The sequence below is a fragment of the Pristis pectinata genome, chromosome 3, assembly GCF_009764475.1.
Source record: "Pristis pectinata isolate sPriPec2 chromosome 3, sPriPec2.1.pri, whole genome shotgun sequence".
Classification (NCBI taxonomy): Eukaryota; Metazoa; Chordata; class Chondrichthyes; order Rhinopristiformes; family Pristidae; genus Pristis; species Pristis pectinata.
The window spans coordinates 92,910,357-93,054,535 of NC_067407.1; the positions used below are offsets into that span (position 1 = coordinate 92,910,357).

A 144,179-nucleotide genomic window follows, 5' to 3' on the forward strand; every position below is an offset into this window, starting at 1 on the left:
TGATTGCAGGGTCTAATCCAGCTGAGTTTCAACATAGGATCAGTCTAAAAGCATTCAGACATAACACCTCCACAAATCATTCCTCCTGGATTTGAGATTCAGCAAGAGAGTGATCTGAAATCTTGCACGCTGCCCTTTTCTGAAATAGGATAGCTAACTGCAGATTTAGCCTTTGAGAAACCTCTTGGGTCTCTTGGTTCCTGCCAGCACAATTGGGAATATTGTACTCAATAAGCAATCAATTTGCAAATTGTCATTTTTCATTACCAATCTATTGAATGTATTTTGTTGGACAATTCAGGCACCTTATTTTACGACAGATACAAACAACTTTAAAAACAAATGCACTTCTTGCTGCGTTCTTCCGACTACAGGTTGCCCCACAGTAACAAAGGGGTTCCATTTTCACAAATGTCCATAAGTCGATTTTGTCCACAAGTTGGAAAGTAAACAAAAATCACTCAATATGGTTACCATACCTCCACAGTATTGTAACGAATGGTATCAAAAGCACATAATACTGATAAGGAAGAACAGTTACTACAAGTGGAGAGAAAGGAAACCAGTTCTGCTGTCTGTAGGAACGAATGTATGTATTACATCAGACTTTTGAATGTAATAATATGGGAGCTTGTTTGTATGTACGGATGTCCATAATCAAGGGATGGCTTGTACATCCAGAACTTTAAGATATTTTCCACTCTCTAGTCTCTCGTCACCAAATGGCCAAAAAATTCATTCATGCGCAATGGGAGCAATCTCCTTGCCAGAGATTCCATGTTCCTTCCCTGCCCCACCGCTGTAACCATTTTACACATCATCTAGTCCTGTCTTTTTTTTTAAATACTTTGTACCTTGTTCATTCTCACCACCCACCTCCGTTCTTCATCACACCACAACTATTCCTTCTTTACTCTTCATCTGCCCCATCTCCAATTTAACCAACCCTACATTCATTTCATCACAGACGTGTTAATTCTAACAGAAGTTCATCCACCCAACACCTGAACTCAGTTTTCCTCTGCACAAATGCAGCTTGACCTGCTGGGTATTTCCAACATTCTCTACTTTTATTTCAAATTTGTGTTGTCTTAGTAACCAATATATACTGCCCTTGAGCCACACGAATTTAGCAATTATATTTTATGCCTATGGAGGCAAGCAACTCCACCTTAGTAACAGAATAATACACAATATTATCCTTCATATCTCACCCAAGCACAGTGACCATCCCTGCAGGAGATCCACAAATATCTCTAAAAATTCAAAGAGCAAAATTACACAAAAGATTAACCTTACCTTAAAAATTTACAATTTCTAGGCATATTCCAATTTTCCAAATTTGTTCACCAGGCACAATTAAAAATTGCCCCAACTCAAAGTTGCATTCACTGCCAATAATTGGTCGGCATCCCACTTCAGGGATTGCGACGTTAGGTAGAGGAGCAAGTCATACAATTCCCACGGGCTTGAACAGGACTAGAAATAGCTACGCTATTTTATAAATTATGTGCAATATGAAGAAGCTGCAATTCTGTAAAATTACCAAACCATAACCGATAGCACCTGATATCAAGCTTAATATGCCTCGGGCATTTCGTAATCCAGTTAAATTTATCACCGTTGTAACACTGGAAACTAGTTTTCTAAAGTACTTAATTGTCTGTAAAATGTGTTGGAGGGTCACGAAAGGGCACTACAGAAACCCAATGCTTTCTTATTTAGCTCTTTGCCCCGCCTTCGCGTAGTATTTAGGGTTTGAAAGCTGGTTCTAAACTTCTTATTAATTAGGATAAGAGTTGAACCAGCCACAGAATCCTTGGGCTGCAAGTTGGAAAGCAGACATCATGATGCATCGCACAAGAAAAGGGAGGGGCATTCACAAACCTGGCTCATCCTTTGCAAGCTCAGTGTATTGCACCCAGACTGCTTGAAAACTTATCGTCACCAGTTTTTAAGCGTACTTCTCCGATTACAAATTAGTTTTTTGTAAGGGTCTCAAAGGCTGCTTTCTTTTCAGCAGCTCCAGCAATTCAAATACTTATCGGGAGGAGGCGCCAGACCCCATTTTCCCAGCCGTGGAGAGCGTTTCACTAACTTTGAAAATGCCCCGTGTACTACTTTTAACAAAGTACTTCCCCGAAAAGGGACGAGTAGCATAAAATTGCGGGGTGTTATTTTATATTATACAGTTGCTAATAAGTTCAGACGCATAACGTTGAAAGATGAGACTTTGTCCCCTTCGGTTTGTAACATTTATATCAGGTTTGTTTGGGAAAAAATCTCCGGCAGGACATCATGTGATTTCCCAGCCAGAAAAAAATTCCAACAATCTTTTCTCCACAAGCAGCGCCTTTTTAAATAAAAGCGCAGCAGATTTAGTTGCTTGGCTTTAAAAGGAAGCGCGTAATCTGCGCATAAATACGCAACTTTTCTTTTACTTTCCCTTCAAAATCTTTACCATCTTCTCCCTTTGCATGCAAGCAAGAGCCTCCCAATCTCATCCCTTTGATAAATAGCAGCCAACCTTGATGCTTGAGATTTCCGTTTACCTGATTACAATCACATCCGATTTGGTGGAGTGAGTATCAATGCGCCAACCCCAAGTCCTTTTTGGAAAACCTTCAGCATTTTTCAAAAAAAAATAAATAAATATAGAGGGGAGGGGGTGTAAAAAAAAATCAAAGGAAGCAATTACGCCAATTACTAAGTATTATATTTGCCGTTTGCAAAAACAAAAAAGCAGTTTTGCAATCTAGACATCGAACCCATCCAGGTGCAATGTAATGCAACAGAGTTAGAAGGGTTTTTTTGTGAATGGGAAAGCGAAGGGCAGATTGCTAAACCGGCACTCTTTGGTTGCAGCGCAGGGAATCCTGCTTGTCCCAGCCGGAGTGCTGCTGTGGCGGTGATGTCATTGCTTCCGCCCTGCTTCCTTTTTGGTGAATCCAAAATGGAGTAAGATGGGCTTTTGAAAACACGGGGAGTGTTTTAATTTTTTTTCTCTCACTCCCCACCCCCCCCTCCCCCCCCCCCGTTATTATTTGCAATAGCGGCGGCAGCAGTAGCTCGAAGCCCGGCTTGCAGTTTGCAGCAACATCCAGCTCCGGCCCCCGCAGCGGCTTCATGTGCAGAGAGCAGCGGCTCGCAGGCGGCGCTGCCCCGGGGAAAGACGGCAGGAGCCCGGAGCCAGCAGAGATAATGTGACTATACTAGTGGGGAGCAGGCAGCCACAGAGCGAGCAGGGGCCGGAGGGGCAGAGGAGCAGGAGGGGCAATAACCCCACCCCCACGAATTAACAACTTTTCACCAAGAGCAGCAAGACAGAAGAATGAAGTTTGCAGAAATGTCCGCGACGGCTCAACAAAAATGACCGAGCAATCGCATCCAGACCAGTGAGTTGTTGCAGCGTCGCGGCTCCTCACCCCCTCCTCTTTTACCTACCCCCCCCCCAACCTCGCCTCCAAACTGACGTTCAATCCTTTCCACCTCCCCCGTTTCTGCCCCTACCTGCTTCCCCCCCCCCCCCCAAGTTGAGAGGAATTTACGGCCATCGGTTCTCGTCTGGAGGGGGTGGGAGAGATTCCCATTACGAGGAGGAGCAGGAGGTGCTGACATAAATCTAATTATGTCCATTCGTGGGGTGAGGAGTGGGGAGGGGGGGGTGAGTAGGGGAGGAGTGGGGAGGGGGGGTGAGTAGGGGAGGAGTGGGGGGGGTGAGTAGGGGAGGAGTGGGGAGGGGGGGGTGAGTAGGGGAGGAGTGGGGAGGGGGGGTGAGTAGGGGAGGAGTGGGGAGGGGGGGGTGAGTAGGGGAGGAGTGGGGAGGGGGGGGTGAGTAGGGGAGGAGTGGGGAGGGGGGGTGAGTAGGGGAGGAGTGGGGGAGGGGGGGTGAGTAGGGGAGGAGTGGGGAGGGGGGGTGAGTAGGGGAGGAGTGGGGAGGGGGGGTGAGTAGGGGAGGAGTGGGGAGGGGGGGGTGAGTAGGGGAGGAGTGGGGAGGGGGGGGTGAGTAGGGGAGGAGTGGGGAGGGGGGGTGAGTAGGGGAGGAGTGGGGAGGGGGGGGTGAGTAGGGGAGGAGTGGGGAGGGGGGGTGAGTAGGGGAGGAGTGGGGAGGGGGGTGAGTAGGGGAGGAGTGGGGAGGGGGGGGTGAGTAGGGGAGGAGTGGGGAGGGGGGGGTGAGTAGGGGAGGAGTGGGGGGGGGGTGAGTAGGGGAGGAGTGGGGAGGGGGGGTGAGTAGGGGAGGAGTGGGGGGGGGGTGAGTAGGGGAGGAGTGGGGAGGGGGGGGTGAGTAGGGGAGGAGTGGGGAGGGGGGGGTGAGTAGGGGAGGAGTGGGGAGGGGGGGGTGAGTAGGGGAGGAGTGGGGAGGGGGGGGTGAGTAGGGGAGGAGTGGGGAGGGGGGGGTGAGTAGGGGAGGAGTGGGGAGGGGGGGTGAGTAGGGGAGGAGTGGGGAGGGGGGGTGAGTAGGGGAGGAGTGGGGAGGGGGGGTGAGTAGGGGAGGAGTGGGGAGGGGGGGTGAGTAGGGGAGGAGTGGGGAGGGGGGGTGAGTAGGGGAGGAGTGGGGAGGGGGGGGTGAGTAGGGGAGGAGTGGGGAGGGGGGTGAGTAGGGGAGGAGTGGGGAGGGGGGGTGAGTAGGGAGGAGTGGGGAGGGGGGGTGAGTAGGGGAGGAGTGGGGAGGGGGGGTGAGTAGGGGAGGAGTGGGGAGGGGGGGTGAGTAGGGGAGGAGTGGGGAGGGGGGGTGAGTAGGGGAGGAGTGGGGAGGGGGGGTGAGTAGGGGAGGAGTGGGGAGGGGGGGTGAGTAGGGGAGGAGTGGGGAGGGGGGGTGAGTAGGGGAGGAGTGGGGAGGGGGGGTGAGTAGGGGAGGAGTGGGGAGGGGGGGTGAGTAGGGGAGGAGTGGGGAGGGGGGGTGAGTAGGGGAGGAGTGGGGAGGGGGGGTGAGTACGGGAGGGGTGAGTAGGGGAGGAGTGGGGAGGGGGAGGGGTGAGTAGGGGAGGAGTGGGGAGGGGGAGGGGTGAGTAGGGGAGGAGTGGGGAGGGGGGGTGAGTAGGGGAGGAGTGGGGAGGGGGGGTGAGTAGGGGAGGAGTGGGGAGGGGGGGTGAGTAGGGGAGGAGTGGGGAGGGGGGGTGAGTAGGGGAGGAGTGGGGAGGGGGGGTGAGTAGGGGAGGAGTGGGGAGGGGGGGTGAGTAGGGGAGGAGTGGGGAGGGGGGGTGAGTAGGGGAGGAGTGGGGAGGGGGGGTGAGTAGGGGAGGAGTGGGGAGGGGGGGTGAGTAGGGGAGGAGTGAGGAGGGGGGTGAGTAGGGGAGGATTGGGGAGGGGGGGTGAGTAGGGGAGGAGTGGGGAGGGGGAGGGGTGAGTAGGGGAGGAGAGTAGGGGAGGGGTGAGTAGGGGAGGAGAGGGGAGGGGGGGTGAGTAGGGGAGGAGAGGGGAGGGGGGGTGAGTAGGGGAGGAGTGAGGAGGGGGGGTGAGTAGGGGAGGAGTGAGGAGGGGGGGTGAGTAGGGGAGGAGTGAGGAGGGGGGGTGAGTAGGGGAGGATTGGGGAGGGGGGTGAGTAGGGGAGGAGTGGGGAGGGGGGGTGAGTAGGGGAGGGGGGGTGGGTAGGGGAGGATTGGGGAGGGGGGTGAGTAGGGGAGGAGTGGGGAGGGGGGGTGACTGGGGGGGTGAGTAGGGGAGGAGTGAGGAGGGGGGGTGAGTAGGGGAGGAGTGGGGAGGGTTGAGTAGGGGAGGGAGGGGTGAGTCGGAGGAGTGGGGAGGGGAAGGGGTGAGTCGGGGAGGAGTGGGGAGGGGAAGGGGTGAGTCGGGGGGAGTAGGGGGTGAGTGGGGGGTGAGTTGTGGAGGAGTGGGGAGGGGGGTGAGTACGGGAGGAGTGAGAAGTGGGGAGGGGGGGTGAGTACCGGAGGAGTGAGGGGAGGGGGAGGTGAGTACGGGAGGAGTGAGGAGTGGGGGGGGTGAGTACGGGAGGAGTGGGGAGAGGGGGGTGAGTACGGGAGGAGTGAGGAGTGGGGAGGGGGGGTGAGTACGGGAGGAGTGAGGAGTGGGGAGGGGGGGTGAGTACGGGAGGAGTGGGGAGGGGGAGGGGTGAGTAGAGGAGGAGTGGGGGGTGGGGAGGGGTGAGTTGGGGAGGGGGAGGGGTGAGTAGGGGAGGAGGGGGGAGGGGTGAGTAGGGGAGGAGTGGGGAGGGGGAGCCGTGAGTAGGGGAGGAGTGGGGAGGGGGGGTGAGTCGGGGAGGAGTGGGGAGGCCGGAGAAGTGGGGAGGGTGAGTAGGGGGGAGGGGAGGTTGAGTAGGGGGGAGGGGAGGTTGAGTAGGGGAGGAGTGGGGAGCGGGGGGTGAGGAGTGGGGGGGTGAGTAGCTGATGAGTGGGGAGGGGGGTGAGTAGGGGAGGAGTGGGGGTGAGTGGGGGAGGAGTGGGGTGGAGTAGGGGAGGGGGGGTGAGTAGGGGAGGAGTGGGGAGCGGGGGCTGAGGAGTGGGGAGGGGGGTGAGTTGGGGAGGAGTGGGGAGGGGGGTGAGTAGGGGAGGGGTGGGGAGGGGGGGTGAGTAGGGGAGGAGTGGGGAGGGGGGGTGAGTAGGGGAGGAGTGGGGGGTGAGTAGGGGAGGAGTGGGGAGGGGAGAGGGTGAGTAGGGGAGGAGTGGGGGGTGAGTAGGGGAGGAGGGGGGGGTGAGTAGGGGAGGGGGGGTGAGTAGGGGAGGAGTGAGGAGTGGGGGGGGTGAGTAGGGGAGGAGTGGGGAGGGGAGGGGGTGAGTAGGGGAGGAGTGGGGAGGGGGTGAGTGGGGGAGGAGTGGGGAGGGGAAGGGGTGTGGGGGAGGAGTGGGGAGGGGAAGGGGTGAGTGGGGGGGAGTAGGGGAGGGGGGGTGAGTAGGGGAGGAGTGAGGAGTGGGGGGGGGTGAGTAGGGGAGGAGTGAGGAGTGGGGGGGTGAGTAGGGGAGGAGTGGGGAGGGGGGTGAGTAGGGGAGGAGTGGGGAGGGGGGGTGAGTAGGGGAGGAGTGGGGAGGGGGGGTGAGTAGGGGAGGAGTGGGGAGGGGGGGTGAGTAGGGGAGGAGTGGGGAGGGGGGGTGAGTAGGGGAGGAGTGGGGAGGGGGGGTGAGTAGGGGAGGAGTGGGGAGGGGGGTGAGTAGGGGAGGAGTGAGGAGTGGGGGTGAGTAGGGGAGGAGTGAGGAGGGGGGTGAGTAGGGGAGGGGGGAGGAGTGGGGGGGTGAGTAGGGGAGGAGTGGGGAGGGGGGGTGTGTAGGGGAGGAGTGAGGAGTGGGGAGGGGGGGTGAGTAGGGGGGGTGAGTAGGGGAGGAGTGTGGAGGGGGGGTGAGTGGGGGAGGAGTGAGGAGTGGGGAGGGGGGTGAGTGGGGGAGGAGTGAGGAGTGGGGAGGGGGGTGAGTACGGGAGGAGTGAGGAGTGGGGAGGGGGGGTGAGTCGGGGGGAGTAGGGGGTGAGTGGGGGGTGAGTTGTGGAGGAGTGGGGAGGGGGGTGAGTACGGGAGGAGTGAGAAGTGGGGAGTGGGGTGTGAGTACCGGAGGAGTGAGGGGAGGGGGAGGTGAGTACGGGAGGAGTGAGGAGTGGGGGGGGTGAGTACGGGAGGAGTGGGGAGGGGGGGTGAGTACGGGAGGAGTGGGGAGGGGGGGTGAGTACGGGAGGAGTGGGGAGGGGGGGTGAGTACGGGAGGAGTGGGGAGGGGGGGTGAGTACGTGAGCAGTGGGGAGGGGGGGTGAGTACGGGAGTGGGGAGGGGGAGGGGTGAGTAGAGGAGGAGTGGGGGGTGGGGAGGGGTCAGTAGGGGAGGAGTGGGGAGGGGTCAGTAGGGGAGGAGGGGGGAGGGGTGAGTAGGGGAGGAGTGGGGAGGGGGAGCCGTGAGTAGGGGAGGAGTGGGGAGGGGGGGTGAGTTGGGGAGGAGTGGGGAGGCCGGAGAAGTGGGGAGGGTGAGTGGGGGGGAGGGGGGAGGGGAGGTTGAGTAGGGGAGGATTGGGGAGCGGGGGGTGAGGAGTGGGGGGGTGAGTAGGGGATGAGTGGGGATGAGTGGGGAGGGGGGTGAGTAGGGGAGGACTAGGGAGCGGGTGAGTAGGGGAGGAGTGGGGAGTGGGGGTGAGTAGGGGAGGAGTGGGGAGTGGGGGCTGGTGGGGGAGGAGTGGGGTGGAGTAGGGGAGGGGGGGTGAGTAGGGGAGGAGTGGGGAGCGGGGGCTGAGGAGTGGGGAGGGGGGTGAGTTGGGGAGGAGTGGGGGGGTGAGTTTGGGAGGAGGGGGGTGAGTGGGGGAGGAGTGGGGGGGCGGGTAGGGGAGGAGTGGGGCTGAATTGGGGAGTGGGAGAGTAGTGGGGAGTTGGGGAGGAGTGTCGGGGTGTGGTTTGGGGGCGGTGAGTAGGGGAGGAGTGGGAAGGGGGGGTGAGGTTTGGGGGGGTGAGTAGGGGAGGAAAGGGGAGGGGGGATGAGTCGGGGAGGAGGGGGGAGGTTGGGGGCTGAGTTGGGGAGGTGGGGGGTGAGTAGTGGAGGAGTGGGGGGTGAGTAGCGGATGAGTTGGGGGGTGAGTAGGGGAGGAGTCGGGCAGGGGGGTGAGTAGGGGGTGAGTGGGGAGGGTGGGGTGAGTAGTGGGGGGAGTGGTGGGGAGGGTGGGGTGAGTTGGGGGGAGGAGTGGGGAGGGTGGGGTGAGTAGGTGAGGAGTGGGGAGGAGTTGTGAGTGGGGGGGGTGAGTAGGGGTGGAGTGGGGGGGGTGAGTAGGGGTGGAGTGGGGAGTGGATGTGAGTGGGGGGCTGAGTAGGGGAGGAGTGGTGAGTGGGGGGGCTGAGTAGGGGAGGAGAGGTGGGGGGGGTGTGGGGTGAGTGGGGGAGGAGTGGGGGGTGGGGGTCGAGTTGGGGGGAGAGCAGGGGGGTTAGGGGGAGGGGGGTGAGTGGAGGGGGTGAGTCTGGGGGGGAGTTGGGGAGGGGGGATGAGGGGGTTGGGAGGCGGAGTGGGGGGTGAGAGGACAAGGAATGGGGGGAGACTCGGGGAGGAGGGGTGAGAGGGGGAGGAGTGGGGGTTGGGGAGAATAGGGGAGGAGTGGGGTGGGGAGGCATAGGGTGGGAAGAGGGAGTCAGAGTGAATGGATGTTGAGGGGTTGCAGAGGGCTGGATGTGTTTTTGGGACAAGTTATGCATAAGCTGTTGTGTGGGGAAGGGGCACTGGGCTGTGGTGACTAGCTGGAGGGGGCAGTCGTGTGCATTGAAATGAAAGAGATAGTTAGGGGTTATTTAATAGAGGGGGGTGGGGTTAGGCTATTGAGAGAAGTAGTGTTTGGGAAGGATAATAAGAGGGGTGGAGGTAATTGTGAATGAAGACTGAGAGATGATGGTGGAGATGGCCAGGCAGATTAAGAGAGTGGATGGAAAAATGTATGAGGTGAAGGGGATAGTGAAGAAAGATATCGTGCAGTGGGGAGTTTTAAATTGAGAGATTAGGCAAAAAAGATGGAGTGAGAGGATGGGGGGAGTCTGTGGATGAGAGTCTGGGTTGAGGGAAGGGGATGTGTATAATGTAGAGGATGAGCAAAACAATAAGGAGTGTGGGGGAGAAGGGTGAGAAGAGGGAAGGTTGAAAGTGAAGGACCTTCATTTGGGGTGGAGCAGGGAGAGGAGGGTATTTGCTGTGCAGCTGCAGATCTCTCTCTCGGGTTTGTGATAAGAATGTGTGTCATGGTGGTGGTATGTGGGGGTTGGGAGTCTGGTGAGTTGTGGAGTGTGTCAACGAGAGTTCAGCTGCACTGTCTGTCCTGGTTGTGGCATAAATTGGCCGATAATTGTCACATGATCGGCCATTCATAAATACTGTAACCTTCAGGCCCCATTCATGACTACCTGACACAGTTGCAACTGTAACCAATGGAGATCCCATTAAAGAGAAAAAAAAGATACACATCAGTTAACAAATAACAAGTCTGCATTTGTTTGCTTGGTGTTAGTTTCTCTTTCATTGTGACTAGTGAAGCAAGATTATACTTGTCTTTTATTTTCACCACATGTTTTGATAATAAAACTAGAGGATATCTCACTTGCATTGCAATATTTTAAGTGCTTAATTCATGTCGAGCAAGGTTTCAACTGAAGAAAATTGTGGGGAAAATTACTGTCATTTTAATGTTTTTATTTGATAGCAGAAATGTTGATCTGTATAATACAGTTGCAGCAGGAGTTAATGTATGCCTTTTTATGTACATCCAAGAGAGGCAAAACCTTTTTTAAAAAAAGTGAATGTTTTTTGGGAGGAAAGTTGGGAGAGCTGCATCTTTAAGTCATCTTTGTAAATGAAGCATTGTACAGATTTATATCAATGGAAATAAAGTAGTAAAAGCACATTTTCAAAATGATCTTTCATTATTTTTAATACTCTGTAATTTTTAGGAATGTAGAAATAAATACAGGTGGTTTGTATCTTGTTCATTGCATGTCATACTCTGGTTATGACCCAGTGCCATCAAGAAACAAGCTGATGTTTCTTTAAAAAAAACTGGGTTCTGTAAATTTATGATTTAGAAAGTCTAATCTCTTTTGTAAAAGCTGTCATATTGTGAACTCTCCTTGGCAAAATGGTTAGTGTATAACCAGGAGCCAAGGAAAATTGATGTTTCTGTGCTGATTCACACTATGATGGATGTATGTGTCACCTTAAAATTCATGCCTCTGACCCAGCCGAGAAGGTTGTGATTCTGGAGGTGGAGATTGCAGATTGAATTAATTGTTGCCATTGAGCACATGGATCTGTTGGATATTGAGTGCAGGTTCAGCTGTGTCTCATTACCCCTGCTAAATGTGGCCAAGTATGCTTGTTTCTCCACCCCTATCCCCTTAAAAAAAAGTAGTCTGTTTTTGTATATAAAAAAAACTTTTAAGTCTGCTTCATACTTTTAATGAAAAGCAAAACTCAAAGTGGCAAAACATTGCATCCAAGCATCTCCAAAATGTCGAGGCATGAAGTTGCACTTGGGAAATGGGGAATTTTATCCCATTATATCAAGCTCCAAAATTAATATGCTCAATACTTCCATTCATCCAAAGTTTACAGACAGGAATTTTTATATCATAAAACTCATTCTCCTAACCATGGTACAATTTCCACTTTCTACTTTTTTTAAAAGTATATATTGCATTGGATTATTCTCACTAAGTGCATGAACATGACATTTTGGTTGAAAATCATTATTTCTATTACAAATTTAGCGAATTATGAAAGGAATTGGAATATTCAGCCAAAACATTTCCCAAGTGCATCCATGTTGCTTTATCCAAATTGCTTTCAGATAATAGGCAGCTTTAATAATTTAGTCAATTCATAGAGTTAACATTTTAAGCAAAAGTTATTGCAAAAGTAATTTTATTTGTGGTTTGTGGGTAAGAGCATATTGTTTAAATACAGGCTGCGACGTGAATTTGACAAAACTCAAGATATTCTATATTTGCAAATGTTAATGGAGTAAATTTTCCCTGAATGCTGGAGTTAATTTTATCTGATTACAAAAACATCCACAATAATATCTCCTTGATAAAACATTAATTACCCATAAACTGTTGGATTTAAGGGTGGGGGGTGTTGGTGGTAAAGGCTTAAAAATTGCAAAAGAGTAAATATAAGTGATATATTCATAGCTAGCCCTGAAAAAGTGACTATAGATGCTGGAATATAAAACAAAAACAGAACACTGAAACAACTCAGTGGGTCAAGCAGCGTCTATGGAGGCAAAAAGTACAAGTCTAAAACTTTCGGGTTAAGACCCTGAGTCCTGATGCTGCTTGACCCTCTGAGTTCTTCCAGCATTCTGTTTTTGTTCCAGCACTGTAATTGTGGTTTGTATTAAGGGGAGTAAAAGTAACAAGGAGGTATAATGAGATTTTTGAAATTGCATTCATGATTAATCCTAAGCAGCCAAATAGCATCTAATAATGGCTATGCTTCCTGTGCCAATCGTGGTTTTATAAAAATGCAGTTTTCAAAATCCTGTGTTTAAAATTGGGGCAGCATTTAATGCTTGCAGATTTGAATCACATTTAAGTGGAGGAGGGAAATGTTGGTTTCTCATGTAGCCTGTGGGAAGATTGAAGGGGAGTCCCTAGTGTTTTTGGCATCTGACAACAGGAAGGTGTTAGTCATAAAATAGAAGCGGGCTGTGTCTTACTGTTTCAGGTTTAGCCCCAGCAAATAAAAGGGGGAGAAAGTTATTAAAGGGAGATATGCTGGTATATTTGCATGCATTTTTTAAAAATCAAATGGCTCCTTATCCAATTCAATTTTCATCAACTATTTTTAATAAACTGCTTTCCACTCTCCTTTTTTTGGCACTAGAACCCACTTAAACGGTCTTGAAGAAAAAATACTGGCAGTACTTGTCGGGTCAGGCAGTGTCTGTGCACAGATAAAAACAGATTTGACATTTCATTAAACTTCCTCTGCTTGAAAACAGATTTCAAAGGCCAATTTCTTATACTCAGCCGGTGTTGATGTAACTGTTTACTTGCTTGCATTTTCTGGTTCATAGGAATCTCCTGATGAGATAAACCAGACGTGCCAGAAAAAGTGGCTCTCAGGAGTGAGCCAAGTTGGTTTTTTTCTTTATTATTAAGTATATCGTCCACATGCCCTATTGACTCTCAGCAAATAGGTTTATGCTATGCAGAATGAGCAATTAACTTGCTGCTAGTTATAAACAAATAAAGGAACTTTGCTAGCACTTTGATAACTCTGATGCAAATTGTCTGCCTCTGACATGTTCCTCCAGAGTAAATGGGAGTAAGCCAAAAGGCCCCTTGAACCGACTCCTCCATTCAAGAAGATCATGGCTGGAAGTCCCCTTCACTTCTCCATATTATTGCCATAATTCTTGATTCCTTCATTCTTTTGAAGGCAGTAAATGCATTTGACCACAGCTTCAGCCACTCCATGAGAGATGGTTCAGAACTCACTGCATAGGACATTAGATGTTTGAGCTAATTAGCAACCTGATTCTTCATTGCCTGTCCTTAATACAACTTTGATCTAAACAATAATTTAAAAGAAATTAATTGTCCTGGTACACCTTGGTTTGTAAAACCCAATTTGTATTTGTTTTTCTCGGGTGTTGAGAAAATCTCGTGCCTTTCCTTAAGTGTAGGCCTGCTATGGACACTTGTCTCGTGTTATGTAGTTGGTTCAGTTGTGGGTGGAGTGCCTGTCTGCATGTGCTCAATTTTTTTGCCATAAGTTTGAAATTAATGACAAATTTTGTAAGGTATAATCTTGTATCTCAGCTGACTTTCTATGCAGTAAATGACCCAGTTGAAGCAACTGAGGTTAATCAAGATTTTGTCGGCTATTATCGCAGCAGATGTGTATGCAGTTGTTCACGTGTGTTAATCAGCAAAATGTATCATTCCTTATGATTATTTAAAAATAATGAATATTTAACCCAAAATAGGGACAAAACATTCAAGCAAGCAACTTAATTTTACATTGTGGGGCGAAACACTGGCTAGTGTACAGTTTTACAGGATAAAAGAGAAACTGGCATTTGGGTTGCAGGGGAAGTAGCCCTTGTTGGCAAGTAACTCTGTGGCTATCAACTTCCTGTCACTGTTGAAGAAAAACTGCCAGAATCTGCGTGCCTTTTGCATCAAGAGCAGTATGTGCCTGCCCCAAATCTACTGTAAAGCAATACTTCAGAGCAAAGAAATGGTAACTTTCAAGAAAGGAACATTTTGTGAAAAGCAACAAATTAAAGAGTAATAGGGTAGAGAAACGAGTGAGTCATTAGATAACTTGCAAAAATCTGGCGTTGTCATGATGGGCCCCAACTTTAATTCCTTCAGAGCTTCCTTGACTGTACTCCAGCAATGATTTTAGACTTCGGGAAAGTGCATTTTACTGCTATTGAGTTTAAAAAGAATGCAAGTTGATACAGTAATGAAATAGACACATGTCTCTAATAAATCACTTTACTTGATTTCTGGTTCACTGTAGTATTGGCTAAATTGCTAGCCTTCAAGGTTACAGATTTGACCTTTTCCTGCTACATCCATGTGAATGTCTAGACGGAAACCCCAGAGATATTATCTGGATCTGTAATATTTGGATAATGTTTTTGGATCTAAGTCTAATGTGGTTTTCTTCAGGTGAATTGTCTATCCGTATTTAATGTTGTAGAATCCCATCCAGTGTTTGGTCTGTAGTGTGCCTTTTTCCAGTTGTCGGAACTAAATTTGATATAAGGTACTAATATTTACACTAAATTGTAGATTAATTATAAAATCATAGGAAATACCACGTGCAGGCCACTATCTTTACAGTTTTGTCCTCAATCCTGCTAGACTGGTGATGCACTAATGGAGTCACTGACCCAGAAGTGGAGAGCTTTGAGGAATGCAGGTTTCCCCCTAAGCAAGCTAAACTCACCACATCATCTCAAATTGTGTGTAATCCCCAAAATAATGTTTTCAGAAATAAAATGCCTGATTTAAATCCAACGTTAACTGCTTCCACCATCATCTGAGGGAGGGCCATTCCACAGAACACATTCCTTTTTATCTTAAGGAAGATGCAGTTCCTTAAGCATGTAAGCCACATGGCTCAGGAATACAACTTAGACAACAGCCAATCAACAGTCTTGTAAACCAGAATCTTCAGGACATCACAGTTAACGCTGTAAAGGGAAGTGGGAAGATTGTCTGAACGGTTGAGGCCAGAGATAAATGTTGGGAATGAATAAGAATTATGTTTGTGTTCCCATTTAGACCATAGAATTTTTTTTTAGGGAACTTAAAAGAATAGTGTTTACTTAATTGCATAGATTTTTCATGGCCCTTATGAATTTTTAATCCGTCTACAATTTGTATAATGCATCTATTTTGAACACAAGCCAAGGCAACCATTTCCCACCTCTCCACTAAAAGCCAGGAGCAATTTTTGTTTTGCTAAATCGCTTCCAAAATTTGAGTATTTTACTTATCTGAATCTGCATGCTTTGGTTGGAAATATATACACTAAGCAACCCACTTTAGGCCACTTAAACTGATCCACCTGCTACAGTGAGATGTTCTGTGGAGGCATAATTTAGTAATATTAATCGCATGGGATGAATGACAGATTGAGTTGCTGTGAGCTCTTGGATGACGACGTGTTGGCTAGCTTATTTGTCCAAGGAACTTCATGCCAAAGTAAATATGGCTATAGAACCCACCCCACTGCTTTAGGTAGTAAGATTTGCCCTTTTAGAAACATAGCTTGGATATGGAGGCAAGTTTAAAGTTGTTGACTTAATAAAATAAGTAAATATTAAATGTTATCCTGAAGGCAACTATGTGGGTGTATAGGTAATGAATCAAATGACCTTGATGCTTGCGGTGGTAAAGACATTCATTTCTGTCCTGTTTATGGAGAATTAAGTAGCATTTCACAATTCTTGTGTTGTTTCAACAATGTTGTCAGGACATGTGCTTGTCTGGTTGATTTTAGTATGTTTCCAGTTCTGCTGCTTCAGTTCCACTGCCTTGTATTTTAGTTCTCCAGCATCTGCATACTGGCCATAGAAGCCCAGAGTGACGCAATCATAATTTATTGCTGTTTTCCTGAAGAATTCTGTGGTTTTCCTTTTAACATACAGGGTAAAGAAAAGGTTCAATTTCAGCAAGAAATAAAACTCCCTAATTATAACTTCATTTAAGGCAGCCTTTCCAGAGACGGTTGAGGTCTTGTTCATGACTAATATATTTCACCAAAAAAATTATCCAGGATTGCTAATTCAGTCATGAGGTGAATACTGTAGTATGTGGTTAAGATTTGAACTACGTAGCTTTTCAGTTTGTAATCTGGCTTGTGTGGAGTGTGAATGCTCCATTGACCAGTTGGACTGCATGATCTACTGTATTTTTACAGTGGATTCAATATAACTGAACATCAGCCATGGATCTCACTTGCAGCAGATCACCGTGTTGGTTCAAATCCCACTCAAGACACTCCAACACAAATATCCTTCAGCATGGTGCAGTGGGAGTCCTAAGGTGTCAATGGTGCTATGTGTTGAATGGGATTTGAACTGATGTCCTCTCCATTCTCTTAGGTGGATTTGCAAGATCCAGTTGCATTGACTCAAAGAAGAGCAAGAATGTTATTTGTGGTCTCCTAGATATTACTTGTCTTTCAATGAATGTTACTGAAACAAAATTACAGTTTTATCGCGTTTGCTGTCAGTCCTTAGTGTGAGGCAGAACCTGGGGAGGAACGTTTGCACGCGTTTACCTGCAATGGGAGATGGGGGACTTGTCCAGGAGAGGAATGGAATGGCCAGGTCAGAAGTAACTAAAGGCATGCTGGTGGATTGAAATAGGGTTAAGTAATGAACGAAAGTGTGCCTAAGGCAGACATCTTAATGCTGCATTTGCGCAGACTCTTGAGTTTGTCAATGTCTTCTAAGGTGATTAAGTCCTTTGCAGTATTTGCAGTATCTGCAGAACCTGCTGCATGAGGGAGCTTAATGGGTCAGCTGGCTGGGTTGATTTGGTCGTTGCCTGGTCCTGCTTGTGCTTGGCCTCCGTGTCAAAGAGACTGGTAATGCTTGGTGGCCTTCCAGGATGCATCACCGCCATTTTGGGCTTTGGCTCAAGGGGCTTCGGCATAAAGGGGCAAGGAAAGGTAGGTGACTTGAGTTAAGGAAGGGGTATGAGTGGAGTTTCCTGTACTCGGTGTCAGATGTGGGAGTTCCCGGAGTCTCCCTGCCTCCGGGAGGGCTATACCTGCACCAGGTGTGTCGAGCTGCAGCTCCTGAGGGACTGTGTTAGGGAACTGGAGATGCAGCTCGATGACCTGCGTCTGAGCAGGGAGAATGAGGAGGTGATAGAAAGGAGTTATAGGCAGGTGGTCACACCGGGGCCACGGGAGTCAGGCAAGTGGGTCACAGTCAGGAGGGGGAAGGGGAAGAGTCAGGTACTAGAGAGTACCCCTGTGGCTGTATCCCCTTAACAATAAGTACTCCTGCTTGAGTACTGTTGAGGGAGACAGCCTACCTGGGGGAAGCAACAGTGGCAGTGTCTCTGGCACAGAGTCCAGCCCTCTGGCTCAGGAGGGTAGGGAAGGAGAGAGGAGGGCACTAGTGATGGGGGACTCTATAGTTAGGTGGGCAGACAAGCAACTCTGGACGCAGGAAAGAAACTCGGAAGGTAGTTTGCCTCCTAGGCGCCAGGGTCTGGGATGTTTCAGATTGCGTCCAAGATATCCCGAAGGGGGAGGGAGAACAGCCAGAGGTCGTGGTACATATAGGTACCAACGACATAGGTAGGGAAAGGAATGAGGTCCTGAAGAAAGACTATAGAGAATTAGGAAGGAAGTTGAGAAGCAGGACCTCAAGGGTAGTAATTTCTGGGTTACTGCCTGTGCTAAGTGACAGTGGGTATAGGAACAGAATGAGGAGGAGGTGAAATGCGTGGCTGAGGGATTGGAGTAAGAGGCAGGAATTCAGATTTCTGGATCATTGGGTCCTCTTTTGGGGCAGGTATGACCTGTTCAAAGAGGATGGGTTGCACTTGACTCCCAGGGGGACCAATATCCTGGCAGGGAAGTTTGCTAAGGCTACTGGGGAGGGTTTAAACTAGAATTGTTGGGGGATGGGATCCGAACTGGAGAGACTGGGGAAGAGGTGTTTGGCTCTCAAACAGAGAAAGCTAGTAGTAGGTATGATAGGCAGGTGATAGAGAAGGGACGTACTCAGACAGGTTTGAGATGTGTCTATTTTAACGCAAGGAGTATTGTGAACAAGGCGGCTGAGCTTAGAGCTTGGATCAATACTTGGAGCTATGATGTGGTGGCCATTACGGAGACTTGGATGGCTCAGGGACTGGAATGGTTGCTTCAAGTGCCGGGTTTTAGATGATTCAGAAAGGACAAGGAGGGAGGTAAAAGAGGTGGGGGAGTGGCACTGTTGATCAGTGTCACGGCTGTGGAAAAGGTGGACGTCGTGGAGGGACTGTCTACAGAGTATCTGTGGGTGGAGGTTAGGAACAGGAAGGGGTTAATAACTTTACTGGGTGTTTTTTATAGGCCACCCAATAGTAACAGGGATATGGAGAAGCAGATCCTAGAGAGGTGTGAGAATAACAGTTGTTGTGATGGGGGATTTTAATTTCCCAAGCATCGATTGGCATCTCCAGACAGTGAGGGATTTAGATGGGGAGGAGTTTAAGTGTGTTCAGGAAGGATTCTTGACACAATATGTAGATAGGCCTACAAGAGGAGAGGCTGTGCTTGATTTGGTATTGGGAAATGAACCTGGTCAGGTGTCAGATCTCTCGGTGGGTGAACATTTTGGTGATAGTGATCATAATTCTATCTCCTTTACGTTAGCACTGGAGAGACATAGGAACAGACAGACTAGAAAGGCGTTTACTTGGAGTAAAGGGAATTATGAGGCTCTCAGGAAATTGGAAGATTAGATTGGGAACAGATGTTCTCAGGGAAAAGTACGGAAGAAATGTGGCAAATATTCAGGGGCTATTTGTGTGGAGTTCTGCATAGGCATGATCCAATGAGACAGGAGTCACGAGAGGATACAGGAACCGTGGTGTACAAAGGCTATAATAAATCTAGTCAAAAGGAAAAGAAAAGCTTACAAAAGGTACAGAGAGCTAGGTAATGTTAGAGATCTGGAAGAGTATAAGGCTAATAGGAAGGAGCTTAAGAAGGAGATTAGGAGAGCCAGAAGGGGGCATGAGAAGGCCTTGGCGGGCAGGATTAAGGAAAACCCCAAGGCATTCTACAAGTATGTAAAGAGCAAGAGGATAAGATGTGAAAGAATAGGGCCTATCAAGTGCAGTAGTGTGAAAGTGTGTATGGATCCAGAAGAAATGGTAGAGGTACTTAATGAATACTTTACGTCAGTATTCACGACGGAAAAAGATCTGGGGGATTGTAGTGGGGACTTGCAGTGGGCTGAAAAGCTTGAGCATGTAGATATTAGGAAAGAGGAGGTGCTGAAACTTTTGGAAAGCATCAAGTTGGATAAGTCGCCGGGACCGGATGAGATGTACCCCAGGCTGCTGTGGGAGGCGAGGGAAGAGATTGCGGAGCCTCTGACGATGATCTTTGCATCGTCGATGGAGACTGGAGAGGTTCCGGAAGATTGGAGGGTTGCGGATGTTGTTCCCTTATTCAGGAAAGGGAGTAGGGATAGCCCAGGGAATTATAGACCAGTGAGTCTCACCTCAATGGTTGGTAAGCTAATGGAAAAGGTCCTGAGAGGCAGGATTGATGAACATTTGGAGAGGTATAATATGATTAGGAATAGTCAGCATGGCTTTGTCAAGGGCAGGTCCTGCCTTACGAGCCTGATTGAATTTTTTGAGGATCTGACTAAACACATCGATGAAGGGAGAGCGGTAGATGTAGTGTATATGGATTTCAGCAAAGCGTTTGATAAGGTACCCCATGCAAGGCTTATTGAGAAAGTGAGGAGGCATGGGATCCAAGGGGGCATTGCAGTGTGGATTCAGAACTGGCTGGCCCACAGAGGCAAAGAGTGGTTGTTGAAGGGTCGTATTTTGCTTGGAGGTCGGTGACCAGTGGTGTACCTCAGGGATCTGTACTGGGACCCTTGTTTTTTGTGATTTTTATAAACGACCTGGATAAGGAAGTGGAGGGGTGGGTTAGTAAGTTTGCAGATGACACAAAGGTTGGAGGTGTTGTGGATAGTTTGGAGGGCTGTCAGAGGTTACAGAGGGACATAAATAGGATGCAAAGTTGGGCTGAGAAGTGGCAGATAAGTGTGAAGTGGTTCATTTTGGTAGGTCAAATATGATGGTAGAATATAGTCTTAATGGTAGGACTCTTGGCTGGCAGTGTGGAGGATCCGAGGGATCTTGGGGTCCGAGTCCATAGGACGCTCAAAGCGGCTGCGCAGGTTGACTCTGTGGTTAAGAAGGCATGTGGTGTATTGTCCTTCATCAGTCAGGGAATTGAATTTAGGAGCCGAGAGGTAATGTTGCAGCTATATAGGTCCCTGGTCATACCCCACTTGGAGTACTGTGCTCAGTTCTGGTCGCCTCACTACAGGAAGGATTAGAAAGGGTGCAGAGGAGATTTACTAGGATGGTGCCTGGAATGCGGAGCATGCCTTATGAAAGTGGGTTGAAGGACTCAGCCTTTTCTGCTTGGAGCGACAGAGGATGAGGGGGACCTGATAGAGGTATATAAGATGATGAGAGGTATTGATCGGGTAGAGGCTTTTCCCCAGGGCTGAAATGGTGGCCACAAGAGGACATAGGTTTAAGGTGCTGGGGAGTAGGTATAGAGGAGATGTCAGGGTTAAGTTTTTTTTCTCAGAGTAGTGAGTGCGTGGAATGGGCTGCCGGAAACGGTGGTGGAGGCAGATACGATAAGGTCTTTTAAGAGACTGTTGGTAGGTACATGGAGCCGAGAAAAATAGAGGGCTGTGGGTAAGCCTAGTAATTTCTAGGGTAGGAACATGTTCGGCACAGCTTTGTGGGCTGAAGGGCCTGAATTGTGCTGTAGTTTTTCTATGTTCTATGGATTCTCATGAGCAGTGATCTAGTGAAAATCTGTAGTGACTCCTCCATTTCTGGCAACATTGATCTCCATTAATGTAAACCAGACTATGGTAGTCTTTGTATATTTTGCAGGTTCCCAAAGCGTAATGTCCTAGTAGCATTTCTTTTAAATAATGTCCTTTTGAATTTATGAAAATTATGTTGAAATACAAAGACATTGGAGGCAGCTTAAATTGCATAATGACTTAGGCAAAACATATAGGTTGTCACAAAAGAAGATAAAATTGGCAAGACACTGCCTATGCATTTTGAGTAGCTGGAAGTGAGCAAATCCTTGGGGCCAATTGGATACAGTGAACATTAAGTCCAACCATTGAGGTCCATAGTGTTGAAATACCAAGGAAGAATGTATAACCCTATATTTAGACTATGCCTTAAGTTCTGTTTTCATCGTCAGACATCAACTGTGGCACAAGAAGGAATTCGAGCGCTAGGGAGAGTTTTGGGGTTGGAGATAACTGGGTGGGATGGGTGGCTTCCTCGTGTGGAGATTGTAGGGACTTGGGATTTTCAGCCAGGAAATGAGGCAACTGGAGTGTGAACTTGCAGTCGGGGTAATAGTTTTAAATTCCAAGGGCACGATGAGAGAACTGGTTGAAACTAGTAAATTGTAATCTTGAGATCGATAGCTTGAAGCTTTTCTTGTAGTGATTGAAGTGTGGAATGGAATTCCTGTAGAGATGAAAACACTGCGATTGTAAGTTATAAATTAAGAGTAATGAGCTTTGTATTAAAGGACGCACTGGGCCTATCAAGATGGAGGAACTAAGATAGGGTTCATCCAGCTGACTAATTTAAATCCTATTCATGCACTATAACTGAGTTGTCCATTTTATCTTTGCTAAATCTGGAGTCCCCACATTGTTCTGAGGAGCATTTGAGTGCATCATCATCATCATCTAGCTGCAATTAATGTTTATCACAATGCTCCTGTTAATATGAATATGTTTGAAGTTGCACATACCTAATATTGGGTTAATCTATCAGCATAGAAGCAGTACTGAGAGAACTTGTATTCCTCAAAGTCCCAGAGTATGTTATAGCTAGTGAGGTATTGAGTTGGCATAAGAAGGTCTCCAATCTTGACCAATAGTCCCAAACAGATGTGTTCCAGGGATAGATTTGTAGAACTTAGTGGCAATTCTGTAAGACGGATAGTGTCTCAGTTTAAGGTTTCATCAAAAAGTACAACTGACAGACTGGAACAGTGTGCTTTATCAGCAACATCTGCCTGGATTTTGTGCAGCTGTGGTAACTTTGCCTCTTGGCCAATAGAGCTTGGGCTGTGCTGCAATGGGAAATCTTGAATGGTAAGATGTGCATTCATACCTGCTTTGTGGTGTGGACTTGAGCTCCAGCAAGGCATTGTTCTGCTGTGGTACTGATCCTTAAGGCTCCACTTTTTATGAAGCTCCTGCATCTGAGCTGCAGAGGGGTCGATTTATGACAGTGAGTACTTGTGTTTTATAGTAACGACTGGTGGAGTAGTGTGTCCATTGCATTTGTTGCAGCAGAAATTGTGGAGACTGGGTGGAGGAGAAAATAGGATAACACTTCCTGGTTAGATGGGAAGTGAGCTGATGCGATTTCATTTCCTTCTCCTGGAAACCATTGGGATTTGGTTGCACAGGTTCAGAGATTTATTCACTGTTATTTCTATTGTTCCATTTGTGAGCCTAGTGTCAGTAAGGAAAAAAGAACATGCAATTCACTACTGATTTCACCATTGGACATATTTATTTGTAAGGACATTGTCATCCTTACAAGCAAGATCAAACCTGCAAACTGGGATCTGTCTTGTATTCTTTCTAATTATTTTGACCCTGAGAAGGGATTGGTCTTTAGAAGAACCATTTGCATGAGGTAACATCGGCCCAGTTATTTCAGTGGGGTTACATCAACTGTTAAGGAAAACTGAGATTTTGTATTTTTATGGGAAAGAATTAAGTATTCTAAAGTTGCCTGTTCTTTCATTAAAAAAAATTGATATGCTAACCAGCAAACTGGTTATGAGTAGTTAAATTAAGAGTATTGTGAAATTATTGAAGCTTTACAAAAGTTGAAGTTAACTCTTGGAGTGATCTTGGGGAACACTAGATACTCATCCTCACTTGTACAGTGTTATATACATCACTGCTATCTCCTGCAATGGCTTTGTCATTTTTTTTAATGGTGAGGCTCACTTTAAGTGCCTTGCGATGTTAACAATGCTCTACACCCTAGAGTAATTGTGCTCTTTATAGTTGAAGTTGAACTTTTTCATGGCCAGTGCCATGAAGCTTCTGCAGATGACTCCTACCCCACACCCCCAGATTTGTACAAGTTGAATGTACCAGAAAGCTATTAAATTGTGCACTGTGTGGTGCCTGCGTTGACAACAAATTAACATGCAGCATGCAAGGTTTTCTAATCAGAGTACTGCACAAAAGTGGCACTGTCTCAATATCTAGTATTTTTATTTTTGTGAAGTATGTTTGACTTGATTTTCCTAATTTTTGAGCTATTATTTAACCCGGCACCTGTAGCAAGGTTTCTATGCATCATTGCCCCAGTTCAGATCATGTGTTGTGTTAAATTACCAGCTTGTATATTGTTGAGTTTGCTCTTCCTACAAGAAATGGCAGAAAACTTTGCATTGTTCCTCTTTGTGCAAACGAAACAGGAAATTTGTAACAGTTTCTCTGAAGGTAACTGATAGGCAAGTGTCTTTATTGATGGGTAAACTTTTAAATTCTAAAATTAGGTTCTCCAATGTGTTGAAGTTTAAAATCCAATCGCGCACAGGCCTTTTACTCTTGCTGAATGTCAGCCATTGTTCCGCTCTATCATCTGTTCACGTTTTTTTGATACAGAGAAGAGACTTTTTTTAAAGGGGGAGAACAGGGAGTGTTGCATTCAAAGCTTTAGGATTTGATCTTGAATACTAAGTTTCAATAAAAGGAATCGGCATCTGTTACAAGTTTAAACACTCATTAGTTTGCAGAGACAACTACTGGGAAATAACTTATTTGAATGAAATCATAGTTACATCAGTCTGAGTAACAAATTGAAGAAAAAATAATCTGAAAATATATTGGGGGGTGGAATACCTGTGCACCTAAAGTTCCTTTTCCATATCAGCCTGGATGAATGCAAGAAAACAGGTCATTCCTTGCAATTTGCCCGTGAGTTAAATCTATACCATTTCATTTCTTTAATCTGTTGCTGAATACTTTTATCTAATGTTGACCATTTGAGTTTGCCTTTTACAAATCAAAGGGTTGTGATTCATCACCACCCTGAAGTTTTTTTTGCTGTGTTTTCCTAAAGCTGGCGAATCTTGAAACTGTAGCCAAAACAGCACATTAACCTGTGCAGTTGCAGCTGTACTGACATTTACTTTCCTTGCATTAGGTGCACTATGAAGTTGGCAAACTGTGACCAGGATCAATGAATAATGTAAGATTTACTTCCTATGTGCCCCACTCCCAAAAAAAGATTATAAATTACTTTTTGCATTCACTCCTTGGAGGATAACGCATGACTTTCATTGGAAGAAATTGAGTGTGTTCAGCTGCTCTTTAAAGGAAGACATGTAGTCTTATCAACCCTATTAAGAAGATGCCTAATTTCTCCTCGTAAGGTTAGAAATGCATTTGTAGAACACCTGTGCTCCGTTTGTAACTGCGATCTGCATCTCCCCGTTGCCAGTCAATCCAACTCCCCACTCCATCACAGATATGTCAGTCCTTGGCCTCCACTGCCAGGAGAATTCCAAGTGCAAACGGAAGGAACAACGCCTCATTTTCCGTCTTGGAACCTTGCAGCCTAACGGCAGGAACATTTGAATTCTTTCAAGTAATCCCCTCAACCCCCCTCCCCCAAACCATGTCTCTTTTCTTCCCTTTACTAGCCTATCTCTTTTTTTCTACACCCTTTTTTTCCTCCTTACCTTTGACCCATCCCCTGGTGGATCTGTTCTCCCCTCCTCCCCTGCATTTACTTATCACCACCCTGTGCCCACCCTGCCTCCCCTCTTTTGTCCACCTGTCACTGCTCTGATTTTTCCCTCCTATATATTGGGCTTCCCCTTTCCCTATCTTCAGTCCTGAAGAAGGGTCCTGACCCAAAACATTGTCAGCCTGCTTTTCTCCATGGCTGCTGCCTGGCCGGCTGAGTTCCTCCAGCATCATAGTGTTTTTCATCATAAGTGATTCCATAATGCCATTTCAAAGGGCCAGGGAATTATCCCAATTTCAGGCTAATATTTATCCTTTGAATCGACAGTGTTAAAATGGAGTGTCTGGTTTGTATCGTGTTGCTGTTTGTGGGAGCTTGCCGATTGGTTGCCATGTTTTTACATGACAGGAGTAGTTTCTTAAGTATTTAATTGGCTACTAAAATGTTTGGAATGATATCCTAGCATCGTGAAAGAAATACGCTGAAGGTGATGGTAAATGTGTTGGTCAGCTAGTTGTGCCAGTGGACTTGACTTTCTTTTCACTTGACCATCTCTAATATAATGTAACCCACAGGATTTTCAACCAGTAAGTTTTTTTTTGAGGAGGGGAGCCCAACAAGGAAGGTGTTTACTATTCATTTTAAGAGTATAAAATAGGTCATTTGTGATAGTTCCATGGTCATATTTTTAAATTAAACTCTGCTGGAATGTAGAGTCATGGAGGCATGCGGTATGGAAACAAGCTCTTCAGCTCAGAGTCCATGCCAACCATCAAGCGCTCATTTATCCTAATCATACACCAATCCCATTTTTTAAAAAAAGTCTTCCCCCACATTCCCATAGACACCAACAGATTCTGCCACTCGGGCAATTTACAATGGCCAACTAACGTACCAATCTGCATGTCTTTGGGATATGGGAAGAATCCTACATGGTCACAGGGAGAACATGCAAACTCAACACGAGCAGCACAACAGGTAGGATTGAACCCAGATTACTGCAAGGCAGCAACTCTATTAGCTGCACCACTGCTGCTCTAAAATAGGGGGAAAGAATCAGGCAGTTGGACCAACTGGATTTCTCTTCAGTGTAGATTTGGTACCTCAAGTGGCCTCCATAAAACCCTTCTTCAAATATCCAATTATGTTAATACTTAATGTCACTGTGCCCTTAAACCAGGACAGATAGTTCCTTGGTCTCTGTCATTGATGCTGCTGTCAGCATAGCTCAAAATCTTGGTGAATTTCCTTGTATTAGTTAATGCTATGGTGCCTTTGTGTTTCCCACCTACCCATTTAATCCTACAAAGGAATCGTAAACATATACTTACTAGGTAAAGCAAACGATGAAGCAAGCAAATGAATCCAAGAGGGTTTATTGTTGGTTTCTGTTAATATTTGGTCAAAGCAAGAATCATTAACTTTAAGCCATGGTTGATGCTCTTATTGAAGGAGTTTTTGCGACTGACTTTTTCGGAGGTAAATGTTCCGTTTACTTGGAGGGAGATGATTGCCATCAGAGAACTTTTTACTGTTTCTGATAAAGAAAGGGACTTTTCCCCATCTGCTAGGGTATACAAATTTGAGTACAAGATATATCAGGACCTTAAGGTATGATGATAACTTTGTAAAAGAAATGATTGAAAGAGTGATTGTGAAAACAATGTTAGTAAATTCCCCTTAAGGAATTGAGGTGACTAAACTTGATAGTCCCCCAGAACTGGCATGTGGTCCACAGTGCAGGACTAACTGAACCCAATGCCTCTGCTGCAGGCAGATTGCCAGATTTATGCTGCCTGCTAATGAACATGATGGCAGCATCCAGCCAGCACTAACGACACTCAGTAGGGGGTTGAAAAGCTGTGAGCTGCTAGCACTGTTTAAAGGGAATGTGCACTGTGACTGGAGCAGTTCACAGGATGTACCCACTGAACAAAGACAATTCACACATGCTCTTCCTTGCTGAGTTTCAGGTAGCAAAATAGCTCCTTGAACATCCTGGGCAGATGCAGCCTCCTGCTGTGAGCCTTACTCTGTCATCCTCCTCTGCCGCCTCCTCCCTTTTATAGCTTATCCTTCTCTGTACTAAATCTGCTCAGTCTTCAAGTCACGTCGTATTCTACATGGATTGTCGACTTTATCTGATTCGTGTCAAAGTTGAAGCAGGCAAAATGTCCTTTGACATTGCCACATTTCAACAGTGTTTAAGGTGTCTTAAAAGTTCCAGATGTAGAGGGATTAGATACTGATATGGAAGTGGATGATCACCTGTGAGGGTGTTTCCATTGCAGAACATTTGAGAGAGTATTAACAGGAGCATCAGAATCCAAAGGGGCAGCACTAAAGTCAATACTGCATCCTCGTTGATGTTATGATGTGTCTGCTACACTTTATTCCAGTAGGTGTTGACTGCATTCACACCAATGGCCTTGCCCCTTCAATCGAAAACAACAGCAATACCCTGAAATCCTGTCTTGTGGATTTCACTTCTGTGTTCTGCATCTTGTTTTTGGACATTTCCAAAGTATTGTTTGCTCTGGCAAATACATCAGTTGCTTAATTCACTAGTAGCACGTATTTTTTCAAAGAAACATACCCTACCAAAATTTTGTTCAATTGCTTATTACAACTTGATTTTAAAAAGATCTCAATTTTTTCCAAAGTTTACGTACAATGTTTTACTGGAATCTTGTCTTTAAAAAAAACTCTGATTTGCACCTTTGCCACCATGCAATGGTACAAATGCAGGGTTGATGGTTATGTCCACAGTGGGGTAAGCATGCACCCTCTGTACCTTTTTTGCTCTCTTTCCGAAGCAAATTCAAGAGCTAATTTACCCAGGGTTTTGAGATGAGCAACCATTGATCAACAGTTAAGGTGACGGCAATCACTATGGATGAAAGTTTAATTTTTTTTAAACCCAAGGATGTGTCTACAGATGTTCAGCTTAGGAATTGCCAGAATAAGATGTGTGAGTGTTGAACAATCTTCCCCTCCTCCACCACCCCCCCCCCACCCCCATAGCATTTGAAGTTAAGAATGCTTGCTGTTGTTTCCACAGTATTCAGTTCCATTCACAGTTTCTCAGTTAATAAAGAAGCCCACAACTACATGCAGCAAGACCAGGACGATATCAAGGCATGAGCTGATGAGTTGGCAAATAATGTTAGTGTCTTCACTATCTGACAATCACACCCAACAAGTGGTTCTTACTAAGTCCAATTGACATTGAAATAACATTACCGTGATTGAATTCCACCCGATAAACAGTCACCATCAACCAGAGCACGAACTGGACCAGGCACCCATACTATTGCTTCAGGAGCTGGCTTATAGTTAACCAACATCTTGGTAGATGAAGAGGATGTAACAGAGGTTACATGGAGATTCCCAAGTTCTCATGAGTGAGGAGAAACAGACCTTCCCACAGTGAAAATGTGCCCACTGGGAAGAAGGGACAGTTTACTAAACTGCATTCTCATAGGCATTTAATTCAGCTGTCATCAGGGCTTCTGAACTTCAGGCATTGGTGTGCTTTGTCAGTGAAATAGTTTTGGTCTTACTAACGTTTGCCCTTTCATTGCCAATAGAGCAGTCTTGGGCAAGTGGTTTTTGAGGCATTTAATTGGCATGCTTCAACCAGCATCAATGATCATTCAAGATTGTCTGCACAATATCTAGGTTGGTGGTCTCAGAGGTTGGCAGCTGGTAACATGCTGGTGTGAAGTTGTGTCAATCTCTGTCTAAGGCAACAAAGATGGCTGCTGTCATGGAGTTTGTAACCCGTTTCTCGCATCTATAAAAATCTTTGTTCATGACGATGTTTGGGGAAATATTGGTGCATTGTGATGGGACAAGTAATGACTGCCTGAATTTGGGCAAAATCTAGAACATTGGCTCCTTGGGTGCAGTTAACAGGTGAGTTAGGGAGAGATGTAGTGTCATCAGAAAAGGCCAGAACAAGTTCAGTAAAACTTTTGTTTGAAACATTCCTTTTCTTTTAAAGGCTATCGTCCATCCTTGTTTCACTAAGTGCTCCAGATTAATCATTCCCATAGCAAATTGAAGAGCTGCAATGAAAACAAATAAAAGAGAAAGTTAACATTTCGGGTCAAAGACCATTCCTAATGTTTACAGCATCTTCTATTTTTCAATTTTCATGTACTTCGTACTGCGTCGATATTAAACACTGATCTCGTTTTCATACTGGGTGATTTTTGTCATTCCACTGTGCAACTGAAATTTGTGTAGGTGGTCCATTTTAGGCAGTGTTCTGCTGATATGTTGAGTGTCTTTTTGAAGATTAAGAGTGAAGTAATTTGCATTGTTCTTATAGTTCACGCAGTGGGAAGGCAGTGTGTCTTATGTCCAGCTTTGAAATCACTCTGGGTCCTGGGGTAGACTCTCAGGAAGAATTCATAGTCCTTTTGAATAATACCCATGTAAACAGCTTCCCAACTACACAGGATATCATGAGGTTGTCTTCAGTCCCTTCTTTCAGTTTTGCAAGTATTTATCTTTGCATCCTTCAGTTCTCGTGGTTTGTGCCTATACTCCCTGCGGGTGCTGGAGGAGGGGAAGACATTGCCCACAAACATTCTCTCCCACCCCTCCACCCAACAAATCATGCCTTCAAGAGCTTTGGGGTACTTGGCTATGTCTTGCTGCTTTACAGGTACAATTTCTTCATCTCTTCTTAAAATGTCATTATTGCCATTAATAGTTGAAAGGGTGTTATTGTAGCTCAGCAACCTTTGAGTATACATTTGTTACATTTATCAAGTTAATATTGCCTGTCAATTGGAACCAAATTCTACCACTCTCCTATACACAAGGGGCAATTTTCATTGGCCGATTAATCTAGCTACCTGCACATCTTTGGGATGCAGGAGGAAATTGGAGCACCTTAAGGAAATCCACACGGTCACAGGGAGAATGTGCAAACTCCACACAGACAGCTTCCAAGGTCAGGATTGAACCTAGGTCTCCGATGCTGCGTGGCAGTGGCTCTATTAGCTACACAACTGCGCCCCCTGCCCCCCAGCTGTTTTGGGAGGTGATACTATTATACCTTTGAATATTGAACTGGCTAGAGCCTAGGCACTGTGCAACAATTCTCCCATGATTGACACTTTTGAAAAGTAATTTGTGTAATATTTATTATTTGCATTATTTAGGGTTAATTTAAGTATCATGTGCATTCATCATCTTCAACTATTTGAACACTTACAATGCTTAAAAAAAGGCATCTTAGGTTTTGATCTATGTCATGGAAAATAGCATGGGGCTCCCTCTCTGCATTTGATATAATGTAGTGGATTATAATGTTTTTTTGTTTCACAATATGTTTTCAAGAAAATCTTAGTAATGCATTTGCAGATCATTCTGTTTAGCTTGTGACTAACAACTCTGCAAAAATTCTACTGGCCAAATTATAATTTCTCAATGCAATTCTTTTCTTTATCCTCTCTTTCTTTCTCTCCCTCCTTATCCAGACTGATTTAATTAATCTAGGAATGAATAGATTTATAGAAGTGATTGCAAGAGAAATCAAAGTTCAGATGCGATAAATCATGTCTTTTTAATAAGTCGTGTTGTAACTTTGTGATCAAGATTCATAAGAAAGCTTAAGAAACAATGTCAAAATAGTGTTTAATAGGTCATGTTGATTTTTTTTCTTCCCCAATCAGAGAGGTGCCTGTAGAATGTGGATGAAAGGCGTTTGGATCTTACTCAAGTCTTGGTTAGTCTTTACAGTTCTCAGAACTTAGCAATGCTCTCCCAGGACTGTGTGAGGAGACTCAGCTGGGTATTGCTAATCCTTGAATCATTTCCTTTCCCAGTGCACTGCCAGCATTAAGCCTGGGGTGACGTCACAGATGGTGATTCCAGCCTACAATTTGCAGTTGACTTGTGATCAAAGTTAATCATTGAAATGCTCATAATTCCATGCAAAAATGTGGTATGTATTGTGTTTGTAGTTTCCCGATACCTGGCTGAGCTGCTTGTTTCATAGAGTAGGCAAGTATATTGACAAATATATAGACGATTGATGTAGGAGTAATATTAGTGAGCTAAAGATGCTGGAAATGTTAATTTGTTTTGTTTTATATGGAGTTTTTGAAGGATAGATTTTGGGAGCTAGGTGTTTTGAGACTTGTAGACCAATGTGAGGCGAACTATTGCAGGGAATCTTATAGCAAATAAGGTTGAGAAGGAATTTGATAGGTGTAAAGATGGACAAGGAAAAGCTGTCCCATTGGCAAGTGGCTCAAAGAATGCAGAAACCAAGCAATGGGAAAAGAAGGAAAATTGTGAGGGGGATACCCTTTTACACAGAATGGTGGTGATCTGGAATTCAGTGCCAGTAAAGATGGTAGAAAGTGCCATTTGGCCCTTTCAAGAGGGAATTGAATAAGAACGAGGGAAATTAATTTATGGGGAAGACAGAACGGATTTCTCTTTGGGGGAACTGGCATGTATTGATGAGTTGAATGATGGTTTTAAGTGTCATTATGACTTTTGTATACCAGAGGGCCATGGATGTATTGTCACTGCAAGTGAAGAAGATTAAGATCCATAGTCTTGAGGTCCTCGTGGAGCCGAGGGAAGTGTGGTTTGTGGGGAAGGAAGTGAAGTTGATATAGATGCTTGGCCCTCATCTTGTTAAATATCTAACCTTCATTCAAGTACCTTGAGGCATTTCCCTGTTTCTTTCAATGGAATTAAATTTCACAAAGTTAAACTTCATTTGTGAGAGACCTGGTTCTTTATTTTGGCTGTCCTCTATCATTGATTCCCAAACTGTCAGAAATGGGTAGGGAGAGGGAATCTAATAGCAATGTAAGCCCCACACTCCAGAATAGTCGTGCACTGCTTCTCTCAAGTCCTCTATTTAAAGTGAGATTTCAGTATTGTTTAGTTGGAGGTTGTAATGCAAAATACATATTGTAAGCTCCAGTGATTCAAAGGAGTAGAAAGTGGATTCTAACCACATCTGGTCCAATGTTGGTCTGTTGTCAACTGGGTCCTTAATCTGTCAGAATAGTGGTTGGTGCTAAATGGATGTGGCTGTCGTTGTTTCCCTGATACCTACAGAAGTCACTCAGCATGTTGCTGCTCAAGCTCCAGTGGTATTAATTTGATCATGGCAAGTCAGTATATTTGCTGACTTATCGAAGCTTGGAGTGTTAATGTAGTATGTTGTATTTGCCACCCAGGTAAAAATTATTTTAAATCTGCCTTGTTTCTTTATGGACAACATCCCTTGCAGTAAAGTGTACCTAATGGTATCAGTTGGAGGTTAGTTTCTGGGAAGGTGGGATGATGGTAGGTTAAGTTGAATGATAGCTGACTTCCCCCTTTTTCCCTGCCAACAGTCCAGTCCCCTTTGTCCTTGGTGTGAGCCATGATGGTGATGAGCATAGTTGAACCAAGCAGGTACAAATGTTGTGACTTTTTTTTTGTTGAAAAACATTGATGCTGGAGGAACTCAGCAGGCCAGGCAGCATGCAGGCAGTCAGCGTTTCATGTCAGGACCCTTCAGGGCGGGGTGTACATGGGTTGACTACCTGCTATTCTCCATGGATACTGGCAGGCCCACCCCGCCTCCCCTCTTTTGTCCACCTGTCACTGCTCTGCTTTTCCTCCTATATATTGGGCTTCCCCTTTTCCTATCTTCAGTCCTGAAGAAGGGTCCTGACCCAAAACGTTGACCGCCTGCTTTTCTCCACGGATGCTGCCTTGCCTGCTGAGTTTCTCCAGCATCATCGTGCTTTTCGTCTAGATTCTGGCATCTGCAGTCCTTTGTTTCTCTAGTCAGCTGTTTTTTATTTGAATTACCATTGTTGGAAGTTCTGGAGCGTTGATACTGACTTTACTGCTACATTCACTGCCTAATTCACCAGTGATGCATGAAAAGGAGATTTTGGTATTAATCTCTCGTGGAACTTTGTCTATTTCTGGTAGGAGAATGTTTGTTCGCTTTGATCTTTTGAAGTATGATCCTGCGGGTATGGGCGATGACTATGGAGGAGTTTTATTATTAAGGAATTCAAAAATTGAGATGGGCACTGAAGGTTCTGCAAAATCTGCTTGCCACAAGTATCTTGACTTGGTGCATTTATAGTGATCCATGCTTCAGTTTTTTTTCAGTTGGAACTTTGTGTATCTTGGCTCAGTGACACCCATATCTGCGTCAAAGTCAGAAGGTGGTGTGTTTAATCTTCCTCCAGGAGCAAAGCACCTATCATCGGTTAATGCTCCAGTGCAGTACTGAGGGCTATGTTGTTGAGGAGCCTTTTTATGGGGATTTAAAAAAAACTAAAAGCATGATCTGCATATTAAGTGGGTGTGAAAGAGTCAGTGGCACTCTTCAAATTGCTATATTCACTTGGCCCCTAATTAAAGTAGATTGATTTCCATCTGGTTCATGCCAGCACGAAGCAGTGCAATCCCACTCCACTTTGTCCCCCTCTAGCCCTGTGACCTATTATCTCTCACGTGCCCACCGAGTTCCCTTGTACCACTTCGTTACACCAAGGTAATTTGCAGTAGCCAGTATGTCTTTAGATTGAGGGAGGAAACCAGAGCAGCTGGCAGAAACCCACAGTCACTAGGAGAACATCCAAACCCCACACAGACGGCACCCAAGGTCGGGATTGAACCCATATCCCTGGAACTGAGGCTGGAGCTACAAGCACTGCGTCACCATGCATGAACAGCTGCCACATTTACCTACACAAAGTGGCTGCACTTCAAGCTCATTCCTTGGCTGTGAAACAGTTGAATGTGAAAGTAGAATCGATGCATATTCATTTGTTACTCTTATGACAGAAAACCAGTTTTGATGTTAAGATGCAAATCCTTAAACTGTATGGAAGGAGGGGCTTTGTATATTCCTAATAAAGCAGTTTTTTTGCTTTTATTACTAAGCCTGATTATGCTCCAGCTTTGTGGTCACCGAGGAAGGCAACTTCAAATGGAGAAGAGGAACTGTTGCTACATCAAGATTGGCATATGGTGAACTCCAGTTTTCACTACTACCTACGCAGCAGATAAAAATCTTCCCCATCGAAGTATGTGCAATGTTATAGGCTGACTGCGGCTAACTTTTACAGACAGCAATTCTAAGGCAAGAATCCCTCATTACTATGGTACAGATCTGAATGATCAGATATGATATGTAGCCTGGTGCTTCTGGATCAAGGTATACTGTAGGTGAAATGCCTTTTGCCTGGTTCCCTTACCAGCACCACCACACATTGTTCTTTTGTTCCTTCTTGACCATGCAGCTATAATTTTATCCCTGCTTTTAAAATGTTTTAATATTAAAAATCTTGATGATCAATCCTAGTATGGAAGAGGAAAAAGTTAATCCAGCATTGAAAGTATTAATGGTGTCTTTTTATGAGGCAAATGTTTTTAATTGCACCTTTGCCAAGATTCATTTTCTGCAGTGTTACAAAGTGAAGTGTGAGATGTGCACTATTTGCATATGAGCAGTAAAGCAATTTTGTTTGTTTTTTAAGATAAGATTTCTTTATTAGTCACGTGTACATCGAGAAAAACAGTGAAATGTATATTTTGCGTAGAATGTTCTGGGGGCAGCCCTCAAGTGTTGCCATGCTTCTGGCACCGACATAACATGCCCACAACTTCCTAACCCGTACGTCTTTGGAATGTGGGAGGAAACCGGAGCACCCAGAGGAAATCCACGCAGACACGGGGAGAACGTACAAGCTCCTTACAGACAGCAGCCGGAATTGAACCGAGGTCACTGGCGCTGTAATAGCGTTACACTAATTATCTGCAAAGCTTGAATGTGCCATGATGGGACGAGAGTGTGTGTCCATGTCTGTGCAGCAGAGTCTGGTCTCTAATCGCCTTGGTCCAATGGCAAGTGTGTCCAATACTCCTCCCTGCCAGGACTATGTGACAGCTGCTGCATAATGGCTGCCCAACACTAAAGGACTCGTACAGGCATCTTCCAGTTTTGGGGCCTGGAATATCAACAGTCATGGACATCCCCAACAGTGACAAGCCCTAATGTTGCTCCGCTATCATAGACCAGGAACGTGGGCACTTCAACATTGATATTGCTGCCTTGCATGACGCAGAATCGACAGGAGAAGTCCAGCTTGAGATGCAAGGTGACGTGTAGCTGCACGGGTATATCACCATGCTGGATGAGCTAGCTTGCCCTGGCATCTCAGCAACTTTTCTTCATGGAATAAGTGAATGAATGCATCATGATTCTCTGGCTCACTCAAACGCAAGGACATGCACAATATGATCATCGGATCGCATGTGCTGCAGCCGTGGATGAGGCCAAAGAGTTATTCCCAGTCCAATGAGAGTCTCCACAGTAGGCACCTGAAAGCATTGGACAGATGATGCTAGTGCCACCATTGACAGAATAGATGAGCCAATGTCAATGTGTGTCTTCCTCTGGGCCAAATCCCTTTGAAGCTCTGAATGAGCCCAACCAGCTCCTATGGGTGGGTACAACATCCATACACTCCTGAAATTGACATTCTACCCTGGCACCATCACGGCAAGATATTTCGAGCAGGACATACATGGATATTCCCTAAGTCCCCACTGGGGGGGGGGGGGGGGGGGGGGGGGGAGAAAGGAACATCCTCTCAACTCCTTAGTCCCATATCTGCTCAAAATGCCAAAGGAGCATCCAGGAAGGCACTGAGCACCTCGCATCTCTGGCAATGGAACAGAGGCTCTGCAACAACAGCCGAAGCAGCACACTACATCTCGGAGAACACTTTCAAGCCCCACTTAAGGTATTTCAGCTGCCTCAGGAGCTGAAATGGAGGCACCAGCCTTGACCTGGAAGGACTGCCTAAAAAGAAATTGCATCAATGCTTGAACACACTTTTGCACACACCTATACTTGATCTACATGAAAGCCCATGAATTGGTATTATAGCCATCAATGCAATGCGCAAATGAGCGCAATCCACCAATTCAGTATAATTTGCTGTGGGAGAGTTGAGTGAAGGGGAAGCTTCTGGTAAGTAGGTGGACTAGTTTGATGTGATGTGTCACGACAGACAGTTGCTTCTGAAGGTGTTGAACAGGATCCAGCAGCTGTAGCAGTTGCAATCAATCCTGCTGAAGGCATTTCCAACACATAGGGGTTTATTGTGCCGCATTGATGCGAGTATTGACATCTGACTGGTGCACAAGTTTTCCTGGATTTTCTGTGAACAAATAATATTGGATATGTATTGATACCTTAAAGGTAGAAAAAGAAATTCTTATGTTTAAGTATACCGTGTTCTTCCAAATGAATGTTCTTTTATACTTTATTTCAAAGTACAAAATTTACTGTGAGTTTGAAGCAGAATTGTGGCAAGGCATGTAGTGGGTATTTTATGCCCAAAGAGATCACAGTGAGGGAAAGGACTTGTTTTGTGGAAACCAGCAGGACCTCAAGTTTGGCATTTTTGCCCTTGTTTATGAATTCCAGTTTTAACTACTTCCTACACCTGCTTACCTTTAAAGGGAAACCGGATGGAAATCTTAAATTTATTGAAATATCATTAAGTGTGTTTGGACAAATTTAAAAAGAGCATGTGATTATCACTGAAGGATAAAGGTTTATCAGTGATGAATGTATTTGTGTTGACTGAACTGGCCTTTGAGTTGAAAGTTGTTAAGATATTTTAGGGATCTAATGAGATGGCAGAGCACCTTGCTGGTTAGCATAATGGAATAAATTTTAATGGGTAAAGTCTGTATATATGATGCACAGACTTGAACTGATGTTTGCTTTGAGTCATTTTCTGGTAGAATTATTGGACCATATTCTAAAGGCTATAAATGTTGAGTAATAACATTTGTTGCAAATTTTGAGTAAGAATACTATTTTTAATCGGATATCTTTGCCGGATGTGAAAATGACATGAGGGAATTACAGGTCGAAGTGCAGACTGAAACTTAAATGACTCATGTGCACCAATTGAATGAAGGCTGAATCATGGACAGAAAGTGCTATAGTCAAATTTCCACAGTTTGCTACAGTGGGTTGGGAATTGTGAGGGGTATACATTGAAAGAAGCAGGCTGTCCTCTGCAGTGATAATTCGGAGGCAAACATGGTCTATGATGAGGTAAGCATGTGGTCATTACGTATTGCTGAAGGTTTGGCTCTTGATTTTTGCATCTGTTTTGACTTGTGTTAGGCTGCTCAATGGGTTTATGAGGGGAGAAGCTCTGGTTTTTGTGCAGGCACTGATCACCATTGACTGCTGTGTGTTTCTTGGTGAGGGTGAAGATGTGCATTTATATATAGCATCTTTTCAAGATTTCAAAGCAGTTTGCAGTGAATTAGGAAATACAGAGACCAAACTTGCACCCAGCAAATGCCCACAAAAGTCAGTCTGATAACCACATCAGTTTTGGTTGAAGATTGTGCAGAACACTGCAGATAATTCTGTTGCTTTATTGTGAAATACAACTTCCCAGGATGACAGGTGGGGTCTGCATTTAATGTCTCATTCAGAAGATTGTTCCTTCAGTAGCACAAGTCAAATTTCCATTGTCAGATGTCCAGAATGGGACGAGCCAGCGGTCCTCTAACTGCCAGGTGCAGCTGATGATTATACTCTGAGTATAGTATGTTACAAGCCTATATTCTGTGGTGGGTTTCTGCAGAGTGAAAAGAGAATTGTAATGGCACAGAAGGAGGCTATTCAGCCCTTTGAGTCTATTGAGACTTTTTTATTTTTCAGGACCCGGTCTCTGCTAGTAAGACCAGCATTTACCATAGAACAATACAGCACAAGACAGGCCCTTTGGCCCACCATGTTGTGCCAACCTTTAAACCACGCCTAAGACTATACAACCCCTTCCTTCCACATATCCCCCTATTTTAAATTTCTCCATATGCTTATCTAACAATCTCTTGAACTTGACCAACATATCTGCCTCCACCACTACCCCAGGCAGCACATTCCATGCACCAACCACACTCTGGGTAAAAAACCTCCCTCTGATATCTCCCTTGAACTTCCCACCCATAACCTTAAAGCCATGCCCTCTTGTATTGAGCATTGGTGCCCTGGGAAAGAGGCGCTGGCTGTCTACTCTATCTATTGCTCTTAATATTTTGTATACCTCTATCATGTCTCCCCTCATCATCCTCCTCCTCTCCAAAGAGTAAAGCCCTAGCTCCCTTAGTCTCTCCTCATAATCCATACTCTCCAAACCAGGCAGCATCCTGGTAAATCTCTTTTTCAATCTTTTTATTAGTTTTCAAATTAATACAGATTAATATATCAATGTTTATACATGTAACACAAAGAGATCAGGAGAACAATCGTGACATGGATAATCATAAAGAACAATAAAGTATAAAAAAATCTGTAGATCCAACGATCTGTTAGTGAATGAATATAATATAAAGGAAAAAAAGATTTATTATAAAATATAAAAGAGAGAAGAAAAATCCCCAAAACACTAAGAAAAATTATAAACAATATATCAAACCAAGCTAAGGAAAAAAAAATTAAAAACAAAAACAGAAAAAAACTGGATTAAAATTTCTCAGTAGAAACAGAGCAATATTATGTCATCAACTCTGTTGCTCTAAATTGAAAGGTTATTATAAGGGGATCTATATCATGTGAAAATATTGAATAAATGGACTCCAAACTTCCTCAAATTTAAGTGAAGGATCAACAGTACCACTCCTAATTTTTTCCAAGTTTAAACATGATATAGTTTGAGAGGACCACTGAAAAGTAGTAGGGGGTATTGGATCCTTCCATTTAAGCAAAATGGATTGTTTGGCCCTGGTAAATCTCCTCTGCACCCTTTCCAATGCTTCCACATCCTTCCTATAATGAGGTGACCCAAATTGGACACAGTACTCCAGGTGTGGTCTAACCAGAGTTTTGTAGAGCTGCATCATTACCTCGCGGCTCTTAAACTCGATCCCATGACTTACGAAAGCTAACATCCCATAAGCTTTCTTAACTACCCTATCCGCCTGTGAGGCAACTTTCAGTGATCTGTGGATATGATCCTCCAGATCCCTCTGCTCCTCCACACTACCCAGAATCCTGCCATTAACCTTGTACTTCGCCTTGGAGTTTGTCCTCCCGAAGTGTACCACCTCACACTTCTCCGGATTGAACTCCATCTGCCACTTCTCAGCCCAGCTCTGCATCCTATCAATATGCCTCAGCAATCTTTGACAGTCCTCCACACTATCCATAATACCACTGACCTTTGTGTTGTCTGCAAACTGCCTGCTGTATGTACTGTTAGTGATTTATCATTACTCTGCAGGAGCATGCATGTTGTATGAAGATAAATCCAAACGTTAATGATTCGTGAACAATTAGAACTCTGGCTGCATGAATACTAGGGATCAGGTACAAGTGCCTCTTCCCCACTGTGCAGAACATGCAGGAGTGTGCAAGTCTGCTTGTTCAAGTGCAATTCCCTGGTGTCTTTATAAATGTTGGCTTATCTCAGCCCAGTCAGCAGGAGGTGCGCCATGATTGGTCTCTGTACCTCTGTGTCAACAGGAGGAAAATGGGGCACGTTTCCTGCTTATCTGATTTGTAAGTGTGTTTGAACTCGTTGGGAGCACGCAAGATTGAGTTTGGCAGCAGTCGCTCCATGTTGAAAACCTGCCCATTTTGACTGCAAAGACTCAAACGTGCAAAATGGTATCCATGAGCAGATAACTGCCACCAGAAGAATGAAAACCCAGCAACCTACAGTTTTAGGAAAGCTCCTTTGGGGACCAGGGAGAATTATTGGAGAGCATTTGGTCTGGATTTTCCATCTATGCAATTTTTGCAAAACCAGTATCATTTGTGTTTGATTCAGGATGTGCATTGTGAATTTGGAGTAAATTGAATATTTAAGCTCCATCTGTAGATACTGGCATGGTTGTGAGGGAAAGTGGGAGCAAAGGGAGAAAAAAATTTTAACAATTGTCTTGAAAGAAATGTATACCTCCAGTTTACCTATTGGTTCTTCATCATCCTCGTCCCTTTCCTTTGCCCTTCCTCTAGCAGCTGCAAGAATTAAAAGGCATTGGCTGCATCAGATTTTTCTCCCCACTGTCTTCAGTCCTGTTATAGACCCAGAGCAAATTTTTAGTGGTCATTCCTGCATGACTCAGTGAATGTTCTTGTGTTCTGTTTGAGCTAAATTTGTTTATCCACATCCTCTTCTTTTCCTAACCATCCACCCCACCGCCCTCCACCTTCCAGCCCACACAATTATGTGGTAATGTGCATGCATTATCCCAGAATCTTGCAAGAATTTATTTTTGTGTGAGGTTATTTGGAAACCTTAGGAAAAGCGTCAAGTTGATTTCACACTTGCATGTCTAAAGGTCACCAACTTGACAGGGAAAGAGGGCAGGGGGTAGTGGTTTGGGGTGGTGACAATCAATCCAGCAGCCTTCCTGTATGCTACCACTTGGAGTAAGATGAAATGAAGTTGTTGAGAGCCAGGGAGATTCTTTGCCTGTAACCCTGCCAGTCACCAACTGCTTAAAAAGTACATGGGTACATTTCCAGGCGAGACAGACTAATATTAATTAACATGCTACTGCTTCTTGGCTTAAGGTGCTTCAAAGTCTTGAAACAAGTAGCACTTGGTTTCAAATTTTGTTTGAAACACATTGTGAATGAGTAGAAGCATGGAGTCTTTGACAGGCATGGAAACAATTCCCTGCTGCTTACTATTTTTAAAATATTGGTTATGGGCCAAAGCAAGGCTGAGCCTGGAGTTTAGTTTGTGAAATATTGTGTGGTTAAACCACAGGTAGAGATGTTTCTCTCAAAGTGTGCACTGGCCAAACTTTGTAATTATTGCCCTGGTATTGGTTTGCATTCTGCTGTTGAATTAATGGTGAAGAGCCAGGTCAGATCACACTGCAAAACCTAAGTAGCCACGAAGCAATGGGCCATCAGCAGCAGCAGAATTGTATTCTAACCAACAAACAATGTGCTGGAGGAACTCACCAGGTCGAGCAGCATCTGTGGGAGGAAAGGAATTGTGGACGTTTCAAGTCAAAACCCTGCGTCGGGACTGAGAGGAGAGACGTGCGATGACCAGCACAGAGGAGAAGGGGAGTGGTAAGAAAGGATTCCGAGGCAATTGGTGGGCTGAGGAGGGGTGTAAGATGACAGGCAGGTAGAGGAGGTGAGCAGGGGTAGAGTTGGAAGGTTGTAGCAGGTGAAAGCTGTCAAAGCCCATCCCACGACCTACTGTTGTGATGTCATTGACTGAAGAGTGCAGAAGTGCAGGCTGGGAACAGCACTGGGCCTACCTAAAAAATGAGGTGTCCACATAGTAGAAGCTGCAACATGGGACTTGAGTGCTGAATTGCAACATCAGCATGCATTATCCACAACCGACAGAGCAGATCAAAGCTCTGCAATTCCACCACCTCTTGAAAACCAGTGCGGGTGAACTGGACAGATAATGGGAGGAGAGGGGTCCAAGAACGTCTCCACCCTTGATAATGATGAGGTCCAGTGCAAGAGGCAAATAAGGCCAGATGTTTGTAACCACGTTCAGCCACGAGTGCCAAGTACACGATTCAACTTGGCACTGACCTTGACAGGAAGCCAACATAGAAGTCATTCTTCAACCAATTTGATTGACTCCAAGTGATATTAACAAAAGGTTTGGAGTATTGGATACAGAAAAGACTGGGACTAGGGCACAGAACAAAGAACAGTACAGCACAGGAGCTTGACCTTTTGCTCATGATGTCTGTGCCAACCAAGATGCCACTTTAAACTACACTTCATATCCCTCCATTCCCTGACTATTCGTGTGCCTGTCTAAATGCCTCTTAACTGCTGCTATCGTATCTGTTTCCACCACCCACCCTGGCAGCACATCCCAGGCACCTATCACTGTCCGTATTAAAAGAAAAATTGCCTTGTGAATCTTTAAACTTCTCCCCCTTGCCCTTAGAGCTATGCCCTCTAGTATTTGACATTTGCACTTGGGGAAAAGACTCGTATCTACCCTATCTGTGCCTCTCATTTTATATACTTCTATCAGTCTCCAATGTTCCAGAGAAAACAGTCCAAATTTGTCCACCCTCTAATCCAGGCAACATCCTGATGAACCTCTTCTGCATCCTCTCCAAAGCCTCCACATCCTGTAATCTAGTGACGAGAAGTACATACAGTACTACAAATGAGACCTAATCAAAGTTTTGTACAGCTGCAACATGACTTCCCAACTTTTGTACTTAATGCCCTGACTGATGAAGGCAAGTGTGCCATTTGCCACCTTTACCACCCTAACTTGTGTTGCCATTTTCAGGGAACTATGGACTTGGACCTCAAGATCCCTCCGTACATCGATGATCTCAAAGGACCTACCATTTACTGTATACTTTTTTCTTACGTTTGACCTCCCAAAGTGCAACACCTCGTACTTGTCCAGATTAAATTCTATCTGCCATTTCTCCGCCCTTATTTCCAACTGGTCTATATCCTGCTGTATCATTTGACAATCTTCCTCACTATCCACAACTCTACCAGTTTTTGTGCCATCTGCAAACTTATTAGTCAGCCAACTACCTTTCCATCCAAATCATTTATTTGTATTACAAACAACAGAGGTCCCAGACCTCCAGTCAGAATAATACTACTCTACCACTGCTGTCTGCCTTCTATGGCAAAGCCAATTATGAATCCAATCTACTAAGTCGCCATGGATCTTTTGGATCAGCCTACCATGAGGGACCTTGTCAAGTGCTTTAGTAAAGTCCATGTATACGACATGCACTGTCCTAACCTCATCAATCATCTTGCTACATCCTCAAAAATGGAGTCAAGTTTGTAAGACGTGACCTCTCCCAGACAAAGCTCTGCTGACTATTCCTAAGGAGTCTATGCTAGATGACGACTCGATGTTGTACTGAAGACCTGTGCTTCAGAATTAACTGGACTTGAGCTTTTTCAGCATAGTTACAACACCTGACCAGCAGCATGAAAAGTTGCCCTGATACATTTTCACAAAAAGCAGGAATAATCCAATCTGGTCAACTACTACCCAGCAGCCTACTTTCTCATCAGCAAACTGCTTGAAGGTTTAGCAACACTGAGACCAACTGGCATTTGGTCTGCAATAACCTGCTCATCAACGCGCAGTTTTGGTCTCACCAGGACCCCTCAGTTCCAGACTTCATCACAGCCTTCTTCCAAGCAGGACAAGGTGAGTGACTGCACCTGATACCAAGGCAGCATTTAACTTCCATCAAGAATCAAGTCAAACTGAAGTCGATGGGCATCAAGGGGAAAACACTCCACAAAAGGAAATGGTTATGGTTGTCAGAGGTCGACCATCCTAGCCCCACGTGACTGCAGGAGTTCCTCAGGGCAGTGTTTTCTGGTCTGTAATCATTAGCAGACATCTGTTCAATTCCTTGGCACATACTGCATGCAGGCATGGGCTGTCTCGGTCTAGACAATATTCAGACCTGGCCCTTGTAGGTAGTAAGTAATATTCATGGGCACGAGTGAAAGGCAATGACCATCTTCAACAAGAGAGTCTGACCACTATATGTCATGACAGTTAGTGACATTACCATTGTCAGGTTCCCCACCAGCCACATCCTTGATCAATGGGGCCATCCACATGTATTGTGCTTATGAGAGCAGATCAGAGGCTGGGTATCTTCCAGCAAGTGACTCGCTTCCTAATTCCCAAAGCCTTTCCATCTACAAAGGCAAGTGATGAATTACCTTCTATTTATCTGGAAGGGTACAACTCCAACACTATTTCAGAAGCTTAACACCATCTAGGGCAAAGTAGTCCACTGACTAACAGCCCATCCACCTCCCAAACATCCATCCCCTCTACCATTAGTGCACAATATCTGCAGTGTGAACTGAACAGATAATGTGCTGAAGTTACTTGCCCGGGTTACTGTGAAAGTGCCATCCAAACCACGATCTCCAGCACCAAGGACAGTGTCAACTGTGCATGGGAATACTACCAACTGCGTGTTCCTCTCCAAGGCAGGTGCCATCCTTACTTAGAAAATTATTGCTCTTCCATCTAGAGCTCTCTCCCTGCTAACATTGTAGCAGCACCTCTACTGAAAAGTTGCAGCTGTTTAAGGTGGTGACTTGCCAACAACATCTTGAGAGCAATTAGGAACGGGCAGGAAATTGTTAGTTGCACCCACATCTCATAAATGAATAAAACAAAGGTATAATGTAGATAATTGAGAGCAGTTAAAAGTTGATTTCCCCATCTCGTTCCACTCCTACTATCCCCGCACCCCCCCCCCCCCCCCCAACACCAATGTGCACTATGGTTATATTTCAAAGGGATCTGTAAAGTTTAAGGGCTTTAACGCCTTTGATAGGGAAAATATGAAAATTATTTTGTTTATATAGAAGGCTTGTTGCGTTTACTTGAATGACTTAGAATGTAGATACAGTGGAAACATCTGTTGTGTAATATGTTTAGCCTATGTACTTATGACTGAATATCAACATTTCTGAAATGAGATAAAGCTCTTCAATCTAGTTAATGATAGCAAGTCTCAAAGTTTCTATGTAGCTGTTTGAGTGTTAACTCAAACTTTCTGGCAAGTGCCTGCTGGCTTTACGCCAGACTCGAGGGAATGAGAAGGGAGATGATTGAAGTTTTCTGAAAGCTGAAAGACCACCAAGTATTGAACTGGGGTCCACTAAGGCTGATTTATATTCGTGAGTTACTGCCACTGGACTTTGTTGTTTCATTGTTGGCAGTTTATTGCTACTTTTCATAAAGCACTGTCCTTATCATTTTAGGGATGAAAAGTATTGTAACAAACATTTCTGAAGACCTGTCCTCCTGGTTGCCCTCCTGGTGTTTTAAGCAATCTAATTTTTTATATAAGTAAAAAGAAAGCAGTGCCAAAGGAATGAGCGAAGGTTATCTGACGTGTTGAGGACAATATGGCGGAAGGAGGTTTTTTTTTGGAGTAGAGGTTGTAAACACACTCTCAAATAAAAATTAGTGAAGTTCAAGAAAATGCACAATGTGAAGGCTAGGTCTAGGAACAGCCCTCAGAACTCCATCACGAGGATCAGTAAATTGGCTGGTGTGCTAGTTCTGTATTGAGTTGAGGACACCACTTGCTCATCTCCACATTCTGTGCTTAAGTGATAGTTTTGTGAGAGAAAGAAGAGTTGGAGGAGTTTGGCCACTAGAAATCTCCAAGCAGTGCATTCTTGTCCTTGGTCTGTATAATAAACTTTTATGACCTTGTAACTTTAACACAAATCTTGTACAGTCCCCTCCTAAAGTTTGTCAGTATATTTTGATGTTTTTCATGAACTGTTTAGTTTCTCCTTTTGAGCTTTAATGTTTGCACTGTACCTATTGTGTTGCTTTATTATGCAACGTGTTCCATTGAGATCTTGGCGTGGCACTTCCTACCTTGATAATTCAACAGGCCAGCTGCTGCCTCTGTGTCTGGTGATGTTCACCACCAGCAAAATTCTTCCAATGTTCAGTTATTACCAGACCAAACAATTTGGTTTGATCTGACTTTGCTTGCACTTTATCGCCACATATTTCGCACACTTCATTGGTGCATCAGCTCTGGGTATTTATACCTGAGTATTTATACGCACAAGAGCATAGTTGAAATATGAGAGTAGTGTGAGATATTTGCTCAGGTAGTCAAAAAAACACTTGATTAAATAGTAGCTTTCAAAAATCGGGAAAAGGGAGATGCACTAAAAGAGTGAAGGAAATTCCAGACCCCATGTAACAAGAGTTTGTTTCCAATGGTAAAACAATTAAAGCTATTTCCAGAATTGGAGTCTTACAATCTCAGAAGATTGAGGGCTTGGAGGAGGCTGTAGATGGTTAGAGACAAAGACCCTAATGGGTTTGAAATTGCTTGGAAGCAGCTGTAAGTTGGTGCTCAGAGGCAATGAGTGAACAAGTTTTGGTAGCATTAAAGTTACTAGCAGCAGAATTTTGGATGAGCTCAAGTTTATAAGAAGGTAAACATTGGAGGGAGTCCCATGGAGTATTAGAATACTTGACTTGTGAAGTATTTTATGCAAGGCAAGGTGGGGGAATGTTGTGTGGTAGCCTAGCCTGTGATGGCACAAAATGTAGCAGTTTGAAAATGGAATGTAGCTTAAATCCAGGACATGACAACTGCATCATCATGAAATCATCAGGTTATTGGCATGAACCCAAATGGTACGCTACAACAGTCACCTGCATTTTATGCAGCAATTTTTAACGTGTTCCAAGTTGCTTTACAAGAGCATTATCAAACAAAATGAGATGGTGATCAACCCAAGGAGATTAAATCAGGCTTGGTCAAAGAAGTGCATTTGGAGGGAAGACTGGTTGAGTGGACTGTGAGAGAAAACTCCAAAGCTTAGCACGTATGCAGATGTGTCACGGCTGCCATTGGTAGGGAGGAGTGGTTCAAAATCGGGAAGCCTGTGTAGATGAAAGTTCATATATAACTGCAAATCAGTTTTATCAGATAAGTGATCTAATCTTGGGCACATTATATAAAGTCCCTGTCAAATCACTTGGCAAATAAAAATGCTTGGACTTTGCATACAGAAAATTAATAGCAATGAAAAAGTTAACCAGGTTCCTGACTAGTGGCTTTCCTTAGTGCAAAACCCACTGAGAAAAAAATGATTTAAAGGGATCTTTAAGATAGGAAAATGGTAGGCGTTTAAACTGAAGGGAAAAGGGTGTACAGTAACATGAAAGTCAGCCTATCTAGCAGTGACCAGTCTCCTTTGGCATTTATATTAAAAAAAATTTTAAAACAATCTTGTGTGCCGGCCCAATTTTTACTCATCCAGCTTGTGTACAATTTTTCTCTCCAACATTTGGAATGTTCTTGCAAAAAAATTCTTTTTAAAGCCCCCATGACTTGAATTCGTCTAGAAAATTCTCTTGGCCTGATTCCCACAAGACTTTGGTGCTACAAGGCCTAAAGATAGCACCTTCACAGATCAGTTGGATAGGGCAGCCAAGAAACTTAATCTCTGTCTTCGGTTGCATTGACTGACTGTAGGCAGAGCAGTAAGTAGAAAGGCAAAGATGGGATCACTGGGTCAGGATACACATTTTTGGTAATTGCCCAATAACCCTGTTTTAGAATTGTGCTGGTGTCTATTTCAGAGGGTCAGTTTTAATTGTAATCTACCTGCACCCAACCACCTCCTCCCCACTTCCTCACCCTCACCGCCCCCCCCCCCCCCGCACCTCTGCCTTCCTTCCATCGCTTCAAACACTGGACACGAATGGCCATTTGGATGTTCACAGAATCATATTAGCCAAGTTTCAACAAAAGGGGAGATGAGAAGAATCATAGAAAATTATGCAAAGGCAGCAGTCTTGGTGGCAAGCAAACTGAGGGAATGAAATTACTTCAGATTCCAGAGGTGATTTGATCAATTTTTTTCAGATTATTCAGGGGAACTGATCTGGCAGATAGGGAAAAGTTATTTCCATTAATTGGCAAATCTAGGACTATAATGCTTGCTCTAGAAACAGTTATGTCTTTAAGTAGTAGAATTTTGGAATTCTATACTGCATATGGGAGCTGACCCCAAGTTGATTTGTGCCACTTTTAAGGTGGTATAGAGAGCTAATTCACTGATTAGTCATAATATTGAATGACAGAACAGACTGGAAGGCTGCATGGCCAGTTCCTAGTCTACGCAATACATTTAAAAGAAGCACTAATGTGCTTTGCAGCTAATGCTAAGGAATGGTTTGCTGTCTGGAACATATTTCACTCCAGGAATCAGCCAGGGTGTACACTGCCTTGACCTGGGGCCATCTCACCAGTATAATAAAGACTGCAGATGCAGCATGTGCTGACAGTGCTTTTGCACTTGAGGTGAGAGCAGTATTTGACAGAGGATGAAGTAATATGGGGCTATTAAATAATTGGGAAAATAATGACAAGTATAGGGGTGGAGGGAAGAAAAATTTAATTTAAAAAAAGTTCCCTAAAAACTTTCTTTTTACTCCTTCACATTGCAAGTTATTTGTTGCGTTTTCAGTCTGACTTAATGCATATAAACAGCATTCTAACTTTTGGATATTCTATGCCACCAAAAATTGCAGTATTAAAAATTGTCTTAAGCCATGCTTAATTTTTTTTTAATTCACCTTAAATCCTCAGTAGTGCCATCTAAATGAATGGCTAAATGGACTGATTGCTGTAACATTCTGTAAAGTGAACTTTCCCTTTGATTTTTTTTCATGGTTACTAGGAATTGGGTTGTAACATGAAATGCACAAGTTTGAATTTACAACTATACAGGAAATGCTTCAAGTATCAGAGTTCTGGCCTCAGTGCCAAGTTTAAACATTCAATCCCAGATGAGCAAAAAGGGAGTCTGCTCAATATAAAAAGGAATGCAGTTTTTAAAAGTTTATTTTCATTGCCTACTTTATTCAATAGCTTGTTTAGCCAGCTACCAGTGCAAAATATAAGTTCAGGTGTTTGGTTAACAAAGCTTTTTTTTAAACATTGTGGTTCTGTTAGTTGAAGTTAGTGGGAATTAGTTCTCTACTGTTACTAATATGAATCATTATCATTCCCATTCTATTGAATGTCTTCCTTAGGATGTAACTACCAAGGTATGGTTGGCTCAAATCTGTATTTTAAAAAAAAATTGTTAAAATTAGCCTTTGTTCTATATTGAGTAGAATGGACCTATGTTTTCTTTTGGCAAAGTATTGTTCTAATGGAAAAGTTTTCAAAAAAAAAGTTTTAGGTTTGATATGACCAAGAGGATTTCACCCTGGGAGCAGTTTAATGGTTTCTTCCATTTTTTTTTACTGAGAAACTTCAGTCATTGCTTGGTCAGTCACTGGAACTCCCTATGTATGGATTCTGAATTGTATTCCAACTTGAGATTGACTTTTTTTGTGAGGCACAATAAGAACCAAGGGTTATTTGGAAGGGCTGTAAAGCCTATTAGAATCATGAACATATCAAATGGTGGAGGAAGATTGAGGAGTTGTATGGATTTTTACTAATTATGTTCTAAAGTCAACAATACTAGATAATTGTTTTTTTAAAAAAAATCCAAAGTTGATCTCTTTTTTCTGCAGATGTGCTAGAGCACTTTAAAGGTTTAAGGTGGGAATTTGTACATTTAAATATAAAGTTTTGAGGTGTCAAAACCTGTTGTGATAAATAACAAAACAGTCCTAGCACTCCCAAGCTATCCCTCTTATAGCAGTCGCTTTGCTTGGCTAATCTTGCCCTCTGTGTCTTGTGCTTCTAATTCATGGACTATTGACTAAATTCAACTGGGCAGGCCACAAAAATACTGTTTCTTCTAGAGCAAATCCGAGGCAAGGAATCCTGCATTCACTGACTCAGTTCCTTCAATAGCTCTCCATTATATATAAGACACATCAGGAGTGTTGAATTCTTTCCACTTGCCTGGCAGAGTGTGGTTCCAACATCACTTGAAGTTTGACACCATCTAGAATAAAGCAGCTCATCCACCACCCTAAGTGTTCCGTCCCTCTGCCACTAGCTCACAAATGGCTACAGTGTGTGCCATCTACAAAATGCACTGCGGTTACTTGTCAAGGCTTCTCTGGCAATATCTTCCAAACCGATGACTTCTATCACAAGAAGGGCAAAAACAGCGGACACAAGGGAACACCACCTACAGGCTCCTTTCAAATCTTGAAAATATTTTGCTGGTCCTTCACCGCCACTGGGTATAAATCCTGGAACTCCCTAGCTAATTTCATTCCTCTCCCCTTTTGCAGGCATGCACATTTGCACAAACACATGCACACAAAAAAAATCTCATTCTAAGACCTGGGGAGAAGCTGATTCTTTACAATTAATGCATGTAGATGAACTTTGAATGATTTGTATGGTGGAGTCCTTCATTTTAAGCATGTGTGCTTGGATTTCTTTTGCATTTGAATGAAAACTTAATATCCTTGGATTTTGTAGTTGGAACTTGTCCAAGTGACTGCAAAGGATTTTTTTTAAAGCTTAAGCTTATTTTGTCTTCCTCTATGGTAAAGAGGTTTGTTTTGAAATTCTTGTAACTTGGTTCCTATTGCATTATACACTATTGTGGCCCTCTTTTAATGAATGAATCTTCCATTCATGCCGCTGTACTTTGTAGAAAAATATTTGTCCGAAAGAATTTACACATTTTTAATCATCAGATGTTTACTTAAAGTGATCAGTTCACAGTAGTGTAACGTTGCAAGAGGCCATAACAATTGTATGATATACTCTACAGATCAGTGTTTTTTTTCTTTTGAACCACTGGATAATTGTCAGAATGAGGAAAAGTATTCTTTTCATCTAAAGCAAAACCAAAATGCCAATATTCTGTCAAGTTCTCAGCAGGTTGATTTCATGAAGGAAAATTATATTTTGTATTTGTGAGAAAGGGCAAAGCTGCATTTGTAAGGTAATTACAGAGGTTATCAAATACGGAATTGAGGAACAAATTTGTTTCCCAAAGGCAGAGGTTGAGGGATATGGAATAGATCGATTTAAATAAAAGCTAGATAACTACATGAGGAAGGCTACATGGACCTGTGATGCTGTTTAAATGAAGAAGCTGGAATGGAGCATAAACACTGACATGAACTAGCTGGGCTTGTTTGCTGTGCTATAAATTCTTTGTAATTCTGTGAAGGTTGCACTAATATGAATGAATTGCAGGTGGTAATCCATCTGATGGTTTCTCCTCCATTTACAACGGTGCATTTTATTTCAGTGAAGTAACTGAAAACTAATATCTGAAATGGACACATTGTTTGTAATACATATTTAATTTCACCCTTGGCAGAACTGAGGAAGGTTCTTGACCCAAAATGTTACCTAGTTCTCTTGCTACGGATGCTGCTTGACTGGCTTAAATTCTTTTAGAATTTCTGTTTCTGATTCCAGCGTCTGCATTTTCATTTGTTTTCCATCTCTAATGAGGAGATTTCCCTTTCTCCAACACCTACATTTGAGTGTCATTTCAACAGGAATCTGATAACAATGGTGTCCTCAAGCAGACCAGGAGCCAACCACATTGTAGAATTCTCACATAGTAAGTCCAGAAGTAAAATATCCTATGTTTGACTTGTGTAGGGACAGCATAGAGTCATACAGCACTGAAACGGGCCCTTGAGCCCACCATGTCCGTGCTGACCTTTTTGCCTATCTAAACTAATCCCATTTGCCTGCATTAGGTCCATAATCCTTCTATGCCTTGCCTATTTTAAGTGTCTAAATGCCTCTTAAGCATACTAATTGTATCTGATTGCATGACCTCCTTTTGCAGTGAGTTCCAAATTTAAAGCCCAATTTATCCAATCTCTCCCCATAACTAGCACAATCGCATCCTTCCTATAGTGTCGCAAAAGGAATTGCTTGCAGTGCTCCCAAGTGTGGCCTAACCAGTGTTTTAAAAGTTGCAACATATCATCCCAACTTTTATATTCTATGCCCATAATTGAGGGAATGTCAGTCCACGTAAAACAAAAAAAAATACTTTCGGGGCCAGAAAAGTTCTTAGCAGCAATTATGACTTTGATAAACACAATTGCATGGAGCAAGCAAAACTTTTTTTTTGGAAAGCACTATTAGATCATAAATACATGAACTTCCTATCAATTCCAGTTTTCTGCTGGTTAAGCTGGAGAAGACAGTACACAGTTCACTGTGGAGGTACAGGGAATCTCAAAGCATCTTCTAGATGTCTGCATTTAATTGTGCATTGGGGGCCTTCAAGAAATGTTTTTTCCCTATTCCAACAGTGATTATGAAAAAGATCAGATTGCCATGGAATTTAATGTAAATCGTATTAATTGTACTAAAATAATTTGGTTAGTGGTTGGATATGATCATCTCAAATTATTTTGTCAGAACAGTTGGGATAAGGTCTCCAATCATTCCACCCAACAATTCTTGTTGAATTTTAATATTGCAAAATGCCCAGCGTGCATCATGGGAACCTCATCAAACAATTTTCAGTGCTGGGCCATGTGAGATGGTAGAGCTCATGACCAAAAGCTTGGGCATGGGGGTAATTTTCAGAATGGCTCCTTGGTGGAGGAGAGGTAAGGTGACAGGTTTATGGAGGGAATTTCAGGGGGTTGGGCCTTGGCAAAACATGGCTTCCAATGATGGAGTTATTAAGTTTGTGGGTATTGAAGAGGACAGAATTAGAGGACTGTCAGTGTGATGTGGAGTTGGGACAGCTGGAGGATATTTCTGAGTGAGACTTGAGATCGTGGCAAACTTGGGGGGGGGTGGTGGTGGGGGTAGGGAGATTCGAAAGTGAGTTTTGAAATCAAAGCCTTGTGTAACTGGTTTTTAATGTAGGTTAATAATCACAATTATGGGTGAATGAAAGAGTGCAAGTTAGGACATGGGTAGCAGGCCGTCAGATTTTGAGGTCAAAAGACTGCCAAAGTGTGCGTTAGAATAGTCTTGTTTAGGCACAACAAAGACGTGGCAAGAGTTTCAGCCTTGCAGCATTGTTATCCAATTCCCTGATCACTGGTCTGTTAATTATGGCCTGTTAATTATGGTTTGATTTGGGGGTTACATTTCAGCAAGAGGGCCACACAGGGAAGACAAGTGTTTACCAAATGAGATCAGGGATGAAAATGTAACTTATCAGAGTTAGAAAAACTGAGGCTCTTCTCATTACGTGCATGACCTCTAATACAATATTCTGAAAGAATGGTATTCTAAATGTACTTGATAATGAGTTATTCACTAATTAGTAGCTCCACAGCAATAACTTGTTGATCCAAAGCAATTGAGTAGATGTTGAGAAATAAAATTGTTAGAACTTCGCAAATTATTGTTGAAAGTTGAAATTGTAGTATTTTCCAAAGGATATTGATAAATATTCAATGGAATTATGACATCAATATAAATGAACTAAATTAATTTAGTTTTGTGGAGAGCTTTTCGGCAGAGGTTGTAGTGTGTTACCTGGCTACATGCTGTGTAAGCTTGTAACCTTGCAGAAACAAATTCCTACAAGCTCATTGGGTTTTGACGAACTGCATGCATTCAGGAAAAAAATGTTCTCTACTGCACATGAAAACTTGTTTGCCACTACATAAGTTTTAAAAAAAAAACCTGACTGGGCTTGCATTTTGTACTCTCCTCAGCTGAAGCACAGCTAAAACCCTGCTGCCCATATCATTTCTCGCACCAATCACATTTGCTTCTCAAAGTTCTCTGACGCTGTCTTTTTTAAGTTCTCATTATTCAAGTCCTTCCATGATTTCTTCATTCACTTTCATTGTGATCACAATACACAACCATTGCAACACCAGTTGATCTTGCCTGGCCCCTAAATCTGGAAATCCCTCAATTCTCTATAATCTCTCATTCTTTTTAAGACCTGCGCTTGTCTTTTAATCACCTGCCCTTGTATCTCCCTCCAGTTGATTGGTGTCAGATTTAGTTTGATTGCTTCTATGAAGTACATTGTTTTTTTTTTAACCAGACACTGTATAACGACATGTTGTAAAGATGGAGACGTGAGAATCCTTGGCTGCGGAACAAGAATACAAATGCAGCATTCGTGAACTGCCACTGTGCAACTGAATGTGATCTGGAAAATGCTTTATTTTTCCTTGAAAGAAGTTGTCTGGTCCCTTGCACTGCTATCTTGGTGCTGTCATTATTTGAACAGGCCAAAAACTTAGACAGATCTGCAATTATATTCAGATGAATTCTAATTGCAGTGGTTGAAGATGCTTGTACCATTGAATAATCACCAAACAATCCACATCATGACTCCCTTTTAGAGTATGTACACACTCAGGACTTCCCAAAGGTATTAACAGCCACTGTGGTACTTTTAAAGGGTTAATCACTATTATAATATAGGAACGTAGCCAAGTAAGTTGGTGCAGGTATTTTCTTTTATGCAGGCAATCTTGTCTAATTCTTCTTGTACACATGCTTTTCTCTATCATTCTCTGAGTAATTACATCCTTGTTAAAAAGAAATTCAGTAACAGTTTATAGTGAATCCAATCTTTTTTTGTTTATTTTAAAGAAAATTCCAACTTAACTTGTTACTTAAATTTGAGTCACATCAGTGTAAGAATGTTAATGCAAGTATTTCTATGTTAATGAAATTTATTTTGGGTGCTTTCTTGGCTAGCCTATATTTAGTTCCTTAATCTTACAAAGTTGATCTGGACTAAATGAAGTGGCTGATAGGTAAAGCAGTGACTCCATGGGTGACTGGAAGAATTCTTTCATTTTTGGCATCTGTCCCCTGTCAGGGTTGTGTTAAGTCAGCCCAACTGACAGATTTCTTTTCCTTTTTAGCCTTTGTATAGCACTCATTGTGCAATATCACCCTTGACCTTGTACTTCCTCACATCAAGCATGATGTTGATGGCGCTTTCCATATGGTGCTAGGGCACGTTTGAGGCTTATAAATTCCTTCCCTCTTGCATCCAACATTTTGTCCTGAGCCATTTGAATCAGCAACATCTGTGGGTAAAATCTGACAAAATATAACTTCCTGCTTTGTGTAAGGTCTGACTCTTAAGTTGTGTGTTGTGGTGGGGACAGAGGCAGTGAAGTGCTGAGGGAAAGAAGTGAAATAATGGAAACGGTACTCGTTCTGTACCAACTGAAGTTCTTTGAATATTAAGAGTTTTAGGCCATTCAGCCCCTCAGATATTTGATTAGATCATGGCTAATCTCTACCTTAACTGCACTTTACTTTCTTTTGATCTGTATTGGCATTAGTGAATATCCTTAATTAAAAAATCTTCTGGCCGTTTTGTAAATTTAAGTTTGTGCATGCATCCAGCCTCTTGGGTGGAAAAATTCCAGCTTTCTACAACTAGTACAGTGGCACAGCTGGTAGAGCTGCTGCCGTGAAGCACCAGAGACGTAAGTTCAATCCTGACCTTGGGTGCTGCCTTTACGGAGTTTACACATTTTCTCTGTGACTGTGTGTTTATTTCCTATGTTTGCACCAACATCCCAAAGATGTGCAGGTCAGCAGATTAATTGCCCAGTGCAAATTGTCCCTATTGTGTTGGTCAATGGTCAAAGGGGAATGGATAGAATGGAGGGAGAATGGGATTAATGTAGGATGGGTGGGTGGTCACCAGGGACTCGATGGGCCGAAAGGCCTGTTTCTGTGCTGTATCTCTATTACTGTAACCTTTTGTGTAGGGAAAAGTGCTTCCAGATATCATACTAAATCGCACAATTTCTTTTATCCCATTGATCTGAAGGATGTTTCACCAAGAAATAGTTTCTCTGAAACTCTTATTAAATTCTTCACTACCTAGAATACTAACTAGACTCTCACTCGTCTTCCCTCAGGCATTGGAAGCCAGGTTGTGCAACCGATTTGTCATCCAAGTTCTCTAACCCAGTGCACTGTCGGTACTCAGTTGTTAAGTTCGTTTAAACCCAAGATAGATTTTTGAACAGGAAACTGTTCTTGGGAGCAAGGATAACAATCTACAGTAAAGTTCTGAAAATCTGGCTCACTCAGGAATTTGGTGGCCAAAACTCAACACTTTGCACTCTTGCAGCAATTGCATTCAATGGAAGCACAGTTTATCCTTTCAAATGGCAAACACTTGAGATAAGGTCATCATTCCATCAGATTTTGATTAGTGTTTTTTCTTTGCTAAATTGTTTTTATGGATGTATACACAGCGGTGCCAAATCCTATTACTCCCCCACAGTTCCTGATCTCTTACCATTAGAAATTTTAATCAAATGCTTTATTGATCAAACTAGTCACCTCTGCAAACAATTATTAATTTGTTAAACACAGCTCACCTTTGTCAAATTCATGCTGGCTGTCATTTCTAAATGTTTTAGCCATGCATTTTTAAATCACATTTGATCCAGAATTATTAATTCCAAGAATTTACCTCTGTAACTTGCTGGGCATTGGTTATCTAGGTTTTAAAAAGCCATTTCCACATAATAATTTGTATATTGGGTGAAAGAAAAATTGCTGCTCTTGTCCCCACATCGATCAACAGCCCAGGATCTTATCAGGACCTTGGGACTTGCCCTGCTCAAGTTTTGTTAAGATGTTCAGAGCTGATTGCTTTTTATGTGGTTACTTCTCAACTCGTATATCTACACCTTCAATACACTAACATTTTTCATTTCCTTTGTTAAAATTGATGCAAAACACTTGATCTCTTTCACATCCAAAATTAGACTTCATCTATGAACAGGTTCCACTTTTGTCGGCTGTCCATTTACTTTCTTATATGCATGTAAGATTCTTCTATCTTCTTATCACAGTTCCATTTAGCCATTGTAATCGCTCTTTCCACTTCCTGACTAAAATTCCTCCATTTCTTGTTGTTAGCATGTGTACTGTTTGACCTAATATCAGTCACCTGTTTAAAGCTTATACTCATCCTCCCTCTGGCAGATGATGTACAGTACTTTAGACTATTATGTCCATAACTTATCGGCAGAGCCAGTGATGTTCAGTGAATTCATCTATTGGCTAAATTAGCTGGTGGTGCAGTTCTTTGATTTAAGTGCTCTTTCATTGCATATTAAAATGTGCAAGCAGTTGAAATCAGTAAGGATGATTAAAAGAGACTTTGTAATTTGGACTATGTAGGGAATTTATCCAATGTTTCCCAACAGCATTGAACTGCTTTCATTAATTCTCCATTGCTACCTGGTCTACCCTCTTCCACAGCCCCTCCCTCCTTGCCTTGACCTTCTGATATTTTATATTCTATGATTAGTCTAAAGCTGAGCAATGCCTTCATCTGGTGCTTCATTAAGGATTTTTAAACTATCTTAAATGGGGGGGGGGGAGAATACATTATTAATATTGATGGATTTGTTATATTTTGGTGTTTGATCCAGTCATTCATCTAAAGAATAAGCAATGCAATTCTGAGGAGAATGATCTCAAACCTAGAGGATATTGTGCTAGGATAATATATTTCATCCAAGAGCCCCTATTTCACAAGTGCAATAAGCAAGTAAAGTTGAGGATTTGTAACTTTGTAAACAAAAAAGTTCTGTCAAGGAGTCAGGATAAGTGCCACAAAGATATGTTTAATTAAAATATTAGTGAAACCAAATTAAGTATTTTACAGTTCTGTTATTGCTTATGTCAGAGCCCCAATGTGAGATGTGGGAGTCATTACATAGGGTGGAGATTTCAAACTTTATACCTATCGATAACTGCATTTGTGCAATTAACCTTTGGTATTATGATTCAGACTGCACTTCCGAATTGTTGCATTGGGTGCAGCCATTGTATTGCTGTTTATCTCTAAACATGGGGTGGGGCACTACCCAACTCTATCAGTGTTTTTATCCCCCTATCAGCATTGCTGACATACTCTTGCCCTTTCAGAGGGAATAGTTGTGATGGCTCGAACTTGCATCACCCGAGAGAGCCTTCTGTAGTAATGTAAAGTTAACCAACATGGTATGAGAATTGTTGATGTACAGCCATTGAGAACTCGAATGACATCCTCAAGCAGCCAGAGTTTGATATTTTAAACAACACAGCTGGATGACAATGCCATCACTTTATTTGGTAAATCTTCCAAGGTATTGTGGAACTTCATGCACCAAACTAATGCAGAGTGTATCACTTTGTGAACGAAATAGACCTGCTTTCCATCAGGAATTCTAGATGTGGTTTGGTCTGTAAAGAATGTATGGAAGAAAAAGAGCATATTTCAAAACTTTATAGATTTAATTTTGAAATCTCTTTTATGCACCTTGTGCTCCAGAAAGATGTAACAGATTCTTCCAATTCTTCAATAACGAGGTAAAATATTTAAGTGCTACAATGTAAACTCCAGCATTTTATTATCCTTGAACTGACTGGCCTAGGCCAAGATTCTTTTGTGGGCTTGGAGTCACTTTGGCTACATCAACAAGGATCTTGGATTTTCTTCCCTAATCAGTGAACCAGAGAGTTTCTTGCATGGCAATGGTATTACTAGATGCACGTTCCAAATTTGTTAACCGAATTTTAAATTTACCAGCTGCCATGCTGGGACTTGAACTGATCTCACTGGACAATCAGTTCAGACCTCTGAGTCCAGTTACATCATCACTGTGCTACTGTCCCTAGATTGTGAGCCAGACTACCTTTCTTTACTCTGTTCTTTAAGGACTATTTTAAGCATCATAAATTACATGGTGAAATGATAGGTTGTGTGGTTGTAAAGGTTGGTGCTGCTTTCTGCAATTTTGAACATTTTATACTTTTTTGGATTGTGTGGCTGAAATGACGTACAGTTGTCAATGTGACCAATGCCACTTTTGGTTTCTCTTTGCAGTGACAGCTACATTGTACGTGTCAATGCTGTGGTTATGACCAGAGATGACTCTGGATGGTTACCACAGGAAGGAGGTGGGCTCAGTCGAGTTGGTGTCTGTAAGGCCATTCAACCAGAGGGCACTGGGAGAAGCGAGTTTCTCATCCTTGGAGAACGACTTAAAGACAAACTGGTGAGTCTAGTGGATTTTGCAAGAAAACTGAATAGATGCATCATCTTTGGCCCTGTTGGTACCAAAGTTTGTGTTTTTACATGTCAGAGAAGGCATTAGTTTTTGACTGTTTTGATACTTGCCACCATATTTGTTTGACTTGCACAAATGTTAGCCCTTTCTAACTGGTGTAGGTTTGTTGCCATGACTCTCTGTTGTGTTCTTGACAGAACTTTCATCTGGTGTGTTAATAGGCACACAAGTCTGTGGTTGCTAGTGATCTCCAGTTGCCATTTGAAGGTAATGGTGTTGCTTCCACATAGACTGCTGTCCATGTGTTGCTGCCCCACAACAGTATTGGGTCTGGGTTGACATGCTGGAACTCCTGTTGTCATTACAGAATGGGATTATGTGACCTTTTTTTTCCTGGGTTTTTCCTTTCAATCTCATCACCCTCAATTAAGAAAAATATCACATGCAGTCCTGACCATTTTTAGTCACGCATGCAAAGTTGTAAGAAATCAGGAGCATGGATCTTCCAATCTAGGGTGCAAGTATCTGGAATAGCCAAGAGAAGTGAAGGGTTGTATCCAATTGCAAAACAAACATTACAAGATGTGGTCTTTCCATTGTAGAAACATTGCAGATGCAGAGGATCTTTTCTGTTTGCTGACATTTATTACACAAATTTTGAAACGACTAGTTCAATCGCAGTTACAGATTTTTGATATGTGTGAGTTGGGGGTTATGGGGAACGGGTTGGAATGTGGAGCTGAGAACAGTCATATCAGCTGTGACCTCATTTGAGTAGCAGAGCAGACTTAAAGTTAATGCTTTGTGGTCCGCTCCTGCTGTGTTTGTATGGCTCTTGAGTAGTTTGGACTATTGGGCAAGAGTTGAGCATAATTTTCCTGCCATTCTTTGCAGGCATCTTTAGCAGAGATTTTATTTTAAGCATGCTAATATGCTACTCCCACAGTCTATAAAGTGTAACTAAAACCAATGGTGATAAGATGTGTATTAACTTCAGTATAGTTTGCTTCCCTGTAAAATAAAATTCTTGACTTAGTTTTGATATAACAGCTACTTTCTTAATTCATATCTAATACAGTAATAAGAACAAATGATCTTCATGTGATTACTGACTAATTAGTTACACAGCACATGCATGTGGTAATGTGCTGGACTTGTCAACATTAAGCATAGTGCTAGCAATCTAATTAAAATCAAGAACTTGGTGTTTCTCTTGAATCAGTTTTGCATGTAACACAATTTACAGCACAAGGATGGGCCTCTTGGCCCAGTAGGGTCTGTGCTGCTATTTATGCTTCTCGTGAACCTCCTCTCACATGTTGGTTTTCTATTTCCTGCACCCTCATAGAATGGTTGCAGCATAGGAGGAGACTGTTTGGGCCATTGTGTATGCAGCAGCCCTATCCCAGAGCAACTCTCTTCCATCCCAACCCTGCCTGGCCCTGTCTCTGCAACCTTACAAAATTTAATCCTCTGACTTATTTATCCAATTCTCTCAAAGAATCTCCCTCCACCACATCTGCAGGTAGTGCCATTTCATGCTGGATGGGATTTAAAAAGAACTTTATTCCTCGTTATTTTTAATTCTCTTCCCCTTCTGACTTCTAGTTCTCAACCTCTCCACCAATGGGAGCACACCCCCACTATTTACTTTGTCCAGATCCCCCCCCACCCCTCATATAATACCTATCTAAAGTCTTCACATTCTTTCTATAATGTGGTGAACAGAAATGAACACGCTCCGTATGAACTACCTCTTTGAGGTTGGACCAGTGCTTTATAAAGGTTCAGCATGACTTCCCTGCTTTTATGCACAGTTCTGAGCTTTTATGAAATAGAATAATGCATGCCTTATTAACCACTTTCTCAACCTGCCCTGCAACTTCCAGTGATTTGTGCACATGCACCACCAGCTCACACCATTCCTGCACACCTTTTTGAATAGTATCCATTATTCTGTATTGCCCTTTCTCATTCTTCTGACCAAAATGTATCACCTCGCATTTTTCTGCATTAAGCCACACTTGCCACGAGCGTGCCCATTCCACCAGCCTGCTTGTATCCAGCGACAATCATTCACAATCATGTTTGTCATTTGAGAGAGTGGCTTGCATCCTCAAGTCTAGGTGCTCTCGTGGATTAAAAATAAATGGCCCCAACGGATATTTCTGGGGACTGCCACTATTCACTTCCTTCTGATCCAAAATCAACTGTTTACCATGCTTGTCTGCCTGTTGCTTAGCCAACTTCACATCTGTGCTATCAAAGTCCTTTTTATATCTTGTGCTTAACTTTGATAAGCCTATTAGGTGGCACCTTATCAGAAGCCTTCTGGAAATCCATGTACACCACATCAACTGCATTATCTTCATCAACTCAAACATCAAAAACTTCAATTAAGTTGGTTAAATATGATTTGCCCTTAACAAATCTGTTTTGGCTTGCCTTAATCAGTTTTCTTCCAGGTGGCCATTAATCCTGTCCAGGATCAATGTTTCTAAAAGCTTTCCCACGGCTCGGGTTAAACTGACTAAACTGTAGTTGCTTAGCTTGTCTTTAATCCCTTTTTTTTTGAACAAGGGAGTAACATTCGCCACTCACTCATCTGCTGGCATCATCCCGTATCCATTGGTACATTATGGTCAGGGGCCTGTGATTTCCTCAATAGAACATAGAACAGTATAGCAAAGGAACAGGCCTGTGATGTTGTGCCAAACTAATTAAGCTAATGATGCCTATTTACACGAATCCCTTCTGCCTGCACATGGTCCGTATCCCACCATTCTCTGCATAGTCACGTGCCTATCTAGGAGCCTCTTAGATGCCTCTATCGTATTTGCCTCCATCACTACCCTTGGCAATGTGTTCCAGGCCCCCACCAAACAAAAATTTGCCCTGCACATCTCCTTTGAAGTTTCTCCCACTCACCTTAAATGCATGTTTAAGGGTCTTGCCATTAACTGTGTACTTTCCCTTTACATTTGCAACACCTCACACTTGCCAAGATTAAACTCGATCCACCACTAATATGCCCATTTCTGCAACTGATCTGTATCTTGCTATATACTTTGGCAATCTTCTGTACTATCCACAATGCCACCAATCTCAGTGTCATCTGCACCCATCCATGTTTTCATCCATAGATATCACAAACGGAGGATGTCCAGTATGGATCCCTGCAGAACACCACCAGTCACAGACCTCCGACCAGAGTAAAAACAATTCACCCATTGACCACTAGCCTTTGTCTTCCATGTGCAAGCAAATTTGAATCCAAACTGCCAAGTCGCCGTAGATCCCGTGCATCTTAATCTTCTGGATGAGCCTATCTTGAGGGACCTTGTTGAATACCTTACTAAAATCCATGTGGACAACATCCACTGCTCTACCTTCATCAATCACTTTCTCGAGTAAGATGTGACCTGCCCTATACAAATCCCTAATTAGGCTATGCTTTTCCAAGTGCTCATAATCTTATCCCTAAGAATCCTCTTCAACTGCTTCGTGAGACTCAGTGATCAATAATTTCGAGGATTACCCATATTTCCTTTGAACAAATGAACAACATTAGCTACTTGTCAGTCCTCCAGGACCTTGCCTGTGGCTAGAGAAGACAAAGTTCTTGGTCAAGGCCCCAGCAATCTCACCTTTTGCCCTTCTCAATAACCTGGGTTATATCCCATCAGGCCCTGGCGACTTGTACACCTTAACATTCAAGAGACCCAACACCACCACTTTCTTTATCTCAAAATGCCCTTATATATTAGCATGTTCCACTCTGATCTCACTATCCTCCATGTCCTTCTCCTTAGTGAATGCTGATGCAAAGTACTCATTTAGTGCCCCGCCCACATCCTCCACCTCCAAGCACATGTTCCCTCTATCCTTGAGTGGTCCTGCCCTCTCCCTAGTTATCCTCTTGCTCTTGACGTATGTATAAAATACCTTGGGATTCCTTTTAATCCTATTTGCCAAGGGCTTTTCATGGCCCCTCCTGGCTCTGCTAATTCCCTCCTTGAGTTCTTTCCTGGCTTTATATTTCTAGAGGTCCCTGTTCAATTTTAGCTTCCTATTCCTTGCACATGCTTCCTTTTTCTTGACTAAATTCACAACCTCTCCCGTCATCCAAGGTTCCCTTACCTTGCCATCCTTGTCCGTCGTATACTCTGTGCAGTTGATCCTTGCACAACCTCCACATGTCAGATGTGGACTTGCCCAAAAACAGCTGTTCCCAATTAATTCTCCCTTGCTCCTGCCTAATACACTCATAATTTGTCCTCCCCCAATTTAATACTTCCAAAAATCATTGGCATCCTGTCCAGTTCTGGTGACTACCCTGCTTTAACTTAAGCCAAGTTTTCTAATACCTCTTTGCTATCTTCTGCTTATCTGATCTCCCTCAAATTCTTTCATTAAGCATGTACCAGCCGAATGTTTAAGTAATGAAAGACTGGCACATCTTGACCAACCTGTTATACTTGCCATGAACTGCTGACTCTAGCACCACAAAATATGGCACTAATATCACCATTGTGTAGAGAGACTATTTTAAAGCACAGCTAGTCAGTTATAGCATTTGTTGAAATTGGGCAGTAAAATTAAAGTGATTTTTGTTTTTGTCTTTTGTGCTTTGGCACTGTCGTCTCTTTCTATTGTGACTGTAATTGTCCTCGCTCCCCACCCTATTTTCTTTTACAAGATTGTATTGGAATGTTTCTTGAAGAAAGACCTGGTGTATACTAAAGCAACACCTACATTTCACCATTGGATGGTTGACAACAGAAAGTTCGGACTTACGTTTCACAGTCCTGCTGATGCGCGAGCATTTGATCGAGGGGTGAGGAAAGCAATTGAGGATCTGACAGAAGGTACTAATGTGGATGCTTTTCTAATGTAATGGGCCAGACCTTGCTGACTGTTGCCAATAGTTTAAGCTTTAAACCTCTGATTTCTGCACGCACTGACACATGCAGAAGTCCAGCGCTTGCAGATTTGGAAAGCTGCTCCACAACAGGGTCCAGAGGCAGAGCCCAGTTTTACTGGATTTCCCTCTGCATCATGGACACTGTGACAGCTTAAACCTGCCTCATGATCTGAGGCTCCAGTGGAGATCGTAGGCCAAGGAAAAGGTATGTGGTTATTATGGGAATCATTGATCCTGCTTGTGATTATTTTAAGTATTTATGGTGTTTTTAATGTTTTTGAATTTTGAAATATCAGAGCTATTTAAAACACTAGTTAAAACTTCAGTCAGTGATTTTTACAGCCATCTAAGCCCATCTCCAACCTTGCCAACTTTCAGGCTATGTGGGGCCTAGCTCAGAGTCCCTATACCTCTATCCATTGACTCTGTGTTAGCAGAGCCTTTGACCATCAGATGGTGCTTGAAGATCAAGATCTCCAAACCCAGCACCATTCACATAGTTTACGAGCAGCAGTGATTCCTGCCCTTCTGTACCTACTCGAGCACTTCAAAGCGCTGGAGAGACTCCTTCAATGCTGTCTGCACAAAGCCTTCTAAATCACAGGTAGGATGAACAAACCAATGTCACCGTTCTCTCTCAGACCTCAATTACAGTCCTTCAGCTCCAATGGACAAGCTGTATCATTCACATGCCCAACACCAGACATCTGAAACTGACACTCTAATGCAGGTTATGTCTGGCAAGAGATTATCAACTCTACAGAGGGAAAGGATCAAGGATGTTCCCAAAGCCGCCTCGGAGAAAGTGTAGCATCCCCTGCCCATGATCCCTGAAAATGGAGGTACAGCATTTCAGACCTTGGGACCCTTCAAGAGCACATAGATGACCAGCGTTACAAGCAGAAAGAATGCATCACCTTCCAAACTACCTCACCCACCTGCCCCATGAACCACCATCTGCCTCACCAGTGGTAGAGTCCTGGGAGTCCCATGTTGGTTCCACCAGGCACCTGAAACCACAAAACTGAAATAGAAGCAGCTCGTCCTCTATCCCAAGGGACTGCCAGAGACAAAGATCTGTATTGTTTTCCAAATGGATATAACTGAAAAGTATAGAAGTTATGCTGGTGTCAAACCTTTGTTAGGCTGTATGGGGTACTGTGTATAGTTCTATCCTTGGATTAGTTAAAAATAGTAGATGCACCGGCTGGGGTACTAAAAAAAAAATTTTCAAGGATGCTATATCTGCAAGATTATCCCTCTAATGGTGGAATAAACAGCTGGGTTTCTTCTCTTGGAGGGAAGGTTGTGTGGTGACTTAAAATTAAGTTGTTTTGATAGTGCAGGCGTGAACAGTGTGTTTCCACTAATGTGGGAAGTATTAATGTAAGATGCTCACCAAGGAAACAAAATTCCAAAGAAACTTTTTCACGAAGAATAGCAGGATTTGCTACTGTAGGCCATTGTTGAGGCAAGTAAAGATGCATTTAAGATGAGAATGAGCGAGGAAAGCAAGAAGGTCATGCTGATGAGTTAAAGGCTGGAAGGAAGCTTGAGTGTTGTAGAAACACCAGCTTGGTTGGGCTGAATGGCCTGATTCTGCACTTTTATATTATGGATAGTTCAGTGCTCCCACACCACCCACGCACCCCCCCCCCCCCACCAAGTGGTGGTCAAGGTAGCAGAAGTATTCTCGTCATTTGGAGGTGGGATCAGCAAGCTTTTGCTTGACCCCATTAAACCCCATGGGCTCAATGTTGAGTGTTCCCAGAGCTATTCCTACCCAGCTGTATTTCATTGTCCTGTTGCTGTATAGATCTGCCCTGATTGTGGGGCAGTTTATTGACGGATTTATCAGACTATACAATAAGATGAGAAGGTCACGTAACAGGGATGTTGACTGATAGTCCTAGTCACTTATCAAATAGTAGTGAGAGCTAGATACAGGTCTGGAAATTGCTCTCATCTCACAAACCATCCTCCAGATTTTAGAACACATTTGAAGGATAATTGGATGGATGTTTCATAGTTGTTGCCAAGCGGTTTGTGTTGTTCTAATGTTTGTACGACAACTTTTGGGAACATAAAAAAAAATCAACTTTTCAACCTGTAGGTTCAGACTGAATAGATTTAACTGCTTTCCTTGAATATTAGTAGATCATCTGGGTTGTAAAGACTTTCTGGCAATTTTCCATTTAGCTCTGTTGCTGGCTCACAAATGACTAGATTTGGGTTCTCTCAGCTGTCAGATGTCTGACAGGCCATGTCCAGTGCTCTCCACTATTTGACTCTAATCTTTTTAATAATTCTGTTTATTACTTGGAAAGCAACTTGTTCAAGAGTCTTTATAATACTTTTTTTTCTCATCCTTTTTCTTCTCATCCTTTTTCATGCGCACCCTCTCCCCCAACAATACTAGGATCAACCACATCATCTTCAACAATTCAGAATGAAGTGGAGGTTGGCGACGATGATGTCTTTACAGTAAGTACAAACTATTGCCATAACTGGCTACTTTCCACATTTGTGATAACTTGCTGAATGAACTTCAGCATTTTGTATTCAAATTAATGGAATTAACTGCTTGAAAATGTTTTGGGGTACCTTGTGACAGAATTCTTTGAAGCACAGTAAGTGTTCTCAGTTTTTTCTGGGATTGAGAATTGCAAAAAGGCATTATCAAGGTTTTGATAGCGACTAAAACTTGTGACAGATTGAGAAGCACCAAATCCATTAGCTTCTTGGGACAATGGACAGCAGTCCAACTCTGAGTTAGATGTTATTTAAAGTTGTGCTGTTGAAACTCTTCAGTCTAATGTTGATTGGTGCGAGGAACTCACTAGATGGCTTCTGTCATTGTGGAGACAAGTTTGTTTCTTTTTATTTTGTCACGAGCCTCTGCTCTGAACATAATCCAAATGTTAAGGCATCTTTAAAAGTTGACTTGTGAATAATGTGCTCAGTCATTCAAATGAGTTGTGCCTCCTTGGTTTCTGAATTGCAATCTAGTAGTGAATACCTTCTCCATCCCTCACCAGTACAGCTTTTGATGTTTGTCCTTGCGCATGTGTGAATAATAGAGCTTTTTATAATTAGTAAATGAGTTACATAGCAGAAATGAGGCTTGCTGTTTACTTAAAATTGAATTCTGGCATTGTGCTTCCTTATGAGACAGAATATTCATCCATAGAGATCAAAGCTAGCATGCATTATGACAAATAAAAACCAGTAAGGCAATCTCAGAATAATTTTAACACATTTTCTCTGACTCTGAATAATGGTGCTTTTAATAACATGGACTACTGTAAGTTTTGATGTATATTGTGCCAAAAAGTAATCATGGTGATGAGAGGATCTATAAACAAAAAGATAACTTGGAAAAGATGCTGGTCTGGAGGGATTAAAGTTTATTGAACATTTTAGAGTCATCAGCTCGTACAGCACGGAAACAGGACCTTTTAACCCAACTCATCCATGCCAATTACGGTGCCTACCAGACCAAGTCTCATTTGGCCCATATTCCTCTAAATCTTACCTATCCATGCCCCTCTATAAATGTCTTTTAAAAGTTGTAATTGTACCCACGTCTATCACTTCCTCTGGCAGATCATTCCATATACCCACCACACTGTGTGCACAAACCTTCCCCTTAAGTCTTTAAATCTTTCCCCTCTCACCTTAAACCTATGTCTTCTAGTTTTAGACTCCTATCCTAGGAGAAAGACTGACCATTCACCTAACCTGTGCCCCTCATGATTCTGTAAATCCCTATTAAGGGGTTTAAGGTGCAGTGTCAAAGTTGAGTTTATTGTCATATGCACAAGTACATGTATGCACAGGTGTAACGAAGTACTTATTGCAGCAGCATCACAGGCACATACCATCAGATAAGCAGCATTCACAAGAAAAACAAATTAAACATAAATTTACACATTTTAACAAAGAACACAATTAGAACAAAGACAAAGCCCAATTTAGTGCAAAGTAATCAAAGTGGTCATAGTATTGCTAAACTATAGTGATTAGGGTTTTGCTGGTTAGTTCAAGAACTGAATGGTTGAAGGGAAGTGACTGTTCTTGAACCTGGTGGGGTGTGGGACTTCAGGCTTCTGTACCTCCTACCCGATGGTAGCTGTGAAAAGATGGCATGGCCTGGATGGTGGGGATCTTTGATGTTGCTGCCTTAAGGCAGCGCCTCCTGCAGATGCTACCAGTGGTGGGGAGGGATGTGCCAGTGATGTATTGGGCAGATATATTGATGTATTGTCCACTACTCTCTGCAGCTTCTTGCATTCCTGTGCATTCAAATTGCTGTACCAGACAATAAAGCAACCAGTCAGGATACTTTCAACAGTACATCTGTACAATGTGCATGTGAATTAAGTCGCAAGCTACAGAGTAATCCTAAAAATAGTAATTTAAAATATTTTGTGGAACACTCAAATTCAAATTGGAATTAATCCAACACAATGCAAGTCAATTTCATGTACTTTAGATTTAAATCCATATAATACTTATATCCTCTTTGGTATTGCTTCCCTCTGGCTTGCTATGATTTAGTGTTGTCAAAGCACCTTCAGGACCTGTCAAGCATTCCGTCCTGGGCACCTATCAATATATTGTCCTTGATAGTTGGCATGGCAAAGATTTGCCAGAATAATACCAGCACTCAAAGGGTTATATACAACAAGGGCAGGTCACACAAACTTGTTTTTTATTCCCTTGTGCTTAGAGAGTTTATGGGTATTTCAACTCTGTAGAAAATGTTATGTTTTTAACAGGGTAGATAAATAAATTGACTTGGAATGTTTGGGATTAAAGTCGGGAAGCACTTTGCCATATAAAGGGTAGTAACTATGAATGTCACGTCTTACAATCCACACACCCGATTCAAACTGTCGTCAAGACCTCAAATGATGTGACCTTTTAAGAATGACTTTTGAGTGCCTCTTGTTTCCTCCAGATGCAGGTAACTTTGTATTGCCCACAATGCATGCAGTGGATTATGTCTGTCTTGTCTCATATACTTGTGGAAATGCCTTTCTATTGCACCCTTGAAGTCAAGGCACTATCAGCTTTGTTAATGTGGAAATAAAATATATTTGTTTGTTTTGAACAGGCAATGGGATTAGTTAGAGTTTGGAATTAGCTGGTGTGCAGCACAAAAGGCAGATCGTGTTTCCCAGAAGCAACCCACCGCGTCTCCCACCCCATAAAGTGGTTTGTTGCCTTGTAAAACAGCCTTTGTAGAATTTCACTTTAACACTTCCCTGTTTTCTCTTCCTTCACCACTTTCACAAGCTTGCCTTAATGTTTTAAAAGTTGATAATGCCTTTACTTCAAGGGTGCATTCTTCACATACAACATCTGTCACCTGGTGCATTTAGTGGCTCTGTTGGACACCTCTGTACTGCATGTGCTGGCTTCCATGCCTCCTGCAAGATGGGTAGATGATTTAGTTTAACTAAAAGAGGCATTTATATTCTGTATTCGGATGACATTTTTCTGAAGAGCTCCATTGCAAACTGTAGGGTGCATATCAAAAATTGATACACATCTGTATTTTCATTCAGAACATTTTAGAATTGAGGTACATCTAACATGTAATTTGAATGTAATTTTGCACACAAATTTTTCATTAGTATTAGAATTTTTAAAAATTGTGGTCGTAGTTTGTGATCCATTGCAGAAGTGGGCTTGAAATCCTGTTGCGGGTGATTGCTCCTACTGCCTTTTAAAGCCCTGCTTGTAGAGTTAAACTTTTGACAATACTGCTTCATAACTGCTGGGTGAGGCTCATGTCCCGTTGCATGTTTACCAGATTGCTCGGAGTCTTGGCATTTCATTCACTTCCAATCTTTTGTCACCAGTCTACGAGGGGAGTAACAGGAGGCTGGGTTAAAAGGTCATTTCCTGTGCTCTTCAGTCAAACTATCGTTAGCAGCTGCTTCCCAACTACCTGCCAAAGTGATTTATTAGAGCAGTGGTTAAGGGGAGACACGCTCAGTATATAACTTAGCCCCCATTTGTCGTGTACTGTTCAGGAATGTTTGGATTTTTTATACATTTTTTTTTCCCTCTTTCACTCACCATGGCTGGTGAGCAACCAACTAATGCTAACTGACGTGGCTTATTTTGTTTCATGCTGCAGCCATAGCCCAATGATGCATTGGTGGGTCAGAGAAACAGTTGCTTTCACTCTGTCAGTACTGACTGATGAATGTGGCAGCAGAAGGAAAGGAAGTGACCCCCTTTTTTTTTAAAATGCTTGTATGGAGCCGAATAATTGTGGACAGCAGCAATACTGATGTGGATTTGGAGCTCGAGGGCAAGAAGGGTGCATGGCTGATGTATTATCATGACTAAACAAACTATATATACTCCCACATCCATTCAAGCTGTCATTTGGAATTAATAGTGTGGCTGCTACATAATCACCAGTTATTGAAGTAAAATGCTCTGTGGCATTTCCTTTATAAATTCATATTCTTCAGCAATGAGGACATGGTTGACTTCAACTCTGGAACTTTTAACATTCAGTACAAGTTCTAAAGCTGGCTGTGAAACCAGTGTTATTTGACTACAGATGGTAATTGTGAAATGTTTCTCTGATGCTTTCAAATCAACAGCTTCATTTTTATAAATTGTTCCTGCTAGTGTTTTATCCTGTCAGTTAAGATCTGCAGGTTCTTTCTCTGATCTCTTTACTTTCACTTGCTGTTCACTCAGTCTTGCTATTTGTTGCCTGTGCTGCTGTTGAGCAGTTCACTGGAAGAGATCCAAAAGAGGGCCAGTAATGAACCCTCCTCTCACCTGAAGTGAATAACTGGACATTGCGCAGCTGTGTCACCGTGGGCCAGCATTTCACCAGCACCTTTAAATTTTTGCTTCTTTTTATCCCTTGTGTAGATTTTGTGACTAATTCCTGTGTGGTCATACTACCTGCTGAGTTTGGTCACGAAGGCAGCATTTCCTTCAAGTGAGCACCAGCAAGCCTGATGCCATTTGAAGTTCTGTTTGTGAACTTGCTCCCACTCCCTCTTTATCTAAGCAGAGCTTTAAACTGTACATTTGTACATTCGACCTGCCACTTCCTTCCACCTCTACAAAGTTGCCTGTATCCAGCTCTGCTGCCACTTCAATCACTATCCATGTGTTCTCATCTCTCTCCTTGTACTGGGGTTGCTCTGTGCAGAGTCTCGTATATCACCTTCCCTTTTGTACTAACCTGTCCAAAGTCAGTTGCCCATATTCTACTTCGCACCAGATTTTGCCAATTTATGTTGATTCTCTGTTCCAGCAACATTCATTTTCCCCCCCACCCCCAGACAAATCCTCATGCTTTGGTTTTTCTTCATCCTAGGCCAGCCCTCTGCCTGCTGCCTCCAGATTCACGTTGTCTTGTATACAATTAGTTTCTGACACTGGCTGTATCCCAGCCTCCCTTTGCTTGCCTTTGGGAGCAGGCTTTTCATCATCTCATCCCAGCATGCTTAAAAACCCCCTATTTTAAACTCATGGCCTCCCCATTTCCTGCTTCGCATTCTACAGATTTCACTAAACCATCTTTTTGTCCAAGCATCTTAGTTTTCCTAACACATGCGTCGAAGCAGAGTATGGGTTCCTTTGTGTTTCTCTTTACCCATTGATGTAATATCTGATTTCAGATGTCATTGTGGGCAGAAAAAAATGCCTGGTATGATGATTTGCCAGGTGTTTTATCTTGCCTGCTTCATATCTAAAGCAATATTGTGATGGTAGCCAGTTTTTATGTGGATTTTTGTAATTAGATTGTTCGTGTATCCCTGAGCAGCTGCAGCATATTCTGGAGGGGCAGCAGAAAGAGCCAACAGTTGTGCTCGATATCATGGGTATGAACACAAGTTTGGTGGGGGGAGGGGAGAAGATGTCCTGCAGGCAGATTTTTAAGGAGATGAAAGAAAGATAAAGGAGCCTAAAGACCTCCCATGTCATAGAAATAGGAAGATGGTTCAGCTGAATGTGTGACTGGAATGATGGTGCAAGAGGAGGGGTGTTAAATCTTTGGGATATTGGGAATGGTTCTGGGAGGTTGGAATCTTTACAGGCCAGATGGGTTGTGAAACTGAACCCATGTCCTCACAGGCAGGTGTTGGGGAGGGTTTAAACTGGCTGGGCAGTCGAGTACAAAGTTGGATATGGATTCAGAAGGGGGGAATGGAAAGCAGCAGGTTAATGGAAGTTCAGATGGTAGAGTAACTGAAGGGAAAGATCATACTGAGAGATCCACTCCCTACTGAAGGAGAGGACTGCTGCACACAAATCTGGTGATCCTGATCTGTACAGGAAATCGAGGTATGATCTTCGGAAAGCTATCAGGGATGGCAAGAGGCAATACCGACTCAAAATAGAGTCCCTGACCAGCCGTCAGTTATGGCAGGGCTTACATGCCATAATAGGCTACAAGACAAAGTCGGGCTGCATAGCTAACAACAGCGCATCCCTTCTGGATGAACTTAATGCATTCTGTGTGCGTTTTGAACAGAAGGGAAGTGGATTGTCACCATCCACCCTGACAGCCACCAATGAAGCTGAACCTGTGATCACAGTGGAGGACGTAAGATCAGTCTTCCGGACAGTGAACACGAGGAAAGCACCTGGCCCAGGTGGTGTCCCTGGCCGCGTGCTCAGATCTTGTGTTGAATAGCTGGCACAAGTATTTGCGGACATATTTAACCTCCTCCCTGCTTCAAGCTCAGGTTCCCACCTGTTTTAAGAAGACCACCATCATCCCGGTACCGAAGAAAAGCAAGGTAACATGCCTCAATGACTACTGACCAGTGGCTTTGACCACCATGAAGTGCTTTGAGAGGTTGGCCATGGCACGCATCAACTCTAGCCTACCAGACATCCTGGACCCATTGCAATTTGCCTATCGCCGAAACAGGTCTACAGTGGATGTCATCTCCCTGGCCCTACACTCAGCTCTGGAGCATCTGGACAGTAAAGACACCTACATTAGACTATTGTTTATTGACTACAGCTCTGCCTTCAATACAATAATCCCAAGTAAGCTTGTCACCACACTCCGAGACCTAGGACTCAACAACTCCCTCTAACTGGATCCTTGACTTTCTAACAACCAGACCGCAATCAGTGAGGATAGGCAGCAATACCTCCGGCACGATTATTCTCAACACTGGTGCCCCACAAGGCTGTGTCCTCAGCCCTCTACTCTACTCCCTATACACTCATGACTGTGTGGCCAGATTCTGCTCTAAATCTATCTACAACTTTGCAGATGATACCACCATTGTAGGCCGTATCTCAAACAGCAACGAGGCGGAGTACAGGAAGGAGATAGAGAGCTTAGTGGAATGGTGTCATGACAACAACCTTTCCCTCAATGTCAACAAAACAAGAGCTGGTCATTGACTTCAGGAAAGGGGGCGGTGTACATGCACCTGTCTACATCAATGGTGCTGAGGTCGAGAGGGTTGAGAGCTTCAAGTTCCTGGGAGTGAACATCACCAACAGCCTGTCCTGGTCAAATCACATAGAAGCCATGGCCGAGAAAGCTCACCAGCGCCTCTACTTCCTCAGGAGGCTAAAGAAATTTGGTTTGTCCCCTTTGACTCTCAACAACTTTTACAGATGCACCATAGAAAGCATCCTTTCTGGATGTATCACGGCTTGGTACGGCAACTGCTCTGCCCAGGACTGCAAGAAACTGTAGAGAATTGTGGACACAGTCCAACGCATTACAGACACCAGCTTCCCCTCCTTGGACTCTGTCTTTACCTCTCGCTGTCTTGGTGAAGCAGCCAGCATAATCAAAGACCCCACCCACCTGGGACATTCTCTCTTCTCTCCTCTTCCATCGGGTAGAAGATACAGGAGCCTGACGCATGTACCACCAGACTTGAGGACAGCTTCTACCCCACTGTGATAAGACTATTGAACGGTTCCCTTGTACGATGAGATGAACTATGACCTCACAATCTATCTTGTTGTGACCTCGCACCTCATTTCACTGCACTTTCTCTGTAGCTGTGACACTTTACTCTGTAATGTTATTGTTTTTACCTGTACTACATCAATGCACTCTGTACTGACTCAGTGTCACTGCACTGTTTAATGAATTAACCTGTATGATCAGTATGCAAGACAAGCTTTTCACTGTACCTCGGTACAAGTGAAGATAATATACCAATACCATCAAGTACAACCCAAATGTGAGGAGTGTAACAAAACAGGCCCATGAGCAGTATGCATGCACACTCGTGAACACACATACACATGCATTTTGTATATCAGCTGTTACTGGGTCATGGCTTAAAGAAGAACATGAATGGCAGTTTAATGTTCTTGGATCCAGGATTTTCAGGTGTAATAAAGAGGGCAATGATTAAGCTGGGGAGTTGTCAATATTGGTCAAGAAACCACAAGTGAAAAGGGATGACTCATCAAATGAAGCTTTGTGGATTAAATTAAAGAGCAAAAAAATGATTAGCACATTGCAGGATGTGTACTACAGATATTTATGCACTACGAGCAGATTTGTAGGCACATATCTCACAAGTGCAAAAGCATGAGATCAGTAATAGTGGAGGGACATAATTTCTAATTTCTAAGTTGCATTCAGATGTTTTTGCAGTAAAGAGCGAGCTCAAAAAGCAGGGTGATTCCAGATTTAGTTTTAGGGAATGAAGCTGAGCAGGTGGTAGGAATATCAGTGGGGGAGCATAATTCAGTTAAACTTAGCCTAGTCATGAAAAAAGACTAGGATAGAATAGGAGTAAAGGTTCTAAATTGGGGATGGGCCAATTTTATTTGGTTGAGAAGTGATTTAGCAAATGTGGGCTGGAAACAGCTGCTTGAAGGTAAATTGGGCTCGAAGCAATGGGAGACATTTAAGGAGATTCAAGGGATTGATCCCCCATGAAGGAAAAGGGTGGTACTGCCAAATCTAGAGACCCTGGATGATGAGGTGCAGAGAATGTAAAGTAAAAGAATAAAAGGAAGCTTGTGTTAATACAACAGAAAGCCTCGGAGTGTGGAAAGTGTAGAAGTGGAATTGAAAGTACTATTAAGAAAGCCAAGCAGGGTTATGGGGGAAAAAAATGGCAAGTAAAATCAAAGAATTTCCAAAGATGTTTTATAAAGAGCGAGATGAAAGACGAGGACCAATTAGGAACCAAAAACTCAAATCTATCTGTGGAGGTGGAGGATGTGGGTAAGCATCTTAATGAATACTTTATGGCTGTCTTCACAGAAGTGGGGGATGATGCCACTGTGGTTAAGGAGGAGGAATATGAAATATTGCATGGATAAACCATGATAAAAGAGGAAATAATAAGAGGGTTAGCATCTTTTGAAAGGGGATGAATTTCCATGCCCAGATGAAATATCCAGACTGTTAAAAGAAGCAAGTGAGGAAATTTTAGACACTGACCATCATTTCACAGGCTATGTCAGACAATGGCAAGATGGCTCATGCTTAATCTTTGAAAAAAGAGCAAAGGATAAACAGAATAATAATAGGCTTGTTATGACAAATTTGGTAGTGGCAAATTATTGGAATGAATTCTTGGGCACAGATTTGTCAAGGGCAATCAGCGTGAATTTAACAGGAAGCATTGTCTGACTAATAATTTTCTGAGGAGGACACGAGGCTCTGAGGAAAATGCTTTTGATGTAGTGTACATGGATTTTAATAGAACAGTACAGCACTGGGCCAGGCCCTTCAGCCCACGGTGTCTGTGCCAACCATGATGCCAATCTTAACTAATCTGATATGCCTGCACATGGTCTTTATCCCTGCATACCCTGTCTGTTCATGTCTGTCCAAATATTTCTTAAACTTAAATGTTGATGTCGTATCTGCTTCCACCACCTCTCCCGGCACTGCGTTCCAGGCACCTACCACTCTCTGTGTATATTTAAATAAACACACTTGCCTCATAAATCCCCATTAAACTTGCCCCCTCTCATCTTAAAGCTATGCCCTTTAATATTTGACATTTTCTCCCTGGGAAAAAGATTGACTATATACCCTATCTATGCCCCTCATAATTTTATATACTTTTATCAGGTCGCCCCCTCAGCTTCTGACACTCCAGAGAAAACAATCCATGTTTGTCCAACCTCTCTAATTGAGGCAATACCTCGGTGAACCCTTTCTGCATCCTCTCCAAAGCCTCCGCATCCTTCCTGTAATATGGCAACTAGAACTGCATGCAATACTCCAAATGCAGCTTAATCAAAGTTTTGTACAGCTGCAATGTGAATTCCTGACTTTTATACTCAACACCCCAAGCTGTGGACTTGCATACCAAGATTCTTCTGTACGTCAGTGCTCCTAAAGGTCCTGCCATTTACTGTATACTTTCCTCTTGCATTTGACCTCCCAAAGTGCAACATCTTGCATTTGTCTGGATTAAACTCCATCTGCTATTTCTCTGGTGTATTTCCTGCTGAATCCTTTGAAAACCTTCCTTACTATCCAAAGCTCTGCCAATTTTTGTGTTGTCTGCAAATTTACTAATTGGTCCACATGCATTTTCATCCAAGCCGTTTGTTTTTATATATGTGTGCGTGTGTATATTACTGATCCTTGTGGAACACCACTTGTCCCTGACCTCCAGTCAGAATAACAGCCCCCACTGCTACCCTTTGGATGCAAAATTGATTGGGCCATAGAAGACAATCTACCAAATCTCCATGGTTCTTTTGTGCTAGTTTTGACAAGGCTAATGACAAAGTACCAATTGGCAGGCTGATCAAAATTAAAAGCCCATTGATCTAAAATTGGCTCAGTGACGGTGAACTGGAGGGAGGGGTAAAGGTCAATGGGTGTGTTTGGTCTTTGGTGTTTGCATAAGAAGGCTCCTATCAGTAGGATTACACAGGAAATGATTCTTGAGTTTTGTAGCATATATTAATGATATAGAATGCAACTACAAGATGCAATTGAACAAATATTGGTCATGTGGTTGACAGTGAGGAAAAAGCTTTAGGCTGCAGAAATGAAGTGGTCTAGTCAATGAGAGAGAGGAAAATGGGAAGTGGAATTCAATCCAAAAAAAAAAGAGGTAATGCATTTGGGGAGGTGTAACAAGGCAAGAACCTAAGCAATATATGGGAGCAACAGGAGGACCATGGAGGTGTATGTCTATGTACCTTTTCAAGTGGCAATGCAGACCATTTGGGTGATCAAAAAGGCGCAAGATATTTTTGGTGGAGACAGAATACAAGAGCAGGAAGGATATGCAAGAACCATAGCCTTGAAGAGGGATATGGAAAAGTATTTAACTGGGGGGGGGGGGGGGGGGAATTATGCCATTCGGCAGGAACTTGGGAGTGTAAATTGGGAACAGATGTTTTTGGGGAAGTGCACAGCGGAAATGTGGAGATTGTTTAAGGAATACTTGCATGGGGTTCTGGATAGGTTTGTCCCATTGAGGCAGGGTAAGGATGGTAGAGTGAAGGAACTGTGGTTGACAAGAGATGTAGAATATCTTGTCAAGAGGAAGAAAGAAGCTTGCCTGAAGTTTAGAAAGTGTGGATCAGACAGGGCTCTGGAGAGTTACAAGGTAGCCAGGAAGGAGCTTAAGAATGGACTTAGGAGAGCTAGAAGGGGGCATGAGAAGTCCTTGGCAAGTAGGAGCAAGGAAAACCCCAAGGCATTCTACACGTTATGTGAAGAATAGGAGGATGACTAGAGTGAGGGTAGGACCGATCAGGGATAAAAGAGGAAACATGCCTGGAGTCGGAAGAGGTAGGGAAGGTCGTTAATGAATACTTTGCTTCAGTATTCACCAGAGAGAGACCTTGACGTTTGTGAGGATGGCGTATGACAGGCTGATATGCTAAGGCATGTCGACGTGATGAAGGAGGATGTGCTGGAACTTTTGAAAAACATTAGGATGGATAAGTCGACAGGGTCGGATGGGATATATCCAAGGTTATTATGGGAAGCGAGGGAAGAGATTGCTGCACCTTTGGCAACTATCTTTGTGTCCTCACTGGCCACAGGAGTAGTGCCAGATGATTGGAGGGTGGCGAATGTTGTTCCTTTGTTTAAGAAAGGGAGTAGGGATAACCCTGGGAATTACAGACCAGTGAGTCTGAGTTCAGTGGTGGGCAAATTACTGGAGAAGATTCTTAGAGACAGGATTTATGGGCATTTGGAGAAGCATAAGCTAATTAGGGACAGTCAGCGTGGCTTTGTGAGGGGCAGGTCATGCCTCATGAGCTTGATTGAATTCTTTGAGGATGTGACAGAGCAGTGGATGTGGTGTACATGGATTTTAGTAAGGTGTTTGATGAGGTTCCTCATGGAAGGCTTATTCAGAAAGTCAGGAGGCATGGGATCCAGGGAAACTTGGCTGTGTGGATTCAGAATTGGCTCGCCCATGGAAGACAGGGTGGTGGTAGATAGCGCATATTCTGCCTGGAGGTCAGTGACCAGTAGTGTTTCGCAGGGATCTGTTCTGGGACCCCTGCTCTTTGTGATTTTTTTTATATATGTAAATGACTTGGATGTGGAAGGGTGGGTTAGTAAGTTTGCTGATGATACAAAGGTTGATGGTGTTGTGGATAGTGTAGACGGTTGCTGTAGATTACAACAGGATATTGATAGAATGCAGAGCTGGGCTGAGAAGTAGCAAATGGAGTTCAACCCGGATAAGTGTGAAGTGACACACTTCGGGAGATCGAATTCGAAGGCAGAACACAAACTTAATGGCAGGACTCTTAGCAGTGTGGAGAAACAGAGGGATCTTGGGATCCACATCCATAGATCCCTCAAGGTTGCCACGGAGGTCGTATGGAGCGTTGGCCTTCATTAGTCAGGTATTGAGTTCAAGAGCTGCAAGGTAATGTTGCAGCTCTATAGAACTCTGGTCAGACCGCACTTGTAGTATTGTGTTCAGTTCTGGTCACCTCATTATAGGGAGGATGTGGAAGCTTTAGAGAGAGTGCAGAGGAGATTTACCAGGATGTTGCCTGGATTGGAGAGCATGTCTTATGAGGATAAGTTGAGCAAGCTAGGGCTTTTCTCTTTGGAGAGAAGGAGGATGAGAGGTGACTTGATAGAGGTGTACAAGATGATAAGTGGCATAGATCGAGTGGACAGTCAGAGACTTTTTTTTCCAGGGCAACAGTGGTTAACGTGAGGGGACATAATTTTAAGGTGATTGGAGGAAAGTGTAAGGGGGATGTCGGGGTAAGTTTTTTTTTACCGAGAGTGGTGGGTGCGTGGAATGCACTGCCGGCAGAGGTTGTGGGGGCAGGTATATTGGGGACATTTAAGAGACTCTTAGACACATGAATGATAGAAAAATAGGGGGCTTTGTGGGAGGAAAGGGTTAGATAGATCTTAGAGCAGGATAAGATGTCGGCACAACATTGTGGGCCAAAGGGCCTGTACTGTGCTGTTATGTTCTAACTGTTTACAACACCAGTTAGACCACACATGAAGCACCACATCTAGTTCTGATCAAAGCATTACAGGAAAGAGGATGCAAGGAAGATTTATGAAGATGTTGCCAGGACTGGGAAATTTCAGCTTGGAGGCAAGATTCGATAAGCTAGGATTGCTTTACTTGGAGCAGGGGCAATTGAAGGATTTCATTGAGAGGTCTTGGCAAAGGGGTCAAAAACTAGGGGGCGCAGATTTAAAAATATTTGATAAAAAGGAATTGAGGGAAGGTGGGGTGGGTGGGAAGATAATTCACCCAAAGAGTGGTAAAGTCTGGGACTTGCAGACTGAAGGGGTAATGGAGGCAGAAAGCCCCAGCACAGTTGAACAATACTTGGATGTGTGCAAGACCCATGACCTGCCAGCTATTGACTTGTTGCTGCCAGTTGGGAAGCTCCTTTTCTACAGACAGGAGACCATTTGCCCCATGTGTCATACATTTTGTATGATTTTTGTCTTCAAATGTACTCGCCTCTTATTAAAATTGTGCCAATTACACAAATTTAAGTCCTTGCGTGGTTTCAAAATAATTAAAGGAAAGTAGAAGTGAACAGTCTTGGGGTTACATGGCTTAATCCTGCTTCCTTTGCTATTCATTTTAATGGCATCTTGGATACATTTCAGATTTATGAGCTGTTTTACAGTGCTTGATTACTTTTGAGTCATTGTATCCAAAATTCTTTCCCAATATAGACAAGGCAGCTTTGAAACTCTTAATTCAGTGTCACACTGACACCCGTTGATCTGTGTCTACCATGATATAAAACAAAAAGGCCCTTGCTCCTGTGTGTGTTTTAAATGGACCGGTGCAGGATTATTTTGGGCTATTGGGATGAAATAGGTTTTATTCTCACTATTCTAAATTTCATAAAGATCAACATGGATGTAACAGAAATAAATATATTTGTTCAGTTGTTTATGGCCTTCTGTATTTTGACTGCATGTTGAAATATGGCACAGTTGACTGCCAGGACATTTATTTTTCTTGAGAGAGAAGAGAGATGGCTTTAGCTCTCATTATGCAGAAATATGCACAGCATATGGTTGGAGATGTATAACTGAATATGCTGCATGGCTGTGGGTGTGCTTTCCTTCACACGTGTGCGCACACACACACACTCTCTCTCTCTACTTGAGTCGGGCTCTATTCAGCAGTTGGAGGTATTGCACAATATCATTTTCTTCCATGAAATAAACAGGAACCCTTCACCAGTGTGCATGAAGTTAAATGAGTGTTGTAGCTTGCAGTTCCAGAAGATTTTAACTGTCTCTCTTCGTTTGGTGAAGTGGTAGAGAGGACATACAAATCATCTCTTTGTCGTTTAGCTTTGGCCCTAGCCGCAGAGCAGGCTGACACAGCTTGTAAACATTATTTTGTTTGGGAAAGAGACAGAATTGGCAAATGGACAATAAGATGATTGACAACTTCCTCTTAGGCCAGAATGGATTAGGGAATCCTAACACAGCAAAGCCTGGGAATATGCTGGAAGGAAGTAATGTCTGAAATTAGTGTGGAGAGCTTTGCCTGGGCCCAGAGCAAGCAGGAGTTTAAAAACAGCTCTGTGCTTTCACTGTGAGTGGCTACCATCTGTCACAATGGTGACAGGAAGAGAGTTGACACAGAGCTGGTGAAGGGCAAAATACTTTTTGAACACTGCTGATTTGAAAACAAAAAGGACCTTGCGAATTGTATATGGTTATATTTAAGGTTACAGCATAGATACCATTATTGTTACAAAGTTGAAGAAATATTATTTCTTCCACTTTTAACAATCCAGAACTGTTTTGTTTAATGCAAATAGCAGAACAAAATTGCATTTTAAATACACTATCAGTAAAATTTCTGGACACTTTTTTCTGATAGTTAAGTAAAAGCTGTTAAACGTTTGCTTGTTGCCCAAAGTATCACAAAATGAGCCTAGGCTCAATGTGCCCATCATGTTAATACTGGGTCTCCAGTAGAGACGGTCAATTAATCAACCTCTGTGCTCTTTTTCCCATGGTCTGAAAAATTTTTGCCTACAAGTACTTGCCTAGTTCCATATTGAAAGTTGCCGTTGAATCTATTTCACCATTTAAAGCAGTGCATTCTCGATCCTAACAACTTTGTGCATCAGATTTTATTTCCTGTTGACTCTAGTTCTTTTGCTGATTAGTTTTGAGAAGTAATAAGTTTGCCTATCACTGTGGCCTTCAGAAATCTTCAGAATAATTTTGTAATTCCACTTGGTGTAGTGGAGTCAAATACTTTGGAACCAGCAGCTTAAATATCCAGTGCCACTTGAGCCCATGTAACTCAGTTTGTATAACCTGTGGTGAATTTATTATACAGTAAAACATTTAAATGTTTGCATTTTGATTGTGGATCAAAAAGAATTCAAGGAGCTAAGAAATATCCAATGCTACCCATACAAAAGGAATTGCAACAAAAAAATAAAGTTGGAGCCATAGAATGGGACTTATCACCTGGCTGTTTGTGAGCCAGCACAGATTTGTTGGGGCCAAATGGTCTGCTATGATTCAATCTGAGAGAAATATTGTTAATAGATTTGGAAGGGAATATCATGGGGATTTGTGGCTTAAGATGTGTACTTTGTATACAGCTGTGGGATGGCACAGTAGTTAGTGCTCCAGCTCGTGACCCGAGTTCAGTCCTGTCCTCCGGTGCTGTCTATGGAATCTGCACATTCTCCATGTGACCATGTGGGTTTCTCCTGGCTGCTCCAGCTCCCTCCCATGTCCCCAAAGTGCAGACAGTCTAGTTACTGTAAGATTACTCTAGTGTAGGTAAGTAGCAAAAAAAAGTTATCGAAGAGGAGTTGTATGTGAGACAATGGGTTACACGAAAAACAAGGTGGGGGAATTGACCAAAGAGATTTCTCTGCTGGAAGCTGGTGCGGACTTGATGGGATGAATGGTCACCACCTATTGCATACTAACTTAACATTTGTAGCTATTATGTGCTATTAAATCCTTTTGCATTGGACTTCAAAATTCCCAAAACGCACACATCTACACATAACCATTAAAAAGGCTATAAGATGCACATGCAGCATTGTGTTAGAAGTGGAAGCAGAATTATTACTATTTATCAGTAGAGTGCTGGCTCACAGAGCCAATTCTAAAGACGATTCTTTGACCAGAGATGTTATCTCTTTCTATTTGCACAGATGCATCCTGACCTCCTGGGCACTTCCAGTATTTTATGTATTCAGATTTCCAGCACCTGAAGTTTTTTATATTTTCAATTTTTATTACTATATAGCTTTTAGATTTTTTTTGTGGGGTAAAATCCATGGCAATCAATTAGCATTTATTTAGTATGCCCCGAGCACAGCTGCTGTGAAATGTAGTAGTCACCATGGAGGGAAAAAATAGCCAAAATCGCTGACAAAGCTGGATCTGATTCAGAATGCTTTTTAGGCTAGTGTTGCTTCTTCATAAAGAAGAATTGTAACAGAAGAGTTAATGCCTTTTTTTTTAATGGACCTGATTCCTGTACATAAATTTAGTCCAAATCACCTTTTATTATTTGTACTGGTTATTAAATAGTTAATACTCGAAATAAGCATCGGTATCTTGTACTGCTAGATTTGTAGAAAATCCTGTGGGTACTCTGGTACCTTACAGGACAAAGGGGGACAGTACCAAAATCGCATTTTGTAGTAAATATATATTTTTTTAATTCTTTTCCGATGTTAATGTTAAACTGTAAAAAAAAATACACCTTTTTGTATTTTGTATTGCATGGTACCTTGCCCACTGCAGGTCTGAACAGTCTAATTTTGACTTTCAAATCTTGGATGTTTCCATTCTGAAAAAATCTAAAATAAAAATGAAATTTTGCAAATATTCAGCAGGTCGGGCAGCATCTGTGGAGATGAACAGTTAACATTTTGGGTCAGTTCTGAAGGGTCATTAACCTGAAACATTAAACTAGTCCTCCAAGTTGCTTTTAACTTCATAATTGAAAATATAGATTAGGATGAGCCTGTGGTCCCTGCATAATAATCTTTTATTCTACCAACTCTTCAGTTTCTCTACCTGAGGAGAAGGTTTTCAGGATTTACACTTGACTGGAGAGTTGAGCCCCAATCCAGCCTTGTTTTTCACTAGTTAATGCAGATGACTGGCATAACTACTGCAGATATAATCTTTGTGCAGCCAGTTCAGTGGTCGTGTATAGTGTGTTTAGCCTCCAGCCCAGCCCTTTTCATTTATCCCCAATATACGAGGGGTGGTGCATGCAAAATTGCATTTCCTAATGAGTGCTTGAAGGGATTCCAAAGCTTGAAATAATTGGCAATTTAATTGTCTACAGCCATTCAGCTTCCTCAATGTCGTTTAACTCTACTCAGCCCATTCCTGTTTCTCAGTTAACGCAAAATGCTGAATGTGGCCAATCTGATTATCTTTGCAATTCTGAGTGTTGGGGGCAGGGTTTGTGGTAATGGTTAGGGCATTTTGAAGCATGTGTTTATGGATGTTATATTCCTTGTTTACTTCCACCATTTGCAGTAAATATTTGCAATGAAAGTAAAAATGTGAAAGTTCTTGTATTTTGAATAGCCTCTGTTCCTGCCTTCTCTGCCCCATCTTTTACCTCTGGCCCCTCTTTATTCCCTCCCATCCTTTCCTGTCTCTTAACAAACCCTTCCCCTTCCCTCCACCTCTTGCAATGCCACACGTGCGCACTCCAGCACTACTGCATCAGATTGGCAGCCTAGATTTTTGTGCTCAAGCCTCAGGAATGGGTTCTAAACCACAACCTTCCCTTATGAGTCTGCTTCTCACTGAGCCATAGATATTGCAATTTTTTTTTCCAGTTTTCTGGTATTGCATTGTCTCAGCAGTTGTTGCTTGAAAGAAAGATAGTACAACAAATGTGTAAACTTCAGTAACTATGCAGAAAGATGTCAGGATTTTAAGAAACACGCGGTGCCAGAAACTTTAGTCCCCATCTGTGGAAGCAAGTTAATGATTCCCATGTGGACCAGAGAGTCTGCACCTGAAACCTTTGACTTTACGTTCTCCAGATGCTGACTGAGCTGCTGGATGTTTCCAAGAACATTTCCATTATCTGCACTTTGTCTCACCTCAGAGAATTAGGTTTTCTATCCCGGTGCAGAACTGAGGGAGTGCTGGAGCTTCGTAGGTGACATCTTTTGGTACATTAAACCAGTGTCCCATCTGAAACAAAAAAAAAAATTCTGAAAGAACTCAGCAGGTCAACCAGCATCTGTAGGTCATTTGAGGTCCAAACCCTCCATCAGGATGAAGAGGGAAGATTGCGAGTATATAAGTAGAATGGGAGGGGGAGAAGATAGGTGGAACCAAGTGGGGGGAGAGATAGGAAGATAAACAAAGGGCGAAGCAGACTCGGTGGATGGGTGAGTGTGTGTGGGAGGAGAACACAAGGGGTATGGGTTACCTGAAATTGGTAAATTCAGTGATTGTACTGTGGACAGGAATCCTGATGCAGGGTTTCAACCTGAGAAGTCAACAATTCCTCCTCTTTTCCTCCCCCTCTCCCCCCACAGAAGCTGTTCGACCTGCTAGGTTCCTCCAGCAGATTGTTTGTTGCTTAGTGTTCATACCTTTTGTGTTGCAAGCTACTCAAGCGAAATATGGGATGTTGTTCTTTCACCTTGTGTTTAGCCTCTCTGCAGCAATGGAGAAGTCCAGGGTCAGATAGGACGGTGTGGGAGTGGGAAGGAAGGTTCAAATGGCATGCAGAATAGATTTACCAGGATATTACCTGGAATGGAACTATGAGGGGAGATGGAATAGGCTGAGTTTGTTTTCTTTGGAGTGGAGGAGACTGAAGGTTGTAGGGTGGATAGTGAGCAACTTTTCCCTGTAATGGGGAGATCTAAAACCAGCTGTGTAGCCTCAAGGTCAGAATGAGGATTGGAGGAATTCTGAAGAAGAAGCTTTTCACCAAGAGGGTGGTTGTATTCTGGAACGCACCTTCCTGAGTGGAGACGTGCTGTCACGACATTTAAAGTATCTGGGCAAGCACTTGAATTGCCAAGGCAAAAGAAGGCTACAGGATAAGTGCTGGTGAATGGAATCGGCATAGATAGGTGCACACAGGTCACACTGACCTTTACCTTGCAGAGACTGGACAGCAACTCTCAGACACTTCCTCATACTTTCCTCTGACCCTACCAGGCCACTATCTCCTGGACCATTACAGATCTCATGAGGACACCTCCCCATCCATAGCCTCCAACCTGATGGTCCCCATAGCCTGCAATGCCTGTTTTTATCTCTTACCCAAGATCCACAAGCAGGATTGCTCTGGTAGACGCATTGTTTCTGTCTGTTCTTTCCAACTGAATTCATCTCTTCATACCTCTACTCTATCCTGTCTGCCCTTGCCCAGTCCCTTCCTTCCTGCATCCAGGGCACCGCTCATGCCCTCCACCATTCTGATGACTTCCAATTCCCTGGCCCCGAGTCCCTCATCTTTATTTTGGATGTCCAGTCTCCATACACCTCCATCCTCCCATCAGGAAGATCTTGGGGCCCTCTGCTGCTTTGAGGAACAAAGACCCAACCAGTTCCCCTGCATTAACACTCTCATCTGCCTGGCAGAACTTGTTACCCTCAACAAGTTGCATTTAGATCTCTTCCACTTTCTACAAATCAAAGATGCAGCCATAGCTCCAGCCTGACTTTTTGTTGGCTGGGGGGTGTCACCCATCCCAACCCAACCTGGTTCCATCAGGCCATCATCTCTCTCTTATCTGGTTCCACCTAGTAGCCTCTGCCCGTTCCATCTGTCTAATCTTTTCCTCTATCCTCTTCCCTGCACCAGTTTCCATTTATCACCTAGCAATCTCTGTCTCGACATTCCCCCTCCACCACCTATCTCCATATACCCATCATCCCCTACCAACTCCCCACCCTCATCTTTCACCTATCACCTACCCAGCCTTCCTGCCCATCCCTAACACTTCTTTATACTGGCCATCTTCCATCTATACTCTTGGTCCTGATGCAGGGTCTTGACCTGAAATGTTGACTATCCATTTGCTTCCATAGATGCTGCTTGATCTGTTGGGTTCCTCCAGCAGTTTTTTTTCCCGCTCCTGTATAGATGGATGCAGTGGTTGGGCATGGTACTCCGAAGGGTGTATTTCTGACAGAGCAGGAGCATTATCCCTGGGGCTTGGCCAATATTTATCCTGCAGCTGGTATCAATGAGAGGAGGCTTATCTGGTCACTGCCACAAATAACAATGAAATAACTTGCTGTGCCCAAACTGACTGCTGCATTTCATACATGACAACAGTGATAGTGTTTCAACACAATTTCACTGAGTGAGAAGTTCTTTTGGGATAGCATTCAGCAAGTGGCATGGTCTCAACTTTCCTATGCTTTCTTGCTCAAGCTTTCATCACTTTCAAAAACCTCTAAAACAGCACTTTCTGAATCCATTTTTATGGTATCTTGTTGGAACCTCAAGTGTTCTCTCAAAGTTAGTTGCTTTTGCTTGCATTTCTGACTTTCTTGGAACTCAGGGACCCACAATAAATTACTGTGCTAATTTAAACTAATCCCACTTATTCTGTTTCTCTCGGATGAATCTTTCCAGTGATGTCTGTTGAAGTGCATTTTGAATTGGAAAAAAAACAGCTTAGAGGGCAGGTGTCAGTTCTATAAAAAGGTTTGGATATCTATAGCACCATTCACAACCTCAGGACTTCCCAATCTGCTTCACAGACAATTTTTAGTATGGTCGAGAGTGGAATAAATATTGGCGAGAACAGCAGGGGGAACTCCCCTGCTCCTCTTCAAAGCAAAATCACTGAATCTTGTGTCCATCCAAGGGAGCAGATAGTACCTTGGGTCTAATGTCTGTCTTAGTACTGGATCTCCAGTAATGCAGCACTCCCTCAATATGGCAGATGGGTCAGCCTCGATTTTACTGCTTTGGCCTCTGAACTGGGACTTGAACAAGAGAGAGTAGGGATGCAGGCAGACGCAGTTTGAAAATCTTGCACTGTGACATAGTGATATATTGCAATTTTATTCACATTTGAATGTTCTCTCTGTCAGGGCTAGGGGGATATATGGGGGATGGGAGTGTGAAGGGCAGGGCTAAGAGCCTTACATTCTGTGGAAGTTGATGAGATTTAAGTAATTACAAATGTACTTAAATTGTTGAAAATAGAAAGTTTAAATTTAGACGCGTGCCCTAATCACTTGGGCCAGCCAAATGCTTGTTTGTTCATTTGAAGATTAAGAGAAGGTTTAGGAGGAGTGGAGGTTTTTTCTCTCTCTGCGCTGCTCATGAGGAATGCACAGCCAGGTCAGGAATGCTTTCCAAATGTTGGCTATGACTGAGTAGCTGCAGGCTGCCCAAGAACAACTATAGTAGTTTTAACATAGAACCTGGTGTCCTACTCTCCCTGTTGCCTTATTCCCTGCTTATTTTTGCCTGAACTTAATGGTTTGATCACTTGATTTAATTGGAAGTTATCTCCCAAGCACTGAGCCCTTGGGAGTCCACATTCAAAGATTGTATAAAATAAGGGCAGAGTGAAGCGCCCTCTAGAGACCCACAGTGATGAGCATTCTTCCTCTATTCATTTAAATTGCACTTTCCTGCATAACCATCATTGCAATAATTTCTGTTGAATTGAGTGTTGTGCTGTAGTCCTGTGCCTACTAATTTCATAGTGACAAAGGAGATTTTATCTGCTTAAACTGGGCTGGCTTCCCTCTATGGCCCCAGAGATGCTGTGCTATTTTGGTTTCTCTCCTCCGTGGAAACTGCCTGTAACTTTTGCTAGCTTTGATTTTAGGAAAACAATTCTTGCCCACACTTGTAGGAGCAAATGCAAGCTGAATCAACAAAAACTATTCAGATCATTTGTTTCCTGTTTGTTGTAATTAATTAGCTATGCCAAAGGGACTAAATGAGCCTCTTCTTTGTTCTGAGTGTTAAAGGACATGGTCACTTTCCTGTTGGTGTTTGAGGGAACCAAAGAAACGTGGTCACCATCAGCCCGACTTCTTCCCATGTCTCGGACCTGCCCACTTGTATCCTGCTTGTAGTTGGGCATTTTTTGGCTTTATCTAATTTTGGATTGTGAATCTTGCTTATGGAAAAGAAAATAGTTTTTCTATGTGTTTATGCCTCATTGTGCATTTAAGCAAATTGGAATGCCTGTACTTTTAGTAAGGGGATTAACGCTTTACTCAAGCTGCATGCTCCAGGTAAGTTGCACTGGCCCACAAATTGTAGAGCACCCTACAAGGAATGTTGTGGCTGTTGAGCAGTGCTTCCTTGATGGCTTTGACTGTGGGCTTGGTGCAGCACACTTCAGGAACATCCAAGGCCTCGGGCACTAATGAATCACTGTTACTTGTTTTCCTTTCTGCACTCTTAAGCACTTGAAGGAAAAGATTGTCTCCCAGGATTGAAGCTGTGGAGGGTGGTGTGCAAATAGGGCTGCTGTCGGGATCTAGAAGGCCCATTTGGGGATGGGGGAATGTGATTTGGCTGTCTTTTTTTCTGTGCGATGAGAATGAAGATTAGGACCTCTGTGTTGTGAAGTTGCGATCAATAGGGGCATATGTATTGAGCCAATCGGGAGGGGCACAAAGGAAAAAGCTAAGTACTGGAACTTGGGCTCCCAAGTGAAAGCAAGGTTGCTCACAAGAATGTGGTCTAACTTCCCCAATGTTGGAAAAGGGTCGATAAGACATCATTTGATATGTGCCACTCATGTCAGAAAGTGATTGAATTTTCAAAGGCGCAGAACAACATGTTGTTACCCCGTTTCCCTTTGGGGATATGTTCATTTTCAATCTGTGCTGAAAAAAACATGACAGTACACACGATCAAATTTCTAGACAACTTAAAGTATTTGGATTTTGCCTTAACTATGTAGCCATAGGCATTGTTGTATCCTAATCCCTCCTGTACCCTTATGGAAACTCTTCATTTATTCCATTGGAAGTTTTACAGGGAATAGGGAGGAATTGGTAAATATTCCACATTTTTCCAGGGCAGTATTATGGCATAAATGTTGAACTATCTGAAAGCTGTGATGTGGTGTAAGATTAGACATGGTGCAGCTGAAAGTCCTAGTTTCGAGTATAGGAAGTGGCGTGTGCCTCCAGTTTGTTGGGGCATGGAGGGAGATTACAGTAAAACTCTGATAATCTGGTATGCTCAGGATTTTGATGCCAGACTGGGGGATTTTCTGGACTAATAAATGTTGTCCCTACCAGTGGCCCAGCACGCATTTAACTTTTTTAAATATCCTATGAAAAGGGGTGTGAGGGAGTGAGGGCCCCAGTAAATTTCTGGGGGGTGTGGGAACTGGGGGCAGGAAACATCGCCTATGAGCCAGATTGCCAAACCGTTGGGATTTCCAATTAGGTGGATAGTGGATTATTGGAGTTTTACTGTAATTGTTTTGTTCCTCATGGGACAACCTGTACAGCATGCATTTCTTTGCCTTCATTAAAATGTACAATGGCTGGAGACTGTCAGGATTTGTAGGAACATTGCTCTTTCATCGGAGTGAAAGGTGGTCCCATTGGAAAGTGATCCCATCATTTTGAATCTGATCAATCTGGTTGTCATTACTATGGATTATTGATTATTACATTGAATATAGCTGTCCAAAGTTACAATTATATTTGTAAATGCAGTGAGCATGAGTAAGAGATGTATTCCTTTTCCTAGTAACTTCCTTTGAGTAGGATTGATGCCTGAACAGAAAATGTTTGCATTGTGGACTATTTATGATGTACGCTATTTTTCCTGACAAACAGGAAGGATTGGGGATCTGAAATTGTTGAATTCAGTATGGAACCCTGAGTGCTGCCTTTCTCCCCATTCAGCAGCTGTGGGGCAGGCATGACTGCCTCTTCTCAGTACTACTAACTATATTTGCTAGCTGCACTTAAGATCAAGCACTTGAATTACAGCTGACTTCGTAAACTCGGTTGAAATGATTTTCAATATTCAACTCTGTTCCAAATGGCTGATGAATTTTTCATTTTTGAAGCCATTTTAAGATTGCCATAGGTTCTTCATGCTAAATGGAGTATGAATTTCTACTCTTAAAGGAGAAGAAAATAGCTAATAGTGAACAGCATCAACAAGAATGTCTCCAGGCTGGGTATCTGTGCTTAGAGAATCATGAAGTATTATAGGGTTTTGCTCCGTTGTAACTGGGCTTGCTCTTTGAAAGAATTTTATACTTCCGTTCCCCTGTTCCTTCCCCAAATTATCCTTTAATTATTTAACTTTTTGTTATTGAGCAATTATTGAATCTGTTTCCACGGCACTTTCGGGTGGTGACATAGAATCATGGAGAGTTACAGCACAGAAACTGTTCCTTTGGCCCACTGAGTCCGCACCAACCATAAACCATCCATTTACACTATTCCTACATTAATCCAGTCTTTTCAACCCACATTCTCATCACCTCGCCCCGAATTCCACCACTCACCTACACAAGCAGCTATTTACTATGGCCAACTAACCAACGAACTTTCACGTCTTTGGGATGTGGGATGAAACCAGAGAACGTGCAAACTCCACAAAGACCGCACCAGAGGTCAGGATTGAACTGACCCTCTGGCACTGTGAGTCAGCTGCTCAGTCAGTTGCATCACTGTGCTGCACAGACCTTGTGTTAGGCGAACATCTCGCTGCCTTTTAAGAAAAACATTTTCTCCTCTGGTACTTCAGCCATTTCTTTTAAATCTGCGGTATCTGGTTCATGACCCTCCTATTGGTGGAACCAGATTGTGCTCTCACCTCTACGTGTATGCTACTTGGGAGATGCCATGTTTAAAAAAAATAATCCGGTGTGGGCGAAACCAACCATTAAATGCAGCAAAAGGACTTGGATTATAAATGTGATCAAAGCAAATCAAAAAAAATTTTTAAAGTATTGCCTATCCTGCTAGGTGCAGGTGCACCTCAAGTCACAGACACACGTACCTCCAGCCACATTGAACACCCACCATTATGACATATGCAGTGTGATGACTGAGCATGTTTTTGGTGAATTATAAAATGCTGAAATTGAGTTTGTCTTCATCACTAAACTGTTGATTTTTTCCAGTTCGATACTTCCCTGCTCAAACTAGCCAAATACTGCTGTGGATATCCATCACTACTGGTTTAACAGCTGTATCGCACCATTCATAAAGTTGTGAAATGCCATCATAGAAAATTAAAAGTATTTCCCCCAGGAGGACATCAGCGCTGTTTCAGAATGTGGTTGTACACAACCTGCTGAGATGGGAGAGGCTGTAGTTATTTTTGGCACTGCTGGTTCTGGGCATACCATAGTAGAGAAGGGAGATGATATCAAGAGCTACACTGGCTTGATCTCAATTAGGTTCATTTTTGTGCAGGTCAGAACCAGGAAATAATTTGGGTCAGAGTAACATGAATTAGAGAAGTGTGACTAATTTATTCATTTCAATGGAACTAAATACATTTTTCAGAGGTAGGGGACTCCGATTTTTAAGTAATTTCATCCATCAAACTGTTATTTTTTGAATGTCATCAACAGCATCCACTTGCGTTGCAGCTTTAACATAGTAAAAGATATCACGTCATCATAGGACGTATTGATGTTGAGCCACGTAAGGAGATACAGGGACAGATGGCCAGAAGCCAGTCTAAATGCCCCACAATCCCCAGGACCTAGCCACTGGATTGGTTTTTTTTTGCTTAATGGAGAAGAAAAAAGGCATTTTACTATCTGGTTATTCATTCAAAATTGATCAACTTCTGTGGCAATCATCATTGAAACCCCACAAAAGCTGACATGCAGCTTTGTAACATCCACCCCAGCCCCATAATATTGCCATCTCGGGAATGGTCCAAAGTATTAACCTGTGACACGTGAAAAGTCGTATTTACAGGGGCCTTCATGATTTAAGCTGCAGATGTACCTGACATTCCTTCACTTTTATTGAGCAAGAGAAAACTTGAGTGTGTGAGAGGGTTGAGGTGGGAATCAAAATGTTGAAGAAACATTTCTGGGTCCCCTGAGAAATTGTTGATATTTTTACAATGGAAATTGTAAGTGCACGCAAAATTCACAATTATTACATTTTTCCATTCTTTAATAAAAGAATGACATTAGCTTTTAAAATAATTCTGGAGCTTTCCCTAAATGTTACTTCAGTCATTCTCCCATGTCTCACCTTCCTTGTATTTCAGAGGCCCTCCTACAACTCCTCACCTAATCACAGCCTCTGTCTATTTTCCCCCTTTCCTGTTCACATTGAGGTGTTTTTCTTGCCACTGCTCCAACCTTTCAACCTTCATTCCAGCTGCTGTACACTTCCCACCTACTGCTGCTCATTCAAACCTGCCACCTAATCCTGTCCAGGATGATGCACTCCAAGCATCCCCAACCCGCTCCTCACCTCCCCACCCATCCATGCACTTTGTATGCAGCTAATTCAAGCTGCCACATTTTGTAATGGCCTCTCCTCTCTCTCCTGTCACTGTTTTCCTATTCAGACTTATTTTCTCAGCCCACTCAACTAGCTGTTTTCCACCCTTCAATCCAAGCTGGTGGTACTCATTACTTCTGCCTACCATCTTTCCACTTCTCCCAGCTTAAAGCCTCCTTGCTTTAAATGCCTCTTTCGGTACCTCTTGTTTCCTTTCTTTCTTTTTCAATCTTTTTATTAATTTTCAAATTAATACATATAACATCGGTAATTATACACGTAATACAAAGAGATCGGGAGGACAATCATGACATATAATCATAAAGAATAAAAAAAACACTCCAGGCCCCACTGTTTCTTGGTAAACGAATATATTACAAAAAGAAAGTCAAAAGGAGAAAGAAAAAGATTATATTTTTTAAAAAATCCAAATCAAAGGGAAAATAATGTAAGTAATAAAACGAAACAAACTTTAAAAAAAAGTTCAAAAGAAAAAACTGGACTGATATTTCTCGATGAACAAAGAGCATTATTATGTCGTCAACTCCACTCCTCTAAATTCACAGATTATTGAAAAGGGATCAATATCATATGAAAATATTGAATAAATGAACTCCAAACTTCCTCAAATTTAAGCGAAGAATCAACAGTGCCACTCCTAATTTTTTCTAAGTTTAAACATGATATAGTTTGAGAAAACCATTGAAAAGTGGTGGGGGGTATTGGATCCTTCCATTTAAACAAAATGGATCGCTTGGTCATTAATGTAACAAAGGCAATCATACGACAAGCAGCAGCAGATAGATGGCCAGATTCCATCATTAGTAGCCCAAAAATTGCAGTGATTGGGTGAGGTTGTAAATCAATGTTAAATACAGTTGAAATAATGTTGAAAATGTCCTTCCAATATTTTTCCAAAAGAGGACAGGACCAAAACATATGTGTCAGGGAAGCCACCTCTGAATTACATCCATCACATAGGATTTATATGGTGATTAAAAACGGGCTAACTTGTCCTTCGACATATGGATCCTGTGAACCACCTTAAATTGTATCAAAGTGTGTCTGACACACATTGAAGATGTATTACTCTTGTTTTGTGAACCATCTCCTTGGCATAATTATTAATTCCATCAAACATTGGACAAGTTGCTCTTGCGTGTTTACTACAGAAAGTAGTCCTTTATTCGTGGCTTGCCTGCACAGTTTAAACTATTAACCAACTTCACGAAAACAGTGAAGAGCACGGGAGATTTGCTGTTATGTGTTTTTGGCTTTGCTTGTTGGCTTCTATATAAACACTGAAGATCTGACAGTGATATCAAATAAATCAGACCGTTCTCTGAATTTGAGTTTGTTGTTCAGTTTTATATGAAGTGGTCAGTTTGTGAATGGAGACTCCATACCTGCAATTTAATGCAAATTGCTTTGTTAATATTAGTTTTGACCAACAGCTTGATGTCAAGGTGTACTCCTAATTTATTCATTTTGCAAAGATATGAAGATTTTTAAAAATCTTTAGTTATTCACAGTCCATTTTCAGATCTTAAATATACTTCGTTATCCCAGCCCTTCTCCCATTTTCCTGCTCAATGATAGTTTGTGGATTAGAATATTTCCTCTATTAACTTGATGCTAAATTAATCAAATATATTATGCAGATGGGTCAGAATGCTTAACTACTGCTAATCACAGAGTCCTCCTCAAACCTGGATGGATTAAACAACTGGATCAGAATATTACCTTTTATTGGTAGTTTTTGGTATGTTTAATTATAAATCATTCAGATAAAGACTGAGCATATTACAACTTGAAATTGAGGCATTCGTTGTCTAAATACCATATGTTGGCAAAAATAATTGACCCAACTCAGGAACAAGACTGTGTGGTGGTGCTTGTTGACACACTGATGCTCATAAAAGAGTCCTTAAATGCAAGACACTTATGTTAATAGCATGCTGTGAGCCTTGCTCCCTTTCCTTCCACCTTGGTCTCTACCTTCTCATTGTAAGTGTTTGAATCGTGCTGGAACTGTGCCTTTCTCCGTAAAGTGTTAACTCTGATGTGAGTCATAGACATAAACAGTCACGGTTTTTTATCTTGCCTTTTCACCTCTGGTCACTGCCAAGGAAGCAGCCACACCTGGTGCTGACTGGGACAGGCCCTGTATCAGTTAAATCTTTTATATTGACTCTGTTCAGCAGGGCTATAGAAGTCTGGCCTCGCCCTGGGCTTTGGTCCTATTTCATAAGCTCGTGAGTTTAAAACACCATACTCTTGGCAGATCAGATTTGCCCAAAACATTTGGGATTATGCCATTTCTGCTGGAGCAGAAGACGGTAGGCTGAAGTGATACCAGAGCAAGATGGAAGGTACAACAGGCCACGTGCAAGGCATCCAGACAACCCAGGCTTTGAATACAAACAGTTTTCAATGTTGGGGTCACCATGTTAGCAGAAGTAGAGCTCATTCTACCACCATACTTTGGGCCTCCACACAGCAGAACAGAGACTCTTCTGAGGGCTGGTCCAAGAGCTGCCACGGGCCATACTTCCCAGGCCAAAGTCAAGACACTGTCAGAATAGTTTGTCACTAGCTCCACTGACACCAAAGCCTTTAGTAGAACAGAGAGAAGACAGACTTGCTGCTGCTGTAGTGCCTTTCAAATATTGCCTATTTTGTTGCCCAAGGAATCCTTTCATCACTCAGCCAGACTTATTGAATAGCTTCTGAAAGATGGAAATTAAAGTTAAGTGCTCCTGATCATCTTCCATTATAAAGCTCAAAGGTTTTTGTTTCCGGTCACCATTGTAGCATTCCTGCCTTGTGCTCAGTTTCTGAAATTCTGTTCCATTGAAGCTTTATAAGATCAAAATTAAGAAACAGATTGGAACTTGCATCCTCTGCCATATTGTAAGTTAGTACAAGAGAGCGCAATGTACTGGGTCCATGCAGGCATTGACAAAAGGGGTATGGAGTTATCCCAAACTTGGCTCCATGGAACTTGAACATGCTGCTGGGAGTTGGGACAGCTCTGACCACACCCCAGCCTTGTAATGCTGCTTTCACCAGGGTAGTGAAGTTTTTATCCAGCCCACCCACGCTTGGAGCTGCCAGAATGGGGACTCGCTTCAAGCCCATATCCAATCTTTCTTCATATCCTGCAGGTTGAGCTGAAAGGTTGGCTGGGGTCACTGTGTGGTTTGGGGATACTAGAAGAAAATGTTCATTCATTGCACTTTAGGTCTGAACTCAGTACTTCTAGATTCTTGAACTCTCTTGCACATCTCATCCCTCTGCAATCCATGGACTTTGGAAATTTGAACTGGTATCATCAAATTTGAAATCAGTTTAAAAAATCTGAAAATAAATTGTCGTCTGTTGAACTGGCCAAAAATGGTTGCATTAGAACTTAAGATCAAAGAAGTATCATCTGGAGTCAGCCACTTGACAAGAACATGGATAATCTTTTACCTTAGTGCCATTTTCCCACACTAACTCTATTCCTTGATTTCCTTTATCCAAAAATCATAAAAACTGGTTTACAGCCAGTTCCTCCTCCTCTGTGGAAGGAAATTCCCATTTATCCGAGGTGATCTATGTAGGACTAGTCCCACTTTAACACAGTTGACTTTTAACTGACCTCAGTGGCTTAGCTTGAGTTGTGTTAAGCTGCTACAGTAGTTAAATAAGACAACTCCCACCTCTGCAAACTGGAATTTAAGGAGCAAATGATGCTCACATTCCAAATGGAAATAAAGAAGAATCTAATTTTCTGTCTCAAACCTTCTGCATCAGTAACTTTGTGTAGTTTCTCTTAGCTAATATAGTTCTACCCAGAGCAGAGGATTTTTCTGCAGCCTTCATTACTAGTGTGGGCAGGGCACTTGCACTGATAGTACTGTGACAATATGCACTTGGCACACCAGCAAGCTTGAACTTTGGCCGGTCTGTTTGGCTGTGGTCCAATTTCAGGCTATGGTGCAACAAAATCTGCACCTCTGAGCAAGCATGCGGTACTCTGGTCCATCGGCAACATGTGGAGACGGCTCCAACTCCGACAGGGACACAATACTGATTTGGTTTTCCTAATGGTGTAAGTGTCATGTTACTTTGCTGCAGATAAACATAGCCATGAGCAGTCATGCTGTTGGCATCCCATCCAAACAATGATAAAATATTCCACATTGTCATCTCCCTGAGAGGGGATCATTCAGTAGGTGCAATCATTTCACATGGACAGCATGAAGTCTGTTTTTCTGTAAAACATGCATGAGTAACTGTTGCTATTTTTTCATTCTTCTCCCAGAAGGTTCAGGCAGATCACCTGTTTAATCTGACAACCCCATGTCGACTTCAGAATTGACGGTTCCCCAAATCTGCTGTCGTGCCACTCCAACCTCTGTCTGCGAAGGGGGATCTCCCAATTTATTTCGTCAGAAGCAATCTGCTTTGCTTGTGATGGATGTTGTTGTGGCTCAAAGGGAGTCTAGTGGAATTTATTTTATCAAATTAAACTTTGTGTTTCACAAGTTTAACCTGTTACCACAACATTAAGATTGCTAGAGGTTTGTTCGGCTTCATCTGCCACCTACCACTTCCATCTGAAACAGTATGATGGTAATTATAGATCTCAGTGAACCTCCTAACAAAAGTATCAGGTCATGCCTGGATGGTTTACCACTATCTGCTGATCGTCTCATTACCTTGTCCATGTTTGTTATTGGATGGTGCTGGAATCTAAAGGAAGATTGTATTTTACGTTCAGTTGTCATTGCTGGATATTTTCCACAAGTTGAACTGCTAGCTTCACATCTCAATACCGTACTTGGTATTTGTGTAGTTTTCTTCATTAGGGTTGTCAAAGTTTTATTTTTGCCTTCATGAACTATAAAGGTGTGTACCATTAACTTAAAAAGCCACATATAAAATTTTAAATTCTGCTTTGTATTAATTTGTACCTAGTTCAATCAACAGATCTAGATTTTGCAACTGAATATTAAATCTTTCAGGAGAAAAGGCAAAATACCTTCCAGTCAGCAATAATATGACAACATGCAGGACTAAATGGATGAGGATTTGAGAGCTGAGTTCCAGGGATCAATAGCTGCTTCCTGTCATTATGGCACAAATTAGCTGGTCCTTTTTAGAAGATGGCATTTATTATATTACACTCCAGTGTCTGCAAAAAAATTTATAATGCAAATATTGGAAGATCATTAACAGCATTCACTTTTTAGCACTAGCTTAAAAAAAATCATTCTGTTTCATAGCTACACTGACTTGATTCGGGAGAAGTCATGTGGGCTGCTTTCCCTTCTGCCCAATAATATTGATCCATAGACAGTAATTGTTCTTTTAATGATGTCAGTCCTTTAAGAATGGTATCATGCGTCTAACTATGGCTCATGTTGCAAAAGCTTTTGGAGACGCAAGGTTCCAGAAGGAAACTATTTGAAAGAAAGCAACTGAAAATGTGTCTACTGTTTCATGAGTAGGTTAGTTAAAATTAAATTACTGACTATTCTCATTATCTTGGGACATGCTGAGACTTGGTGCCAGTTAGTAAAACTATGAAAATTAGACACTGAGCCTGAACCAGAATATGGGATGGCAGGCATAATTCCTACAATTGAGATGACACATGCATGTGCACCACAGGACAGAGAGCTCTGCAATTCACTTGAGATCATTCACAATGGAACAAATAGAGCACCCGCAACGCCGCCCCCCCCCCCCCCCCCCCCAACCCCATACCCCAAGTCAAGCTGCTGGATTTGCAGGCAAATATTAGAGAGTAGAAGACAGTTTGCTAACAGCTGAACCAAATCCAACAAAAGTAAAGATGTTCTTGTATCTCGATTGAGAGTGAAGAGAGCTGTACCCTGCAACAAGCCCCTCAAATGACACCCTGGAGAATGAGTTAGACACATTACAGAATGCAAATCTGCCAGAAATGAAACAGTCAACCATTAGTAGTTCTCTCTGCACACAGTTGGGATCAGGGTGAATCATTTAATCCTTTAGGGTTGACTATTAGCAAATAATTGCAACATCGAGATTTGAATGACTCTTGTCAGAGGTCAAATCATTTGTGGAACCAGTGAGTCTAAACAGAAAGAGCAGCTACCACAGGAGATAGAGCTAACTTTTCTAAAGTATAACTTTTCTTTTTAAAAAAAAACTGCATAGCTGCAGAGCTATTCGAACAAGGCACTAAACACTGAATGTGTACATGTGGTGAAGCATGAGACCAGGGCAGAACAGGGAAAATGCAGCCAATTGAAAATCAAAAACTGCGAACACTAGAAATCTGAACTAAAAACAAAATGTTGAAAGCATTCAGCAAGTCAGGCCAGCATCTATGGAGGGAGAAACAATTTTCCAGGTTGAAGATCCTACATCAGAAAGTACACCCAAGGTTGCTTAGATATGGCAAGTATTGTGGACGGCAACATGAGTGGCTGAAAAACAAATACCCCACATATGGGAAGCAGTATGCAAAATTTTGATTTGGAAAATAATTTCTACAAAAAGTGATGTCATCAGAAATCCATGGAGTGGATGAGATGAGTTGTTCATGGACAAAAATGGGTCAGATATGGAATACCAGTTGCAAACAGCACCAAATACCTGGTGCTGAACAAGTCAATCCTTGAAGAACACCCACATTTCAATTTGATTAGGGAGTAACGTGCTCCTGAATTAAGCCACCAGTCTTCAGCCAGCAAGTCTTATCAAAGTACAAGACTACACTAAAGCTGGGTGAGAGATGAGTCCAAAGCTAGGAACCACAAAGTTTAAAGAACCATTAAAAACTTTTCTAGCTTTTGGGAACCACTATCTTAATGGGTGTAAAGTGAGTAAAGGTGTTTTGATTGTTTCACATTGATTCATGCGCTCTCCCCACAACTGATTCTCCAATAATGAAATGTTTCAAAAAGCATTTGCTGTCAGCAGTGGTTTGGAGGGACATTTTGCAGCTTCTTGGAGTGCGTATGCTATTTGGTGCAAACCTTATCAAAGCCTTAAATGATTGTTTGTTTTAACCACCACCAATTCCATGTAGAATGAGGAAGCTCTTGATGTGGAGCAAGTAATTCATAAGCATGCAAGAAGTGATACAGCAGGGGGATGTCACTCAATTCCTGGTGCCCGTGCTGGCTCTTCATGAGATCTGCCCATCAGCCCCACTCCCTCTGTTTGAATCCAATTGCCCTTAGAAAGTTACAGTTGAATCTGCTTCTCTACTTTTGCTAGTCAGTGCATTCAAGATCACAGCAGTTGCATTTAAGCTGATAGCAGACAAACTCGTATGAAGTTTGATAATGTTTGCATCTAACATCCTGTACACTGCACAAACAAAAACATTCCTGTGGGCCATTGCCAGCAAATGCATAGTGAAACATTTAAGTGAAAATGACAGTGTTGTAGAATCTGCTGTGGAGAGAGAAAAGTCAATCCATTTTGATGTGCAGTAAAACTTCTCTGGCACTCAGGACTTTGGTGCCATATTTTCCAGGATGGTGGATGTTACTCCTATTGATATTCCAAACAATTTTATTTCACTATTTTTACATATTACACAATGGTGTAATAAATTCTCTGATGAACCCGGTGAGTTCAAAGAGACCAGGAAATATCCAAGCACTCTGTGCTTCAGCTCCAGTTGCAATCCCACGCGCATTCCTGACCCATGGTGTTCCAGGCCCCAGACCCAGCTGCACATCCAACTGACATGCTGGACTATTGAGTGAGCCAGATGCTGAACCATGAGCATTTCTGAACAATCTGGTGGCAGATTATTGGAGTTTTACTATAATTAGAATAATGATAATTCTGTCTCAAGTCCTGCTCTCCAAATGTTGAAACCTCTGGGAGGATGCTTGCTGTCCATATGAGAGACACGTGTACAGCTTCAATATAGTTTGTACAAAAAGTACTTAATTGTTTTCTTTGCTCTTGGTGCACTTTCATTAATGCAAACCTGTTTTTCTCATCAGATTGAGTTGATAGCATTTCAGCAATAGGCAAGCTGTTAAGTTGAGCAAAAATTGTACAGATTTGTATTAAGTGTCCTGTTGTCCAACTGCAAATGTTTTACTTTATAACAATTTGCGATGAAGCACTGCACAGATCTTGGTTGCTAACATGGGGGCTGGAATATTTGCCTTCTGTGTGAGATTCTCTGAACTGGTGAATGGGTCCTGCCAGATCTCTTCACATTTATGAAACAAGTTTATGATGTCATTGTGAAATATTATTATGTACTGTGAAGATGGCATTGAAAACACATGTAACTGCAGAGAAAAATCAGTGTCAATAGACATCTGCCATAATCACCACACGTATTTGGTGCCCATATTAAAGGAACATACTTGCATCTGCACTAGTTAAGTGTCTGAACGTCTGCAGATTATGATTGATGCTGTTTATAGCTGGGATTCCACTCTTCATGTCGTGGGTCAGCTTACTCAGATTGTGCAAGCTTTTATTACGTGGCTCCCCTACAGAATCACTGTTACAGCATGGGTCAAAACAGTTTGTCACTAGCTGCTACTTCACAGCTTTTTAAATAATATGTTCACTTCTTTCTCAGAGCTTAGTTTAAACTTTTTGCAGCAGTGCTCTGATGGACATTGAGTCCTAACAACCCCCAACATGGAAAGCTGTTCTTCCAACCTCCCAATTTGATTTTCTTTTAATAAATTTATGCCCTTGTTTAAAAACAGTAGCTCATGGAAATTGTTTCTGTCATTTCCTTTTACCCCACACTTCATAATTTTGATCTCCCCTGACCTCTTGAACTTCCCTGTTCTGAGGGAAACATCACCTACTTCTTTAGTACCCACACCCTCTGAAAGTTTGAAAATATGGGTTATTAATAGACTTCCTGCTGTAATTTAATCATAGGAAGTGTGTTGACCATTTCTTTACCAATCTACGTATTCATTTCAAGATGCACCCAACTTTCCTGTGATGGTGTGCTTGAGAGTTGAAGTCCGAATTACCAATTTAGTGAATATCCAATTACATTAAGATGTATATATCTTTTATTTATAAGTTGGAAATTGTATTTATAGTTATAAATATTATGTTAGAGACTTCTTCCGTGTATCCTGTTGGGGGTATCCTGTGGTCTGTTTCCTTCATTATAGTTTACTTCCTGCATTAATGAATTTTAGAAACTGTGCCATTAATATGTTGATAACTTCTAGATTAAGTTTTTAATGTGTGTTGAGGTTTTCGTTACTAACCACTCTGTAGTAAGACCATAGGAGATAGAAGCAGAATTAGGCCATTCGGCTCTTCGAATCTGCTCTGCCATTTGATCATGGCTGATATATCTTTCGCTCTCAACCCTATTCTACCTTCTCCCAGTAACCTCTGAAGCCTTTACTTATCAAGAACCTATCAACCTCCGCTTTAAATATACCCAATGACTTGGCCTCCACAGCCATCTGTGGCAATGAATTCCACAGACTCACCACCCTCTGGCTACAGTTGTTCCTCCTCACCTCTGTTCTAGCAGGTGTCAAGCATAAACAGTGTATTGTACACACCCAACTTCAGTGTATTGCAACATCTAACTCTGGCTTGTATTTCAGTCGCTCCTTTACTATAGCCTAAGGTCCAAAAGTGTTTTGCAGCAGTATACCAAACAACTTGGCACAAGGTAATGTTAAAAAGTCAAGCTACCAAAAAGCTTTGTCAAAGAGGTAGGTTTTAAGGGGCACCTTTAGGAGTAAGACTGAAAAGGGAGCAAGATGTAGGGAGGGCATTCCAGAACTTCGGTCTGTGGCCCACCTGAAGGAACAGCTGTAGTAACCATGAGCAGTGGTGCTCATAGGCTGAAACTGGAGCAGATATCTGAAGCTTGTAGGTCAGGAGAAATTGAGGGCTAGGGGTGAGGCCATTGAAAACAATGAGAGTTTCAAGATCAAAGGAAAGCTTACCTAATCTTTTTTTTTCTTGAAACAATTAATAGAAGCATTTTGGGGTTTCAAAACGTCCTATCACAATTTTTTTTTCAGTGCCCAAATCTAAAGAATAAAAGATGGAAAGTGCATGAGCTCTTGGTTTCTTGAGCAGCAAGGACACTGAATTGAGCTCAAAGGAGAGATTTCCACTTATTATATAGACAATTTCATCTTTTCAAGATGACCCAAAGTGCCTTCTCAGTCAAGGAATTATTTTAGAAGGCAAAGCTGTATTGTAGAAAGGGTGTAGATTCTCTCAAAGTAACGTAGCAATCACCAAACAAGCTTCCCTCAAGACCTGAATATAAATACCCAGGCAGACACTACAGTGCAGCTCTGAGGAAGAACTACGCTGTCAGAGGTGTAACTTTCCAGTGAAAGATTTGAAACAAACCTGTTTGCACTCACTGGTGATTGTAAAATATCCTACAGTACTATTTCAAGGAAGATGAAGCTAATTTTCATCACTTGCACATTATCAGGTCATTATCACAGTGCATTTTGTGGGAGCTTGCTGTGCACAAATTGGTTACTGACGTTCCTACATTACAGGCATCTGTGCTTCATACGTAGCTTGATAGCTGGAAAATACCTTGAGACATCCTGAAAGAAACAAGGAAGGTTCAGTTACTGTCTAATCTAATGTCAGGCTCTTAACTACTGGTCACCTGGGATAAATCCCCTGCTGTGCTTTAATACCATGGGATCTTTTATGACCATCTGAGAAAGCAGCCAAGGTTTGACATCCTGTCTGGAAGGCAGCATCGCCTCAGTTCTGTACTGGAGAGTCCTCTTGTCTCAAGTGGGAACCAAGCCCCCAGCATTTTGACCAAGATTCCTACCAACTGAGCCACAGCCAGTAAAATGTTATACCTAGGCTATTCTGGGTTATTTTGTAATAATCATAATGGGAAATAAATTTTGAGCAATTGCAGTAGTAAAGTTTGCATTTTCCTTACAGCATTATATACAAAAAGTCTTCAAACACTTTACGTTAACAATGAATAAACGTGAACACTGGGCTGGAAGGGGAAAGAAAGCGTGGTGTTAAGATGAATGAGGAGATTGGAGATTTTGCAGAAGTTGGAAGGGAGGGGCCACGGTGTTAGGGGATGTGACTGCCATGGGTGATTGGCTGCCTGTGATGAAAAGTTAGCAGATACTGTTATACAACTTAATACATCTGTGCAATCTAGAATCTATTATTTGAATACAGACATTAGAAAAAGTACACCATACGTAGTTCCTGCTAATTCATGTGCACATACCTGTATACAGCAACTTGCAGATTTTCATTCTTCGTCATTGATGACAAGGCCCATTGTTCTTTGGTCTCTCGTAACCACTCATTGCCAGACCAGGCTGTGTATTGTGAACTCAGAAGTATCCTCGCATCTTCATGTCATAAATAGATTGCAGATGTGTAGATCTCTTACTGATTTTAGACTCTGGTTAAACTCCAGTCTGAGGGATATCTGTAATTGAACCCTGTCAATTTGTGTTTAATTGCAGGTCATTATTCAGAATTTGATTTCATTTTGCAAATCTGATATCCCACGGCTCCTTGTATTCTCCTTTTGAAAATAATTGTTCCATCCTTGTGTCCATGTTCTGCTTGCATTGGGACTTCTCTGGATCCCCTTCCATATGTGTCAACGCCATTTCCTGATTTCCACCAGAAATGTAACACTCTGCTCTAAAGTGGATCACTCTGGTAACCCAGGCAGCTGTAATTTAAGTGACACTGGAATGCATTTGCATCCTGATTCCCACTTGTTCTAGCCTTTTTTTTATTTTGTTATCCCATAAATGTTGCCACATTTGTATTAAACCAAATCTGCACTCTATTTATTCCTGACCTGTCAATTGATGACCAATCAGTGTGCTCTCTTGGGGATTCTGTGTTCAAGGATGCATTAAAAGATTGCAGTGGCCAAAGTGAACTTTTGTAGCTCTGATGGCCCAAGGGTGGAGATCTTGAGTTAAGGAAAACAAAACCTTGAGCAAGGGAGAAACATCTGTTTATAACTCCAGTAGGAGTAAATGAATGCAGTCTGTGTGGGACTGCACCAATTTCTTTGTTGTGGGAAGTAGTATTTTCTGATTCTGAATGAGGTATATTTGTGGAAAATATTAAACAGCTTGCAGCTAAACCATGTGTAGAAATTCCCATGTTTGGGTTTGTTTTATTCATGGAATGTAACCATTCACTGCTGATCCCTAATTGTCCCAAAGGGGCAAGTAATAAGAGTCAAGTCATGATGGACCTGGTGTCAATGTGGGATAAGGGTGGCAGGGCTCCTTCGTTGGAGGCCATCAGAATGGATTTTGCTGACAATCTTGCAGTTTCATGATTACCATTACTGACATGGGATTAATTCCAGATTTATTTAATTGAATTTAAATTCACCATTTGATGGGATTCTAACTCTTCTCTGGATTAATGATCCAGGCAGCTGAATACAAGTCCTGTACACTGTGCTACTGTACCCAGAATGTAACATGTTAGGAAATCTATGCATTTAATTATGTCCAAAAGAAATCTTTTCTCTCAGTTACCCAAAAGGTGAGAGGGTCTGCAGTCCCTCCTAATTGAACGTTTTGTTATCCTAGCTGTGATTAATAAAGTGGCTCAATACACATGTTCTGAAATTACAGCCAGTGGGCAACACTAAGGTGTTGCATTCCAACTTCTTCCCAACACGTGAATTCATTTGTATTGATTTGCTCTGATACTGATGTGAATGATGCTTGCTTTCAGACCTGGTGTTTTACTCTTTGCTGATGAGATTTCTCCTCGTTTTCTTGAAAGGCTGCAACCGATAGTTCTTCGAACTCATCGAACAGGAAGGAGCAGCCAGCGAGGGTGCTCACTCCCACAGTCAGTGAAACTCACCGGCCTCTCTGTCCTCTGAGACACACACTTGATCATTACAGCCCTGACCACTACCTCCTGGAGCAGGTGAGGATTCAATTCAACCATTCATTTGTAGATTCAGTTACTGAATTTGTTCATTTGGAAGGGCTCGGACAGATTGAGTGCCACCCTTGTTAGGAATGAGAAGAAAATAAGCTAACAAAATGCTTGAGAACTTCTCTTACAGGAGTTTTTCTGTGCGTCCTGGGAGAAGGGTGGGGGAGAGAGAGAGTCTGGGGGTGTGATCCTGGAGGAATCCTCTTTCCTGAAACATGAAAGATTTTATTATTAGTGTAATAAATATTCTTTTTTTTAAAGGAAGATAACTAGGCTTGTGCCAGCTGTAGCTCAGTGAGTAGCACACTCACCACTGTGGTCACAGGTTGTGGGTTTAAGTACTCCTCCAGAGACTTGAGCACTATCATCTACCCTGAGAATTAACTAGTAAATTGGGGCTGCACTGTCACTGGGAACATTTTTCAAATGCAATGTTAAACCATTGTAAAATATCCCAAGCATTTCATCATAATTTGAGGACGAGCATGAGAAACATCACTGGGAAATATTTATCCCTCAAATATGTACCCTCAGATAAAAGGGTACATATTTGAGGGATAATGGCTGAAAACCTGAACCAAAACAGAAAATGTTAGAAATACTCAGCAGGACAAGCATCCGTGGAAGGAGAAACAGAGTTAATGTCTTGACCTTTCATCAAAATTGGAAAAGAAAAAAAAGTTTCAGGTTGCCAAGAACATGGGGGAGGGGTGGAGAGAACATTTGTGGGAGGTCATGTCAAAAGGGTTAATGGGGCAGTGAGAGGGTGATTATGCTTCTTTCTATGTGTGTTGTTCATAGCAGGGCTGAGGGACGTACCTAGCAGGTCAGGCTGTACTAATGAAGAGAGAAAAACTGAGCCAATATCACAGATGGATGACCTACAGCAGAAATGGCCAGTTCTGAAACAGACAGAGGAAAAATCAAGTTACCTAAGGTTGAAGAGTTCAATATAAAGTCCAGAAGGCTGCAACTTGCCCAGACCGTAGAGGTGTTTTTCCTCGATCTTAAATTAGACCTCACCATAACAGTGCATGATGCCACAGACAGAAGGGTCAGAGTGGGAATAGGATGGAAAATTAAAGTAACAGGCAATTGAAAGCTCAGGGTTGTTCCTGTAGGTTGAACACATGTGCCCCATTCATCTTGCCTGGATTAAATTATGAGTAAAGTCATCATATATTTCCTTGCTGAGAGATTGTCAGCTGCCCTACATGCACATGCATCCCTCTCACTGCGTCTTCCTCCAATTCCCTCCCACCATCACCCCTCCCCACCCACCTCCATCCTTTTTGCTCTCTAGAACACTGTTTTCTGTCTTGTTCTGTGTGTTCACTCTATCCATCGGACCTTGCAGCTTCTCCCTGATACTGTTGACTGCCAAAATTCCTGGTCCCAGTGCCTATTGGCACTGTAACTGATTCACACTCCTTGTACTCATCCCAATTTTTCCATGAAATTGTTGTGTTCCAATTCATTCAGCTTTCACTTGGGAGAAGAAATATGTTCTGGCTATGATGTGATATGAAGATGCTTGTAACCTTTTCTAATATTCTTTATTGCCCTACAGCTGGATGCTAAAGGTTTACAGACCATGAATGATGTGGGCTTGGATTAGTCTTCAGTTGATACATGGTGCTGTAATTGCTTTAGTGCAGAATACATCTCCTTCCATACAGAAATGGACTAAATGTGCCATGACCACTTTGTGAATGCCAAGCCAAATAGGGTTGCCAACTGTGGTTGGGCATATCCCTGGGTACTTTGGCCATTTGAGGGTTTGAAAACCTCAATGCCAAAGTTTACCCTCAATATTGCCTTCCAAAATCTAATGGCTACTTTTTAATTTAATTCGACTTCTCAATCTAGGTTTCTTGATTTTTGAAATATCATCTATAAAGCAATAAATCTTTGTTTCTGTAAAGAGCTTAAGTTTGCATTAGAAATTAACCAAAATATAAATTGTTCTGAATCCCACTGAAAGCATTAGTTTTATCTTGCTATAACTAAACCTGAAAGCTGAGTAACCAATTACAAATATAATTCAATTCTTTGTGTTTTGAAAGAAGTTCAACATTTGTGCACAAAGCTAATGTCCAGTGTACCCCAGAGTTGCAAATATTTTGAAGCATGTTTGAAAAGTCTGTTCAACCACTAATACTCATTATTTCGGGTTTATGTGAAGCAAATTACATTTTTAAATAAATGATAAGTGGGAAACAGATGTTGCCGAGGTTTGTTGACATGCCTGTTTGTTGCAACATTTGGTCACATCTGGAATACTTAATAACATATTAGATTTTGAGGGAATGATCCACATTTGGGGTCATTCCCTTGATTATGCCTTGCCTGTAGTGCAATGGTATATTATGCGGGTTTTCTGCACAACATTCAAAAGATTGAGACATAAAATGTAGGCAGAGAACCAAGGGCACTGCAATGTCAGTTACAAATTACTGCAAACAGACTAATATGTCAAACTTAATTTGATAACTAATCATGCTATACTATTTTTAAAGAGTGCACTGAATTTGAATTGGAAGCACATTTTTGGCACTTCTTTCTACACTGCATTGACTTTGTTGTAATGTGGTCTGCTGAGGAACCACATCAAAAGTAAGTCAAAATGAAAAGAGCTGATTTGTTGTAGTGAAAGTGAACATTGTGTGTTGAGAAGGAGGTTCAGTTCATCAGTTGTGCCTTTCTCAGTCTTAAACTTGTGCCAAAGTTTTGTCCCCTTGATGTACACTTTCAATTAACTGCAAGCAAAAATGAAGTAAGGGGTTAGGCTTGTTTTTTTCATTTAGCTTGTATAAATGCTGCTGGAAACTCTTTTTCATTGCAATTTGAAATCTGTAAAATAGAGCCAAAAGGTGAAAATCAGTACGCTCTAGTTGTATAATTGTATCTGTGCAGGAGTTATTGTTCAATTCTTTTGAAACAATTATGTAAAGAACCCATTAATATATGGATCCAACAATTCTGTTGACCAAGAGGTGTCCTCAACCCACTGCCATGAAGAATTATTTTGTATTCATTCAGCTCTTTATGACAGAATGCACTAATGTACTTCTTGTAAATTTTAGTCTGTGCCGAAGCAACGCCATGTCAGTTTTCGAGATGATGAAGAAGAAATTGTCCGCATTAATCCACGAGAAAAAGCATGGTTAAGGGAGAGATACGAGGACTACAGGTATGCAGCAGTGCGCCCAAAGTACAATGACCACGGTGATGTGGATTCCTACGTACATTTTGACAAAAGTGACGCTTTAAAACATGACTACAATTATCCTTATGTAGAGAGCTCTGATTTTGGATTCGGTAAAGATTTGAAAAGTGGTGTGGTGAAGACTCAGCCAATGCCGTCAAAGTCAAAACTCCGCCGAAGGATAGACGACGGCGAAAGATCGAGGTGTGTGTACTGCAGGGACATGTTTAATCATGAGGAAAACAGAAGGGGTCAATGCCAAGATGCCCCAGATCCTATTCGAACCTGCATCCGTCGAGCAAGCTGTATGTGGTGTGCAGACAGCATGCTGTATCACTGCATGTCCGATCCGGAGGGAGATTATTCAGACCCTTGTTCTTGTGACACCAATGATGAGAAGTTCTGCCTTCGTTGGCTGGCTTTGATAGCCTTGTCATTCATCGCTCCCTGTATGTGCTGTTACCTTCCCCTTCGAGCGTGCTACAAATGTGGGGTGATGTGCAGGTGTTGCGGTGGGAAACACAAAGCAGTTGGGTGACTCGTGTCTTTTTCTGTGGAACATCAGTTATTGAAGCACATTTTGGTCTGGAGTATTCTGATCATAGTTTGATGCAGTTACTGTCACCAACCTCTCTGGAATACACTCATCTCTGAAACTGCAGGTCCATAGGTGGAGAAGCAACATGACTGTGTCCTTCAAACGTTAAATGGAACTAACAATAACAAGTAGACTTTTCTATCATGAAAATATATATATATATATTTTATATATATATATATATATAATATATATATATATAAAAATGTCTCACAATTGTTTATAATTTTTTAAAAAATCTAAAGCGGGTGAGAGCTGAATTATGTGTGTGGTGGTTTGGAGATGTCACGTGGAACCAGGGTGGGTGAGTAATGGTTGGCTACACAGTGATGTGCCAAGGTGTCCTGTCCTAGCTTGGCAACAGGATATAACATTAAACGAGGAAATTGGCGTGAATGGTTCCTGCTTGATCAACTGAGACACTTGACCTGTGGTCAGGTATCGTATATTACCTTTTACAAAAGAAAGTGTGCTAGTAAACTTGTACCACAACACAGTATTGTCATTACTGTATGAAGCCAAAATAATGCTGCTTGTTAATTGCACCTGATTTCTCTTCAACACTCTGACACTTACTAAAAATCTAACTGTAGGTATCACCCTCTTCAGCATAGTTCTTAAAATAATAATGAACTTGCTTTTGACTAATCTCTGAACTCTAAAGCAATTATTGAATCTCAAGGTGTAACACTTACCCCACTTATTTTTTGCTATAATGGTCAATGATAAATTTGGTTTCTGTCAAAATGTTGATTTTTGAAAAACAGTAGAAATGCTTTTCTAGTTAAAGGGTTCCTTGAATAGAGTTCTCATTTTAATTGTCAATACACTAAAGTTTATCTGATAATACTATATAACCAAGCTCCCTGACTGCTTGGCCTCTTATTTACACAGCCTTGTAGCCAGTACAATCAGAGAGCACAACATTAGTTCACTACATTTAGCAAGGTGACTGAAGTATAAGGCCCTTGCATTCTATTAGTTCTTAATACTCTGGCCGTCTGATTTCACTAACCTAGTTTGCTGGCCTCTGCCTTTTACAGTCTTTACTCTAGTGAGCCACAGGGAGCAGTTACCACAGACTGCTCAGCCTTTGCTATAACTTGTGTCATTGATTTGGATGTAAACCAAACCTGGCCTAGCCAACTGTACTGTATGGATTGTGCATGAGACTGGAATTCCAAGTTTGACAGTTTCACAGAGCATTAGGGAGGAAATAGTGGGTCAATTTCGGCAGATCCAAGTTAACTTTTTTTTGAAAAGCACAAAGTGTCCTAGAAAATAAGGATAATTGAAGCCTTACCAACTTGTAGCTTACAGTCATTGTGGCTGGAAGCTTCATGGGATGGATGGGGGTGGGGGGAGGGGGATTGTGGGAGAGAGATAACTTCCTTCAAAATCTTAATTGCTCAGGTTATTAAGGGTAGTACATAAACCCTCAAGTAGAAAGCTTATGCTTTGAAAGAATATTTTTGTAACACTGGGACTAGCCATTTTTTTTTTAATTTATTTGAAAAGCAGCAGTTTTCGCTCAGCAGCATGGTACAATCTGGTCCATTTTATTTTGAGGCAGCTAGCAAACAGGTCTGTTGGAATTTACCATCCTGTTCACAGTTAATTACCAGTGGTTCAACATCTCTCCCCTTCCTCCATTGTGTAACCAACGTAAGACTTAAACAAAAAACTTCCATGCCATAAAAATGAGGGCTGCACATGGGACCTGCAGAATAATCTGCTGACCAAGTGCGTTAGTCATTGCATTCTGTTGCTGCACCTGCATTTTTGATAATTGAATACTTCTGACACGCATGCAGGACAAAACTGCCTGCGCATTTTGCTGCTTTTTTTTAAAGCTTCGGATAATGACAGAACTGATCAATTTCAGTATACATCACAAGTGAAATTGACAAAATCAACTGGGCATTAATCTCCCAACACCAGTGTGAAAAGCATTACAGTGGTGGCCCTAACTAACAGCTGAGAACATCTCAGGCAAAGGGACTATTACCCTGCCATTTTATGCGCATGCAAATTTTGCAAATTGTGATTTCAGTTTTTATTAAAATCACCATGGGGTCTTAACTACATTGGAATACAACACATACATGGGCTTAAATCAACACTAATTTTTCCGGAGACTTAGCAGTAATCCAGCAGCTCACTGGTATAACATGGATAAGGTGCCTCTACATCTGACACCACATCGACATGCGATCTGTATCCATCTGGCCAGTTTAGCTTTTTCATTGGCAGTTCTTCCCACGCATACACACTGTAAATTTGTAAATTGAGGTATGCAGTCTATGGTAATGGAGCTGAGCTAGAGGTTTTTTTTGAATATAGTTCTCATCTGTCACCCACACTGATGTTGAACAGTGGTGGTATTCCTCCCAATCAGCTTTGCAATACAAAAGACAATTGTCTGGGGGGGGGGGGGAGGGGGAACAGGGTGGTGGGTGAAAAACAAATCAAATTTATTTTTGTATCTGTGGTAAGAAAGTTAACCAAAAGCTGTTGTTTGTGCAGTCTTCAGCCAATGCACACCTTAAAGAATTAAAAGAAAGTGCCTCCACTATCTTGTATACTAAAAACCCTGTTGTATTGATTATTAGTTTTTTTTTACAATAAGCATTTTTACCTCTGTGTAAAAAAAACAAATATCGTGTATGATGTACATTTTAGTTCTTCTATTTTTTTTATTGTTTCTAATGTATGATCATGATGTAGCCCTTGCTTTTCCAATCTACTGTGTAAATATGAATACATCATATCAAAACTACAAAATAATGACCTGACCAGTACATAATTCTTCTACATTTATGTCATACCTTAAATATGTACCTTGGCAGATCAGATGGCAATAAAATGAAAGGAACATTGATGTTCAAAATGTTGTGGATGGTGAGTTGGAAAAGTTATTCAATAGGAAGTCTTAAAATAGTGTGGTGCTGTGTGGTGAAGAATGGAATCCCTTGCTACTTTCCACATCATTAACAAAGCAACGAATTCATATACAACATTAAACCACAGTAAATTTGTGGATTACTTTGGGTATCCCCATTATAGGAAGTGGTCTTTATAGATTTGCAAGGATATGACTAATGTACTATCCAATTACACATTACTCCAAAAATGTTGCTATGCTCCGCCCCTCATTCTCAAGAAAAAAATTCAGTACCACCCCAGTTACCCCACACTCTTAGCAAATCCTTGCAAAGCCAGACTGTGTCCCAAAGAGCATAAGCTCTCATTTCCCATTTCAAAAAAAAATCCATTCGAGATGGACATATTTTTTGACATTGTGTTTTCCATGGTTTTTGTTCTATTTGTTATGCTCTTTTGATAATAATATAGATTAATAATATAGATTAATTCAGCAACTTAAAGATGAAGCAGATCAATCACTTTGTGAATGAATTTGATTGTTAATACATCTGGAATGACCTTTCTCCTTGGCCTGGGTTTATTTTCAAATGTTAAAGGCAATCTGTTTTTCTATCAGTTCCAGTATAAAGTCAGAGTATCTCTTTGTACAGGCAGTAACACTGGTTAAGTGTTCAGTGATTTGGAACGTTTTGAATAAGTTGAAAATGTAGGTGATGTTTCACTGAAAACTTGTATGTTGTGTTGGGTTTCTTTAAAATTTCAGAAAGAGGGGATCCCTTGGATGCAGAAGCAGGATAATTTGCCTTATTGCTTGGAATTAATTATGCAGCAGTGGATAAGGGCATGCAAGTTTATTCATTTTTGAGCAACTATCAGCTAGCATAAATCTCTAAGTCCTTCATTATTGTCAGACTGTAAGATCATTTCCATTTGCTTTTGGAGAACTTTTAACCCCAGTGCTCCCAAAGCACCACTGGTCTCCAGCTTTTCTGAGGCAGCTGTTCTGGCATGCTCTGTCTTACACTGGTGGGAGTCTGCCGAAAATGCAAGAATTTAGACTGATCCATGGTTAGTCTAGGTGTCAGCCTTTGGCTGGGGTTCCCTCTTAGGCTTTTGGAGGTGCAACCTCTAAACTTCAAATGTGAGGAAGTTCATTGTTAAAAATGAAATTGATAAGCACCCATCTCAGATGCATGTTGCTACCATGGAAGCTCCTACCTCATCTGGGAAGCTTTTGTACATCACTTTCTTCATTTTATTTCCCCTCCCTCCCTCCCCAAGAGCCAAATCTAGTTTCAAATGAACACCGAGAAAGTGAAAGTGTGCTGGTGGATTTTACTCTCTCTGATTCAGTGCACTGGGACCTGTGGTGTCTGTAGAGCCATAACTGCATCAAACTTTCTCAGCCTGTAAAATACCAAGTGCCCAACCATAGCAGCCTGTTCGTCAACAGGGTTGGACTAATCTGATGCTATTGAGTAGTTGGCTAGTTAATCTACTTCTACTGCAAACAGCCGCAGTGCAAATAATTTGTTCCTGGCTGATACTAGTGCAGTACTGAAGCAGTGCCATATAGGCAAAGCTCTCATCACTTGAACAAAACTTCTGGCCTCTCAGATGGATATGAAAAGTCCTTTGTAATATTTGTACAAAAACAGGGTTGTGGAGCTTGGTTATTTTTCCCTTGATCAAAATAAACTTTTAAAAAATCTTATCTTGACTTTATCCCATTTCTATTTGTAGCAACCCTGTATATGCAAATTTGACTACTGTGGTTCATACGTTACAACAGGGACTATTCTTAAGGTACTTCATTGGTTGTAAACTGCTTTGTAACATGAGGATGTGAACTGCACTGTAAAAATGCAGGTCTGTGACTTTTCACACCTTTTTTTAAAACAAATTTAAAGATTGTGCACAGGCATTTTTTGTAAACAACTGTTTTGCGGTTGTTTGCCTATGGGGTTTCCTCAACACAAGGTCTGAAGAAAAATCTCTAACACTGCACTGCCCTATACAGTAAATGTTAATTACCTTGTATGAAAGCAACAGTCAGCTCATTGATTATCTCCATTGTCCAGCAATAGCTTCCAGCCATGAAACAGTTTTACATGAAACACTTAAAAATCAAGGCGTTGTTTCCTTCTGTTGTATCTCATTTATCATTCTGGCATGTGGTTTCCTTTCAAAGAACTCTGGTGATAGGTGGAGTCCATAAAATTCTACTCAATATATGAGCTGCTTTTATGATGAGTGCTGAAATTAACTATTTTAGTTCACCTCTCTCTAATTTCCTTCATTTGTTTTCCAGGAGAAGTCCAGATACTACCTGTTCCTGTTGTATTAATTCTATATCACCAACATCACACACAACTTCCTTTGGTAACCCTTCTGATTTGCTCTTCTGTTATCTGAACCACCAAAAGAGTACCAGATTCTCATTGGACTCTGTCCAAAATCTTTCCCAGATTTTATATAAATAGACATTGATGTATTTTAATACTATAGTTTACATTATATGAGGTAAAGATTTTAACTACAAGAATGTGGTCTTCTAGACTTTTATTGTTTGATAAGGGACTTAGGTATGTTTTGTTTTCTGAACTCACCTGGAGCATTGGATGTGGTTTTCTGAATGCATTGCATGACTTGTTCTTCTACGGGGCAATTAAAAGATTAACCAATTTAATGCTCAACTTTGAGATTCCATGTGTGTTCGCCAGAGGCTGCTGTTAGATTTTGTCCATCCAACAACACTGAGAGGCACTATTATTTTCAGTACAAATGTCAGATGAATTGTCCAGTTATGCCTAAACTTGGCAAAACTAGCAAAATTGCAGGGTTGTCATCAGAATTTAGATGTATTTATTTTACTAATTAATCCAATAAGCTTGTATTGAATAATTGGGAAGTGATAAGTTGCACTGAGAGAAATATAATATGAATTTATGAAGTTCACATATGTTATCTGCCACTTTTAGAGCTGCAGTGTGTGGGTGTTGGGAGAAGTGAAGGAGAAAACATTAATAATACTAGAATTTGACTTCTTGGAACAGCAAACTTCAGCCACAGCCTAAAACAACAGTTTCAGGAAGTTGTGATCAGCCCCCGATCCCTAACGTACATGGATAGAAGTCAACGACCCATCTGTGATTTGAAGACATTTGTTTTTAAAAAGGAATGGGAAACCACCAACAGTATTTAAACTTCTGCACAGATTGTTCTGCCTTTCTTTAAAGCAAACTGCTGGCTACAGATGGACAGAATACAACATTGCAAAGTCATTCATTCATTGTAGAAATTTTATGATCCTGCTGTAAATAGCCTTAGAAAACTTTGCTGGGTTAAAGAATCTATAGAAATGTGCCCTTCCCATTACAATGTAATCTCAACATAATTGTACAGGCATCAGCCATACAAAAGAATAGCAAATAGCACAGTAAAGCAGATATATGGGAAGGTGCAAGAAGAAGACTGAATATACAAGGGAAAGGCACCACAGGAATGAACCAACAATTTCAAATACATCATTCCCCAAGACTGATAAAACCTTGCAGAAGTTTAACAGCAATTAATGTCTTAAGGGAGGGAAAAACTTAAGGCACTTATGGAAACATCAGGGTGGGTTTTAATAGCGACAACAGATAAAACTATTTCTAGATTTTGGTTTGTGAGGAGGGATCACCAATGAGAGAAACTGGAAACTTTCTGCAGTGCTGGAGTGTGGAATGCACGCACAAGGTGGTTGATGCAGAGTCGGTTGCATCTTTTAAGGGAAACTTGGATAAATATTTGAAGTAGGTCTGCGGAGAGAAAACACTTTTTGATTGCTCAAACAGAAGCAGTGCAGGCAAATATCACACTGCTGAAAATTACCATTATTCTGGACTGTTTTAAATATAAGCAAAGGTTTTAGAGTTCACAGTGGCCTCAAAGGCCTCGTATGTCAGGAAAGAAGTATTGAACAAGTGAAGTCTGGCAGGCCAGTACATGGTTTGAGCACGGACCTGGAAGACTCCACAACAGAGGAGTCCTTTAATGTTCTTAGGAGCTTTTCACTACTTGCCGCACCATTGTACTGCTAGTAGAGGATCTAGGCTAGACGTGGCACGTGACATAGACACCTCAGGGTGGGAAGGACAGTCAGGTCGACGGGGAGTTTATGATTGATTGAGGGGGGGAGAGAAGCTTTTGGTATGGTTGGCTGTAGTTGAGGAGGGGAAGTCAAGGACACATTCTGCCCTAACTGAAGGGGCACTTACCTGAAGCTGGTTGCATAACATGGAATGAACACCCCTCTGCCTCACTAAAATAGGCTTTGCATTCGTACTAAAGGCCTTTTTTAGAGGGGCCTATACCATCTGCAGGCCACGTGTGACTGAATTTACTGGAAATGGTGTCCAAATGTGCAGCACAGCCCAGATATCCCAACATCCACATCACTATCCAATGAATTTGCAGATCATGCAGAGAGGAATTGGAAGCAATTTTCCAAATTTTCTTACAATTACGGTAAGCCTCCTGATTAAAATTTTATAGTTTGGCATACAATCATTGCACAGCGTGATAAAACTTCTAGGCCAGTAACAGTCATTCTTGTATGTTGAATTGGTAGCAAGACAAATGTAATTATAGGCTTGGAATAATTGAGGTAACTAGATTCTTTGAGTGATTTGGATGTGGCTGGAGTGCTGTGTGATGTGCTCAAAAGTGAAACATCTGATTTTAAAAAAATAACTGCCCCTTTGTTCTAAAATGTTTGAATTGAATTCGTTTTAATATATTAAAAAATGAATACAATGCCTATTTATAATTATATATTTATTAAATAAGCTGTTGCCTCCACTAATATCTTTTGATCATTTTTACAATGTAGAGTGTAGCAGTGGATGGTTTTTCAAATGTAGGGATATGTACAATAGAATACCTAGGGGCTGTGATACTAGGACCAGTTCTTGGACTTGGGCACACAAAGCACAATTTCTGAATTTATCCTTGACAAACCTGAAGTTGCAGTGAATTTTGAGGAGAATAAAATGGCCTTCAAGGTGGAATGAGCAGATAGGTGACAGGTGAAATTTAATGCTGAGAAATGCCAAGTGGTACATTTTGGCAGGAAGAATGAGCTGGCAGCATAAACCAAAAGGGACAATTCTTAAAATGGTGCAAGAACAGAGATCTGTGGTAGATGTGTATAGTCTATTGACAGAGACAAGGCTGGTTGAGAAAGTATTTGGAATCCTGGGCTTTATAAATACAGAGAATACTAGATCTGAAAGGCCATGATGAATCTTTATATACAAATAAAACTGGTTTGGCCACAGTTGCACTGGAGCATTGTGTCCCATTCTGGGCACTCTATTTGAGGAATGGCTTTGGAGACGGTGCAGAAGAGATTGACTAAAACACTATCATTGAACTGCTAGGCCTGAAGCAACTTAAGATACATGGATAAACTGGAGAAAGTTGGAAATTTTTCTTTGGGATAAAGAAGATTGAGAAGGGATGTGAAAGGTGTATTTAAAAACATGAAGGGAATAGACAAAGTAGGCGGAGAGAAATGGCTCCCATTGGTGGAGGGGTAATATAGGATGAATGGTGACTGAATCAAAAGCGACGAGGAAAATTGTTTAAGTAGTAAGTGGTTAGGCTCAGGGACACATTGCCAGGGTAATGGAGGCAGATTTAATTTTAGGATACCAAAGGCTAAGCTTAGCAAACTACCTGCTCATAAACAAGATGATAACTATATGTATATGGATTATAATGTGCTCAAAATAAATATTTTAAAAAATAATTCTTGTTTATTTTATACCATAAAAATAGTTGTTTTCAGGTCTAGCTTCATCTAATGTGCGTGTTCTGATCTTTCTCTCATGCTGCCTAAAATTTTCAAAATAGAAGTTCGAGATTGATTTGTTTTCTCTTTCTCATTCTGTGGTCTTTGAGGATTCTTAAATGCGATTGGTCTCAGTTGCTGGACACCAGGAGTCCTTTTGAACTGATGACCAGAAAACAAACAACATTGGGAAAAAGTGGAAATCCATGACACAAACATCACTAGATCTTTGTTAGCGAGCACCATTATTTCCCTGCCCACTGAATCCACGTTCTGTCTGTGAATTGAGAATTTTGACTTGGGGCTAAGGTATCGTTAAATATCTAGTCTGGCAATATCATTACAATGGCTTGGACTAAAAATCTGGAGATGTAAATTCAATTCATGCCATGGTTACTGAGAAATTGAAATTCAAATAAATTGGGAATTAAAGTTATGAGCAGTATAATGACTATAGACTATAGGTCTGTCGTAAATGTGCTGGTTATTTGAATTTCTACTATGCTGTCAGCATAATACGCACTTCATTACTCATGCTAAGCATCAGCTCCTGGGGGTTACAGCAAAGAGTGTGCAATTAAATCCCTTGAAAGTTGTAGGAAATTTGAAACAGAAGGGTAGCAATGCCATTAGTGCAATTCTATCAGGTGACTGTTCAGCTGCTCCTCTGTCATGTAACCCATTCAAAATTAACCAATAAAATGCTCTCTTTTCAGCTTCTGTGTTATAATTGAGCTGGAGTGACATAGTGGTGCAGCTAGTAGAGCTGCTACCTCACCACTCCGGTGATCCAGGTCCAATCCTGACCTCTGGTGCTGTCTGTGTGACCATGTGGGTTTCTTCCAGGTGCTCCAGTTTCATCCCACATCCCAAAACCTTGCAGATTGGTAAATTATTTGGCCAATATAAATTACCCCATGTGTAGGGGATGGTAGAATCTGAGGGGAATTGATGGGAATGTGGAGAGAATAGGTTACAGGGAAAATTGTTGGGGGAATGGGATGCTCTTGTGAGCCAGCATAGATTCAATAAGCTGCCTTCTATGTCATATGGAAACTCCAAAATATAGATCAAAACTTAAGCTATACTCTGCCTCTGAAGAGATTACTTCCATGGATGATGCATCCATGTATCCTAGGCCATAAAGTGTATTTGATATTTCCAGTCCTCATCACCTTCAATTGAACTGCCAACAAACTTCTTATCCTGCTCAATGAAAATGAAAGGCGTGCATTTATGCACTACTTCTCATGACTTCAGTATCTCCCAAGCAGTTCACTGCAAGTGAAATACAGTTAGCTCCAGTAATGCAAGAAATGCAATAGTGAAGTCATACACAGCAAGCTCTGACAAAATAAAACTCTGTCAATATGCAAATTATCATTTTGGTGATGTTGACTGGGGAACAAATACTGACCAAAGCACCAGAGTTAGCTCCTCTACTCTTCAAAACAGTGTCGTGGGCTGTTTGATGCCCGCCTGAAAGGATGATCCCTCCAGCATTGTAGAGTGCCCACAGTATCCTTTAATCCCAGGACACGGTGATAGGAGAGGGAGGGATAGATCTTCTAACGAAGAGGCTCAGGAGGCTTGTTCATTTAGTATCACTGCATTTTTTATTACCTGAGCTTCCGGCAATTTTAATGAAGTTGCATCATATGCCAACTGATGAGCTTTTCTCCACTATCAGGAGGAATTGCTGTTCTTAAAAATTGCTGTTTGCAACATCAGTCCCAAGGATATTTAATACTTCTCACTTTCCACATTCCGCTACTTTAACACTTATCCTGTTAGATGCCCCCAGTTAAAATAAAGTGGATGAGCATCGTTAATTGTTTGAATATTTTGTATTTTCATAGCCTCTTTCATGGTCAAAGCCTTTACAGGCATTGAAGTACTCTGAGCTGCAGTCACATGTTGCAATGAAGGAAATGAGGCAGTCAGTATGTGTCATTGCTGGGCTATCATACTGGACACGATCTTGCTTAAATATATGTAAGTAGGGCACTCTCCAGTGGGTTGTAGTTATAGGTGGGAAAGCAGCATTTCTCTTGGTGTCAGGACATCATGTTAGTTCAGTAGTTAAAGATCCCACAACTGAGTGATTATAGCCATCGAGAAAGAATGAACAGATTGGGACTCTTTAGAACAGAGGAGACTAAGGGATGATCTATTGAAGGTCTTTAAGATTATAAGGGAGTTTGATAGATTCAGCATAGAGCAGTTTTCACCTGAGGTGAGACCAAAGCTGGTGACCATGAATATATAGGCAATTCAGGAGAGATTTGCTTACCATGATTAAGGGCAGAAAATGGAACTTGCAACCACAAAGAATAGTTGAGGCAAAATAGTATGGACGTATTGAAGGACATGCTTGATAGATACATCGAGGGAGTAAGAAACGGAAGAATGCTGTTAGGGTGTGATCAATAGGAGTGAGATGTGGCTTGTGTGGAACATAAACATCAGCAATGATCTGTTGAGCTGTTAATAATTTGTAAAGAGGTAGAAAATGTCCTGCATTGAGCTATAATCCCTCAAGGCCTTTGAGCAAAGGTTATGAAGAGACAGATTGCTAATGATAAGTGTTAGCTGGCATAATGTTTCATGTGGGCACTGTTTAACTGTTCACTGTTAATACACTACACTTATGGGCTTGCTCATGTAGCGTTCAGTCTGTGGGGATTTCACTATGCTGGTTTTTAAAATGAAAACCAATGGAAAAAATGATCAAAGGTGTAAGGTTAAAGAAAAATAACCAGAACGTTTTTGGTTTCTTAACCCTTTCAGAAAGAGGATAAATGAACTGCTTGTTTATTTGTTTATTTTAAACATAGTAGAAGCTTTTTAATAGCCACAGCCCTGCGGTGAACAAACCATTTCCTTTATCCAGTCTTACCTATTAAGCAAACACTACCCTATATATGGGGAATGAATCAGTGTGCCTAAGCAAATGTTTCCTTTAAACAAACATTCCTATTAACAGGGGCCCATTAACATGGCATGGACTTTATTTGTCAATTACAACATTTCTATCACGGAATGTTCCTTTAATATTGATGCTTAACTGAGCTTGCTGGTCTACATGTGTACTGACATGCTCATTTAGAAGGGATATAACAAAGGGGATTTCATGTAATTTCTCTGAGCTTGAAGAGTTAAAATAAAAATAATTGATTGAAAAAAATAGGGTTCCACCATTTTCTTCCACACCTTTACAGAATGATCGAGAACAACTTCCTGCAAGGTCCTTGAATTGCTGCTTGTTCATAGGAGCTCAGCACTGGCAACAGTACATTTGCCAGGTTGCAGTTTCAGTGGCTAATCAGCAGCTTGCCTCCCGAAATGGTGGGAATTTGTCCAGGTTCCAATACAGCCGTGCAATTGCAATGTCTGTAGCAAACGCACTGAGTCTCTGTTTTATGTTTCCTGCAAAATTCCATCAGTACTGAAGATTATTACAAGGAGAACGGTATTCATTTCTCATCAGTTGCAATTTCCCTTTTTCCAATTTTTGGTCTCACCAGTGGACAAAGTTGCTGACATCACTGACTCCTTACATCCCAGGCTATACATTCTGGGGCCTCTGTAGATCATTTATAACATGCTGCTGATCACCTCCGTTGCTAACAGCTAATATCATCACTGGGGTTAGTACATCCATTCCCTATCAATCCAATAAGATTAAGACTCATACCCAGTCAATGATTATAATTAAAGGCTGTCATAAATTTACTAAGAAACTCTATTTCAATGCCATTACTGTACAGCTGGAATTAAAAAGAAAAGTAATTCTTGCATTTATATAGCATCTTAGAAGGTGATGGAGGCAGGCACTGTTATAACTGTTAAAAAGTATCTGGATGAGAACTTGAATTACCAAGGCACAGAAAGGCTACGGATCAAGTGCTGGTAAATGGGATTAGTATGGATGGTTGACTGGGACGTGGTGGGCTGATGGATCTGTTTCTGTGCTGTAGGACTCTGAATTGACAAGTTTAGAACAGCCTCAGATGCTTTACAGATATTCAATCCCTTGTGACGTAACAAATGCAACAGCCAATCTGCACACAGCAAGCTCCCACAAAAGACTCATGCAGTGATGGCCAGATGCGCTGTTATAAAAACACTGACCAAGTGCTGGGTGTGTAACCCCTCTGCTTTTCTTTAAGGCAGTGACGTGGGATCCCTTACCTCCACCTCCGAGCACAAGCAGAACCTCGTTGTAACTTATCGTCTGAAGGACTACCTCTCTTTGACAGTGGGACATTCCCTCATTAGTTCTCTTCCTATCCTCTGGAGTGGAAGGAACCCACAACCTCAGGTGAGGGAGTGAGGTTGCTGCCACTCGATTATGGCTGAGATTATTTTCATTGTCCTTGTATCCCACATGCACCAAATTAGGAGAGATTGTAAAGCTGTAAATTTGGCCAATATCCAATCCGCCAAATTGTCACTTTGTTCGTGTTTAGTGTGAATTTCCAATTACATCCCAAATTGGCAGCAGAAAGCCAGAGTGCTGTTGGAATATTAAAGACAAGTCTGAGTATATCATTGATGCACGTGTCCAATATGTATTATCCACAATGTTCCTCATGTCTATATTTAATCGACTTCTGGGGTTGCTAGGCAATGTGCTATATATGGAAGTAAGTTTAAAAGGCCTAGTCAGAAGAGTCGGTGAGTAATTGCAACACTATTTCTGCAGCCTTTTCTTCTCCTTTTTTTCAATGACACTTAGTTTCCAGGAACCTTTCCCTTTTATTGCCCCCCCCACCACCACCTCCCACCTCCACCCCCACCATACCCACTTCTTCATTAGTGCTGTAACAGAGCAATGCCACGCTGATCATGGAACATAAGGTGTGTCCAGGACTTGCTGCTGGTGCCTTCACATCTGCACCTTCTGACCGAGGTTCACTTATTTTTCTTTGGTCAAACGATTAGTGTACGTGAATGCTCCCGATATCCGGAGACACCTGACAATATTGCCTTACTCCTGCTTCTACTCTGCATGCTCAGATGGTAGCACCTTTGCCTCTGAATCAGAAGGTTGAGAGTTCAAGTCCCGTTCCAGGGACTAGTGCAGCATTCCCAGAGCAATACTGAATGACTGCCACACTGTTGGAAATCCTGACTTTCAGATGAGATATTAAACCCACTGCTATTTTCCCTCCTAGGAAGCAAAAGATCCCATGCAGTGTTTTGAAGAAGAGCAGGGGAATTATCCCCAGGATTCTTGTACATTTCCAGCACCTAAATAAACAAATGATCGTCGTTACTGCATCGTTAATGTATCTCCTTCATTATTGCAGTTTCAGCTCCTGAGAAGCGCTACATTGGATATAAACCATTTTAGGAGGTCCCAAGGTTATAAAAGGCGCTACACGAATGCAAGTCCTCCTTTAACAATCCCAGATGACATTCTCCAATCACATGCTTTGTGCTCCAGCACGAAACAGGGCAAACAGTAAGTGCCACATCCTACTGGGCTCGCCCAACAATCCCCCACCAGCCACACGTAGCAGGGATTGAAACATCCTCTTCATGGAAACAGGGAATAACTTCCACAGAACAAAGCCATTTGGCACACAGTGTGTGCTGTTAATTTGAAAGTGCTATCATAGGTTCCTCCGTGCTCTCTTCTCACATCCTTGTAACTTTTTCCCCTTCAAATGTTCATCCAATTCTCTTTTTAAAGTTCCAGTTGAATCTGTCTCCACAGCTCCTGAAGGCACTACTGCAACTCACTGCATTTAAAAAAAAATGTTTCTTTGGCAACAACACACAAAAAGTGCTGGAGGAACTCAGCGAGTCAGGCAGCATCAATGGAGGGAAATAAACAGTTGACGTTTTGGGCCGAAACCCTTCATCAGGACTGGGAAGGAAGAGGGAAGAGGCCAGCATCTGCAGAATATTTTGTGTCTCTGTTTCTTTTGCGAATCACTTTAGATCTGTGTCCTCAGGCACCAACTCCCCTGTTACTGGAAACAATTTCTCCTCATTTAGCAAAACCATTTTGATTTATCTTAGTAAAGCCTGTCTTAATTTTCCCTAATCGCTGTGGAACAATCCCAGTTTCTCCTGCCTCTCGAGTCTCTCATCCCTGGGCCCGCTCCTGTAAAACACCTCCACACCTCTCCTTCCTTTGGTCTGAGGCAACACCAGCACCTTGTAAAGTTCAGTATAACGTCCCGCCGTGTCAGTCCTCATTGACACCAGATCAGGAAAGAGTGAGAAGTTGTGTATCAGTTGCAGGGACAGCTGACATGCACCAGAGCACTGGCACAAACAGCGCAGCATCACCAAATGCTGCCTCCAGTCAGTCTCGGCTTCCCTGCATCCGCACTCAGATATCGCTAATGACCCACCCTCCTCGTGTAAGCATTTCATTCAGCGCTAGCAAACAGTTAACTGAGTCAGGTATTAGGCTGCTCGAGTCAAGGAGGTATACAGCATGGAAACAGGCCCTTCAGCCCTCCAAGTCCACACCAACCATCAACCATTAATCCTACATTAATCCCATTTTTTATTCTCCCCACATTTTCATCACAGATTCTGCCACTCACCTACTCACTAGAGGCAATTAACACTGGACAATTAACCTCCCAGTCCTCATGTCTTTGGGATTTGGGAGGAAATCTGAAGAACCTAGTTCTCCATGTTCTCCACAGGGAGAACGTGCAAACTCAATGCAGACAGCACCCGAGGACAGGCTCTTTCAACTTGCCTACCCAGTCATGCCTCTCATTGGTTATCTTTCCCCTTTATTTTAACCCATCATTTCTTCTCCTTCTTCAATGGTAGTGGCCAAAGCTGATGCTGACTGAGATACCTTTGAAGACTTTCCAGAGGTAGCAAGGATTTAATGTCCTTATTCTTCCACTTTTCCTTGTTTGGGAGTAAATCTTTGAAATCTTGGCTAAATTCAGGTGCAGTGGCACATTCAAACCTGCTCTTGGAGCTGTGAATAATAACGCAAGTGAACCACTCTTGGAAAACTGTGTGTGATCAGCACTTTATCATTAGGTATTAGTTTCCACCATGCAGGGCCTTTTATGCCATAATGAACACTGGAATTAGTATTTGCCAAAAACTCCACCCAACGATGCTTAAATGGAGTTGTTGATGATCCGGTAAATAGTGCAGATAAATTTGGGTCTTGCATTTGATATTCTGGACAACCACAATCAAATAAATGCAGAATAAAAAGCCATCAACAATAATGCTATGCACACAATTCTTGAGATGTTGAAAACACCCATTGGGGTCGCTGATGTTCTACAGTGGAAGGAATCAGTAATCCTTCCCTTGTCATTGTGAATCCAGACCCACAGCAATGTGTTTGGTCCATAGCTGTCCCTGACACAGACAAGTAGGGATGGGCAACAAATGTTGGCCTTGGCATGGAAACATACATTCCATGAACGATAAAAACAAATAATAAGTCTGCATGAATGCAAAGGATCAGTGTCCATGTTCCATACTGACATCCAGCAGGCATTAGTCCAGCGACAGATGCAGGTGAATGAGACACAGATGTAGGTTTAGTTTTGCTTTCCCAGATCTCTGGAGGAATGTAAAAAGTGCTCATAGGGATGGGATTCTGCGGAGGTAACTGGAATCAGGTGGAGCAGCGGTGGGAGGATTTCAACTGAATTCAGAGAGCTTTGCAGGGTAATATCAGCCAGAGTTTCTGCTCCTGATTGACAAACAATCCACCCCAGTATTAAACAGTGCCTTAAAGCGAGGGAAAGAAAGCTGACAGGGAAGAATGTCTCTCTGTTAGCAAAATCATAAATCCATTCTTTGTTCTTATCTTTATGATTTTATTACAAATAGAAAACAGAACATGGCCCTTTTCCTCATGGTTAGCAATTTTTTTTGTGGATTCCTTTTACCTATTAACATACAACAAGTGTACGAGAAGTGATATCTGGTTTCTTTAAGGATTGTGTACACTCGGGTGGGCAAGTTAAGGGTTTGGTGGCTTTGTGCCAGTGCATCATCATTCTTCACGCACAGTCTCGATGAGAAACCAGGCAGCAAAACAAAGTCTCTCCATAGGTGGTTTTATCAGAGCTCTCGGATGAATTCGCAAACACTTGCTCTCAAAATGGTCTTCCAACATGTATTTCTTTGTTGCTGCCAGCAAAGCTTTTCTGTTTTGACCAAGATAGCCTGCAAAGGAAAGAAAGTCATTCTTCTCCGACTTCCTCTCTGTCTCTTGCTGCGTAGGAGTCATAATTTGCAGCAGAGCTTGCTTGCAGACATGAACAAGTTGTATAATGTCCCAAAGGAAATGTCTTTAAGATGTGTGAGCACACTGGGACTTTGTGGGTAGATTTGGTTCCTAGCGCTATTGAGTGTTGGAATAGCGTCCCGATGATCACAGATATTATTCGGGGCAGACGTTCAAATGTGTTGGTTTCTTAGAGGAAAACATTGACCAGGGTAAGTTGCATCATAGCCAGGATTACTTCTATTTTAATTAGTCTGTTGTCTACCTGCTTTTCTGAGCTAACCTGTTTAATCTCTTCAATAAATCTATTGAATGCGAGGTGTGCTGTCACAGAATCATACATACTGAGGAGATTTGCCCAGTTGAAAGATCCCACTCCCCTGCTCTTTCCCCCTAGCCCTTCAAACATTTCCTTTCCCTTTCAAAAGATCCAATTGAATCTCGTTCCACTGCTCTCCCAAGGAGGGCCCTCCTGATAACAGACTGGAGTTAGACCTTGCACAAAGAACATGGTTGAGATTATAAGAGGTCAATCTTCTCAGCCGCAGAACATCACTGCAAAAGTTTCTCGGGATGGTGTCCCAGGCCCAACCAACTTCACCTGCTTCCTTCCATCATAAGGTCAGAAACAGAATCAGATTTATTATCACTGACATATGATGTGAAATTTGTTGTTTTGTGGCAGCAGTACAGTGCAAAGACATAAAATCTTTAAATTACAAAAATAAATAAATAGTGCAAAAAAAGGGAATAACGAAGTAGTGTTCATGGGTTCATGGACCGTTCAGAGATCTGATGGCGGAGGGAAGAAGCTGTTCCTGAATCATTGAGTGTGGCTCTTCAGGCCCCTGTACCTCCTCTCTGATGGCAGTAACGAGAAGAGGGCATGTCCCGGATGGTGCGGGTCCTTAAAGATGGACGACACCATCTTGAAGCACTGCCTCTTTAAGATGTCCTCGATGGTGGGGAGGGTTGTGTCCATGATGGAGCTGGCTGAGTCTACAACCCTCTGCAGCCTCTTGCAATCCTGTGCATTGGAGGCTCGATACCAGGCTGTGGTAAGAGCCTTTGGTGACATACCAAATCTCCTCAAACTCCTAAAGAAATAGAGCCTCTGGTGTGCCTTCTTCATGATTGAATCAACGTGTTGGGCCCAGGATAGGTCCTCCAAGATGTTGATGCTCAGGAACTTGAAGCTGCTCACCCTTTCCACAGCTGACCCCTCAATGTGATTGGAGGGTGATCTCCTGACTTCCCCTTCCTGAAGTCCACAGTCAGTTCCTTGGTCTTACTGATGTTGCGTGCAAGGTTGTCGTGGCGACACCACTCAACCAGCTGACCCATCTCACTCCTGTATGCCTCTGCATCGCCATCTGGGATTCTGCCGACAACAGTGGTGTCGTCAGAAGTGACAATGTTTTCACCAATGAATACACAATGTTGATTTGTATTTGCAGCTCTTTACCAAAGGAAGTAGCCCATGCATGCATGCAACAGGACTGAAGCAACTGTCTCATGTTTGAGTCCCACCATCCTGGGGTCCCCATTGACCAGGAACTCAACTGGACCAGCACTTAAATACTGTGGCTACAAGAGTAGATCAGAAGCCGGGTATTATTGGATTCGACTGTTTTAAGTAGTTTTTTAACATGTGTAGTATTTAATGCTTATTGGTTTGTCCATCAGGTGAATGTGTGTTTTCTCATTGGTTGGTTTTGCCACAGGTATCTAATAGGTTTTCTGATTGGACTATTGTTAGCTAAGGAGTACCTCTTATCTCAGGTATAAAAGGTGTCGTTTTTGTTTTGTTAATCACTTTCTTGCTCTCTTCACCACCCCCCCCCCCCCCCACCGGCCCTGGCTCATTTTTAGTTCTTTTGTCTCGGCTCATCTCCTAGTAGTAAAGCTAGTGCCATGTGCTCTGTGACTGTTTCTTTGTTTTAAACTTTTCCAATAAAACTTTGTGAAGCACCAGGTTGTTTCCAACTCATTCTTGGATTCCTGAAAGAACCTTTGGATTCGAAAATAACTGGATCCAACAGTATCCTGCCATAAGTGGCTTACCTCCTGAGACCCCTAAGCCTTTCCACCATCTACAAGGAAGAAGTCAGGGGCACAAATGATATACTCTCCACATGCCTGGACAAATGACACTCAAGAAGCTCCTCGCTATCCGTATCAACACAGCCTGCTTGATTTGCATCCTATTCACCACTGTAAAACTCTAGCATTTCAGCACCTTTTCCACAAAATTGACGAAGGCAAATCGGTAGACGTGGTTTACATGGGCTAAGGCTTTTGACAAGGTCTCGTATGATAGGCTGGTCCAGAAGGTTAAGGCACAAGGGATCTGAGGCCTGTTGGCAAACTGGATTCAACATTGGTTTGGTGATAGGAGGCAGAGGGTAGTGGTGGATGGGATATTTTTCTGACTGGAAATCTGCAACGTGGTGTACTGCAGGGATTGGTGCTGGGATCTGTATTGTTTGTAATAATATCAGACTCGATGAGAATGTAGGTGGTGTGATTAGTAAGTCCGCAGATGACACAAAACTTGGTGGAGTCGTGGATAGCAAAGAAGGTTGTCTAAGGATCTAGTGGGACATCGATCAACCGGAATGTTGGGCAGAGTGGTGGCAGATGGCATTTAATCCAGACAAGTGTGAGGCAATGCACTTTTGGAGGTCCAATTTTGGTAGGACACATAGAGTAAATAGCAAGGACCTCAAGAGCATTGATGTACAGAGAAACCTTGGGGTGCAAGTCCATAGCTCCCTGAAACTGGTGATATAGGTGGAGAGGACAGTGAAGAAGATTTTTGGTATGCTTGCCTTCATGAGCCAAGACATTGAATATAAGAGTTGGGATGTCATCTTGCAGTTGTACAGCACTTATATTATTGTGTACAGTTCTGGTTGCCATGTACAGGACGGATGTGGTAGCACTGGAGACAGTGCAGAAGAGACTCACCAGGATGTTACCTGGTCTGGGAAGGCTGTAGTTATAAGGAGAGATTGGATAGGCCAGGTTTATTCTCACTGGAACATAGAAGGCTGAGGAGTGACCTTATAGAGGTTTATAAAATTATCAGGGCATTGTTAGGTTAGACAGTAAGAATCAATTTCCCAGGGCATTGGAGCCCAGGACTAGATTTAAGGTGAGAGGGGAGAAACTTAAAAGAGATTTGATGGGTAAGTTTTTCACACAGAGTGTAGTGAATATCTGGAACAAGCTGCCAAAGAAGGTGGCAGAGGCAAATACTATTACTATGTTTAAAAGGCATTTGGACCAGTACTGGGATAGGAAAGGCATAGAGGGATAAGGTCCTAATGCAGGCAAATGGGACTAGCATAGAAAGGCATCACGGTCAGCACGGATGAGGTGGGCTGCACATTTCTGTGATTCTATGAAGGTGCACTGCCCCCACTGCCAAGGCTTCTCTCGCACCATCAATACATGTCACTTCCATCGGAATGGACTGGAGAAGCAGGAGCAGAGAAATATCACCACCTGTAGATTCCCCTGCAGGTACCACAACATCTTACAAACATATTGCCATTCCCTCCTCATTGCTGTGTCCAAATCCTAGAATTCCCTACCCAATAGTACCATGGAAGTACCTTCACCTGAAGGGCTGCAGCACTTCAGAGTGACAGCTCACTACCACCTTCTCAGGGACAACGGAGGATGGACAAGAAGTACTGGTCTTTCCAGGAACACCCACATTCCATTAATAAATAATCTCAACTCAATGAATTTAAAAAAAATCTCTTCCTCTGCTCCTTGGTTCATTTACCAATCACCTTAAATATGTGTACCCTAATGACGAACCCTTTTGAACCTGGAAACAATCTTCTGTTATTTATTTTATCAAGATCTTTTACAAAGCTTTAGACACTGAACCCACGTCTTTGAGTTGGGTTCGAATCCAGTGCAGACATGCCAGAACAGTCCTTTGTCAAATGAGTCATGTTCATTACAATCCAATCCAACAGAACAAAACTCAGCACGTCAAGAACACAAGAAAGTATTAGCAGGAGTAGGTCACTTGGCCCCACAATCCTGTCCCAACATTCAATATGACCATGGCTGATCTGTGCTGGCCTCAACTCCTCTTCTGTGCCAGTTCCCCATAACCTTCAATTCCTTGAACTTTCAAATATTTATCTTCCTCCACCTTAAATATATCTAATGATCTAGACTCCACCACCCTTGGGGACAGAGAATTCCAGAGATACACTACCCTCTGAGAGAAAAAAATTCTATGCACCTCAGTTTTAAATAACAGCTCCTTATGTTGTAGCTACGTGCCCTTGTTTGTCAATCTCCCATTAGTGGAAACATCTCAATATCTTCCCTGTCAAGACCCCTTAGGATCTTATACAGTATGTTTGAATAAGGTCACCTCTCATACCTAAGATAAGATAAGATCAGATCAGATCTTTATTAGTCACACGTACATGGAAACACAGTGAAATGCATCTTTGCATAGAATGTTCTGGGGGCAGCCCACAAGTGTCGCCACGCTTCTGGCGCCAACATAGCATGCCCACAACTTCCTAACCCATACGTCTTTTCTGGAATGTGGGGGGACATCAGAGCACCCGGAGGAAACCCACGCAGTCACAGGGAGAACATACAAACTCTTTACAGACAGCGGCAGGAATTGAACCCGGGTCGCTGGTGCTGTATTAGCGTTACACTAACCGCTACACTACGTGAATACAGACCCAAACTGTCTAGCCTTTCTTGACGGGACAATTCAAAGGATGTTTGGTATGGGAAAGCAGTGGCATTTGGGGTGGTATTACAAGGAGGGGGTTTCAATTGTAACTTGAGGTGGGCATGGGATTGTTACTTGAAGCAAGGACCCATTTTGGACATGAATAATAGAAAACCTACATCAGAGAACCAGCTCATCCATTCTGTGGTGTTAAAAAATCTCACAATGGACTTCAGGGGAGATGGTCGAAGCAGATAAGATCAAATATCTTTATTAGTCACATGTACATTGAAACACACAGTGAAATGCATCTTTTTGAGTAGTGATTTGGGGGTCAGCCCACAAGTGTCACCACGCTTCCGGCGCCAACATAGCGTGCCCACAACTTCCTGACCTGTACGTCTTTGGAATGATAGCAACAGTTAAAAGGCATTTAGACAGGCACATGTACAGACAGTGGATGGAGGGATATAGGACACATGCAGGCAGATGTGCAGTTCAGCTTGGCGTCGTGGTGGGCACAGACATTGCGGGCGAGGGGCCTGTTCCTGTGCCGTACTGTTCTATGTTCTGATTCCAATGCCAAGACCTGACTGGCTGTAGGTTCCTTGTGGCTTCCCTGTCTCCTAGGGAGCCCATCCTTCACCCTGGCAACAAGCGCCTGGGTTTTGGGAAACAGGACGTCACAGCTAGACCCCTTGGGAATAATAAACTCGAGTTGGCCAGAGAGACTGAGAGATAAATCGCAGTGATCGTCGTCAAAGGAATGGGGAGCAGAAACCCTGTTAATCAGTGGTTTCCTCTCATAAATGAGGAAGAGGTGAATTGCTCCAGCTTCCATAAGGAAACCTGGGAAAATTTAAAACTACTCACCTTTTCTGGTCACCAGAACCAAATCGATCTTAGCTGTGGGCATCACTTCGATGGCTGAAAAGCCTATAACACTCACTGCTGAGGCACAAGTAGGGAGAGTGGTGTGTTGATTGAGCCACCAATAGGCAGGTCACCGTTGAGCCACCAGTCCTGCTTGACTTGACATCTTCTTCATTAAAAATAAGCAAAACAGTTTGATTATCTAATATTGGTGATAGAAACGCATTTGGAATTGTATGCCATAAAACAATACAGGCGGAATATATGTTTTGGCAATCTCTGTGCTGGTGGCTTTGGAAACAGTCTGGGTATCGAAGATAATCACAGGCCTCTCAAAATTGACTGCATGCAGAGTGCCAGGCTTTCCAATCTGTAAATTAGCTGCCTGTGACACTCGATGCACTTGTCTTCCAATTCTGATCCTATCCAAAAAGGCTTAAGAGGAACTGGCCACACAAAAGCAATTCCCTTCTGCAACTTAACGTATGTCTTTCATTACACGATCATTAATGAACAAAATTTGCATTGCTGTAGGTACAGAGTAATCATCATTATAGACATCATGTTGAGACAAAACATGCACTCATACTGTTTTAAAGGAAGCATTATCTTAAAGTGGAGGGGGTGTAGTGCAGGGAATGTGGGTTTGTGATGCTGAGGGCAAGACATGCTGTGATCTGTTAACCAAAGTTCTAATTGCACAGAGACAAAAGATAAAAGAAAGTTTTGTAAAGTTGGCTCCGATCCCCTCGATGGAGATGGATGATTGCTGCTGCCTGGTTTATGATCAACACTCTGAGGCAGTCTGAAGGAGGATGTGAAAAGCAGACGATTGAGCAGCAGGAAATCCAGATGTGCAGTTTAACTATGAGCCTTGTAAATATGATTTCTCTAGATTTAGCTCTGAAAGAATCCTGTCGTGGAAATATCAGGATGTTATTTTCCAGATAGTATCTCTAGCTTCCGTTTCTCACAGTGATGAATAAGCCAGTTCCCACAGACTAGACAAGATCCAAAATGTCTCTTGTTTGTACCTTTTTTCGAACAAAAGGCTTGCATCAGATCTTTAAGTTAGTGTGTAACTAGCTGGAGCTGCAAGGAGCCCTGGTGTAATGCAACAATCGGCACAGATGATATCTCTGTTAATAGATTTCTGCCCAGGTGGAGTGTTGCATCAGCTACTTACTAAGTCTGATGTCTAGTGATGGGTCAGCCTTATGTGGACACTTGCTGTCCAACTTAAGGGTCTCTAAGTGACAATCAATAGATTTTACCTGAAAACACATTGTTCCTTTTGTAAACTTGTACAACACAGATCTGAAAACAGTGTCATTAAATGCACTTATGCTACCATCTGTATTTCACATGCTTTATAAATAGAGCAAGCCAGAGTTGTCACTTCTCCATGCACTTTTTAGAAACACCTCTGCCTCTACCCCATCGTTTAGTGACTAGCTGAGCCACGGGTACCTGAAACATTCCAGATTTGATCACCAAGTCTGAGTTAACTGAGGGACTGCCACACAACAGAGGAACTACAAAGTGTTTCTGGACCTGGTTTCACAGAGGGGAGGTAGTTACTGGGAGTTCCCCTGTTTATCTCCCTCCTTCTGGAACTGGGTGTCTGTGGGTATTCAGTGAGGATCCCAGCAAATGCCTCCCCAAGGTGTGATGGCTCTTAGGGGGCTCAAACCTAGATTTTCCGATCACTGCCTTTGCTTAGCCACAGAACTGAGCTGCTTGTAAAAGATGGGTTAAAATTGCTCTTGAAGTAACTGCACAGAAGATCAAGCTATGATTAATGCCATCCACACATGGAGTAAATCTTGTGCAAGGGACAACTGCCATTTCCTGTGGAGCGGTAACCCTGGAGAAGTCAGACCCTACAGGAGACACAGAGAAACAGTAAGACAGCAAGGAAGGAAAAAACATCTTTATATTTACTTTTCACCTATAAGCAAAAGCATGAGAGATCAAAGTAGAGCTGTCAGTAATTAAATTAGAAACCTTTAATAAAATGTTCAGATCTTCTGAAAATCTTTCATATAGCCTTTTAATCTTTCAGGAGTTTATATTGAATATTATGTATTTCATGTGCAATTGATATTCTGTATAATTAGAGTCAAACATAAAGACACAGGAAGTAAAATATGGCCGAGGGCATGTTACATTGAAGCAACTGGCTGGTTGCCAGTGAATTAGAACATGTTAGTCTGATTTTAGGGTTCACTTTACCATGTCAATCTAGGCAGTCTAATTCAAGCAGGGTATTTTAATCATGTGAATTCATGATGATTATTGTAATGCACAGTTAAAATAATGATAAGGATAATGATTTTCAATGTTATTTATACACAAATATCATTGCAATTGCAGGCAAGAGGCAAATTTGTGGTTAAGCATCAAAATCCAAAGGTTGCGGTCTGAGCTGCAGCACCTACCCAAAGGATTTGTGAAAGTGACACCTCGCCCTCTGCCGTGCCATTATTATTGCTTTCTCTCTCTCTCTCTCTCTCTCTCTCTCTCTCTCTCTCTCTCTCCCTCCCTCCCTCTCTCTCTCTCTCTCTCTCTCTCTCTCTCTCTCTCTCTCTCTCCCTCTCTATCTCTCTCTCTCCCTCTCTCTGTCACAGATATATATTATAATGACATTGAATTCACTATTCTAACTTACACTTACCGGTTCAAATGCTAGGCTATGCAGTCCTTCAGTCTGAGTGGTTAGGGAGATTCCCATTTATTTGTCCCGCCAACAATGTGCACAGTAGTGGATAACTCTCTGAAGGAAGGGAGACTAACTTGTGGTCCGTTTTGGAACCAGAGACACAGATTGCAGCATAGAGACATAAGAGACTGCAGATGCTGGAATCTGGAGAAAAGCACAGTCTGCTGGAGGAACTCAGCGGGTCGAACAGTATCTGTGGGAAGAAAGGAATTAATTGTCAGTGTTTCGGGTCAAAACCTTGCATCAGGTACAGAAAATCAAAATCAAGCTATAATTAATGGTGTCCACAAAGGAAAAGCTCCAGCTGGAAAACAAGGGACATCTTTGGGTGGTAACCTCTCAGCTGATCTTCCTGTACTGCACATTGGACAGACTGAATATAGGAAAACTGGCAAGGTCAAACCTAACTGTGGGGCTGGTCATATGTTGTCACATTAAAGCAAATTTTAGAATCAGGGAGGGGCTGAGCCAAAATGGCACCAATATATTTCTAGAGAGGATTAACAGAGCAAGGAAGGATTTGAACTAAGAAAGCATGTGTTGGGAAAATGTAATTTGTTTTTAAATTTAGAAAGCTGAGCTGACTTGGTAAAGCAACCATAATAGAATAAGAATGCATGGCCGAAATATGTAGTGAGAAAATAATGTCAGAAGAGAGAGGGAAAGAAAGAAATTTTGATGCAACACCAGCCTATAAATTATAGTGCAACTTCTATTAAGCAAAACATCCTGACACATTATTCAAACAAAATTGGATCCTGAGCCATGTGAAGAGAAGTTAGGGCAGATGACCAAAAATGTGGTGAAGGAGGGAATGTCTTTAGAGGTGAGATGGGTATTTTAGAGTGCTTTGGCAGCTGAAGGCAGGGCTACCAATAGTCAGAACTGGAATAATGCAGCGTTCTCAGAGGGTTATAGGACAAAAGTGCAAGCAGCAAGGAATTTGTAAAAAGGATTAACATTTTAAATAAGAAAAGTATCTTTTTTGTCGAGTTCCACCCTTCTCTCATGTTTACCTCTGACACTATTAACTCTCCTGCCTTTGCAACTTGCACAGCCCTTCCTTTTGGTTCTCGCCTCCCTGCCCCCTTTCTTTGCAGCTTCATACTGGATTTTGATCGACTTTCCCAATGGAAGTCGACATTCTGAAATGTTAATTATTTTTGTCTCTCCACAGATGCTGCCCAACCTGCTGAGTATTCCCAGCCTTCTCTGTTTACTTTAAATGAAAGCCCCATTGTAGGAAGTGAAAGATATATGGGGTGAAGGGACCTTTGGAACAGAGAACAAAGATTAATGTTCAAACATAGGAATCAGGATAGAAGGGAATGGAATGCTAATATTCGAAACAGTATGGGAGAATTCAAAGCTTTAATAACTATCAAAGGACATGACAGAGTGCAGTCTGTACAGATGAAACAAAGATTGTCTTTAACAAATGTACAGGGATTATTTGAAAAACAATCAATGAATACATGAAGGAATTTCATTAAACAAAATTTATGTGGATGTTCAAAGAGTCTTCAATAAGTTATTCACAATGCTTGTTAGAAAAATGGTTTAAGAGGAAATTGATAGGAATTTGGTTGAGGGACAGGAGGTGCTCGGGACACTGGGTGTCTTTCAGACTGGGGAAGCTCAGTCCTGAGCCTAGTTCTGATTTCTATTCACAGATTCTTTCTCATTTAGCCTTGGCATATGAAGATTGTTCAGGTTTGCATGATGGGAACACAACCCTCAAATCTGCCTAGAACACAGAAATGTAAAATACAACATGTAATTGACCTTTGGATTACTTTGTGTCATGAAAAGTAATTCTAGGAGTAAAATCTGTTCTTTGCTAATTTAAAGATTTTACAACCACAATAAACTAAGCTAACAACAGGAAATGATCTGATTATAAGGCAGGTCGGCCAGCATGTGAATGTCTAATAAGAACTTGGGTACAACACAAATCAGAACTGGTCTGACAAACCAAAATGTCGATCATGTCTTGGTTACAAACATATTGACTGACCAATGATGCGTATCTAAAATTATGGTTTTAATTTCATATTTCCACCAATTGCAGGGTCTGTTTTCCCCCCCATTTTAAGGCTAAACCAATTAAAAAAGGACCATTAGGTGACCTGACCTTGCTGTCTGGGTATTGTAACAAATAAGAGAGACACAGACATTATCACACACACACACACACACACACACACCCACACACACACACACACACACACACACACACACACATACACCCACACACTTCATTTAAATTCTACAATCCCTTGTCTGAGAATGGGCCAGTTTAGTTGAACGGACACTGCAAGCCGGTGATAAACAGTATCTGACTGCTGTGCTCTGCAGCTGTTAGTTTGAGATCTTCTCTCCAACTCACAAACTCACAAAATCCTTAGCAATGAGTGAATACTTCAGCAGTGCTGAAATTGCCATCGTTCACTCATCTGCTGTCCTCTTTTAAATGATGTACAATCATTCATGGTTGACAGCAACTAAAGAAGGTCACGCAGCTGCCTTTTCAGTACCAGTTTGTTAAAAGTTGAGGTGTCTGTAAACTTCAAATTTTACTGGAACCCTGGTCCTTAATAGCACAGCTTGGAGACAGTTGTCTGGCCTTGTTATTAACAAACATAAGATCACAGACACAGTGCAGAAGACAGTTAACCTATATCAGAGTTAATAAATGCTTACTTTTATATTATTCAAAGTAATTTTTAAAAATGCACAACAAACATGGAGTAGACTGCAGTGTTGTGTTTTGTAAATATTTGACTGTCTTGAATTGCTAGACTGGTGTCTCTAAGATTTTGGTTTCAGTGTCACCCGCCCCATGAGAGCTTGCAATTAGCCATTCTGTGCCCATCCCGAGAGTGTCTCTATTTATCTTACAAAAAAAAGTATTTCCTTCCTTCCATCAGTTTAAGTCCTTCACCCTCTCCAGGGGTTTCCTGTGATACACTGGTTACCAGTCATGATTTCTTGCCAGAAAAGAAGAGATAAGCCCTAATTCAGTGGGTTTTAGACAGGGGAAAGATTTAGGAGCTCTGGTATGGTCCTGAAGAACACTGGTGCTCATTGTTTGAAAGAAGCAAGGACAGTTGTTTGCCTAAAGGGGTTTGACTCAGAATAAATTGAAGTGAAAGATTCGCAATTCAATCTGAGAGGAACCTACACTGGTGGGCCACAATGTAAAAGGTTTGCACTTGGGGAATTCTAGCTGCACACGGGTTATTTGCCGTGGGTGGGTCATATTTTCCAGGGAAAACTGCAGTAAATAGGAAAACTGCTAAAGTGAGCATTCAGTATTAAACACTTTCAAAATGTTTCAAGCATTTGTTATTGTATGCACAACTTCACATCTGATCTCTCTGAAGTGTAACATGCTGGTATTGTTAACATCTTTCAGTATTTGGCATCCCTAAGCTTGGGATTTGATTCCTTGCTTGTTCTGATTTCTCCTATTTCCCTGTCACGTGTACAAGGAATTTTTACTCTGCAAAGACAAAACAGACTGCAGACGCTGGAACCTGGAACGAGAAATCAGAATGCTGGAAGAACTCAGCAGGTCAAGCAGCATCTGTGGAGGCAAAAGGTGTAAGTCAACATTTTGGGTCAAGTCGCTGCATCAGAACTGAGAGGGAAGAGGAAGGATTGCCAGTTCCTGCAGAGGGTTAATTTGGAGGGCTTCCTTCATCTCACTGAGAGCTGATTCATTCTCCAACCCAACCAACCAACCATTTGCATTTATACACTGTTTTTAATGTTGTAAAATGAGCTGCAGCTCATCACAATACCAAGCAGACGGGAGGGATAGATGGCCAATGATTAGAGGAAAAAGGAGATAAAGAAGTTAAGGGAAGGAATTCCAGGGCTTTGCACTTGGCATTTGAAGGCATCTTGGCTGCTGACAATGGAACAAGTGAAATCAGGGATCAAGACACTGGAAATGGAGAGGGAGAAAGATCTCAAGAGGTTGTAGGGCTTGAAATGAATAGAGAACCAGGGGAAGGTAAAACCATGGAGGGATTTGAAAATAAAGATGAATGCTTTAAACAGGAGCCAGAACAAGTCAGCAGCCACAATGATGAAGGGTGAATGGGAATTAGGACAAAGGCAGCAAGGGTTTGACTTACCTCATTAATTGGTAAATTGGTTTATTTTTGTCACATGTACTGAGGTACAGTGAAAAACTTGTCCTGCATACCGATCATACAGATCAATTCATTACACAGTTCATTGAGGTAGTACAGGGTAAAGCAATGCAGAATAAAGTGTCACAGCTACAGAGAAAGTGCAGTGCAGGCAGACAATAAGGTGCAAGGTCATAACGAGGTAAATCGTAACATCAAGAGTCCATCTTATTGTACAAGGGGACTATTCAATAGAAGTAAATAGGTTTTTTTATATCAAATATGATGAATGCCGAGGATTTCATGACAGAAGCTTAAAGATAAAGTTTAGGAGGGATTTCAGTGTGAAACAAAATTAATAAATTGAAACAAGATGATTAGAGAAGGAAATGGAGAGAGGAAGGTTAAAGGAAGAGTATTAAGGTAAGATCTCTTTATTAGTCACATGTACATCGAAACACACAGTGAAATGCATCTTTTGCATAGAGTGTTCTGGGGGCAGCCCACAAGTGTCAACACACTTCCAGCAACAACATAGCATGCCCACAACTCCTAACCTGTACGCCTTTGAAATGTGGGAGGAAACCGGAGCACCGGGAGGAAACCCACATACAAAATCCTCGCAGACAGCAGCCAGAATTAAACCTGGGTCACTGTCGATGTAATAGTGTTACACTAACTGCTACTAACTTGCCTCCTTAAGGAAAGAAAGATTTGCATTTATATGGCATCTTACTTGACACCCCAAAGTAGTTTTCATCAAATCAAGCATTACTTAACCATTAATAGGATTGTAATATAGTTTGTGCACAACAATGTGATTGAGCCATAAGACTCTCAAAGCAGCTGCACAGGTTCACTCTGTGGTTAAGAAGGCATATGGTGTATTGTCCTTCATCAATCGTGGAATTGAATTTAGGAGCCGAGAGGTAATGTTGCAGCTATATAGGACCCCGGTCAGACCCCACTTGGACTACTGTGCTCAGTTCTGGTTGCCTCCCTACAGGAAAAGATGTGGAAGCCATAGAAAGGGCGCAGAGGAGATTTACAAGGATGTTGCCTGGATTGGGGAGCATGCCTTATGGAAACAGGTTGAGTGAATTCGGCCTTTTCTCCTTGGAGTGACGGAGGATGAGAGGTGACCTGATAGAAGTGTATAAGATTATGAGAGGCACTGATCATGTGGATAGTCAGAGGCTTTTTCCCAGTGCTGAAATGGTTGCCACAAGAGGACACAGGTTTAAGGTGCTGGGGAGTAGGTACAGAGGAGATGTCAGGGGTAAGTTTTTTACTCAGAGAGTGGTGAGTGCGTGGAATGGGCTGCTGGCAACGGTGGTGGAGGCTGATACGATAGGGTCGTTTAAGAGACTTTTGGATAGGTACATAGAGCTTAGAAAAATAGAGGGCTATGGGTAAGCCTAGTAATTTCTAGGGTAGGGACATGTTCGGCACAACTTTGTGAGCCGAAGGGCCTGTATTGTGCTGTAGGTTTTCTATGTTTCTATGAAAAAACAGTTCACTTTTGATGATGTTGGTTGAGGGTTAAACATCAGCCGGGATGCTAGGGTTAACTCCTGGTCTCCGAAGTAGTGGAACGGGATCTGTTACATTCAGTCAAGAGCAAATGGGGTATTGAGTTAATGTCTCATCCAAAGGTAAAAAACAACCAATGATGGAGCACTCCTCAGTGTTGAACTGGGGCATAGATCACAGAGTCATAGAACACAGAAACATGCCCTTTGGCCCACTGAGACTTTACTCTTCATCAGGCACACTTTACACTAAACTTACACCACTCCCATTTTTTGAGACATTCTCCCTACACGTCCGCCAGATTCTACCATTCACCCACACACTAGGGGCAAGTTACAGTAGCCAATTAACCTAACAACCGGCACATTTTTGGGATGTGGGAGGAAACTGGAGCACCCAGAGGAAACCCACGTGTTCACAGGGACAATATGCAAACTCCACATGGGCAGCACTGGAGATCAGAATCGAACCTGGGTCACAAGAGCTGTGAAGTAGTGGCTCTATCAGCTGTGCCACCACACTGCCAACCTAGAACCCCGCTAAGCTTCATGTGCTCAAATCTCCAGACTGGACTTCAACCCACAACCATCTGACTCAGAGGCCTCAGAGAGACTTAGCCACCATGGCTGATTCTAAAGAAGTGGGTCTGGAAGATTTAGTAGGAGGATGTTGGGGTGAACAGTATAAATGGCTTTAGAGAAAGGAACAAGGGATCGTAGTATCAGAGAAATTTATGACAACTTAGGTGATCATGCGCCTGATTTTGTACATGGAACAGAAAGGTTTTGAACTTCATTCCACTTCCTAATTCTTATTCCAAACTATGTGTCTTATCACTCTTCAGGTGCTCATCTATCTGATTTATAAAGACAGTGAGGATTTCTGCCTCCACCACCCTTTCAGGCAAAGATTTTCAGATCCCTGCACTCATTGGTGAAGTAATTCTGTATCAGCTCCCTTCTAATCCTTCTACCTTCTTCCCCTAATTACTGTTATCCCTGTCAGAGAAATCAATCCTTCCAGTTCACCCTCTCATAATTTTATCCAGCTCAAGAACACAGTCCCAGCCTAGATAATCTCCTCTCATCACCAGAACTTCCCAGCATCCTCATAAATCTTCTTTGGCCTCTCCAATGTTGTCACGTCCTTCCTGTAATGCAGTGACCAGAACTGTCTGCAGTTCTCCAGCTGTGGCCTCACTAGTGTTTCATACATTTCCAGTGTGAGTCTGCGATCTTGTATTCTAAAGGTCTTGAAAAGACATTTCCTAATGCCTCAAAGTGAGTAACCAAGGAATAGGAGGCACTATCCAGAGATCATGGCAGATCTGTGTTTCAGTTTCCACCTTGGCTCCATATTGCTGTGCAGCAAAAGCTTATTTCTCTTCGATTTTAAATGATTAACTGAAGTGGCCTTTTCGGGAGGGAGTGCCACAAACCTTTCACTGCATGTGAAGAAGTTCTTACCAACCTCACCACTGAATGGCCTTGCTTTGATTTTATGTTGAATAACCTTTATCCTAGATTTCCCCAACCACTGGAAAAGTTTCCTCTTCGCTCCATCCGTCTTTTCAAATCTATCAAATCCTCAGTCCTGATGCAGGGTTTCAACTCCGAAATGTCGACAATTCCTTCCCCCCCCCCCCCCAAAAGATGCTGCTCGACCCAGTGAGTTCCTCTGGCGGATTGTTTGTTGCTCCAGATTCCAGCATCTGCAGTCTCTTGTGTCTCCATCAAATCCTCAATGAAGTCACCTCTTAACCTTCTTTGTTCCGAGCCTGGTTGATGCAATCTAACAGATGGAGTCACACAGCACAGGAGGTAGCAGGTTTCATCACAGGCTTATACTGAGCTAGGCAGGCAGTAACAGCAAATGGCATTATGATTTATCACAGCAAAGCTGAGACAGAGAAAGAAAAAAAATCATCCTCTGTCTAACAATTGACATGCTATGTACCTGCTGGAGAGACGTGTGACATACTGCTGAGTGAAGATGGGATTCATGTCAACTACAATGCAACTTTGTGCTTAGGTAGTAGGACAATATGCACAGTTGAAGCTTATGTGTGACGGCTGTTTGGTGAACTAGAAGTGGGTGAGTGCTTCCCATGTGTCTAAATGCCTGTGTGAGTCAACATATTCAGCAGAGGAGGGACAAAGGTACTGTTTACAAATAGGCAGTGTTGAACAAAACATTTCCATTAGCCTGGCAGTCATCGACGGGGATGCACTACATCTGAGAGAGCATCTTTCTAAACTTCTGTTACAAACTTCTAAGATCTATCTCCTCACTAGTTGACACGAGCCACGTACCTACTGAAGGAATATCCAACCACAAAGCAATATCAGGAATAAGCTTTCCTCATACGGTCCACCAGTACGGCAGGTAGTATAGCAGTTAGCGTAACGCTTTACAGCGCCAGCAACCTGGGTTCAATTCCGGCCACTGTTTGTAAAGAGTTTGTACGTTCTCCCCGTGTCTGCGTGGGTTTCCTCCGGGTGGTCCGGTTTCCTCCCACATTCCAAAAGACGTACGGGTTAGGAAGTTGTGGGCATGCTATGTTGGCACCGGAAGCGTGGCGACACTTGTGAGCTGACCCAGAACACTCTACGCAAAAGATGTATTTCACTGTGTTTTGATGTATATGTGACTAATAAAGATATCTTATCTTATCTTAGTATGAAATGTAATTTTTATTGTTGCATATTGCTTTTATTTTCTTTACATTCATGTATTTTCAGTCCTAGCTACAACTTGTCACCATCACTTTATGAGAACTACTTAGACTAAGACTCTTGCAGCTGTATCAGATCTGCTTGGGTATAAAATTAAAACCCCAGCGGAACCAAAGCCAACTATGGCCAACCCCAACTCAAGCCCAAGGACTGACGTTTCTTCTATACCCACTTTGATGCATTTGCAAAGAATTGAACAGAAGACCTCATCGGGGTTCCATCGTCCACACACCTATCCACCCGGGTTTCCTCTCTCTTGGCCTTTCCTATCCCCTCCCCCATCTGGTTCCATCTGCCCATCATCCCCCATCTCAGCTGGTTCTACCTATCACCTATCAGCCCCTAGTTCACCCCTCCCTCTCACTTCTTTATTCCGTCTACACCCTCAGTCCTGATGCAGGGTCTCAACCCGAAACATCAACCATCCTTTTGCATTTATTGAATCTATTTTTTATGAAAGTATATTTTCGAAATTAAAAAAGTCCCTTTGCCTCCATAAATGCTGCTTGACCTGCTCAGTTCCTCCAGCAATTTGTTTTTTTAGTGCAGATTCCAGCAACTGCAGTGTCTTGTGTCTCCAGTGTACAGAAGACTTGTTGCGCTGCACGTACATTGATCAAGGGCAGACGGTACAGGCAGTAATACTATGCAGATCATCCTGACCTGGATGGAGTACTAAACTGGGATGTTACACCATGGACCAACCCTACCTGAACCCGAATGTTTTCTTAGAATATACCCCTGACCTGTTACAGACTGACACATATAGTCGTGTCCCGAAAGACTTGGGTCAGCTATTCTGGCTCCAAACAGCAGCAGTCTTTGACCTGAAGTATTAATTCTATTTCTCTTCAGCATCACCATAGATGCTGCCTGACCTGATGAGTGTTCATCATCTCCTGTTTCTACTCCTTTCATGTTTAAGCCATAGCAACCCCAACCCAGTTTTCTTCCCTCACATGGGTGCGCCTCACTTTCTTCTGGTTAGTTACGTTCCCTGACTCTCCAATCATTGATAAGTTAATTCATAAAACCATTTCTTACATTTGCAACTGAAAGTTTTTCTTGTACTAGAACCACAAGACGTGGATGTGGTCCGGAACTTGCCTTTGAATTTGGCATGACCTGACCCTAATTCTACAATGTTACTCCAGTGTAGAATAGAAACATTTTGAACACTGAGAGACATGCACCGAGAGGGCTGGGGAGACAGGGATTGGCCTACTCTGGTAAAAAATTAAAACTTGACACAAAACCAACCTGACCACAGCCAATCCAAATCTGAGCCAAGCCTAAGTACTTAGAATTTACTCCATACTAACTTGAACCAACCTCATTTGACCAGCCTAAATATAATAGGCTCAAATATTTAATAGGTCTGTTTGAGGATGACACACCAAGTCTTGCTCAAGGACAGAAAACACATACAGTAAAACTAAGTAAATTATCCTGATCTGGATAAAGTCTGGAACAGCATGGACTAATCTGGATCCAAATATTTTATTGAAATGAGCACCCGATCTGATTCATGTAATCAGGACCTGTGAGACTCAGAGTGATGAAAATCAAAAAATACTGCAGATACTGGAAATCGGATATAAGAACAGAAAATGCTGGGAACACTCAGCAGATCAGGCAGCATCTGAAACAGAGAGAGTGAATATTTCAGGTCTGAGACCCTGCATCTGAACAGGGAAAGCATCTTCAAACATTAACACTGTTTCTTTTACCGCCAGAAGCTGCCTGACTTGTTGAGGGTTTCCTGCATTCTCTGTTTTTATTACTCATGAGATTCAGGTAGCCTGGTAAGGCACCTTTCACATTGCATTTAACAAGCTTAGAAACAGAGAAAAACTACAGCACAATTTAGGGCCTTCAGCCCACAAAGCTGTGC

General features: G+C 42.4%; 1 protein-coding gene across 1 annotated transcript; it reads left to right on the top strand.

The window, feature by feature from the left end:
- The first annotated feature begins 2,913 nt into the window (after nucleotides 1-2,913).
- On the top strand, nucleotides 2,914-111,480 carry LOC127568644 (sprouty-related, EVH1 domain-containing protein 2-like). The gene is made up of 6 exons (XM_052012626.1): nucleotides 2,914-3,395; nucleotides 57,805-57,976; nucleotides 62,688-62,856; nucleotides 65,332-65,396; nucleotides 104,623-104,772; nucleotides 107,871-111,480. The coding sequence occupies exons 1-6, from the start codon at nucleotides 3,370-3,372 to the stop codon at nucleotides 108,528-108,530; spliced, it is 1,242 nt and encodes a 413-aa protein (XP_051868586.1). The 5' UTR covers nucleotides 2,914-3,369; the 3' UTR covers nucleotides 108,531-111,480.
- The last annotated feature ends 32,699 nt before the right edge of the window (nucleotides 111,481-144,179 follow it).

Coding starts and splice junctions, on each gene's coding strand:
- LOC127568644 (XM_052012626.1), top strand. CDS start 3,370: ATGACCGAGCAATCGCATCCAGACCA. Junction 57,977..62,687: donor AACGACTTAAAGACAAACTG/GTGAGTCTAGTG, acceptor TTCTTTTACAAG/ATTGTATTGGAATGTTTCTT. Junction 104,773..107,870: donor ACCACTACCTCCTGGAGCAG/GTGAGGATTCAA, acceptor TGTAAATTTTAG/TCTGTGCCGAAGCAACGCCA.